Here is a 144,179-nt window from a genome sequence, read left to right as displayed (position 1 = left end):
CCATTCCAATCCTGAGACCCTTCCTATAGCATGAGATATGATATCTCAATACTTCTAATACCAAACGTGAGATCCTTCCGATAACATGAGATGTGATATCCAAATCCTTCCCCTTCCAAACCTGAGACCCTCCCTTTAGCATGAGATGTGATATCCAACTCCTTCCCATTCCAATCCTGAGACCCTTCTGATAGCATGAGATGTGATATCTCAATGCTTCTAATACCAAACCTGAGATCCTTCCGATAGCATGAGATGTGATATCTCAATGCTTCTAATACCAAACCTGAGATCCTTCCTATAACATGAGATGTGATATCCAAATCCTTCCCCTTCCAAACCTGAGACCCTCCCTTTAGCATGAGATGTGATATCCAACTCCTTCCCATTCCATTCCTGAGACCCTTCTGATAGCATGAGATGTGATATCTCAATGCCTCTAATACCAAACCTGAGATCCTACCTCTAACATGAAATGTGATATCCAACTCTTTCCCCTTCCAAACCTGAGAGCCTTCCTATAGCATGAGATGTGATATCCAAGTCCTTCCCATTCCAATCCTGAGACCCTTCCTATAGCTTGAGATGTGATATCCAACTCCTTCCCATTCCAATTCTGAGACCCTTCCTATACTCTGAGACTTGATATCTCAATGCTTCTAATACCAAACCTGAGACCCGTAATATAACATGAGATGTGATATCCAAATCCTTCCCCTTCCAAACCTTAGACCCTTCCTTTATCATGAGATGTGATATCCAACTCCTTCCCATTCCAATCCTGAGACCCTTCCGATATCATGAGATGTGATATCTCAAAGCTTCTAATATCAAACTTGAGACCCTCCCTATAGCATGAGATGTGATATCCAAGTCCTTCCCATTCCAATCCTGAGACCCTTCCTATAGCATGAGATGTGATATCTCAATGCTTCTAATACCAAACCTGAGACCCTTCCTATAACATGAGATGGGAATATCCAACTCCTTCCCATTCCAATCCTGAGACCTTTCCGATAGCAGAGATGTGATATCTCAATGCTTATACCAAACCTGAGACCCTTCCTATGGCATGAGATGTGATATCCAACTCCTTGCCATTCAAATCCTGAGACCCTTCCTATAGCATGAGAAGGGATATCCAACTCCTTCCCAATCCAATCCTGAGACCCTTCCGATAGCAGAGACGTGATATCTCAATGCTTCTACCAAACCTGAGACCCTTCCTTTAGCATGAGATGTGATATCCAAATCCTTCACATTCCAATCCTGAGACCCTTCCTATAGCATGAGATGTGATGTCTCAATGCTTCTAATACCAAACCTGAGATCCTTCCTATAACATGAGATGTGATATCCAAATCCTTCCATTCCAATCCTGAGACCCGTCCTATAGCATGAGATGTGATATCTCAATGCTTATACCAAACCTGAGACCCTTCCTATAGCATGAGATGTGTTATCCAACTACTTCCCATTACAATCCTGAGACCCTTCCTATAGCATGAGATGTGATATCTCAATGCTTCTAATACCAAACCTGAGATCCTTCCTCTAACATGAAATGTGATATCCAACTCCTTCCCTTTCCAAACCTAAGAGCCTATCTATAGCATGAGATGTGATATCCAAGTCCTTCCCATTCCAATCCTTAGACCCTTCCTACAGCATGCAATATGATATCTCAATGATTCTAATAACAAACCTGAGACCCATCCTATAGCATGAGATATGATATCCAAGTCCTTCCCATTCCAATCCTGAGACCCTTCCTATAACATGAAATGTGATATCCAACTCCTTCCCATTCCAACCTGAGACCCTTCCTATAGCATGAGATGGGATATCCAACTTCTTCCAAATCCAATACTGATACCCTTCCGATAGCATGAGATGTGATATCCCAATGCTTCTACCAAACCTGAGACCCACACTATGGCATGAGATGTGATATCAAACTCCTTCCCATTCCAATCCTGAGACCCTTCCTATAGCTTGAGGTGTGATATCCAACTCCTTCCCATTCCAATTCTGAGACCCTTCTTATACCATGAGACTTGATATCTCAATGCTTCTAATACCAAACCTGAGACCCGTCCTATAACATGAGATGTGATATCCAAATCCTTCCCCTTCCAAACCTTAGACCCTTCCTTTATCATGAGATGTGGTATCCAACTCCTTCCCATTCCAATCCTGAGACCCTTCCGATATCATGAGATTTGTTATCTCAATGCTTCTAATATCAAACTTGAGACCCTCCCTATAGCATGAGATGTGACATCCAAGTCCTTCCCATTCCAATCCTGAGACCCTTCCTATAGCATGAGATGTGATATCTCTATGCTTCTAATACCAAACCGGAGACCCTTCCTATAACATGAGATGGGATATCCAACTCCTTCCCATTCCAATCCTGAGACCCTTCCGATAGCAGAGATGTGATATCTCAATGCTTATACCAAACCTGAGACCCTTCCTATGGCCTGAGATGTCATATACAACTCCTTCCCATTCCAATCCTGAGACCCTTCCTTTAGCATGAGATGTGATATCTCAATGCTTATACCAAATCTGAGACCCTTCCTATAGCATGAGATGTGATATCCAAATCCTTCCCATTCCAATCCTGAGACCCTTCCTATAGCATGAGATGTGATATCTCAATGCTTATACCAAACCTGAGAGCCTACCTATAGCATGAGATGTGATATCCAAGTCCATCCCATTCCAATCCTTAGACCCTTCCTACAGCATGCGATGTGATATCTCAATGATTCTAATACCAATCCAGAGACTCTTACTATAACATGAGATGGGATATCCAACTCCTTCTCATTCCAATCCTGAGCCGCTTCCGATAGCAGAGATGTGATATCTCAATGCTTATACCAAACCTGAGACCCTTCCTATAACATGAGATGTGATATCCAACTCCTTCCCGTTCCAAACCTGAGACACTAACTATAGCATATGTGATATCCAACTCCTTCCCATTCCAAACATGAGACCCTTCCTATAGCAAGAAAGTAATATCCAACTCCTACCCATTCCAATCCTGAGACCCTTCCTATAGCAAGAGATGTGATATCCAAATCCTTCCCATTCCAATCCTGAGACCCTTCCTATAACATGAGATGTGATATCCAACTCCTTCCCATTCCAACCTGAGACACTTCCTATAGCATGAGAAGGGATATCCAACTACTTCCCAATCCAATCCTGAGACCCTTCCGATAGCAGAGATGTGATATCTCAATGCTTATACCAAACCTGAGACCCTTCCTATGGCATGAGATGTGATATCCAACTCCTTGCCATTCAAATCCTGAGACCCTTCCTATAGCATGAGAAGGGATATCCAACTCCTTCCCAATCCAATCCTGAGACCCTTCCGATAGCAGAGACGTGATATCTCAATGCTTCTACCAAACCTGAGACCCTTCCTTTAGCATGAGATGTGATATCCAAATCCTTCACATTCCAATCCTGAGACCCTTCCTATAGCATGAGATGTTATATCTCAATGCTTCTAATACCAAACCTGAGATCCTTCCTATAACATGAGATGTGATATCCAATTCCTTCCCATTCCAAACCTGAGACCCTTCCTATTGGATGAGATGTGATATCCAACTCCTTCCCATTCCAACCCTGAGACCCTTCCTATAGCATGAGATGTGATGTCTCAATGCTTCTAATACCAAACCTGAGATCCTTCCTATAACATGAGATGTGATATCCAACTCCTTCCATTCCAATCCTGAGACCCGTCCTATAGCATGAGATGTGATATCTCAATGCTTATACCAAACCTGAGACCCTTCCTATAGCATGAGATGTGATATCCAACTACTTCAAATTCCAATCCTGAGACCCTTCCTATAGCATGAGATGTGATATCTCAATGCTTCTAATACCAAACCTGAGATCCTTCCTCTAACATGAAATGTGATATCCAACTCCTTCCCTTTCCAAACCTAAGAGCCTATCTATAGCATGAGATGTGATATCCAAGTCCTTCCCATTCCAACCCTTAGACCCTTCCTACAGCATGCAATATGATATCTCAATGATTCTAATAACAAACCTGAGACCCGTCCTATAACATGAGATGGGATATCCAACTCCTTCCCATTCCAATCCTGAGACACTTCCGATAGCAGAGATGTGATATCTCAATGCTTATACCAAACCTGAGACCCTTCCTATAACATGAGATGTGATATCCAAATCCTTCCCGTTCCAAACCTGAGACCCTTCCTTTAGCATGAGATGTGATATCCAACTCCTTCCCGTTCCAAACCTGAGACCCTTCCTTTAGCATGAGATGTGATATCCAGCTCCTTCCCATTCCAATCCTGAGACACTTCCGATAGCATGAGCTGTGATATCTCAATGCTTCTAATATCAAAACTGAGACCCTCCCTATAGCATGATATGTGATATCTAAGTCCTTCCCATTCCAATCCTGAGACACTCCCTATAGCATGAGATGTGATATCCAACTCTTTCCCATTCCAATCCTGAGACCCTTCCTATAGCATGAGATATGATATCTCAATACTTCTAATACCAAACGTGAGATCCTTCCGATAACATGAGATGTGATGTCCAAATCCTTCCCCTTCCAAACCTGAGACCCTCCCTTTAGCATGAGATGTGATATCCAACTCCTTCCCATTCCAATCCTGAGACCCTTCCTATAGCATGAGATGTGATATCCAAATCCTTCCCATTCCAATCCTGAGACCCTTCCTATAGCATGAGATGTGATATCTCAATGCTTATACCAAACCTGAGAGCCTACCTATAGCATGAGATGTGATATCCAAGTCCATCCCATTCCAATCCTTAGACCCTTCCTACAGCATGCGATGTGATATCTCAATGATTCTAATACCAATCCAGAGACTCTTACTATAACATGAGATGGGATATCCAACTCCTTCTCATTCCAATCCTGAGCCGCTTCCGATAGCAGAGATGTGATATCTCAATGCTTATACCAAACCTGAGACCCTTCCTATAACATGAGATGTGATATCCAACTCCTTCCCGTTCCAAACCTGAGACACTAACTATAGCATATGTGATATCCAACTCCTTCCCATTCCAAACATGAGACCCTTCCTATAGCAAGAAAGTAATATCCAACTCCTACCCATTCCAATCCTGAGACCCTTCCTATAGCAAGAGATGTGATATCCAAATCCTTCCCATTCCAATCCTGAGACCCTTCCTATAACATGAGATGTGATATCCAACTCCTTCCCATTCCAACCTGAGACACTTCCTATAGCATGAGAAGGGATATCCAACTACTTCCCAATCCAATCCTGAGACCCTTCCGATAGCAGAGATGTGATATCTCAATGCTTATACCAAACCTGAGACCCTTCCTATGGCATGAGATGTGATATCCAACTCCTTGCCATTCAAATCCTGAGACCCTTCCTATAGCATGAGAAGGGATATCCAACTCCTTCCCAATCCAATCCTGAGACCCTTCCGATAGCAGAGACGTGATATCTCAATGCTTCTACCAAACCTGAGACCCTTCCTTTAGCATGAGATGTGATATCCAAATCCTTCACATTCCAATCCTGAGACCCTTCCTATAGCATGAGATGTTATATCTCAATGCTTCTAATACCAAACCTGAGATCCTTCCTATAACATGAGATGTGATATCCAATTCCTTCCCATTCCAAACCTGAGACCCTTCCTATTGGATGAGATGTGATATCCAACTCCTTCCCATTCCAACCCTGAGACCCTTCCTATAGCATGAGATGTGATGTCTCAATGCTTCTAATACCAAACCTGAGATCCTTCCTATAACATGAGATGTGATATCCAACTCCTTCCATTCCAATCCTGAGACCCGTCCTATAGCATGAGATGTGATATCTCAATGCTTATACCAAACCTGAGACCCTTCCTATAGCATGAGATGTGATATCCAACTACTTCAAATTCCAATCCTGAGACCCTTCCTATAGCATGAGATGTGATATCTCAATGCTTCTAATACCAAACCTGAGATCCTTCCTCTAACATGAAATGTGATATCCAACTCCTTCCCTTTCCAAACCTAAGAGCCTATCTATAGCATGAGATGTGATATCCAAGTCCTTCCCATTCCAACCCTTAGACCCTTCCTACAGCATGCAATATGATATCTCAATGATTCTAATAACAAACCTGAGACCCGTCCTATAACATGAGATGGGATATCCAACTCCTTCCCATTCCAATCCTGAGACACTTCCGATAGCAGAGATGTGATATCTCAATGCTTATACCAAACCTGAGACCCTTCCTATAACATGAGATGTGATATCCAAATCCTTCCCGTTCCAAACCTGAGACCCTTCCTTTAGCATGAGATGTGATATCCAACTCCTTCCCGTTCCAAACCTGAGACCCTTCCTTTAGCATGAGATGTGATATCCAGCTCCTTCCCATTCCAATCCTGAGACACTTCCGATAGCATGAGCTGTGATATCTCAATGCTTCTAATATCAAAACTGAGACCCTCCCTATAGCATGATATGTGATATCTAAGTCCTTCCCATTCCAATCCTGAGACACTCCCTATAGCATGAGATGTGATATCCAACTCTTTCCCATTCCAATCCTGAGACCCTTCCTATAGCATGAGATATGATATCTCAATACTTCTAATACCAAACGTGAGATCCTTCCGATAACATGAGATGTGATGTCCAAATCCTTCCCCTTCCAAACCTGAGACCCTCCCTTTAGCATGAGATGTGATATCCAACTCCTTCCCATTCCAATCCTGAGACCCTTCTGATAGCATGAGATGTGATATCTCAATGCTTCTAATACCAAACCTGAGATCCTTCCGATAGCATGAGATGTGATATCTCAATGCTTCTAATACCAAACCTGAGATCCTTCCTAAACCATTAGATGTGATATCCAACTCCTTCCCATTCCATTCCTGAGACCCTTCTGATAGCATGAGATGTGATATCTCAATGCCTCTAATACAAAACCTGAGATCCTACCTCTAACATGAGATGTGATATCCAAATCCTTCACATTCCAATCCTGAGACCCTTCCTATAGCATGTGATGTGATATCTCAATGCTTCTAATACCAAACCTGAGATCCTTCCTATAACATGAGATGTGATATCCAATTCCTTCCCATTCCAAACCTGAGACCCTTCCTATTGGATGAGATGTGATATCCAACTCCTTCCCATTCCAACCCTGAGACCCTTCCTATAGCATGAGATGTGATGTCTCAATGCTTCTAATACCAAACCTGAGATCCTTCCTATAACATGAGATGTGATATCCAACTCCTTCCCTTTTCAAACCTAAGAGCCTATCTATAGCATGAGATGTGATATCCAAGTCCTTCCCATTCCAATCCTTAGACCCTTCCTACAGCATGCAATATGATATCTCAATGATTCTAATAAAAAACCTGAGACCCGTCCTATAGCATGAGATATGATATCCAAGTCCTTCCCATTCCAATCCTGAGACCCTTCCTATAACATGAAATGTGATATCCAACTCCTTCCCATTCCAACCTGAGACCCTTCCTATAGCATGAGATGGGATATCCAACTTCTTCCAAATCCAATACTGATACCCTTCCGATACCATGAGATGTGATATCCCAATGCTTCTACCAAACCTGAGACCCATACTATGGCATGAGATGTGATATCAAACTCCTTCCCATTCCAATCCTGAGACCCTTCCTATAGCTTGAGGTGTGATATCCAACTCCTTCCCATTCCAATTCTGAGACCCTTCTTATACCATGAGACTTGATATCTCAATGCTTCTAATACCAAACCTGAGACCCGTCCTATAACATGAGATGTGATATCCAACTCCTTCCCATTCCAATCCTGAGACCCTTCCGATATCATGAGATTTGTTATCTCAATTCTTCTAATATCAAACTTGAGACCCTCCCTATAGCATGAGATGTGACATCCAAGTCCTTCCCATTCCAATCCTGAGACCCTTCCTATAGCATGAGATGTGATATCTCTATGCTTCTAATACCAAACCTGAGACCCTTCCTATAACATGAGATGGAATATCCAACTCCTTCCCATTCCAATCCTGAGACCCTTCCGATAGCAGAGATGTGATATCTCAATGCTTATACCAAACCTGAGAACCTTCCTATGGGCTGAGATGTCATATACAACTCCTTCCCATTCCAATCCTGAGACCCTTCCTTTAGCATGAGATGTGATATCTCAATGCTTATACCAAATCTGAGACCCTTCCTATAGCATGAGATGTGATATCCAATTCCTTCCCATTCCAATCCTGAGACCCTTCCTTTAGCATGAGATGTGATATCTCAATGCTTATACCAAATCTGAGACCCTTCCTATAGCATGAGATGTGATATCCAATTCCTTCCCATTCCAATCCTGAGACCCTTCCTATAGCATGAGATGTGATATCTCAATGCTTATACCAAACCTGAGACCCTTCCTATAACATGAGATGTGATATCCAACTCCTTCCCGTTCCAAACCTGAGACACTAACTATAGCATATGTGATATCCAACTCCTTCCCATTCCAAACATGAGACCCTTCCTATAGCAAGAAAGTAATATCCAACTCCTACCCATTCCAATCCTGAGACCCTTCCTATAGCAAGAGATGTGATATCCAAATCCTTCATATTCCAATCCTGAGACCCTTCCTATAACATGAGATGTGATATCCAACTCCTTCCCATTCCAACCTGAGACACTTCCTATAGCATGAGAAGGGATATCCAACTCCTTCCCAATCCAATCCTGAGACCCTTCCGATAGCAGAGATGTGATATCTCAATGCTCATACCAAACCTGAGACCCTTCCTATGGCATGAGATGTGATATCCAACTCCTTGCCATTCAAATCCTGAGACCCTTCCTATAGCATGAGATGTGATATCTCTATGCTTCTAATACCAAACCTGAGACCCTTCCTATAACATGAGATGGGATATCCAACTCCTTCCCATTCCAATCCTGAGACCCTTCTGATAGCAGAGATGTGATATCTCAATGCTTATACCAAACCTGAGAACCTTCCTATGGCCTGAGATGTCATATACAACTCCTTCCCATTCCAATCCTGAGACCCTTCCTTTAGCATGAGATGTGATATCTCAATGCTTATACCAAATCTGAGACCCTTCCTATAGCATGAGATGTGATATCCAATTCCTTCCCATTCCAATCCTGAGACCCTTCCTATAGCATGAGATGTGATATCTCAATGCTTATACCAAACCTGAGAGCCTACCTATAGCATGAGATGTGATATCCAAGTCCATCCCATTCCAATCCTTAGACCCTTCCTACAGCATGCGATGTGATATCTCAATGATTCTAATACCAAACCAGAGACTCTTCCTATAACATGAGATGGGATATCCAACTCCTTCCCATTCCAATCCTGAGCCGCTTCCGATAGCAGAGATGTGATATCTCAATGCTTATACCAAACCTGAGACCCTTCCTATAACATGAGATGTGATATCCAACTCCTTCCCGTTCCAAACCTGAGACACTAACTATAGCATATGTGATATCCAACTCCTTCCCATTACAAACATGAGACCCTTCCTATAGCAAGAAAGTAATATCCAACTCCTACCCATTCCAATCCTGAGACCCTTCCTATAGCAAGAGATGTGATATCCAAATCCTTCCCATTCCAATCCTGAGACCCTTCCTATAACATGAGATGTGATATCCAACTCCTTCCCATTCCAACCTGAGACACTTCCTATAGCATGAGAAGGGATATCCAACTCCTTCCCAATCCATTCCTGAGACCCTTCCGATAGCAGAGATGTGATATCTCAATGCTTATACCAAACCTGAGACCCTTCCTATGGCATGAGATGTGATATCCAACTCCTTCCCAATCCAATCCTGAGACCCTTCCGATAGCAGAGACGTGATATCTCAATGCTTCTACCAAACCTGAGACCCTTCCTTTAGCATGAGATGTGATATCCAAATCCTTCACATTCCAATCCTGAGACCCTTCCTATAGCATGAGATGTGATATCTCAATGCTTCTAATACCAAACCTGAGATCCTTCCTATAACATGAGATGTGATATCCAATTCCTTCCCATTCCAAACCTGAGACCCTTCCTATTGGATGAGATGTGATATCCAACTCCTTCCCATTCCAACCCTGAGACCCTTCCTATAGCATGAGATGTGATGTCTCAATGCTTCTAATACCAAACCTGAGATCCTTCCTATAACATGAGATGTGATATCCAACTCCTTCCATTCCAATCCTGAGACCCGTCCTATAGCATGAGATGTGATATCTCAATGCTTATACCAAACCTGAGACCCTTCCTATAGCATGAGATGTGATATCCAACTGCTTCCCATTCCAATCCTGAGACCCTTCCTATAGCATGAGATGTGATATCTCAATGCTTCTAATACCAAACCTGAGATCCTTCCTCTAACATGAAATGTGATATCAAACTCCTTCCCTTTCCAAACCTAAGAGCCTATCTATAGCATGAGATGTGATATCCAAGTCCTTCCCATTCCAACCCTTAGACCCTTCCTACAGCATGCAATATGATATCTCAATGATTCTAATAACAAACCTGAGACCCGTCCTATAACATGAGATGGGATATCCAACTCCTTCCCATTCCAATCCTGAGACACTTCCGATAGCAGAGATGTGATATCTCAATGCTTATACCAAACCCGAGACCCTTCCTATAACATGAGATGTGATATCCAAATCCTTCCCGTTCCAAACCTGAGACCCTTCCTTTAGCATGAGATGTGATATCCAGCACCTTCCCATTCCAATCCTGAGACACTTCCGATAGCATGAGATGTGATATCTCAATGCTTCTAATATCAAAACTGAGACCCTCCCTATAGCATGATATGTGATATCCAAGTCCTTCCCATTCCAATCCTGAGACCCTCCCTATAGCATGAGATGTGATATCCAACTCCTTCCCATTCCAATCCTGAGACCCTTCCTATAGCATGAGATATGATATCTCAATACTTCTAATACCAAACGTGAGATCCTTCCGATAACATGAGATGTGATATCCAAATCCTTCCCCTTCCAAACCTGAGACCCTCCCTTTAGCATGAGATGTGATATCCAACTCCTTCCTATTCCAATCCTGAGACTCTTCTGATAGCATGAGATGTGATATCTCAATGCTTCTAATACCAAACCTGAGATCCTTCCGATAGCATGAGATGTGATATCTCAATGCTTCTAATACCAAACCTGAGATCCTTCCTATAACATGAGATGTGATATCCAAATCCTTCCCCTTCCAAACCTGAGACCCTCCCTTTAGCATGAGATGTGATATCCAACTCCTTCCCATTCCATTCCTGAGACCCTTCTGATAGCATGAGATGTGATATCTCAATGCCTCTAATACCAAACCTGAGATCCTACCTCTAACATGAAATGTGATATCCAACTCTTTCCCCTTCCAAACCTGAGAGCCTTCCTATAGCATGAGATGTGATATCCAAGTCCTTCCCATTCCAATCCTGAGACCCTTCCTATAGCTTGAGATGTGATATCCAACTCCTTCCCATTCCAATTCTGAGACCCTTCCTATACTATGAGACTTGATATCTCAATGCTTCTAATACCAAACGTGAGACCCGTAATATAACATGAGATGTGATATCCAAATCCTTCCCCTTCCAAACCTTAGACCCTTCCTTTATCATGAGATGTGATATCCAACTCCTTCCCATTCCAATCCTGAGACCCTTCCGATATCATGAGATGTGATATCTCAAAGCTTCTAATATCAAACTTGAGACCCTCCCTATAGCATGAGATGTGATATCCAAGTCCTTCCCATTCCAATCCTGAGACCCTTCCTATAGCATGAGATGTGATATCTCAATGCTTCTAATACCAAACCTGAGACCCTTCCTATAACATGAGATGGGAATATCCAACTCCTTCCCATTCCAATCCTGAGACCCTTCCGATAGCAGAGATGTGATATCTCAATGCTTATACCAAACCTGAGATCCTTCATATAACATGAGATGTGATATCCAACTCCTTCCCATTCCAATCCTGAGACACTTCCTATAGCATGAGATGTGATATCTCACTGCTTATACCAAACCTGAGACCCTTCCCATAGCATGAGATGTGATATCCAACTCCTTCCCATTCCAATCCTGAGACACTTCCTATAGCATGAGATGTGATATCCAACTCCTTCCCATTCCAATCCTGAGACCCTTCCTATAGCATGAGATATGATATCTCAATACTTCTAATACCAAACGTGAGATCCTTCCGATAACATGAGATGTGATATCCAAATCCTTCCCCTTCCAAACCTGAGACCCTCCCTTTAGCATGAGATGTAATATCCAACTCCTTCCTATTCCAATCCTGAGACCCTTCTGATAGCATGAGATGTGATATCTCAATGCTTCTAATACCAAACCTGAGATCCTTCCGATAGCATGAGATGTGATATCTCAATGCTTCTAATACCAAACCTGAGATCCTTCCTATAACATGAGATGTGATATCCAAATCCTTCCCCTTCCAAACCTGAGACCCTCCCTTTAGCATGAGATGTGATATCCAACTCCTTCCCATTCCATTCCTGAGACCCTTCTGATAGCATGAGATGTGATATCTCAATGCCTCTAATACCAAACCTGAGATCCTACCTCTAACATGATCTGTGATATCCAACTCTTTCCCCTTCCAAACCTGAGAGCCTTCCTATAGCATGAGATGTGATATCCAAGTCCTTCCCATTCCAATCCTGAGACCCTTCCTATAGCTTGAGATGTGATATCCAACTCCTTCCCATTCCAATTCTGAGACCCTTCCTATACTCTGAGACTTGATATCTCAATGCTTCTAATACCAAACATGAGACCCGTAATATAACATGAGATGTGATATCCAAATCCTTCCCCTTCCAAACCTTAGACCCTTCCTTTATCATGAGATGTGATATCCAACTCCTTCCCATTCCAATCCTGAGACCCTTCCGATATCATGAGATGTGATATCTCAAAGCTTCTAATATCAAACTTGAGACCCTCCCTATAGCATGAGATGTGATATCCAAGTCCTTCCCATTCCAATCCTGAGACCCTTCCTATAGCATGAGATGTGATATCTCAATGCTTCTAATACCAAACCTGAGACCCTTCCTATAACATGAGATGGGAATATCCAACTGTTAGGAAAGATTTCGTAATTGTAGGTAATTTTCCTTCCATGTGGCAACCCCTAAACTTTTTGCTGTTGTTTTCACCTTGTTCTTGACTTTGCCAGAGAAGTGCAGCCTTCTGCCGCACTCCTCTGGGCTTTCGCTCCTTTCTTACGGGGAAACTGACATGCCCTTAAGACAGTCAGTACCGGGGAACGCTGTTTCCCATAGTTTCTTTTATCATGTTGCGGCTTTAGTGCAACATGACACAAGAGGCCACTGTAAGCTAAGTTACAGCTCTCTTGGGTCTCTAGCCTTCTACAGGCCCTAGATACTCTTTTAGGATGGTATTTGATCGGTGCAAGTCATTCAGGGACTGGAATGGTGGCAGCGATCGTTTTGTTTATTTTGAGCTCCTTTTGGCGTTCTGAGCACGTTTTTCGCACTGAACCCAAAATGGTGGCCTGGCTCCCAAAATGGCCAGACCACGAGGCTCCTTTGTCTTGTCCACTGACCGTCTTGCTCCCTTCACCTTCCCCAGGTCGAGCGACCCGGGGCCTTCCTTATTTGGGCATGTACTTTCCCGCGAAACGTGGTTGCTTTCGCGGGCTTCTACATGTCGTTTGTGTGCCTCCAGGGTGTGGGCTGGGATGTCTGGTCCCAATACACATCCTGGGTGCCAGAGAGTCTAGGGTGGTGTGAATGCCTGGGACCACCGTGGTCCGTGATTGGTCCACGTATGGTATGTGTGTTGATGAGCGGATCTCCCATTGGCTCCCCTCCGTTTTGGCGCAAAGGGAACCGTGGATAAGAGGGAGCTGGAAACACCACTACCATGTCGATCTCCTGAGTTCTCACGAACGAAGGAATACAGGAGCCAAGTATCCTGCAACCACGAGGCTGGACCGAGGAATCGCTGGTGACCCGCTGAAGGAATCATCCTTTGCACTGCTGTCGTCCTGTGAAACCCTTTCCTCCTTTGATCGAACCAGAAGGCCTGTACTGGTGCTTCGACCTTTGGAATAGCAGGAACAGCTATTCCCGGCGACTTCATCATCTCCTGCCAAGTAAGCCTTCGGAAGTGTCTCTGGGCCATCCAGTTGACTGACCAGCTTACAAGGGAGTCCTGCTCTGTAACCGCCGCCAGGTTGTGTTGTATTTCGAGTCCTTGTCACTCTCCCACGCTTCGTACACTTGGCGTTCCCAAGTCTGAAGGGAGGAGTGTACATTTGACTCGAATACACACGGCCGCTCCGTTGTCCTGCTGCGGCAACAAACTGTGCCGGTTTCGTCGATTGGGACGTCTTTTTGCTCTACACGACTACGAGGCGTTCCCTGCTCTTCTGAACCTGCCAGCTGCTGACACTAACGTGGAGAAGCCTGGGTCTGCTTGCTTCGGGGACCGGTGAGTAGTATAGCTAGGATCTGGTCGCCCTCCTGCAGTATCCCATTGCTTTTCCCTGCTGTGTAAAAACAGCACCCTTTTGCCGTACTCGCGCTCTGCTTCTGCTCGCTGTGGAGGCTGCGCTTGAGTTGCGGAACCTGTTCTCCTTCTGCTGTGCACTAACCCGAACTGCCTGACTTCCTCCGAAGAGCTTCTCCTTTTGCCCGTTGGCACCGGCGTGGCAGGTACTTTGAGCACAAGGCTCCACTCTTCGCAGGGCTCGGACTTCCATCTAGTTAGGTGCCTCTGAAGGCGAACTGAGTCTAAAGCGTTATCGCACTGCCTGTTTTCCTTCCCTGGCAGGTGGACTACACATTTCGTGCCTCTAATGCTTAAGACTGTCGTATTTGTATATATATTGTGTTGATATGGTATGTGTTGGTTTAATACTGTGATATTGTGATTTTTTTCGCTACGGTCATTATTTTAAAGGCCTTAAAATAAATGTGTATATATTTTTGATATAACAACTGTTTGGAGTAGTTTGTAAGCGCTCTTGCTTTGTGTGCTCATTGCGGGCTTTCAGTCACCCTCACCCCTCTTGAGACCTAGTCTTGACCGCCGCGATCGCTACCTTGATTGGTCTGGCTCGTCCAGAGGTTACCCTGTTCCAAGTAATTAGGTTGGCCTTCTGAACTTCTGCGCCACCAGGACAGAGTTCAGAAATCCGTCTTAACACCAACTCCTTCCCATTCCAATCCTGAGACCCTTCCGATAGCAGAGATGTGATATCTCAATGCTTATACCAAACCTGAGACCCTTCCTATGGCATGAGATGTGATATCCAACTCCTTGCCATTCAAATCCTGAGACCCTTCCTATAGCATGAGAAGGGATATCCAACTCCTTCCCAATCCAATCCTGAGAACCTTCCGATAGCAGAGACGTGATATCTCAATGCTTCTACCAAACCTGAGACCCTTCCTTTAGCATGAGATGTGATATCCAAATCCTTCACATTCCAATCCTGAGACCCTTCCTATAGCATGAGATGTGATATCTCAATGCTTCTAATACCAAACCTGAGATCCTTCCTATAACATGAGATTTGATATCCAATTCCTTCCCATTCCAAACCTGAGACCCTTCCTATTGGATGAGTTGTGATATCCAACTCCTTCCCATTCCAACCCTGAGACCCGTCCTATAGCATGAGATGTGATATCTCAATGCTTATACCAAACCTGAGACCCTTCCTATAGCATGAGATGTGATATCCAACTACTTCCCATTCCAATCCTGAGACCCTTCCTATAGCATGAGATGTGATATCTCAATGCTTCTAATACCAAACCTGAGATCCTTCCTATAACATGAGATGTGATATCCAACTCCTTCCATTCCAATCCTGAGACCCGTCCTATAGCATGAGATGTGATAGCTCAATGCTTATACCAAACCTGAGACCCTTCCTATAGCATGAGATGTGATATCCAACTACTTCCCATTCCAATCCTGAGACCCTTCCTATAGCATGAGATGTGATATCTCAATGCTTCTAATACCAAACCTGAGATCCTTCCTCTAACATGAAATGTGATATCCAACTCCTTCCCTTTCCAAACCTAAGAGCCTATCTATAGCATGAGATGTGATATCCAGGTCCTTCCCATTCCAATCCTTAGACCCTTCCTACAGCATGCAATATGATATCTCAATGATTCTAATAACAAACCTGAGACCCGTCCTATAGCATGAGATATGATATCCAAGTCCTTCCCATTCCAATCCTGAGACCCTTCCTATAACATGAAATGTGATATCCAACTCCTTCCCATTCCAACCTGAGACCCTTCCTATAGCATGAGATGGGATATCCAACTTCTTCCAAATCCAATACTGATACCCTTCCGATAGCATGAGATGTGATATCCCAATGCTTCTACCAAACCTGAGACCCATACTATGGCATGAGATGTGATATCAAACTCCTTCCCATTCCAATCCTGAGACCCTTCCTATAGCTTGAGGTGTGATATCCAATTCCTTCCCATTCCAATTCTGAGACCCTTCTTATACCATGAGACTTGATATCTCAATGCTTCTAATACCAAACCTGAGACCCGTCCTATAACATGAGATGTGATATCCAAATCCTTCCCCTTCCAAACCTTAGACCCTTCCTTTATCATGAGATGTGATATCCAACTCCTTCCCATTCCAATCCTGAGACCCTTCCGATATCATGAGATTTGTTATCTCAATGCTTCTAATATCAAACTTGAGACCCTCCCTATAGCATGAGATGTGACATCCAAGTCCTTCCCATTCCAATCCTGAGACCCTTCCGATAGCAGAGATGTGATATCTCAATGCTTATACCAAACCTGAGAACCTTCCTATGGCCTGAGATGTCATATACAACTCCTTCCCATTCCAATCCTGAGACCCTTCCTTTAGCATGAGATGTGATATCTCAATGCTTATACCAAATCTGAGACCCTTCCTATAGCATGAGATGTGATATCCAATTCCTTCCCATTCCAATCCTGAGACCCTTCCTATAGCATGAGATGTGATATCTCAATGCTTATACCAAACCTGAGAGCCTACCTATAGCATGAGATGTGATATCCAAGTCCATCCCATTCCAATCCTTAGACCCTTCCTACAGCATGCGATGTGATATCTCAATGATTCTAATACCAAACCAGAGACTCTTCCTATAACATGAGATGGGATATCCAACTCCTTCCCATTCCAATCCTGAGCCGCTTCCGATAGCAGAGATGTGATATCTCAATGCTTATACCAAACCTGAGACCCTTCCTATAACATGAGATGTGATATCCAACTCCTTCCCGTTCCAAACCTGAGACACTAACTATAGCATATGTGATATCCAACTCCTTCCCATTCCAAACATGAGACCCTTCCTATAGCAAGAAAGTAATATCCAACTCCTACCCATTCCAATCCTGAGACCCTTCCTATAGCAAGAGATGTGATATCCAAATCCTTCCCATTCCAATCCTGAGACCCTTCCTATAACATGAGATGTGATATCCAACTCCTTCCCATTCCAACCTGAGACACTTCCTATAGCATGAGAAGGGATATCCAACTCCTTCCCAATCCAATCCTGAGACCCTTCCGATAGCAGAGATGTGATATCTCAATGCTTATACCAAACCTGAGACCCTTCCTATGGCATGAGATGTGATATCCAACTCCTTGCCATTCAAATCCTGAGACCCTTCCTATAGCATGAGAAGGGATATCCAACTCCTTCCCAATCCAATCCTGAGACCCTTCCGATAGCAGAGACGTGATATCTCAATGCTTCTACCAAACCTGAGACCCTTCCTTTAGCATGAGATGTGATATCCAAATCCTTCACATTCCAATCCTGAGACCCTTCCTATAGCATGAGATGTGATATCTCAATGCTTCTAATACCAAACCTGAGATCCTTCCTATAACATGAGATGTGATATCCAATTCCTTCCCATTCCAAACCTGAGACCCTTCCTATTGGATGAGATGTGATATCCAACTCCTTCCCATTCCAACCCTGAGACCCTTCCTATAGCATGAGATGTGATGTCTCAATGCTTCTAATACCAAACCTGAGATCCTTCCTATAACATGAGATGTGATATCCAACTCCTTCCATTCCAATCCTGAGACCCGTCCTATAGCATGAGATGTCATATCTCAATGCTTATACCAAACCTGAGACCCTTCGTATAGCATGAGATGTGATATCCAACTGCTTCCCATTCCAATCCTGAGACCCTTCCTATAGCATGAGATGTGATATCTCAATGCTTCTAATACCAAACCTGAGATCCTTCCTCTAACATGAAATGTGATATCCAACTCCTTCCCTTTCCAAACCTCAGAGCCTATCTATAGCATGAGATGTGATATCCAAGTCCTTCACATTCCAACCCTTAGACCCTTCCTACAGCATGCAATATGATATCTCAATGATTCTAATAACAAACCTGAGACCCGTCCTATAACATGAGATGGGATATCCAACTCCTTCCCATTCCAATCCTGAGACACTTCCCATAGCAGAGATGTGATATCTCAATGCTTATACCAAACCTGAGACCCTTCCTATAACATGAGATGTGATATCCAAATCCTTCCCGTTCCAAACCTGAGACCCTTCCTTTAGCATGAGATGTGATATCCAGCTCCTTCCCATTCCAATCCTGAGACACTTCCGATAGCATGAGATGTGATATCTCAATGCTTCTAATACCAAACCTGAGATCCTTCCTCTAACATGAAATGTGATATCCAACTCCTTCCCTTTCCAAACCTAAGAGCCTATCTATAGCATGAGATGTGATATCAAAGTCCTTCACATTCCAAACCTTAGACCCTTCCTTTATCATGAGATGTGATATCCAAGTCCTTCCCATTCCAATCCTGAGACCCTTCCTATAGCTTGAGATGTGATATCCAACTCCTTCCCATTCCAATTCTGAGACCCTTCCTATACTATGAGACTTGATATCTCAATGCTTCTAATACCAAACCTGAGACCCGTAATATAACATGAGATGTGATATCCAAATCCTTCCCCTTCCAAACCTTAGACCCTTCCTTTATCCTGAGATGTGATATCCAACTCCTTCCCATTCCAATCCTGAGACCCTTCCTATAGCATGAGATGTGATATCTCAATGCTTCTAATATCAAACTTGAGACCCTCCCTATAGCATGAGATGTGATACCCAAGTCCTTCCCATTCCAATCCTGAGACACTTCCTATAGCATGAGATGTGATATCCAACTGCTTCCCATTCCAATCCTGAGACCCTTCCTATAGCATGAGATGTGATATCTCTATGCTTCTAATACCAAACCTGAGATCCTTCCTCTAACATGAAATGTGATATCCAACTCCTTCCCTTTCCAAACCTAAGAGCCTATCTATAGCATGAGATGTGATATCCAAGTCCTTCACATTCCAACCCTTAGACCCTTCCTACAGCATGCAATATGATATCTCAATGATTCTAATAACAAACCTGAGACCCGTCCTATAACATGAGATGGGATATTCAACTCCTTCCCATTCCAATCCTGAGACTCTTCCGATAGCAGAGATGTGATATCTCAATGCTTATACCAAACCTGAGACCCTTCCTATAACATGAGATGTGATATCCAAATCCTTCCCGTTCCAAACCTGAGACCCTTCCTTTAGCATGAGATGTGATATCCAGCTCCTTCCCATTCCAATCCTGAGACACTTCCGATAGCATGAGATGTGATATCTCAATGCTTCTAATATCAAAACTGAGACCCTCCCTATAGCATGATATGTGATATCTAAGTCCTTCCCATTCCAATCCTGAGACCCTCCCTATAGCATGAGATGTGATATCCAACTCCTTCCCATTCCAATCCTGAGACCCTTCCTATAGCATGAGATATGATATCTCAATACTTCTAATACCAAACGTGAGATCCTTCCGATAACATGAGATGTGATATCCAAATCCTTCCCCTTACAAACCTGAGACCCTCCCTTTAGCATGAGATGTGATATCCAACTCCTTCCTATTCCAATCCTGAGACTCTTCTGATAGCATGAGATGTGATATCTCAATGCTTCTAATACCAAACCTGAGATCCTTCCGATAGCATGAGATGTGATATCTCAATGCTTCTAATACCAAACCTGAGATCCTTCCTATAACATGAGATGTGATATCCAAATCCTTCCCCTTCCAAACCTGAGACCCTCCCTTTAGCATGAGATGTGATATCCAACTCCTTCCCATTCCATTCCTGAGACCGTTCTGATAGCATGAGATGTGATATCTCAATGCCTCTAATACCAAACCTGAGATCCTACCTCTAACATGAAATGTGATATCCAACTCTTTCCCCTTCCAAACCTGAGAGCCTTCCTATAGCATGAGATGTGATATCCAAGTCCTTCCCATTCCAATCCTGAGACCCTTCCTATAGCTTGAGATGTGATATCCAACTCCTTCCCATTCCAATTCTGAGACCCTTCCTATACTATGAGACTTGATATCTCAATGCTTCTAATACCAAACCTGAGACCCGTAATATAACATGAGATGTGATATCCAAATCCTTCCCCTTCCAAACCTTAGACCCTTCCTTTATCATGAGATGTGATATCCAACTCCTTCCCATTCCAATCCTGAGACCCTTCCGATATCATGAGATGTGATATCTCAAAGCTTCTAATATCAAACTTGAGACCCTCCCTATAGCATGAGATGTGATATCCAAGTCCTTCCCATTCCAATCCTGAGACCCTTCCTATAGCATGAGATGTGATATCTCAATGCTTCTAATACCAAACCTGAGACCCTTCCTATAACATGAGATGGGAATATCCAACTCCTTCCCATTCCAATCCTGAGACCCTTTCGATAGCAGAGATGTGATATCCAAGTCCTTCCCATTCCAAACCTTAGACCCTTCCTTTATCATGAGATGTGATATCCAAGTCCTTCCCATTCCAATCCTGAGACCCTTCCTATAGCTTGAGATGTGATATCCAACTCCTTCCCATTCCAATTCTGAGACCCTTCCTATACTATGAGACTTGATATCTCAATGCTTCTAATACCAAACCTGAGACCCGTAATATAACATGAGATGTGATATCCAAATCCTTCCCCTTCCAAACCTTAGACCCTTCCTTTATCCTGAGATGTGATATCCAACTCCTTCCCATTCCAATCCTGAGACCCTTCCGATATCATGAGATGTGATATCTCAAAGCTTCTAATATCAAACTTGAGACCCTCCCTATAGCATGAGATGTGATATCCAAGTCCTTCCCATTCCAATCCTGAGACACTTCCTATAGCATGAGATGTGATATCTCACTGCTTATACCAAATCTGAGACCCTTCCCATAGCATGAGATGTGATATCCAACTCCTTCCCATTCCAATCCTCAGACCCTTCCTATAGCATGAGATGTGATATCTCAATGCTTCTAATATCAAACTTGAGACCCTACCTATAGCATGAGATGTGATATCCAAGTCCTTCCCATTCCAATCCTGAGACACTTCCTATAGCATGAGATGTGATATCTCAATGCTTCTAATACCAAACCTGAGACTCTTCCTATAACATGAGATGGGATATCCAACTCCTTCCCATTCCAATCCTGAGACCCTTTTGATAGCAGAGATGTGATATCTCAATGTTTATACCAAACCTGAGACCCTTCCTACGGCATGAGATGTCATATTCAACTCCTTCCCATTCCAATCCTGAGACCCTTCCTATAGCATGAGATGTGATATCCAACTCCTTCCCATTCCAATCCTGAGACCCTTCCTATAGCATGAGATGTGATGTCTCAATGCTTCTAATACCAAACCTGAGATCCTTCCTATAACATGAGATGTGATATCCAACTCCTTCCATTCCAATCCTGAGACCCTTCCTATAGCATGAGATGTGATATCTCAATGCTTATACCAAACCTGAGACCCTTCCTATAGCATGAGATGTGATATCCAACTCCTTCCCATTCCAATCCTGAGACCCTTCCTATAGCAGAGATGTGATATCTCAATGTTTATACCAAACCTGAGACCCTTCCTATAACATATGTGATATCCAACTCCTTCCCGTTCCAAACCTGAGACCCTTCCTTTAGCATGAGATGTGATATCCAGCTCCTTCCTATTCCAATCCTGAGACACTTCCGATAGCATGAGATGTGATATCTCAATGCCTCTAATACCAAACCTGAGATCCTTCCTCTAACATGAAATGTGATATCCAACTCCTTCACTTTCCAAACCTGAGACCCTTCCTATAGCATGAGATGTGATGTCTCAATGCTTCTAATACCAAACCTGAGATCCTTCCTATAACATGAGATGGGATATCCAACTCCTTCCCATTCCAATCCTGAGACACTTCCGATAGCAGAGATGTGATATCTCAATGTTTATACCAAACCTGAGACCCTTCCTATAACATATGTGATATCCAACTCCTTCCCGTTCCAAACCTGAGACCCTTCCTTTAGCATGAGATGTGATATCCAGCTCCTTCCTATTCCAATCCTGAGACACTTCCGATAGCATGAGATGTGATATCTCAATGCTTCTAATATCAAAACTGAGACCCTCCCTATAGCATGATATGTGATATCTAAGTCCTTCCCATTCCAATCCTGAGACCCTTCCTTTAGCATGAGATGTGATATCCAACTCTTTCCCATTCCAATCCTGAGACCCTTCCTATAGCATGAGATATGATATCTCAATACTTCTAATACCAAACGTGAGATCCTTCCGATAACATGAGATGTGATATCCAAATCCTTCCCCTTCCAAACCTGAGACCCTCCCTTTAGCATGAGAAGTGATATCCAACTCCTTCCCATTCCAATCCTGAGACCCTTCTGATAGCATGAGATGTGATATCTCAATGCTTCTAATACCAAACCTGAGATCCTTCCGATAGCATGAGATGTGATATCTCAATGCTTCTAATACCAAACCTGATATCCTTCCTAAACCATTAGATGTGATATCCAACTCCTTCCCATTCCATTCCTGAAACCCTTCTGATAGCATGAGATGTGATATCTCAATGCCTCTAATACAAAACCTGAGATCCTACCTCTAACATGAGATGTGATATCCAAATCCTTCACATTCCAATCCTGAGACCCTTCCTATAGCATGTGATGTGATATCTCAATGCTTCTAATACCAAACCTGAGATCCTTCCTATAACATGAGATGTGATATCCAATTCCTTCCCATTCCAAACCTGAGACCCTTCCTATTGGATGAGATGTGATATCCAACTCCTTCCCATTCCAACCCTGAGACCCTTCCTATAGCATGAGATGTGATGTCTCAATGCTTCTAATACCAAACCTGAGATCCTTCCTATAACATGAGATGTGATATCCAACTCCTTCCCTTTCCAAACCTAAGAGCCTATCTATAGCATGAGATGTGATATCCAAGTCCTTCCCATTCCAATCCTTAGACCCTTCCTACAGCATGCAATATGATATCTCAATGATTCTAATAAAAAACCTGAGACCCGTCCTATAGCATGAGATATGATATCCAAGTCCTTCCCATTCCAATCCTGAGACCCTTCCTATAACATGAAATGTGATATCCAACTCCTTACCATTCCAACCTGAGACCCTTCCTATAGCATGAGATGGGATATCCAACTTCTTCCAAATCCAATACTGATACCCTTCCGATACCATGAGATGTGATATCCCAATGCTTCTACCAAACCTGAGACCCATACTATGGCATGAGATGTGATATCAAACTCCTTCCCATTCCAATCCTGAGACCCTTCCTATAGCTTGAGGTGTGATATCCAACTCCTTCCCATTCCAATTCTGAGACCCTTCTTATACCATGAGACTTGATATCTCAATGCTTCTAATACCAAACCTGAGACCCGTCCTATAACATGAGATGTGATATCCAACTCCTTTCCATTCCAATCCTGAGACCCTTCCGATATCATGAGATTTGTTATCTCAATGCTTCTAATATCAAACTTGAGACCCTCCCTATAGCATGAGATGTGACATCCAAGTCCTTCCCATTCCAATCCTGAGACCCTTCCTATAGCATGAGATGTGATATCTCTATGCTTCTAATACCAAACCTGAGACCCTTCCTATAACATGAGATGGAGTATCCAACTCCTTCCCATTCCAATCCTGAGACCCTTCCGATAGCAGAGATGTGATATCTCAATGCTTATACCAAACCTGAGAACCTTCCTATGGGCTGAGATGTCATATACAACTCCTTCCCATTCCAATCCTGAGACCCTTCCTTTAGCATGAGATGTGATATCTCAATGCTTATACCAAATCTGAGACCCTTCCTATAGCATGAGATGTGATATCCAATTCCTTCCCATTCCAATCCTGAGACCCTTCCTATAGCATGAGATGTGATATCTCAATGCTTATACCAAACCTGAGAGCCTACCTATAGCATGAGATGTGATATCCAAGTCCATCCCATTCCAATCCTTAGACCCTTCCTACAGCATGCGATGTTATATCTCAATGATTCTAATACCAAACCAGAGACTCTTCCTATAACATGAGATGGGATATCCAACTCCTTCCCATTCCAATCCTGAGCCGCTTCCGATAGCAGAGATGTGATATCTCAATGCTTATACCAAACCTGAGACCCTTCCTATAACATGAGATGTGATATCCAACTCCTTCCCGTTCCAAACCTGAGACACTAACTATAGCATATGTGATATCCAACTCCTTCCCATTCCAAACATGAGACCCTTCCTATAGCAAGAAAGTAATATCCAACTCCTACCCATTCCAATCCTGAGACCCTTCCTATAGCAAGAGATGTGATATCCAAATCCTTCATATTCCAATCCTGAGACCCTTCCTATAACATGAGATGTGATATCCAACTCCTTCCCATTCCAACCTGAGACACTTCCTATAGCATGAGAAGGGATATCCAACTCCTTCCCAATCCAATCCTGAGACCCTTCCGATAGCAGAGATGTGATATCTCAATGCTTATACCAAACCTGAGACCCTTCCTATGGCATGAGATGTGATATCCAACTCCTTGCCATTCAAATCCTGAGACCCTTCCTATAGCATGAGATGTGATATCTCTATGCTTCTAATACCAAACCTGAGACCCTTCCTATAACATGAGATGGGATATCCAACTCCTTCCCATTCCAATCCTGAGACCCTTCCGATAGCAGAGATGTGATATCTCAATGCTTATACCAAACCTGAGAACCTTCCTATGGCCTGAGATGTCATATACAACTCCTTCCCATTCCAATCCTGAGACCCTTCCTTTAGCATGAGATGTGATATCTCAATGCTTATACCAAATCTGAAACCCTTCCTATAGCATGAGATGTGATATCCAATTCCTTCCCTTTCCAATCCTGAGACCCTTCCTATAGCATGAGATGTGATATCTCAATGCTTATACCAAACATGAGAGCCTACCTATAGCATGAGATGTGATATCCAAGTCCATCCCATTCCAATCCTTAGACCCTTCCTACAGCATGCGATGTGATATCTCAATGATTCTAATACCAAACCAGAGACTCTTCCTATAACATGAGATGGGATATCCAACTCCTTCCCATTCCAATCCTGAGCCGCTTCCGATAGCAGAGATGTGATATCTCAATGCTTATACCAAACCTGAGACCCTTCCTATAACATGAGATGTGATATCCAACTCCTTCCCGTTCCAAACCTGAGACACTAACTATAGCATATGTGATATCCAACTCCTTCCCATTCCAAACATGAGACCCTTCCTATAGCAAGAAAGTAATATCCAACTCCTACCCATTCCAATCCTGAGACCCTTCCTATAGCAAGAGATGTGATATCCAAATCCTTCCCATTCCAATCCTGAGACCCTTCCTATAACATGAGATGTGATATCCAACTCCTTCCCATTCCAACTTGAGACACTTCCTATAGCATGAGAAGGGATATCCAACTCCTTCCCAATCCATTCCTGAGACCCTTCCGATAGCAGAGATGTGATATCTCAATGCTTATACCAAACCTGAGACCCTTCCTATGGCATGAGATGTGATATCCAACTCCTTCCCAATCCAATCCTGAGACCCTTCCGATAGCAGAGACGTGATATCTCAATGCTTCTACCAAACCTGAGACCCTTCCTTTAGCATGAGATGTGATATCCAAATCCTTCACATTCCAATCCTGAGACCCTTCCTATAGCATGAGATGTGATATCTCAATGCTTCTAATACCAAACCTGAGATCCTTCCTATAACATGAGATGTGATATCCAATTCCTTCCCATTCCAAACCTGAGACCCTTCCTATTGGATGAGATGTGATATCCAACTCCTTCCCATTCCAACCCTGAGACCCTTCCTATAGCATGAGATGTGATGTCTCAATGCTTCTAATACCAAACCTGAGATCCTTCCTATAACATGAGATGTGATATCCAACTCCTTCCATTCCAATCCTGAGACCCGTCCTATAGCATGAGATGTGATATCTCAATGCTTATACCAAACCTGAGACCCTTCCTATAGCATGAGATGTGATATCCAACTGCTTCCCATTCCAATCCTGAGACCCTTCCTATAGCATGAGATGTGATATCTCAATGCTTCTAATACCAAACCTGAGATCCTTCCTCTAACATGAAATGTGATATCAAACTCCTTCCCTTTCCAAACCTAAGAGCCTATCTATAGCATGAGATGTGATATCCAAGTCCTTCCCATTCCAACCCTTAGACCCTTCCTACAGCATGCAATATGATATCTCAATGATTCTAATAACAAACCTGAGACCCGTCCTATAACATGAGATGGGATATCCAACTCCTTCCCATTCCAATCCTGAGACACTTCCGATAGCAGAGATGTGATATCTCAATGCTTATACCAAACCTGAGACCCTTCCTATAACATGAGATGTGATATCCAAATCCTTCCCGTTCCAAACCTGAGACCCTTCCTTTAGCATGAGATGTGATATCCAGCACCTTCCCATTCCAATCCTGAGACACTTCCGATAGCATGAGATGTGATATCTCAATGCTTCTAATATCAAAACTGAGACCCTCCCTATAGCATGATATGTGATATCTAAGTCCTTCCCATTCCAATCCTGAGACCCTCCCTATAGCATGAGATGTGATATCCAACTCCTTCCCATTCCAATCCTGAGACCCTTTCTATAGCATGAGATATGATATCTCAATACTTCTAATACCAAACGTGAGATCCTTCCGATAACATGAGATGTGATATCCAAATCCTTCCCCTTCCAAACCTGAGACCCTCCCTTTAGCATGAGATGTGATATCCAACTCCTTCCTATTCCAATCCTGAGACTCTTCTGATAGCATGAGATGTGATATCTCAATGCTTCTAATACCAAACCTGAGATCCTTCCGATAGCATGAGATGTGATATCTCAATGCTTCTAATACCAAACCTGAGATCCTTCCTATAACATGAGATGTGATATCCAAATCCTTCCCCTTCCAAACCTGAGACCCTCCCTTTAACATGAGATGTGATATCCAACTCCTTCCCATTCCATTCCTGAGACCCTTCTGATAGCATGAGATGTGATATCTCAATGCCTCTAATACCAAACCTGAGATCCTACCTCTAACATGAAATGTGATATCCAACTCTTTCCCCTTCCAAACCTGAGAGCCTTCCTATAGCATGAGATGTGATATCCAAGTCCTTCCCATTCCAATCCTGAGACCCTTCCTATAGCTTGAGATGTGATATCCAACTCCTTCCCATTCCAATTCTGAGACCCTTCCTATACTATGAGACTTGATATCTCAATGCTTCTAATACCAAACGTGAGACCCGTAATATAACATGAGATGTGATATCCAAATCCTTCCCCTTCCAAACCTTAGACCCTTCCTTTATCATGAGATGTGATATCCAACTCCTTCCCATTCCAATCCTGAGACCCTTCCGATATCATGAGATGTGATATCTCAAAGCTTCTAATATCAAACTTGAGACCCTCCCTATAGCATGAGATGTGATATCCAAGTCCTTCCCATTCCAATCCTGAGACCCTTCCTATAGCATGAGATGTGATATCTCAATGCTTCTAAAACCAAACCTGAGACCCTTCCTATAACATGAGATGGGAATATCCAACTCCTTCCCATTCCAATCCTGAGACCCTTCCGATAGCAGAGATGTGATATCTCAATGCTTATACCAAACCTGAGATCCTTCATATAACATGAGATGTGATATCCAACTCCTTCCCATTCCAATCCTGAGACACTTCCTATAGCATGAGATGTGATATCTCACTGCTTATACCAAACCTGAGACCCTTCCCATAGCATGAGATTTGATATCCAACTCCTTCCCATTCCAATCCTCAGACCCTTCCTATAGCATGAGATGTGATATCTCAATGCTTCTAATATCAAACTTGAGACCCTACCTATAGCATGAGATGTGATATCCAAGTCCTTCCCATTCCAATCCTGAGACACTTCCTATAGCATGAGATGTGATATCCAACTCCTTCCCATTCCAATCCTGAGACCCTTCCTATAGCATGAGATATGATATCTCAATACTTCTAATACCAAACGTGAGATCCTTCCGATAACATGAGATGTGATATCCAAATCCTTCCCCTTCCAAACCTGAGACCCTCCCTTTAGCATGAGATGTAATATCCAACTCCTTCCTATTCCAATCCTGAGACCCTTCTGATAGCATGAGATGTGATATCTCAATGCTTCTAATACCAAACCTGAGATCCTTCCGATAGCATGAGATGTGATATCTCAATGCTTCTAATACCAAACCTGAGATCCTTCCTATAACATGAGATGTGATATCCAAATCCTTCCCCTTCCAAACCTGAGACCCTCCCTTTAGCATGAGATGTGATATCCAACTCCTTCCCATTCCATTCCTGAGACCCTTCTGATAGCATGAGATGTGATATCTCAATGCCTCTAATACCAAACCTGAGATCCTACCTCTAACATGAAATGTGATATCCAACTCTTTCCCCTTCCAAACCTGAGAGCCTTCCTATAGCATGAGATGTGATATCCAAGTCCTTCCCATTCCAATCCTGAGACCCTTCCTATAGCTTGAGATGTGATATCCAACTCCTTCCCATTCCAATTCTGAGACCCTTCCTATACTATGAGACTTGATATCTCAATGCTTCTAATACCAAACGTGAGACCCGTAATATAACATGAGATGTGATATCCAAATCCTTCCCCTTCCAAACCTTAGACCCTTCCTTTATCATGAGATGTGATATCCAACTCCTTCCCATTCCAATCCTGAGACCCTTCCGATATCATGAGATGTGATATCTCAAAGCTTCTAATATCAAACTTGAGACCCTCCCTATAGCATGAGATGTGATATCCAAGTCCTTCCCATTCCAATCCTGAGACCCTTCCTATAGCATGAGATGTGATATCTCAATGCTTCTAATACCAAACCTGAGACCCTTCCTATAACATGAGATGGGAATATCCAACTCCTTCCCATTCCAATCCCGAGACCCTTCCGATAGCAGAGATGTGATATCTCAATGCTTATACCAAACCTGAGATCCTTCATATAACATGAGATGTGATATCCAACTCCTTCCCATTCCAATCCTGAGACACTTCCTATAGCATGAGATGTGATATCTCACTGCTTATACCAAACCTGAGACCCTTCCCATAGCATGAGATGTGATATCCAACTCCTTCCCATTCCAATCCTCAGACCCTTCCTATAGCATGAGATGTGATATCTCAATGCTTCTAATATCAAACTTGAGACCCTACCTATAGCATGAGATGTGATATCCAAGTCCTTCCCATTCCAATCCTGAGACACTTCCTATAGCATGAGATGTGATATCCAACTCCTTCCCATTCCAATCCTGAGACCCTTCCTATAGCATGAGATATGATATCTCAATACTTCTAATACCAAACGTGAGATCCTTCCGATAACATGAGATGTGATATCCGAATCCTTCCCCTTCCAAACCTGAGACCCTCCCTTTAGCATGAGATGTGATATCCAACTCCTTCCTATTCCAATCCTGAGACTCTTCTGATAGCATGAGATGTGATATCTCAATGCTTCTAATACCAAACCTGAGATCCTTCCGATAGCATGAGATGTGATATCTCAATGCTTCTAATACCAAACCTGAGATCCTTCCTATAACATGAGATGTGATATCCAAATCCTTCCCCTTCCAAACCTGAGACCCTCCCTTTAACATGAGATGTGATATCCAACTCCTTCCCATTCCATTCCTGAGACCCTTCTGATAGCATGAGATGTGATATCTCAATGCCTCTAATACCAAACCTGAGATCCTACCTCTAACATGAAATGTGATATCCAACTCTTTCCCCTTCCAAACCTGAGAGCCTTCCTATAGCATGAGATGTGATATCCAAGTCCTTCCCATTCCAATCCTGAGACCCTTCCTATAGCTTGAGATGTGATATCCAACTCCTTCCCATTCCAATTCTGAGACCCTTCCTATACTATGAGACTTGATATCTCAATGCTTCTAATACCAAACGTGAGACCCGTAATATAACATGAGATGTGATATCCAAATCCTTCCCCTTCCAAACCTTAGACCCTTCCTTTATCATGAGATGTGATATCCAACTCCTTCCCATTCCAATCCTGAGACCCTTCCGATATCATGAGATGTGATATCTCAAAGCTTCTAATATCAAACTTGAGACCCTCCCTATAGCATGAGATGTGATATCCAAGTCCTTCCCATTCCAATCCTGAGACCCTTCCTATAGCATGAGATGTGATATCTCAATGCTTCTAATACCAAACCTGAGACCCTTCCTATAACATGAGATGGGAATATCCAACTCCTTCCCATTCCAATCCTGAGACCCTTCCGATAGCAGAGATGTGATATCTCAATGCTTATACCAAACCTGAGATCCTTCATATAACATGAGATGTGATATCCAACTCCTTCCCATTCCAATCCTGAGACACTTCCTATAGCATGAGATGTGATATCTCACTGCTTATACCAAACCTGAGACCCTTCCCATAGCATGAGATGTGATATCCAACTCCTTCCCATTCCAATCCTCAGACCCTTCCTATAGCATGAGATGTGATATCTCAATGCTTCTAATATCAAACTTGAGACCCTACCTATAGCATGAGATGTGATATCCAAGTCCTTCCCATTCCAATCCTGAGACACTTCCTAGAGCATGAGATGTGATATCCAACTCCTTCCCATTCCAATCCTGAGACCCTTCCTATAGCATGAGATATGATATCTCAATACTTCTAATACCAAACGTGAGATCCTTCCGATAACATGAGATGTGATATCCAAATCCTTCCCCTTCCAAACCTGAGACCCTCCCTTTAGCATGAGATGTAATATCCAACTCCTTCCTATTCCAATCCTGAGACCCTTCTGATAGCATGAGATGTGATATCTCAATGCTTCTAATACCAAACCTGAGATCCTTCCGATAGCATGAGATGTGATATCTCAATGCTTCTAATACCAAACCTGAGATCCTTCCTATAACATGAGATGTGATATCCAAATCCTTCCCCTTCCAAACCTGAGACCCTCCCTTTAGCATGAGATGTGATATCCAACTCCTTCCCATTCCATTCCTGAGACCCTTCTGATAACATGAGATGTGATATCTCAATGCCTCTAATACCAAACCTGAGATCCTACCTCTAACATGAAATGTGATATCCAACTCTTTCCCCTTCCAAACCTGAGAGCCTTCCTATAGCATGAGATGTGATATCCAAGTCCTTCCCATTCCAATCCTGAGACCCTTCCTATAGCTTGAGATGTGATATCCAACTCCTTCCCATTCCAATTCTGAGACCCTTCCTATACTATGAGACTTGATATCTCAATGCTTCTAATACCAAACGTGAGACCCGTAATATAACATGAGATGTGATATCCAAATCCTTCCCCTTCCAAACCTTAGACCCTTCCTTTATCATGAGATGTGATATCCAACTCCTTCCCATTCCAATCCTGAGACCCTTCCGATATCATGAGATGTGATATCTCAAAGCTTCTAATATCAAACTTGAGACCCTCCCTATAGCATGAGATGTGATATCCAAGTCCTTCCCATTCCAATCCTGAGACCCTTCCTATAGCATGAGATGTGATATCTCAATGCTTCTAATACCAAACCTGAGACCCTTCCTATAACATGAGATGGGAATATCCAACTCCTTCCCATTCCAATCCTGAGACCCTTCCGATAGCAGAGATGTGATATCTCAATGCTTATACCAAACCTGAGATCCTTCATATAACATGAGATGTGATATCCAACTCCTTCCCATTCCAATCCTGAGACACTTCCTATAGCATGAGATGTGATATCTCACTGCTTATACCAAACCTGAGACCCTTCCCATAGCATGAGATTTGATATCCAACTCCTTCCCATTCCAATCCTCAGACCCTTCCTATAGCATGAGATGTGATATCTCAATGCTTCTAATATCAAACTTGAGACCCTACCTATAGCATGAGATGTGATATCCAAGTCCTTCCCATTCCAATCCTGAGACACTTCCTATAGCATGAGATGTGATATCCAACTCCTTCCCATTCCAATCCTGAGACCCTTCCTATAGCATGAGATATGATATCTCAATACTTCTAATACCAAACGTGAGATCCTTCCGATAACATGAGATGTGATATCCAAATCCTTCCCCTTCCAAACCTGAGACCCTCCCTTTAGCATGAGATGTAATATCCAACTCCTTCCTATTCCAATCCTGAGACCCTTCTGATAGCATGAGATGTGATATCTCAATGCTTCTAATACCAAACCTGAGATCCTTCCGATAGCATGAGATGTGATATCTCAATGCTTCTAATACCAAACCTGAGATCCTTCCTATAACATGAGATGTGATATCCAAATCCTTCCCCTTCCAAACCTGAGACCCTCCCTTTAGCATGAGATGTGATATCCAACTCCTTCCCATTCCATTCCTGAGACCCTTCTGATAGCATGAGATGTGATATCTCAATGCCTCTAATACCAAACCTGAGATCCTACCTCTAACATGAAATGTGATATCCAACTCTTTCCCCTTCCAAACCTGAGAGCCTTCCTATAGCATGAGATGTGATATCCAAGTCCTTCCCATTCCAATCCTGAGACCCTTCCTATAGCTTGAGATGTGATATCCAACTCCTTCCCATTCCAATTCTGAGACCCTTCCTATACTATGAGACTTGATATCTCAATGCTTCTAATACCAAACGTGAGACCCGTAATATAACATGAGATGTGATATCCAAATCCTTCCCCTTCCAAACCTTAGACCCTTCCTTTATCATGAGATGTGATATCCAACTCCTTCCCATTCCAATCCTGAGACCCTTCCGATATCATGAGATGTGATATCTCAAAGCTTCTAATATCAAACTTGAGACCCTCCCTATAGCATGAGATGTGATATCCAAGTCCTTCCCATTCCAATCCTGAGACCCTTCCTATAGCATGAGATGTGATATCTCAATGCTTCTAATACCAAACCTGAGACCCTTCCTATAACATGAGATGGGAATATCCAACTCCTTCCCATTCCAATCCCGAGACCCTTCCGATAGCAGAGATGTGATATCTCAATGCTTATACCAAACCTGAGATCCTTCATATAACATGAGATGTGATATCCAACTCCTTCCCATTCCAATCCTGAGACACTTCCTATAGCATGAGATGTGATATCTCACTGCTTATACCAAACCTGAGACCCTTCCCATAGCATGAGATGTGATATCCAACTCCTTCCCATTCCAATCCTCAGACCCTTCCTATAGCATGAGATGTGATATCTCAATGCTTCTAATATCAAACTTGAGACCCTACCTATAGCATGAGATGTGATATCCAAGTCCTTCCCATTCCAATCCTGAGACACTTCCTATAGCATGAGATGTGATATCCAACTCCTTCCCATTCCAATCCTGAGACCCTTCCTATAGCATGAGATATGATATCTCAATACTTCTAATACCAAACGTGAGATCCTTCCGATAACATGAGATGTGATATCCGAATCCTTCCCCTTCCAAACCTGAGACCCTCCCTTTAGCATGAGATGTGATATCCAACTCCTTCCTATTCCAATCCTGAGACTCTTCTGATAGCATGAGATGTGATATCTCAATGCTTCTAATACCAAACCTGAGATCCTTCCGATAGCATGAGATGTGATATCTCAATGCTTCTAATACCAAACCTGAGATCCTTCCTATAACATGAGATGTGATATCCAAATCCTTCCCCTTCCAAACCTGAGACCCTCCCTTTAACATGAGATGTGATATCCAACTCCTTCCCATTCCATTCCTGAGACCCTTCTGATAGCATGAGATGTGATATCTCAAAGCCTCTAATACCAAACCTGAGATCCTACCTCTAACATGAAATGTGATATCCAACTCTTTCCCCTTCCAAACCTGAGAGCCTTCCTATAGCATGAGATGTGATATCCAAGTCCTTCCCATTCCAATCCTGAGACCCTTCCTATAGCTTGAGATGTGATATCCAACTCCTTCCCATTCCAATTCTGAGACCCTTCCTATACTATGAGACTTGATATCTCAATGCTTCTAATACCAAACGTGAGACCCGTAATATAACATGAGATGTGATATCCAAATCCTTCCCCTTCCAAACCTTAGACCCTTCCTTTATCATGAGATGTGATATCCAACTCCTTCCCATTCCAATCCTGAGACCCTTCCGATATCATGAGATGTGATATCTCAAAGCTTCTAATATCAAACTTGAGACCCTCCCTATAGCATGAGATGTGATATCCAAGTCCTTCCCATTCCAATCCTGAGACCCTTCCTATAGCATGAGATGTGATATCTCAATGCTTCTAATACCAAACCTGAGACCCTTCCTATAACATGAGATGGGAATATCCAACTCCTTCCCATTCCAATCCTGAGACCCTTCCGATAGCAGAGATGTGATATCTCAATGCTTATACCAAACCTGAGATCCTTCATATAACATGAGATGTGATATCCAACTCCTTCCCATTCCAATCCTGAGACACTTCCTATAGCATGAGATGTGATATCTCACTGCTTATACCAAACCTGAGACCCTTCCCATAGCATGAGATGTGATATCCAACTCCTTCCCATTCCAATCCTCAGACCCTTCCTATAGCATGAGATGTGATATCTCAATGCTTCTAATATCAAACTTGAGACCCTACCTATAGCATGAGATGTGATATCCAAGTCCTTCCCATTCCAATCCTGAGACACTTCCTAGAGCATGAGATGTGATATCCAACTCCTTCCCATTCCAATCCTGAGACCCTTCCTATAGCATGAGATATGATATCTCAATACTTCTAATACCAAACGTGAGATCCTTCCGATAACATGAGATGTGATATCCAAATCCTTCCCCTTCCAAACCTGAGACCCTCCCTTTAGCATGAGATGTAATATCCAACTCCTTCCTATTCCAATCCTGAGACCCTTCTGATAGCATGAGATGTGATATCTCAATGCTTCTAATACCAAACCTGAGATCCTTCCGATAGCATGAGATGTGATATCTCAATGCTTCTAATACCAAACCTGAGATCCTTCCTATAACATGAGATGTGATATCCAAATCCTTCCCCTTCCAAACCTGAGACCCTCCCTTTAGCATGAGATGTGATATCCAACTCCTTCCCATTCCATTCCTGAGACCCTTCTGATAGCATGAGATGTGATATCTCAATGCCTCTAATACCAAACCTGAGATCCTACCTCTAACATGAAATGTGATATCCAACTCTTTCCCCTTCCAAACCTGAGAGCCTTCCTATAGCATGAGATGTGATATCCAAGTCCTTCCCATTCCAATCCTGAGACCCTTCCTATAGCTTGAGATGTGATATCCAACTCCTTCCCATTCCAATTCTGAGACCCTTCCTATACTATGAGACTTGATATCTCAATGCTTCTAATACCAAACGTGAGACCCGTAATATAACATGAGATGTGATATCCAAATCCTTCCCCTTCCAAACCTTAGACCCTTCCTTTATCATGAGATGTGATATCCAACTCCTTCCCATTCCAATCCTGAGACCCTTCCGATATCATGAGATGTGATATCTCAAAGCTTCTAATATCAAACTTGAGACCCTCCCTATAGCATGAGATGTGATATCCAAGTCCTTCCCATTCCAATCCTGAGACCCTTCCTATAGCATGAGATGTGATATCTCAATGCTTCTAATACCAAACCTGAGACCCTTCCTATAACATGAGATGGGAATATCCAACTCCTTCCCATTCCAATCCTGAGACCCTTCCGATAGCAGAGATGTGATATCTCAATGCTTATACCAAACCTGAGATCCTTCATATAACATGAGATGTGATATCCAACTCCTTCCCATTCCAATCCTGAGACACTTCCTATAGCATGAGATGTGATATCTCACTGCTTATACCAAACCTGAGACCCTTCCCATAGCATGAGATGTGATATCCAACTCCTTCCCATTCCAATCCTCAGACCCTTCCTATAGCATGAGATGTGATATCTCAATGCTTCTAATATCAAACTTGAGACCCTACCTATAGCATGAGATGTGATATCCAAGTCCTTCCCATTCCAATCCTGAGACACTTCCTATAGCATGAGATGTGATATCCAACTCCTTCCCATTCCAATCCTGAGACCCTTCCTATAGCATGAGATATGATATCTCAATACTTCTAATACCAAACGTGAGATCCTTCCGATAACATGAGATGTGATATCCGAATCCTTCCCCTTCCAAACCTGAGACCCTCCCTTTAGCATGAGATGTAATATCCAACTCCTTCCTATTCCAATCTTGAGACCCTTCTGATAGCATGAGATGTGATATCTCAATGCTTCTAATACCAAACCTGAGATCCTTCCGATAGCATGAGATGTGATATCTCAATGCTTCTAATACCAAACCTGAGATCCTTCCTATAACATGAGATGTGATATCCAAATCCTTCCCCTTCCAAACCTGAGACCCTCCCTTTAGCATGAGATGTGATATCCAACTCCTTCCCATTCCATTCCTGAGACCCTTCTGATAGCATGAGATGTGATATCTCAATGCCTCTAATACCAAACCTGAGATCCTACCTCTAACATGAAATGTGATATCCAACTCTTTCCCCTTCCAAACCTGAGAGCCTTCCTATAGCATGAGATGTGATATCCAAGTCCTTCCCATTCCAATTCTGAGACCCTTCCTATACTCTGAGACTTGATATCTCAATGCTTCTAATACCAAACATGAGACCCGTAATATAACATGAGATGTGATATCCAAATCCTTCCCCTTCCCAACCTTAGACCCTTCCTTTATCATGAGATGTGATATCCAACTCCTTCCCATTCCAATCCTGAGACCCTTCCGATATCATGAGATGTGATATCTCAAAGCTTCTAATATCAAACTTGAGACCCTCCCTATAGCATGAGATGTGATATTCAAGTCCTTCCCATTCCAATCCTGAGACCCTTCCTATAGCATGAGATGTGATATCTCAATGCTTCTAATACCAAACCTGAGACCCTTCCTATAACATGAGATGGGAATATCCAACTGTTAGGAAAGATTTCGTAATTGTAGGTAATTTTCCTTCCATGTGGCAACCCCTAAACTTTTTGCTGTTGTTTTCACCTTGTTCTTGACTTTGCCAGAGAAGTGCAGCCTTCTGCCGCACTCCTCTGGGCTTTCGCTCCTTTCTTACGGGGAAACTGACATGCCCTTAAGACAGTCAGTACCGGGGAACGCTGTTTCCCATAGTTTCTTTTATCATGTTGCGGCTTTAGTGCAACATGACACAAGAGGCCACTGTAAGCTAAGTTACAGCTCTCTTGGGTCTCTAGCCTTCTACAGGCCCTAGATACTCTTTTAGGATGGTATTTGATCGGTGCAAGTCATTCAGGGACTGGAATGGTGGCAGCGATCGTTTTGTTTATTTTGAGCTCCTTTTGGCGTTCTGAGCACGTTTTTCGCACTGAACCCAAAATGGTGGCCTGGCTCCCAAAATGGCCAGACCACGAGGCTCCTTTGTCTTGTCCACTGACCGTCTTGCTCCCTTCACCTTCCCCAGGTCGAGTGACCCGGGGCCTTCCTTATTTGGGCATGTACTTTCCCGCGAAACGTGGTTGCTTTCGCGGGCTTCTACATGTCGTTTGTGTGCCTCCAGGGTGTGGGCTGGGATGTCTGGTCCCAATACACATCCTGGGTGCCAGAGAGTCTAGGGTGGTGTGAATGCCTGGGACCACCGTGGTCCGTGATTGGTCCACGTATGGTATGTGTGTTGATGAGCGGATCTCCCATTGGCTCCCCTCCGTTTTGGCGCGAAGGGAACCGTGGATAAGAGGGGGCTGGAAACACCACTACCATGTCGATCTCCTGAGTTCTCACGAACGAAGGAATACAGGAGCCAAGTATCCTGCAACCACGAGGCTGGACCGAGGAATCGCTGGTGACCCGCTGAAGGAATCCTCCTTTGCACTGCTGTCGTCCTGTGAAACCCTTTCCTCCTTTGATCGAACCAGAAGGCCTGTACTGGTGCTTCGACCTTTGGAATAGCAGGAACAGCTATTCCCGGCGACTTCATCATCTCCTGCCAAGTAAGCCTTCGGAAGTGTCTCTGGGCCATCCAGTTGACTGACCAGCTTACAAGGGAGTCCTGCTCTGTAACCGCCGCCAGGTTGTGTTGTATTTCGAGTCCTTGTCACTCTCCCACGCTTCGTACACTTGGCGTTCCCAAGTCTGAAGGGAGGAGTGTACATTTGGCTCGAATACACACGGCCGCTCCGTTGTCCTGCTGCGGCAACAAACTGTGCCGGTTTCGTCGATTGGGACGTCTTTTTGCTCTACACGACTACGAGGCGTTCCCTGCTCTTCTGAACCTGCCAGCTGCTGAAACTAACGTGGAGAAGCCTGGGTCTGCTTGCTTCGGGGACCGGTGAGTAGTATAGCTAGGATCTGGTCGCCCTCCTGCAGTATCCCATTGCTTTTCCCTGCTGTGTAAAAACAGCACCCTTTTGCCGTACTCGCGCTCTGCTTCTGCTCGCTGTGGAGGCTGCGCTTGAGTTGCGGAACCTGTTCTCCTTCTGCTGTGCACTAACCCGAACTGCCTGACTTCCTCCGAAGAGCTTCTCCTTTTGCCCGTTGGCACCGGCGTGGCAGGTACTTTGAGCACAAGGCTCCACTCTTCGCAGGGCTCGGACTTCCATCTAGTTAGGTGCCTCTGAAGGCGAACTGAGTCTAAAGCGTTATCGCACTGCCTGTTTCCCTTCCCTGGCAGGTGGACTACACATTTCGTGCCTCTAATGCTTAAGACTGTCGTATTTGTATATATATTGTGTTGATATGGTATGTGTTGGTTTAATACTGTGATATTGTGATTTTTTCGCTACGGTCATTATTTTAAAGGCCTGTAAGGATATTTGGCGTGTTACAGTACACAGTACAGCAATACTGCACAAGTAGCACAATTTTTTGCAGCACCACCACCACAAGGGTGCGGTGCATTGCTATATGGGTTAGCAGATTAACAAGGAAAGACAGACTATTCAGTAAAAAACGATTTTAACATATAAGATGCAAATCTATTTTTACAGTTAAAAGCACACGTGTTCATTTAAAAATGCACACTATTTTTCACCTGAAATGCCTATATTGCTAGAGACACATTTGAAAATTAACAGCTAACCTATTAACCATTAACCTGACTAATAAAACCTTATTTTAATATAACCCACTAATAAAATGTGTTCTCTACTGCAGAATTAGGCATACTCTGAAAACCATTTAAATGAGTGTGCAGATTTTTCTTCTCTTCTCTGCCTGATTCTCCGTGTTGTTGTGCACAGTAACTGCAGGAAGGAGGAAGTCAGATTTGCAACAATTGCAAATGTATAAGCGAAGCTATTGTTGAAGAGTAGGAGGATGAGAGATGATGGATTTCATTGGGACACGTCATAAAGAGGGCTGAGAGGAAAGTTTTAGTGGGCAGTATCAGGGAAAAAGACAGGCAGACATCTTTCTGCACTACTGGGGAGAAGACCTGGCTGTGGGGTCCTGACTGAATGCAGATTCCTGTGTCCTGCTGCAGTCGAGATTGGGGAAAGCTGAAAGAAAAACCTTTCCACTGGCTGAGGCATTCCTATCTGAAAAAGCTGAGAATTCCAGGCAATGACCCCGGCTTGAGAAGGCAAGCGTTCCTTTTTGCTGGAGTTAATCCAAGAGAGCCACATTCACAAAGAGAACAACTAAAGAGATAAGGTAATGAGAAGTGTGGGAGCTGAGTGTGTACGGTGATATGCAGTCAGTGTAGGATTCCTGTGCGTGTCTTAATCAAATACCAATGTTGCAATTTGAGTTTTGTTCTCCGCCACGCTCTTTGCAGTGTGACATAGAAAATGCTTTTACTGTACCATTTTATTTATTTCTGTAAAGAATGAGATCATGTCTAAGTGCAACTTTTATAATACAGAAAATATTTGAAAACAGACGGGTGGTTTATTTTCTATTTACCATTACAATGCCAATGATGTGGGGAGATTTTTAAACAGTGCAATGGTCATTTTAAGACAGATGTGTGTATGTCAGAATCAGTATGAATAATTGTGAGTGACTGTAGTATAACTTGTTGGAGGTACATGAGCCAACAGGAAGAGAGACTCTCTGAACATAGCTCCCTACCGTATATAAGGTAGTGGAAATTACCACAAGACTACCACATATAGCTCTCTGTCGTAAATAAGTCAGTGAGTTTGCCCATGGTGGCGCACCAACACTATCACTGGAAAATGTGGTATCTCTAGAATGCAGGTCTGAGGTCTCTCTAGTGATCACACGAAAAATCTAAGCGAAGATAAGGGATTCTGGACATTGGGGCCACAAATAAAACAAAGGAATTATGCTCACCAAAATACCACCAACCACGTATACCAAATAAGCAGGTCTGGGTGCTGAAATAATGCATGTCCATTGTATTATTGTTGCACATGGCCAAATCTGAATACAAAGAGTGATTATTGCTAAGTTATTTTTCGGCGGTAATAAAATACCGTCAGGCCCCAAATCTCCACAAAATACCCTACATATTTATGGTGCGTTGCAGGCCGGGAAAGTGATCATAGAGTACCTACTGGGCGTGGCAAGTGTGTCTCACACTGCCATTTGCACATTAAAGGGAACCCATTTTATAATAGCAGTGTGCCACTAAAAACGAATTTCAGAATGTCACAAAGGGAAACCACATTCTCAGATCTAGTGCAATATTTAGAGGCAAAGTTATTTGCACATGGGAATTGGTCTTCGAATAGCACGTTAGACTGGAGTAACCGCATTCAGGGTGAGGTGCAGAAAGAAAAACTAGACAATATTTTTGCAGAAGGCAGCATAATTCAGGTCTGCCTTACAAGATTATTGAATGCAGCCGATAAAAGTGCAGAGAAAGACTGTTTAATACGGCTATGCGGCAAAATATGGTTTATTTTAAACAAGTCCCTGCAAATGCAAGAGAATGATACTCAGCTAATTAACAGGTTAAAGACTGAATTAGACGGGGCAAGTAAAAATCAGGAAATGTTGAGAGCAGAATTGGATGTATGCCAAAAAGACATGCAATTAAAATGCAGAGACTTTGATACTCAGTTATCCAAAAGCAAGAAACAATTTGAAGATAGTGAGCAAGAATTGACACACTTAAAAGCCTTAGTGGATCACATTAGGCAGGATAAAGATGAGGTTGTTTCAGAAATGCAGATTTTACAAAAAGAACATTGCGAAAAAGAAGGTGATCTCCAGAGTGCAGAACAAGAAATGATTAAAATGATCCAAGAAAGAGACAAGAGAAATAAAGAGTTCAATGAATGCCAAATGCAAATGTGCGATATGCAGGAGGCAATTAATAAAATGAGTGATGAAAATAATTACTTGCATGATGAAGCCAACAGACTCCTTAAAAAGTGTAAGGACTTAGAACAGCAAATGTGCATCCCCAGGTCCCAGGAGAGGCGGCAGGGTACCACATTCAATGGAGTGGAGGTGAATTCTAGCTCTGCCCAAAGAGCTAGTGCCCCAGTGACTGGGCCGGTGACTGAACTTGGTTGCAGCGCCTTTGGGGGATTTGATACTCCCATTGGGGGCAGCCACCAATCTCATACACCTGAAAACAGGATTGAATCACAAAATAGTGCAATTCCATGCATTGCAACAAGTAGCCCCATAAAAATAATGAAATCCATTAAAGCCCTGATCAAACCATTTAAAAAGGGAGGTGAATGCTGCATTGAGGATCACTTAGAAGCGGTACATGACATTTTTAAAGCGCTCCAGATACCTAAGGAACAGTACAGACAATATTTTCATTTAACTTTAGATGCCCCGACGGCCAGCATCATAAGGGGATTAAATGAACAGCAGAATATGACATGGCTGGAGTTTGAAAAAGAAATTAGGCGTCATTTTTCTCCTTTTCAGTCATTGCAGGAGGCAAAGAAAGTCGCGTACACTATTACTGCTGGACCTAATACATCCCCTCGCCAATTTTTACAAGACTTAAAAAGAGCATTCTATCGCTTTGATGTATCTTTTGACTCAAATTCCAATGAGTTTAAAACCGCATACTTCTATGGGCTACAGAAAGACATCATATCCCAATTGGTCCGTGAATTTGACCGTGACAAGTCCCTTGAATGGATTGTACATCAAAGCACAAAGCTATATGAGGTACTCTATTGTCAGGGTAGAGAAAGTGATAAAATGAAAGATACTAGGCCTAAATCTAAAGAACCCTCAGCCACAGTAATGGAAATCAGGTCAGCCAAAATGTCCCTTGAGTCTGCTCAAAGCCAAGGTAAAAATAATGTGACACCTGAACAAAGGGGTAATCAACAAAGATCGCCATTTCCTGTACCAATGTTCCAATCACATGATCCTAGTAATAGAGAGAGCTACATCAGCCCTAGATATTTAGGAGATAGACCCCGGGTAAGATACCGGTCTGATATGGCAGGTATGAACAATAACCAGAGACAAAATCAAGATCAAAGAAACGATGGTCCCTACCAGTCATTGGGGACACAGAGTAGGTTTGATCCCAACACCATGATATATGGTAATCAGGATAGGCCCCGATATGTGGATCGATTTACTGATAATGGAAATCAACATAGGGGCCAGTACCCACAATCTGAGAGACAGGACATGAGGCAAAACGTGAACTACAGTCCACGCCAGTACAATGATTCCCCACCAGGGGACTATAATCAAAGGATGGGTGCAACCCGCTCCCCTCCACAAATGAATCAAGAGTTCAGAAACCATCCCAACCGGTATCAATCACCTGAGAGGTATCAGAATAGATCCAATCAGGGGGAAAACAACCAATATCGACCTAGGCCACAGAAAGAGGATCCTAGAGAGATGGAAAGGTTCCAGTGCCTTGAGGCCCAAGTGAAAATGTTAGCTGAGCAAATAGGAAAGCTCTATACAGCGCAAAAACAACCTTCCAAAGAGGGGGCTGATGGCCATAGCAATGACCGGGGGGCTTCCGAAAAGTGACTAAGTACTCATGATAACTGCAGTGCCAAAATGACAGATTGCTCTGATATAATTTTGCATGACAACTCTGAGGTGACTAATGGATTAAAAATGAAAGTACCAGTAAATGAAATTGTGATAGAAAGTGTAAATACTTCTAAAAAAGAGGTACGGTTTAACTTAGAGCTAAATAAAACAGTAAAGATTTGCACAAATGAAAAAGAAACATTAGGAATTCCAAAAGAACAAAGGGACAGATTTAAGAAAAATGACTCATGCATGGGGAATACCAGTGAACAGGGAGTAAGTGGGGATGCCATAGCTCCTTCCCTGGGCAAGCAAAACAATGACCAAACACAGACAGAAAAAGGAAATACTCACAAGGAGGGTACAAGTCAATCACCTGAAAAATTCTTTGAGCCACATATTTTTGAAGAGGCTGAAAGGGCTGGTATTACACTAAATGATCACAAATGCACAGAATTAAAAAATGACAAATTGCTGAATGATGTTGTTACACATGTTCAGTTGGAAGGTTGTAATGTGGTCTCTGATGTTACCCAGATGGATGGGCGAACGGTGGCCACACTCCAAAAAACCTCTGAACATGGAGAAATGAATAAAATATCTTGCACAGAAATGGGTAAAAAGGAGGGAAAAATGTCTTTTCATTTACCAATGTGCTTAGCCAAAAGTGAAAAAGACCTGAGAAAGGTGAGCCCTGAAATCAGTAAGAATTCACATTTCTTATGTGTATTAGAGGAAGTTGAGGACAGATATTATGCACCCATCACTGTAGAAGAAAAATGCCACACCTTCGCTATGATTGACACTGGCGCACAGGCCACAATTATGTCCAAGGAGCTGGTAAAGAGTATCAATGAAGGGAGGCCTCCACAGAGTCAGATCACAGTGAAGGCAAATCAAGGCCCAGTGCATAACTTTAATGGGGAGGAGGTGCCCATCATAGGTGTAACTGAGGTTGACATAAAAATAGGAAAGCACAGAATGAAACAAGAGGTATTGATCACATCTATTTGTGAAATTCCATTTCTGATGGGGACAGATTGCCTGAAAAGATTGTCTCCTCTCATAGATGGGGTGAATGGAGTGCTGTGGTCCTTAACCAAAAAACCATTGAGGCCTAAGAAACTAAAATCACAAAACAGCAATATAAAAGAATGTCACACCGTTGCCAAAACAAATGATGCTGTGGAGGTATATCTCCAGAATAGCTGCATACCTAGTGTCACTGTTATATTAATGTGTCAAGACAAAGATCAGAGCGACAATGAAAAACTACCTGTACAAATATACTTGGACCCAAGGAAAGATTGGCAGACTGCTATAGATGAGCACACATTACGTTTTTACTTAAAAGAGAATACATGCAAACAGAATATTGTTCCTAAAACAGATTCAGAAAAACACATTACCACTCTGGCAGAGATACACATGGAAGATGAGCAACCATGGGTTCACGTTGGTATAAATGATTATCTTAAAACAATAAAAGCCACTTTAGCGCTTGAACATGAAAGGAGTTTCATTAATGAGAAATTGTTGCAAAAAATTATGGAGAGGGAAGAAATCCCGAAATTTAGGATTAAAAATCAATATGTTTCTGGGTTGGACAGTCCAGACTTTGAAAACCGAATTACAGGCAGATGCATGCTTAAAATTAGCATTGGGCAGAAAACAATTTACCATAATGTATGGATAGTGAGTGGAGCACAAAATGAATTTTACATGGGCAATGACATCATGCACAGAATGTGTATGGTGTTAGATTTCCTTAATCAAAAAATATGGTCACGCCTAGGTGGGCCGGCGCCTGAATTTGAAGACAAAAGAAGGGCTTATCATTGTGCACAACTAGTTCCTTATGCAGTCGAATTACAGATGAGGAAAAATACTATTGTTCCTGCATTTACAAAACAGTTTGCAATAACACTGAAATGCAAAAATGGACAGCAGATGAAAGGCTCTGATGCATTTGTATGCCTGAATGAATCCATAAAACAGCAAGGCCTGGATTATGAATACATTCCATTGGTAGACATTGGTGAAGGATCTGTAAAAATCATGGTAAATAATAAAGGTTGTCAGGACATTCATTTAGAGGAAAACTCCCCATTAGGAATGGCCATACAAAAATCACATTATACGGCAGATTTAAATAACATGGTGATTGGGAATATTCCTGAAAAATATGTAGATGCCAAGGGCGAGTTGCCAGAACACCTGGACTCTCAGCCCAAAGGAATATTTAAAATTCATTCTGTGTATCCTTATGATTCAAATGAGACAGTGTGCTGCCATCAAGAGGATTGCATAATATTTAATTTAAATGAAAATGAAACAGGAAATCAGCCCATTGAAGTGGAAGCTGATATGCCAAAATATTTGAAAGTGGCAGCTCTACAAAAAGACACAGCCACACAGTTAGAGGAAAGCGCTGAGATTCCTTTACCAGAAGAGTTTCCAGAATTTTCCAGAATGGTAGAAGAGCAGATCTCCTTAGCGGATGCATGTGACAGCGATGAGGATCGACGCAATCTGAGGGAAATATTTATGGAGTTTAAGGATGTATTTGCAAAAGATGCTTATGATTGTGGTTTAACTGATTTACATGTGGCCACACTACCAGAAGGTTGTAGCAGAAATCCAGTGTTTGTACGCCAGTATAGACTACCGTTGGCATGTTTAGAATCATTGGCAGAGATTATTAAAAATTTGGAATCACGGGGAATAATTAGGCCCATTCATAGCACATCTAATACGCCTATTTTAGGTGTGTTAAAGCCAAATGGTCAATGGCGGCTGTGTGCAGACTTAAGAGAGTTAAATAAAAGAGTACCAGTATCTAGATGGCCACTACCATTCATTGATCAGGGCCTAGCTCAGATACATGGTTCAAATGTATTTACCACGTTAGATCTCACATCTGGATATTGGTGTGTGCCATTGGCAGAGGAGATACAACACCTATTTTCCTTTACATTTGACAGGACTCAATATGCCTGGCTTAGAGCTCCGTTCGGGTACATCAATAGTGGGAGTGAATTTGGCATATTTTTGAGAAAGGCCATGCCAGATGCAGCGGAAAGAGGAACAATAGTTTATGTGGATGATGTCTTGATAAAAAATGAAAACCTTAAAAGCCATTTTGATGAAATAAGACATGTGCTTGGCCAATTGCAGAAAGCAGGCGCCAAAGTATCTTTGCAAAAAGCACAATGGTGCAAGAAAAAAGTGAACTTTCTAGGGCATGAAGTGACTGAACATGGGCTAAATCCACAAAGGAAGAAAATAGAGGCCATACAAAGATTAAAAGATCCTAAAAATGAGAAAGGAGTAAAAAGTTTATTAGGGATGACAGGCTATAACAGAAAGTTCATTGAGAATTATGCAGAAATCACTCAACCATTGACTAAACTGCTTAAACTAAATACTCCCTGGAGATGGGAAAGAGAGCAGTCTGATGCAGTGGCTAGATTGAAGGAATGTCTTGTAAAGGCACCATGTTTAGCATACCCCATAAAGAACAGGGATTTCTTTATAGAAATAGGCTTTTCTGAACATTGTATGTCAGCAGTGTTATCACAAAAACACGATTTGAATCACAAAACCATTGCATATGCAAGTAAGGCATTTTCCCAAGTTGAAATGAAATTTAATGAATGCGAAAAGGCCCTATTAACCACTGTGTGGGCGCTACAACATTTCCGCCCCATTGTTCAGGGAGAAAAGGTGATTATTGAAACAAATCATCAACCTTTGCAATTTTTAGAGAGTAAAAGAATTAGATCAGGCAATCTAGCGCAATCCAGAATCACTTCATGGACGCTGGCATTACAAGGTTTTCCCGTAGAAGTAAGATATGGACAAAATTAAAAGAGCCCAATTGCTCAAGGGTTAGCTGACTTACATGACTGTGCAGCTGAACAAATAACAAATGAAATGGATGTGGAAGCTAGTTTACAGGAATTTGAACAATCACCACACAAAGCTTTTGATGAAAAAACATGCAAGGATTTGCCAACTGTATATGTGGATGGTTGTGCTTTTCACATTGAAAATGACAGTAATAAACAATTAGTGGCAGGAATAGGAAATGTCTGGTTGAAATGTGAAGGCGTTCCTAGTATAGGGATGAGGATTGGAGATAGGAGCAGTCAGGTGGCGGAATTGGCAGCCATCTATAAAGCAATTGCTACTGCAGTTGATAAAAAGTTCAGTGAAATTGTCCTGGTGACTGATTCTGACTATGCACGGAATAGCTTTGTGGAGTATTTGCCTGGTTGGAAAGCAAGAGGCATGGTTACATACAACAAAAAGCCACTTAAACATGGAAAAATGATACAAGCCATAGACAAATTGGTGTCAGAAAATAATTTAACAATATACTGGAGAAAAATTCGTGGGCATTTAAAAACACCAGGAGAGGATAAGGAGGGAAATGATAAGGCAGACCATCTGGCTAAGATTGGGGCTGTGATGGGAGAATTGCTACCTATTGATTATTTAATGGGTGAAATACAAATTGATGCAGTCACACGTTCTAAAGCACCAAAGGAGGTAGATCAACCGGTGGTGCAGTGGAGTCATGACACGCCAGACCAAGATTTGATTGAGGCACAAAAGAATGATCAAATTTTGGGAATCTATTATAATCATTTGATAGATCCTGAACAAAATCCTTTAACAGAAAATGATTGTATGGGAAAAGAAGAGTTGAGGGTGTTATTAAAGAACAAAACACGAATTAGATTACAGGATGGGCTCATGATTAGAGAGTCCATAACAGGGCAAATACAGTGGGTAGTACCCCTTTCATTCAGAGGACTAATGCTACACCATGCACATGATGCCATAACTGCAGGCCATAGGGGTTCACAAAAGACATTAGAAATACTAAAAGATTATGCTTACTGGCCACATATGTCCCAAGATGTGGAATTATATACTAGAGGATGTCTAGTATGCGCCCAATTTAAACCTGCTTCACCAATGCATAGAGCACCATTGATGAAAAGAGGCCTAACTCTCCCATGGTCAGATTTGCAAATAGACTATGTAGGTCCTTTAAAAAGGTCGAGCAGGGGACACCGCTATATTTTGAGTGTGGTATGTTTGATGTCAAAGTGGATTGAGTGCATTCCCGCACCAGATTGTAGTGCGCAAACAGCAGCCACATTGCTGGTGAACCATGTGTTCTCAAGGTTTGGGTTGCCACAAAGAATTGAGTCAGACAGAGGAAGTCATTTCACAAGTACTCTAATGAGTAAGGTATGGCAAATACTAGGTGTGAAAAGGAAACTACATATCGCATATCGGGCGGCGTCTTCAGGTACAGTTGAAAGAAGCAATAGGTCTGTTGTGGATATTTTAAAGAAATTTGTGGCAGAAGCAGGTTCCAGCTGGGATTTGCGTTTACCATTGGTTTTGATGGCAATCAGGTCGACTCCTGCCAAAGCAACAGGTGTTAGCCCCCATGAGGTCTTAACAGGTAGGAAAATGGTGTTACCACAACACCTACTATACAGAACACATGAGCAAACTCTAGTGAGTGCATCCACAGTTCATGAATATATTGATGAACTGAGGAGGCATTTGCAACATGCATTTGCTTTTGTGCAGAGAAATCTGGAAAGAGCTGCTGAAAGTGCTAAGTCATATTATGACAAAAAGACATCAGTAAAGGAATACAATGTAGGGGATCAGGTGTACAAGTTTCATTTTGGAAAAAGTAAACAGAAAAATTCTAAATTTCTGGCAGCCTGGCAGGGGCCATTTCGAATTATAGATAAAGTCTCTCCTGTAGTGTATAAAATTTTGAAAAATGAAGGTGAAACAGCAATAGAGCAGTTTGTCCATGTAAATCAAATCAAACCATGCCATCCCAGACATGAGATCAGGCAGCTTGAGCATGTGGAAACGGATAGAGTCCCTTGAGAAAATAAATGGGTGTAATCAGGAGGCAGTGACAAAGAAGTTAAAAAAAAAAAAAAGTTGATTGTTATGATGGCACATAAACACTGTAATATATATGTAGAATATAATATAAATAAATAAATAAATAAATAAATAAATAAATGCACATATAACGGAAGCTCGTGGTTGGTGTGCAGAGAGAAAGTGTATTAAATATTGAATGCTGTTTTATATGTGTTTGTTTTCTTTTAACTTGTGTTTAATTTCAGAAAAAAGAAAAAAAAAAACGAAGTATTTTTACCAAGCATGTTTTATTTTTGGCAAAAGGTGGAAATTAGTATTGTGCTATGTACTTAATCTGTTTATTTTCTATTTTGATTTAGACAATTAACATTATTTGGTCGGAGGTTCTGGGACCAGAGGCCACGGGAGACGATGGAGTCCTGGAGTCCCCTGGATGAAGACCAAAAGATGCCTGCCTCCAGGTGGAGGTGAAGACAAAATAACCGGAATGCCAAAAGAGATGACTACTGTGGATTCAAGATTGCCAAGATGAAAGAGTACTCGAATGAACCGAATAACATCGCTGGTCGGGACATACCAAAAGAGACAAAGCAAAAGTTCCGGCATATGAAGTTCCACGTATTTATTATTTTCATTATTTATTTTAACTTGTTATATTACTTATTTGTTTTAGTTAGTTGTTTTATTTCATTGTTTTTTAATTGACTTGGAAAATTTAAACTTAAAGTAATGCCACTTCCACTGAGAAGGCAAATGTGGAACATTTTATGAACTGATGGACTCAGATGAAATGTTGATTGCAAATTTTCATTGATGCACATGAATATTCATTTTGTTGGATTGCTATATTGTAAAAAAAAAATAGAACAAGTTGTTTTTAGGAATTGGCTTGGATTATAGCCAAGTTCTAAAAACAAAAGGAGGGTATATGTAAGGATATTTGGCGTGTTACAGTACACAGTACAGCAATACTGCACAAGTAGCACAATTTTTTGCAGCACCACCACCACAAGGGTGCGGTGCATTGCTATATGGGTTAGCAGATTAACAAGGAAAGACAGACTATTCAGTAAAAAACGATTTTAACATATAAGATGCAAATCTATTTTTACAGTTAAAAGCACACGTGTTCATTTAAAAATGCACACTATTTTTCACCTGAAATGCCTATATTGCTAGAGACACATTTGAAAATTAACAGCTAACCTATTAACCATTAACCTGACTAATAAAACCTTATTTTAATATAACCCACTAATAAAATGTGTTCTCTACTGCAGAATTAGGCATACTCTGAAAACCATTTAAATGAGTGTGCAGATTTTTCTTCTCTTCTCTGCCTGATTCTCCGTGTTGTTGTGCACAGTAACTGCAGGAAGGAGGAAGTCAGATTTGCAACAATTGCAAATGTATAAGCGAAGCTATTGTTGAAGAGTAGGAGGATGAGAGATGATGGATTTCATTGGGACACGTCATAAAGAGGGCTGAGAGGAAAGTTTTAGTGGGCAGTATCAGGGAAAAAGACAGGCAGACATCTTTCTGCACTACTGGGGAGAAGACCTGGCTGTGGGGTCCTGACTGAATGCAGATTCCTGTGTCCTGCTGCAGTCGAGATTGGGGAAAGCTGAAAGAAAAACCTTTCCACTGGCTGAGGCATTCCTATCTGAAAAAGCTGAGAATTCCAGGCAATGACCCCGGCTTGAGAAGGCAAGCGTTCCTTTTTGCTGGAGTTAATCCAAGAGAGCCACATTCACAAAGAGAACAACTAAAGAGATAAGGTAATGAGAAGTGTGGGAGCTGAGTGTGTACGGTGATATGCAGTCAGTGTAGGATTCCTGTGCGTGTCTTAATCAAATACCAATGTTGCAATTTGAGTTTTGTTCTCCGCCACGCTCTTTGCAGTGTGACATAGAAAATGCTTTTACTGTACCATTTTATTTATTTCTGTAAAGAATGAGATCATGTCTAAGTGCAACTTTTATAATACAGAAAATATTTGAAAACAGACGGGTGGTTTATTTTATATTTACCATTACAATGCCAATGATGTGGGGAGATTTTTAAACAGTGCAATGGTCATTTTAAGACAGATGTGTGTATGTCAGAATCAGTATGAATAATTGTGAGTGACTGTAGTATAACTTGTTGGAGGTACATGAGCCAACAGGAAGAGAGACTCTCTGAACATAGCTCCCTACCGTATATAAGGTAGTGGAAATTACCACAAGACTACCACATATAGCTCTCTGTCGTAAATAAGTCAGTGAGTTTGCCCATGGTGGCGCACCAACACTATCACTGGAAAATGTGGTATCTCTAGAATGCAGGTCTGAGGTCTCTCTAGTGATCACACGAAAAATCTAAGCGAAGATAAGGGATTCTGGACATTGGGGCCACAAATAAAACAAAGGAATTATGATCACCAAAATACCACCAACCACGTATACCAAATAAGCAGGTCTGGGTGCTGAAATAATGCATGTCCATTGTATTATTGTTGCACATGGCCAAATCTGAATACAAAGAGTGATTATTGCTAAGTTATTTTTCGGCGGTAATAAAATACCGTCAGGCCCCAAATCTCCACAAAATACCCTACAGCCTTAAAATAAATGTGTATATATTTTTGATATAACAACTGTTTGGAGTAGTTTGTAAGCGCTCTTGCTTTGTGTGCTCATTGCGGGCTTTCAGTCACCCTCACCCCTCTTGAGACCTAGTCTTGACCGCCGCGATCGCTACCTTGATTGGTCTGGCTCGTCCAGAGGTTACCCTGTTCCAAGTAATTAGGTTGGCCTTCTGAACTTCTGCGCCACCAGGACAGAGTTCAGAAATCCGTCTTAACACCAACTCCTTCCCATTCCAATCCTGAGACCCTTCCGATAGCAGAGATGTGATATCTCAATGCTTATACCAAACCTGAGACCCTTCCTATGGCATGAGATGTGATATCCAACTCCTTGCCATTCAAATCCTGAGACCCTTCCTATAGCATGAGAAGGGATATCCAACTCCTTCCCAATCCAATCCTGAGAACCTTCCGATAGCAGAGACGTGATATCTCAATGCTTCTACCAAACCTGAGACCCTTCCTTTAGCATGAGATGTGATATCCAAATCCTTCACATTCCAATCCTGAGACCCTTCCTATAGCATGAGATGTGATATCTCAATGCTTCTAATACCAAACCTGAGATCCTTCCTATAACATGAGATGTGATATCCAATTCCTTCCCATTCCAAACCTGAGACCCTTCCTATTGGATGAGTTTTGATATCCAACTCCTTCCCATTCCAACCCTGAGACCCGTCCTATAGCATGAGATGTGATATCTCAATGCTTATACCAAACCTGAGACCCTTCCTATAGCATGAGATGTGATATCCAACTACTTCCCATTCCAATCCTGAGACCCTTCCTATAGCATGAGATGTGATATCTCAATGCTTCTAATACCAAACCTGAGATCCTTCCTATAACATGAGATGTGATATCCAACTCCTTCCATTCCAATCCTGAGACCCGTCCTATAGCATGAGATGTGATAGCTCAATGCTTATACCAAACCTGAGACCCTTCCTATAGCATGAGATGTGATATCCAACTACTTCCCATTCCAATCCTGAGACCCTTCCTATAGCATAAGATGTGATATCTCAATGCTTCTAATACCAAACCTGAGATCCTTCCTCTAACATGAAATGTGATATCCAACTCCTTCCCTTTCCAAACCTAAGAGCCTATCTATAGCATGAGATGTGATATCCAGGTCCTTCCCATTCCAATCCTTAGACCCTTACTACAGCATGCAATATGATATCTCAATGATTCTAATAACAAACCTGAGACCCGTCCTATAGCATGAGATATGATATCCAAGTCCTTCCCATTCCAATCCTGAGACCCTTCCTATAACATGAAATGTGATATCCAACTCCTTCCCATTCCAACCTGAGACCCTTCCTATAGCATGAGATGGGATATCCAACTTCTTCCAAATCCAATACTGATACCCTTCCGATAGCATGAGATGTGATATCCCAATGCTTCTACCAAACCTGAGACCCATACTATGGCATGAGATGTGATATCAAACTCCTTCCCATTCCAATCCTGAGACCCTTCCTATAGCTTGAGGTGTGATATCCAACTCCTTCCCATTCCAATTCTGAGACCCTTCTTATACCATGAGACTTGATATCTCAATGCTTCTAATACCAAACCTGAGACCCGTCCTATAACATGAGATGTGATATCCAAATCCTTCCCCTTCCAAACCTTAGACCCTTCCTTTATCATGAGATGTGATATCCAACTCCTTCCCATTCCAATCCTGAGACCCTTCCGATATCATGAGATTTGTTATCTCAATGCTTATAATATCAAACTTGAGACCCTCCCTATAGCATGAGATGTGACATCCAAGTCCTTCCCATTCCAATCCTGAGACCCTTCCGATAGCAGAGATGTGATATCTCAATGCTTATACCAAACCTGAGAACCTTCCTATGGCCTGAGATGTCATATACAACTCCTTCCCATTCCAATCCTGAGACCCTTCCTTTAGCATGAGATGTGATATCTCAATGCTTATACCAAATCTGAGACCCTTCCTATAGCATGAGATGTGATATCCAATTCCTTCCCATTCCAATCCTGAGACCCTTCCTATAGCATGAGATGTGATATCTCAATGCTTATACCAAACCTGAGAGCCTACCTATAGCATGAGATGTGATATCCAAGTCCATCCCATTCCAATCCTTAGACCCTTCCTACAGCATGCGATGTGATATCTCAATGATTCTAATACCAAACCAGAGACTCTTCCTATAACATGAGATGGGATATCCAACTCCTTCCCATTCCAATCCTGAGCCGCTTCCGATAGCAGAGATGTGATATCTCAATGCTTATACCAAACCTGAGACCCTTCCTATAACATGAGATGTGATATCCAACTCCTTCCCGTTCCAAACCTGAGACACTAACTATAGCATATGTGATATCCAACTCCTTCCCATTCCAAACATGAGACCCTTCCTATAGCAAGAAAGTAATATCCAACTCCTACCCATTCCAATCCTGAGACCCTTCCTATAGCAAAAGATGTGATATCCAAATCCTTCCCATTCCAATCCTGAGACCCTTCCTATAACATGAGATGTGATATCCAACTCCTTCCCATTCCAACCTGAGACACTTCCTATAGCATGAGAAGGGATATCCAACTCCTTCCCAATCCAATCCTGAGACCCTTCCGATAGCAGAGATGTGATATCTCAATGCTTATACCAAACCTGAGACCCTTCCTATGGCATGAGATGTGATATCCAACTCCTTGCCATTCAAATCCTGAGACCCTTCCTATAGCATGAGAAGGGATATCCAACTCCTTCCCAATCCAATCCTGAGACCCTTCCGATAGCAGAGACGTGATATCTCAATGCTTCTACCAAACCTGAGACCCTTCCTTTAGCATGAGATGTGATATCCAAATCCTTCACATTCCAATCCTGAGACCCTTCCTATAGCATGAGATGTGATATCTCAATGCTTCTAATACCAAACCTGAGATCCTTCCTATAACATGAGATGTGATATCCAATTCCTTCCCATTCCAAACCTGAGACCCTTCCTATTGGATGAGATGTGATATCCAACTCCTTCCCATTCCAACCCTGAGACCCTTCCTATAGCATGAGATGTGATGTCTCAATGCTTCTAATACCAAACCTGAGATCCTTCCTATAACATGAGATGTGATATCCAACTCCTTCCATTCCAATCCTGAGACCCGTCCTATAGCATGAGAAGTGATATCTCAATGCTTATACCAAACCTGAGACCCTTCCTATAGCATGAGATGTGATATCCAACTGCTTCCCATTCCAATCCTGAGACCCTTCCTATAGCATGAGATGTGATATCTCAATGCTTCTAATACCAAACCTGAGATCCTTCCTCTAACATGAAATGTGATATCCAACTCCTTCCCTTTCCAAACCTAAGAGCCTATCTATAGCATGAGATGTGATATCCAAGTCCTTCACATTCCAACCCTTAGACCCTTCCTACAGCATGCAATATGATATCTCAATGATTCTAATAACAAACCTGAGACCCGTCCTATAACATGAGATGGGATATCCAACTCCTTCCCATTCCAATCCTGAGACACTTCCCATAGCAGAGATGTGATATCTCAATGCTTATACCAAACCTGAGACCCTTCCTATAACATGAGATGTGATATCCAAATCCTTCCCGTTCCAAACCTGAGACCCTTCCTTTAGCATGAGATGTGATATCCAGCTCCTTCCCATTCCAATCCTGAGACACTTCCGATAGCATGAGATGTGATATCTCAATGCTTCTAATATCAAAACTGAGACCCTCCCTATAGCATGATATGTGATATCTAAGTCCTTCCCATTCCAATCCTGAGACCCTCCCTATAGCATGAGATGTGATATCCAACTCCTTCCCATTCCAATCCTGAGACCCTTCCTATAGCATGAGATATGATATCTCAATACTTCTAATACCAAACGTGAGATCCTTCCGATAACATGAGATGTGATATCCAAATCCTTCCCCTTCCAAACCTGAGACCCTCCCTTTAGCATGAGATGTGATATCCAACTCCTTCCTATTCCAATCCTGAGACTCTTCTGATAGCATGAGATGTGATATCTCAATGCTTCTAATACCAAACCTGAGATCCTTCCGATAGCATGAGATGTGATATCTCAATGCTTCTAATACCAAACCTGAGATCCTTCCTATAACATGAGATGTGATATCCAAATCCTTCCCCTTCCAAACCTGAGACCCTCCCTTTAGCATGAGATGTGATATCCAACTCCTTCCCATTCCATTCCTGAGACCCTTCTGATAGCATGAGATGTGATATCTCAATGCCTCTAATACCAAACCTGAGATCCTACCTCTAACATGAAATGTGATATCCAACTCTTTCCCCTTCCAAACCTGAGAGCCTTCCTATAGCATGAGATGTGATATCCAAGTCCTTCCCATTCCAATCCTGAGACCCTTCCTATAGCTTGAGATGTGATATCCAACTCCTTCCCATTCCAATTCTGAGACCCTTCCTATACTATGAGACTTGATATCTCAATGCTTCTAATACCAAACCTGAGACCCGTAATATAACATGAGATGTGATATCCAAATCCTTCCCCTTCCAAACCTTAGACCCTTCCTTTATCATGAGATGTGATATCCAACTCCTTCCCATTCCAATCCTGAGACCCTTCCGATATCATGAGATGTGATATCTCAAAGCTTCTAATATCAAACTTGAGACCCTCCCTATAGCATGAGATGTGATATCCAAGTCCTTCCCATTCCAATCCTGAGACCCTTCCTATAGCATGAGATGTGATATCTCAATGCTTCTAATACCAAACCTGAGACCCTTCCTATAACATGAGATGGGAATATCCAACTCCTTCCCATTCCAATCCTGAGACCCTTTCGATAGCAGAGATGTGATATCCAAGTCCTTCCCCTTCCAAACCTTAGACCCTTCCTTTATCATGAGATGTGATATCCAAGTCCTTCCCATTCCAATCCTGAGACCCTTCCTATAGCTTGAGATGTGATATCCCTTTTTGTAAATGCGAATTCTGGTGGGTTCCCATGTTGTATGTACTGTGTCCGTGCGTTTGTGTCGAATCCTGAAGTTTTTAACCACTGTTCTCCCATACTAGGGAGGGGGGGTCAACATCTATTGCTGTTCACAGGCTGAATGTATACGGCTGAAATCTTCAAGGCATTATCAGCTTTCCTGACTGTTTTGGAACGTGTATTTGCCATCTGTTAATGCAGTCGCCCTTTGTTCATCGTTCCTTCTAGTTTACAGGCTGCACTCCCCTAGTGATCACATTCTTCTCTCCTATGCAGGCTAACTACCAGCTGCTCCTCCTCATAGGTGTTCATCCTTTCTGTCCCTGCTCCCTGCACCGTTTCGCGTTGCATGTACTCGCTTCCCAGCTCTCTGGTTGAGATGCGTGTTCCCTGCCTTCTCTCCTCTTGCTACAGCCTTCCAATTTGTACCACAAGATACAGTGTTCAGAATGCTTTATAACACCCATTATTCAACATATAGCTGTAACCCGCTAGACGTATTGAAACGTGCTAAAAACTAGCAAAAACAGCTAGAAAATGTACTTCCCTCGCGTTTTGGTAAATGCAGGGTACACGCGTCTAAACCAGAGAGCAGGGAAGCGAGCATTTCAGCAGTATAAATTCAGCCTGTGAACAACACATTTTGACCCTCCCTTGTATGGGAGAAGAGTGGTTCAAAAGACCAGGATTCGACTGAACAAACGCACGAACAGAGTACAAAATGGGAATCCACCAGAATTCGCATTTACCAAAACGCGAGGAAAGTACATTTTCTAGCTGTTTCTGCTCGTTTTTAGCACGTTTCAATACGTCTAGCGGGTTACAGCTATATGTTGAATAATGGGTGTTATAGAGCATTCTGAGCACTGTGTATCTTTTGGAGCTCATTTTTTGATTTGAAGGCAGCGGGAAGAGGAGAGAAGGCAGGGAACACGCGTCTAAACCAGAGAGCTGGGAAGCGAGTACTTGCAACGCGAAAAGGGCAGAAAGGAAGAAGGCCTCTGAGAAGGAAAAGCGTCTAAACCAGAGAGCAGGGAAGCGAGTGTTTGCAACGCGAAACGGTGCAGGGAGCAGGGACAGAAAGGGAGAACTCCTCTGAGGAGGAACAGCTGGCAGTTAGCCTTCTTTGGAGATGAGAACTTGATCACCACGGGAGAGGATTGTTGAGAGGGTTACAGAGGGGGAGGTCTGAGATCAGAAAATCCTGAGTATTCCCTGCAGTGTGTAGGGCCAGCGACATGAAGAGTTGCAGATCTCGTAAAAGTCCAGGTCAGGAAGCATAGAGGTTCATGTTGAATTCTCCAAGTAGGCGGAGTTGAGTGGTAGGAGGCTAGGATGGAGAAGTCCATCCACTGAGAGAGGAAGGGGGTAGGCCAATAGCCACGGTGAGAGAATGGCCAGGAGAGAATGCATGCAGACAAGGCATTCGTGACAGGAGTCGGCCTGCAAAGGAAATCAATTTACTACAGGAATCAAGGATAAGCATTGAGATATCACATCTCATGCTATAGGAAGGGTCTCAGGATTGGAATGGGAAGGACTTAGATATCACATATCATGCTATAGGGAGGGTCTCAGTTTTGATATTAGAAGCATTGAGATATCACATCTCATGCTATCGGAAGTGTCTCAGGATTGGAATGGGAAGGAGCTGGATATCACATCTCATGCTAAAGGAAGGGTCTCAGGTTTGGAACGGGAAGGAGTTGGATATCACATCTCATGTTATAGGAAGGGTCTCAGGTTTGGTAGAAGCATTGAGATATCACATCTCATGCTATAGGAAGGGTCTCAGGATTGGAATGGGAAGGACTTAGATATCACATATCATGCTATAGGGAGGGTCTCAGTTTTGATATTAGAAGCATTGAGATATCACATCTCATGCTATCAGAAGTGTCTCAGGATTGGAATGGGAAGGAGCTGGATATCACATCTCATGCTAAAGGAAGGGTCTCAGGTTTGGAACGGGAAGGAGTTGGATATCACATATGTTATAGGAAGGGTCTCAGGTTTGGTATAAACATTGAGATATCACATCTCTGCTATCGGAAGTGTCTCAGGATTGGAATGGGAAGGAGTTGGATATCCCATCTCATGTTATAGGAAGGATCTCAGGTTTGGTATTAGAAGCATTGAGACATCACATCTCATGCTATAGGAAGGGTCTCAGGTTTGGAAAGTGAAGGAGTTGGATATCACATTTCATGTTAGAGGAAGGATCTCAGGTTTGGTATTAGAGGCATTGAGATATCACATCTCAGGCTATAGGAAGGGTCTCAGGATTGGAATGGGAAGGAGTTGGATATCACATCTCATGCTATAGGAAGGGTCTCAGGTTTGGTATAAGCATTGAGATATCACATCTCATGCTATAGGAAGGGTCTCAGGATTGGAATGGAAGGAGTTGGATATCACATCTCATGTTATAGGAAGGATCTCAGGTTTGGTATTAGAAGCATTGAGACATCACATCTCATGCTATAGGAAGGGTCTCAGGATTGGAATGGGAAGGAGTTAGATATCACATCTCATGCTATAGGAAGGGTCTCAGGATTGGAATGGGAAGGAGTTGAATATGACATCTCATGCCGTAGGAAGGGTCTCAGGTTTGGTATAAACATTGAGATATCACATCTCTGCTATCAAAAGGGTCTCAGGATTGGAATGGGAAGGAGTTGGATATCCCATCTCATGTTATAGGAAGAGTCTCAGGTTTGGTATTAGAAGCATTGAGATATCACATCTCATGCTATAGGAAGTGTCTCAGGATTGGAATGGGAAGGACTTGGATATCACATCTCATGCTATAGGTAGGGTCTCAAGTTTGATATTAGAAGCATTGAGATATCACATCTCATGCTATAGGAAGGGTCTGAGGATTGGAATGGGAAGGAGTTGGATATCACATCTCATGATAAAGGAAGGGTCTAAGGTTTGGAAGGGGAAGGACTTGGATATCACATCTCTGCTATCGAAAGGGTCTCAGGATTGGAATGGGAAGGAGTTGGATATCCCATCTCATGTTATAGGAAGAGTCTCAGGTTTGGTATTAGAAGCATTGAGATATCATATCTCATGCTATAGGAAGTGTCTCAGGATTGGAATGGGAAGGACTTGGGTATCACATCTCATGCTATAGGGAGGGTCTCAAGTTTGATATTAGAAGCATTGAGATATCACATCTCATGCTATAGGAAGGGTCTCAGGATTGGAATGGGAAGGAGTTGGATATCACATCTCATGCTATAGGAAGGGTCTCAGGTTTGGTATAAGCAGTGAGATATCACATCTCATGCTTTAGGAAGTGTCTCAGGATTGGAATGGGAAGGAGTTGGATATCACATCTCATGTTATAGGAAGGATCTCAGGTTTGGTATAAGCATTGAGATACCACATCTCTGCTATCGGAAGGGTCTCAGGATTGGAATGGGAAGGAGTTGGATATTCCCATCTCATGTTATAGGAAGGGTCTCAGGTTTGGTATTAGAAGCATTGAGATATCACATCTCATGCTATAGGAAGGGTCTCAGGATTGGAATGGGAAGGACTTGGATATCACATCTCATGCTATAGGGAGGGTCTCAAGTTTGATATTAGAAGCATTGAGATATCACATTTCATGATATCGGAAGGGTCTCAAGATTGGAATGGGAAGGAGTTGGATATCACATCTCATGATAAAGGAAGGGTCTAAGGTTTGGAAGGGGAAGGATTTGGATATCACATCTCATGTTATAGGACGGGTCTCAGGTTTGGTATTAGAAGCATTGAGATATCAAGTCTCATGGTATAGGAAGGGTCTCAGAATTGGAATGGGAAGGAGTTGGATATCACATCTCAAGCTATAGGAAGGGTCTCAGGATTAGAATGGGAATGAGTTTGATATCACATCTCATGCCATAGTATGGGTCTCAGGTTTGGTAGAAGCATTGGGATATCACATCTCATGCTATCGGAAGGGTATCGGGATTGGATTTGGAAGGAGTTGGATATCCCATCTCATGCTATAGGAAGGGTCTCAGGTTGGAATGGGAAAGAGTTGGATATCACATCTCATGTTATAGGAAGGGTCTCAGGATTGGAATGGGAAGGACTTGGATATCACATCTCATGCTATAGGAAGGCTCTCAGGTTTGCAAGGGGAAAGAGTTGGATATCACATTTCATGTTAGAGGTAGGATCTCAGGTTTGGTATTAGAAGTATTGAGATATCACATCTCATGCTATCAGAAGGATCTCAGGTTTGGTATAGAAGCATTGAGATATCATATCTTATGCTATCAGAAGAGTCTCAGGATTGGAATGGGAAGGAGTTGGATATCACATCTCATGCTAAAGGGAGGGTCTCAGGTTTGGAAGATAAGGATTTGGATATCACATCTCATGTTATAGGAAGGATCTCAGGTTTCAGGATAAAGGAAGGGTCTAAGGTTTGGAAGGGGAAGGATTTGGATATCACATCTCATGTTATATTACGGGTGTGATACCCTCCCTTTAGCATGAGATGTGATATCCAAATCCTTCCCATTCCAATCCTGAGACCCTTCTGATAGCATAAGATATGATATCTCAATGCTTCTATACCAAACTATAGCCTATAGCATGAGATGTGATATCTCAATGCGTATACCAAACCTGAGACCCTTCCTACAGCATGAGATGTGATATCCAACTCCTTCCCATTCCAATCCTGAGACCCTTCCTATAGCATGAGATGTGATGTCTCAATGCTTCTAATACCAAACCTGAGATCCTTCCTATAACATGAGATGTGATATCCAACTCCTTCCCATTCCAATCCTGAGACCCTTATGATAGCATGAGATGTGATATCTCAATGCCTCTTATACCAAACCTGAGATCCTTCCGATAGCATGAGATGTGATATCTCAATGCTTCTAATACCAAAACTGAGATCCTTCCTATAATATGAGATGTGATTTCCAAATCCTTCCCCTTCCAAACCTGAGACCCTCCCTTTAGCATGAAATGTGATATCCAACTCCTTCCCATTCCAATCCTGAGACCCTTCTGATAGCATGAGATGTGATATCTCATTGCCTCTAATACCAAACCTGAGATCCTACCTCTAACATGAAATGTGATATCCATCTCCTTCCCTTTCCAAACCTGAGACCCTGCCTATAGCATGAGATGTGATATCCAAGTCCTTCCCATTCCAATCCTGAGACCCTTCCTATAGCATGTGATGTGATATCCAAGTCCTTCCCATTCCAATCCTGAGACCCTTCCTATAGCATGTGATGTGATATCTCAATGCTTATACCAAACCTGAGACCCTTCCTATGGCATGAGATGTCATATACAACTCCTTCCCATTCCAACCCTGAGACCCTTCCTATAGCATGAGATGTGATATCTCAATGCTTATACCAAACCTGAGACCCTTCCTATAGCTTGAGATGTGATATCCAACTTCTTCCCATTCCAATCCTGAGACCCTTCCTATAGCATGAGATGTGATATCCCAATGCTTCTACCAAACCTGAGACCCATACTATGGCATGAGATGTGATATCAAACTCCTTCCCATTCCAATCCTGAGACGCTTCCTATAGCTTGAGATGTGATATCCAACTCCTTCCCATTCCAATTCTGAGACCCTTCTTATACCATGAGACTTGATATCTCAATGCTTCTAATACCAAACCTGAGACCCGTCCTATAACATGAGATGTGATATCCAAATCCTTCCCCTTCCAAACCTTAGACCCTTCCTTTATAATGAGATGTGATATCCAACTCCTTCCCATTCCAATCCTGAGACCCTTCCGATATCATGAGATTTGTTATCTCAATGCTTCTAATATCAAACTTGAGACCCTCCCTATATCATGAGATGTGACATCCAAGTCCTTCCCATTCCAATCCTGAGACCCTTCCTATAGCATGAGATGTGATATCTCAATGCTTCTAATACCAAACCTGAGACCCTTCCTATAACATGAGATGGGATATCCAACTCCTTCCCATTCCAATCCTGAGACCCTTCCGATAGCAGAGATGTGATATCTCAATGCTTATACCAAACCTGAGACCCTTCCTAAGGCTTGAGATGTCATATACAACTCCTTCCCATTCCAATCCTGAGACCCCTCCTATAGCATGAGATGTGATATCTCAATGCTTATACCAAATCTGAGACCCTTCCTATAGCATGAGATGTGATATCCAAATCCTTCCCATTCCAATCCTGAGACCCTTCCTATAGCATGAGATGTGATATCTCAATGCTTATACCAAACCTGAGAGCCTACCTATAGCATGAGATGTGATATCCAAGTCCATCCCATTCCAATCCTTAGACCCTTCCTACAGCATGCGATGTGATATCTCAATGATTCTAATACCAAACCAGAGACCCGTCCTTTAACATGAGATGGGATATCCAACTCCTTCCCATTCCAATCCTGAGCCACTCCTGATAGCAGAGATGTGATATCTCAATGCTTATACCAAACCTGAGACCCTTCCTATAACATGAGATGTGATATCCAACTCCTTCCCGTTCCAAACCTGAGACACTTCCTATAGCATATGTGATATCCAACTCCTTCCCATTCCAAACATGAGACCCTTACTATAGCAAGAATGTAATATCCAACTCCTACCCATTCCAATCCTGAGACCATTCCTATAGCATGAGATGTGATATGTCAATGCTTCTAATACCAAACCTGAGACCCTTCCTATAGCAAGAGATGTGATATCCAAATCCTTCCCATTCCAATCCTGAGACCCTTCCTATAACATGAGATGTGATATTCAACTCCTTCCCATTCCAACCTGAGACACTTCCTATAGCATGCGAAGGGATATCCAACTCCTTCCCAATCCAATCCTGAGAACCTTCCGATAGCAGAGATGTGATATCTCAATGCTTATACCAAACCTGAGACCCTTCCTATGGCATGAGATGTGATATCCAACTCCTTGCCATTCAAATCCTGAGACCCTTCCTATAGCATGAGATGTGATATCTCAATGCTTCTACCAAACCTGAGACCCTTCCTTTAGCATGAGATGTGATATCCAAATCCTTCACATTCCAATCCTGAGACCCTTCCTATAGCATGAGATGTGATATCTCAATGCTTCTAATACCAAACCTGAAATCCTTCCTATAACATGAGATGTGATATCCAATTCCTTCCCATTCCAAACCTGAGACCCTTCCTATTGGATGAGATGTGATATCCAACTCCTTCCCATTCCAACCCTGAGACCCTTCCTATACCATGAGATGTGATATCTCAATGCTTCTAATACCAAACCTGGGAACCGTCCTATAACATGAGATGTGATATCTCAATGTTTCTAATAAAAAACCTGAGACCCTTCCTATAACATGAGATGTGATATCCAATTCCTTCCCATTCCAAACCTGAGACCCTTCCTATTGGATGAGATGTGATATCCAAATCCTTCCCCTTCCAAACCTGAGACCCTTCCTTTAGCATGAGATGTGATATCCAAATACTTCCCATTCCAATCCTAAAACCCTTCCTATAGCATGAGATGTGATATCTCAATGTTTCTAATAAAAAACCTGATACCCTTCCTATAGCAAGAGATGTGATATCCAAATCCTTCCCATTCCAATCCTGAGACCCTTCCTGTATATAACATGAGATGTGATATCCAACTCCTTCCCATTCCAACCTGAGACCCTTCCTATAGCATGAGATGTGATATCCAACTCCTTACCATTCAAATCCTGAGACCATCCCTATAACAAGAGATGTCATATCCAACTCCTTCCCATTCCAAACCTGAGACCCTTCCTATAACATGAGATGTGATATCCAACTCCTTCCCATTCCAAACCTGAGACCCTTCCGATAGCATGAGATGTGATATCTCAATGCTTCAAAAACCAAACATGAGAACCATCCTATAACATGAGATGTGAAATCCAAATCCTTCCCTTCCCAAACCTGAGACTCTTCCTATAGCATGAGATGTGATATCTCAATGCTTCTACCAAACCTGAAACCCTTCCTATAGCATGAGATGTGATATCCAACTCCTTCCCATTCCAATCCTGAGACACATCCTATAGCATGAGATGTGATATCACAATGCTTCTAATACCAAACCTGAGACCCGTCCTATAACATGAGATGTGATATCCAAATCCTTCCCCTTCCAAACCTGAGACCCTTCCTTTAGCATGAGATGTGATATATAGCTCCTCCCATTCCAATCCTGAGACCCTTCCGATAGCAGAGATGTGATATTTCAATGCTTATACCAAACCTGAGACCCTTCCCATAGCATGAGATGTGATATCCAACTCCTTCCCATTCCAATCCTGAGACCCTTCCTATAGCATGAGATGTGATATCTCAATGCTTCTAATACCAAACCTGAGATCCTTCCTATAACATGAGATGTGATATCCAACTCCTTCCCATTCCAATCCCGAGACCCTTCCTATAGCATGAGATGTGATATCTCAATGCTTCTAATACCAAACCTAAGGTCCTTCCTATAACATGAGATGTGATATCCAAATCCTTCCCATTCCAAACCTGAGACCCTCCCTTTAGCATGAGATGTGATATCCAACTCCTTCCCATTCCAATCCTGATACCCATCTGATAGCATGAGAACTGATATCTCAATGCCTCTAATACCAAACCTGAGATCCTACCTCTAACATGAAATGTGATATCCAACTCCTTCCTTTTCCAAACCTGAGACCCTTCCTACAGCATGAGATGTGATATCCAAGTCCTTCCCATTCCAATCCTGAGACCCTTCCTATAACATGAGATGTGATATCCAACTCCTTCTATTCCAACCTGAGACCCTTCCTATAGCATGAGATGGGATATCCAACTCCTTCCAAATCCAATCCTGATACCCTTCCGATAGCATGAGATGTGATATACCAATGCTTCTACAAAACCTGAGACCCATACCATGGCATGAGATGTGATATCAAACTCCCGTCCTATACCATGAGACTTGATATCTCAATGCTTCTAATACCAAACCTGAGACCGGTCCAATAACATGAGATGTGATATCCAAATCCTTCCCCTTCCAAACCTTAGACCCTTCCTTTATCATGAGATGTGATATCCAAGTCCTTCCCATTCCATTCCTGAGACCCTTCCTATAGCATGAGATGTGATATCTCAATGCTTCTAATACCAAACCTGAGACCCTTCCTATAACATGAGATGTGATATCCAAGTCCTTCCCATTCCAATCCTGAGACCCTTCCTATAGCATGAGATGTGATATCTCAATGCTTCTAATACCAAACCTGAGACCCTTACTATAACATGAATTATGATATCCAAATCCTTCCCATTCCAATCCTGAGACCCTTCCGATAGCAGAGATGTGATATCTCAATGCTTATACCAAACCTAAGACCCTTCCGATAGCATGAGATGTGATATCTCAATGCTTCTAATACCAAACCTGAGATCCTTCCTATAACATGAGATGTGATATCCAAATCCTTCCCATTCCAAACCTGAGACCCTCCCTTTAGCATGAGATGTGATATCCAACTCCTTCCCCTTCCAAACCTGAGACCCTTCCTTTAGCATGAGATGTGATATCCAGCTCCTCCCATTCCAATCCTGAGACCCTTCCGATAGCAGAGATGTGATATTTCAATGCTTATACCAAACCTGAGACCCTTCCCATAGCATGAGATGTGATATCCAGCTCCTCCCATTCCAATCCTGAGACCCTTCCGATAGCAGAGATGTGATATTTCAATGCTTATACCAAACCTGAGACCCTTCCCATAGCATGAGATGTGATATCCAACTCCTTCCCATTCCAATCCTGAGACCCTTCCTATAACATGAGATGTGATATCTCAATGCTTCTAATACCAAACCTGAGATCCTTCCTATAACATGAGATGTGATATCCAACTCCTTCCCATTCCAATCCCGAGACCCTTCCTATAGCATGAGATGTGATATCTCAATGCTTCTAATACCAAACCTAAGGTCCTTCCTATAACATGAGATGTGATATCCAAATCCTTCCCATTCTAAACCTGAGACCCTCCCTTTAGCATGAGATGTGATATCCAACTCCTTCCCATTCCAATCCTGATACCCTTCTGATAGCATGAGATGTGATATCTCAATGCCTCTAATACCAAACCTGAGATCCTACCTCTAACATGAAATGTGATATCCAACTCCTTCCTTTTCCAAACCTGAGACCCTTCCTACAGCATGAGATGTGATATCCAAGTCCTTCCCATTCCAACCCTGAGACCCTTCCTATAACATGAGATGTGATATCCAACTCCTTCTATTCCAACCTGAGACCCTTCCTATAGCATGAGATGGGATATCCAACTCCTTCCAAATCCAATCCTGATACCCTTCCGATAGCATGAGATGTGATATCCAACTCCTTACCATTCAAATCCTGAGACCATCCCTATAACAAGAGATGTCATATCCAACTCCTTCCCATTCCAAACCTGAGACCCTTCCTATAACATGAGATGTGATATCCAACTCCTTCCCATTCCAAACCTGAGACCCTTCCGATAGCATGAGATGTGATATCTCAATGCTTCAAAAACCAAACATGAGAACCATCCTATAACATGAGATGTGAAATCCAAATCCTTCCCTTCCCAAACCTGAGACTCTTCCTATAGCATGAGATGTGATATCTCAATGCTTCTACCAAACCTGAAACCCTTCCTATAGCATGAGATGTGATATCCAACTCCTTCCCATTCCAATCCTGAGACACATCCTATAGCATGAGATGTGATATCACAATGCTTCTAATACCAAACCTGAGACCCGTCCTATAACATGAGATGTGATATCCAAATCCTTCCCCTTCCAAACCTGAGACCCTTCCTTTAGCATGAGATGTGATATATAGCTCCTCCCATTCCAATCCTGAGACCCTTCCGATAGCAGAGATGTGATATTTCAATGCTTATACCAAACCTGAGACCCTTCCCATAGCATGAGATGTGATATCCAACTCCTTCCCATTCCAATCCTGAGACCCTTCCTATAGCATGAGATGTGATATCTCAATGCTTCTAATACCAAACCTGAGATCCTTCCTATAACATGAGATGTGATATCCAACTCCTTCCCATTCCAATCCCGAGACCCTTCCTATAGCATGAGATGTGATATCTCAATGCTTCTAATACCAAACCTAAGGTCCTTCCTATAACATGAGATGTGATATCCAAATCCTTCCCATTCCAAACCTGAGACCCTCCCTTTAGCATGAGATGTGATATCCAACTCCTTCCCATTCCAATCCTGATACCCATCTGATAGCATGAGAACTGATATCTCAATGCCTCTAATACCAAACCTGAGATCCTACCTCTAACATGAAATGTGATATCCAACTCCTTCCTTTTCCAAACCTGAGACCCTTCCTACAGCATGAGATGTGATATCCAAGTCCTTCCCATTCCAATCCTGAGACCCTTCCTATAACATGAGATGTGATATCCAACTCCTTCTATTCCAACCTGAGACCCTTCCTATAGCATGAGATGGGATATCCAACTCCTTCCAAATCCAATCCTGATACCCTTCCGATAGCATGAGATGTGATATACCAATGCTTCTACAAAACCTGAGACCCATACCATGGCATGAGATGTGATATCAAACTCCCGTCCTATACCATGAGACTTGATATCTCAATGCTTCTAATACCAAACCTGAGACCGGTCCAATAACATGAGATGTGATATCCAAATCCTTCCCCTTCCAAACCTTAGACCCTTCCTTTATCATGAGATGTGATATCCAAGTCCTTCCCATTCCATTCCTGAGACCCTTCCTATAGCATGAGATGTGATATCTCAATGCTTCTAATACCAAACCTGAGACCCTTCCTATAACATGAGATGTGATATCCAAGTCCTTCCCATTCCAATCCTGAGACCCTTCCTATAGCATGAGATGTGATATCTCAATGCTTCTAATACCAAACCTGAGACCCTTACTATAACATGAATTATGATATCCAAATCCTTCCCATTCCAATCCTGAGACCCTTCCGATAGCAGAGATGTGATATCTCAATGCTTATACCAAACCTAAGACCCTTCCGATAGCATGAGATGTGATATCTCAATGCTTCTAATACCAAACCTGAGATCCTTCCTATAACATGAGATGTGATATCCAAATCCTTCCCATTCCAAACCTGAGACCCTCCCTTTAGCATGAGATGTGATATCCAACTCCTTCCCCTTCCAAACCTGAGACCCTTCCTTTAGCATGAGATGTGATATCCAGCTCCTCCCATTCCAATCCTGAGACCCTTCCGATAGCAGAGATGTGATATTTCAATGCTTATACCAAACCTGAGACCCTTCCCATAGCATGAGATGTGATATCCAGCTCCTCCCATTCCAATCCTGAGACCCTTCCGATAGCAGAGATGTGATATTTCAATGCTTATACCAAACCTGAGACCCTTCCCATAGCATGAGATGTGATATCCAACTCCTTCCCATTCCAATCCTGAGACCCTTCCTATAACATGAGATGTGATATCTCAATGCTTCTAATACCAAACCTGAGATCCTTCCTATAACATGAGATGTGATATCCAACTCCTTCCCATTCCAATCCCGAGACCCTTCCTATAGCATGAGATGTGATATCTCAATGCTTCTAATACCAAACCTAAGGTCCTTCCTATAACATGAGATGTGATATCCAAATCCTTCCCATTCTAAACCTGAGACCCTCCCTTTAGCATGAGATGTGATATCCAACTCCTTCCCATTCCAATCCTGATACCCTTCTGATAGCATGAGATGTGATATCTCAATGCCTCTAATACCAAACCTGAGATCCTACCTCTAACATGAAATGTGATATCCAACTCCTTCCTTTTCCAAACCTGAGACCCTTCCTACAGCATGAGATGTGATATCCAAGTCCTTCCCATTCCAACCCTGAGACCCTTCCTATAACATGAGATGTGATATCCAACTCCTTCTATTCCAACCTGAGACCCTTCCTATAGCATGAGATGGGATATCCAACTCCTTCCAAATCCAATCCTGATACCCTTCCGATAGCATGAGATGTGATATCCCAATGCTTCTACAAAACCTGAGACCCATACCATGGCATGAGATGTGATATCAAACTCCCGTCCTATACCATGAGACTTGATATCTCAATGCTTCTAATACCAAACCTGAGACCGGTCCAATAACATGAGATGTGATATCCAAATCCTTCCCCTTCCAAACCTTAGACCCTTCCTTTATCATGAGATGTGATATCCAAGTCCTTCCCATTCCATTCCTGAGACCCTTCCTATAGCATGAGATGTGATATCTCAATGCTTCTAATACCAAACCTGAGACCCTTCCTATAACATGAGATGTGATATCCAAGTCCTTCCCATTCCAATCCTGAGACCCTTCCTATAGCATGAGATGTGATATCTCAATGCTTCTAATACCAAACCTGAGACCCTTCCTATAACATGAATTGTGATATCCAAATCCTTCCCATTCCAATCCTGAGACCCTTCCGATAGCAGAGATGTGATATCTCAATGCTTATACCAAACCTAAGACCCTTCCGATAGCATGAGATGTGATATCTCAATGCTTCTAATACCAAACCTGAGATCCTTCCAATAACATGAGATATGATGTCCAAATCCCTCCCCTTCCAAACCTTAGACCATCCCTTTAGCATGAGATTTGATATCCAACTCCTTCCCATTCCAATCCTGAGACCCTTCTGATGGCATGAGATGTGATATCTCAATGCCTCTAAAACCAAACCTGAGATCCTACCTCTAACATGAAATGTGATATCCAACTCCTTCCCCTTCCAACCCTGAGAGCCTTCCTATAGAATGAGATGTGATATCCAAGTCCTTCCCATTCCAATCCTGAGACCCTTCCTATAACATGAGATGTGATATCCAACTCCTTCCCATTCCAATCATGAGACCCTTCCTATAGCTTGAGATGTGATATCCAACTCCTTCTCATTCCAATTCTGAGACCCGTCCTATACCATGAGACTTGATATCTCAATGCTTCAAATACCAAACCTGAGACCGGTCCTATAACATGAGATGTGATACCCAAATCCGTCCCCTTCCAAACCTTAGACCCTTCCTATAGCATGAGATGTGATATCTCATTGCTTCTAATACCAAACCTGAGACCCTTCCTATAACGAGATGGGATATCCAACTCCTTCCCATTCCAATCCTGAGACCCTTCAGATAGCAGAGATGTGATATCCAACTCCTTCCCATTCCAAACCTGAGACCCTTCCTATAGCATGAGATGTTATAATTTAATGCTTCTAAAACCAAACCTGAGAACCATCCTATAACATGTGAAATCCAAATCCTTCCCTTTCCAAACCTGAGACCCTTCCGATAGCATGAGATGTGATATCTCAATGCTTCTAAAACCAAACATGAGAACCATCCTATAACATGAGATGTGAAATCCAAATCCTTCCCTTTCCAAACCTGAGACCCTTCCTATAGCTTGAGATGAAATATCAAACTCCTTCCCATTCCAATCCTGAGATAGCTTGAGATGTGATATCCAACTCCATCCCATTCCAATCCTGAGACCCTTCCGATAGCATGAGATGTGATAGCTCAATGCTTCTAATATCAAAACTGAGACCCTCCCTATAGTATGAGATGTGAATTCTAAGTCCTTCCCATTCCTATCCTGAGACCCTTCCGATAGCAGAGATGTGATGTCTCAATGCTTATTCCAAACCTGATGACCCTTCCTATGGCATTAGATGTGATATCCAACTCCTTCCCATTCCAATCCTGAGTTCCTTCCTATAGCATGAGATGTGATATCTCAATGCTTCTATCAAACCTGATACCCTTCCTTTAGCATGAGAGGTGATATTCAACTCCTGCCCATTCCAATCCTGAGACCCTTCCTATATCATGAGACGTGATATCCAACTCCTTCCCATTCCAATCCTGAGACTCCTCCTATAGCATGAGATGTGATATCTCAATGCTTCTAATACCAGACCTGGGACCGGTCCTATAACATGAGATATGATATCCAAATCCTTCCCCTTCCAAACCTGAGACCCTTCCTATAGCAAGAGATGTGATATCCAATTCCTTCCCATTCCAATCCTGAGACCCTTCCTATAACGAGATGTGATATCCAACTCCTTCCCATTCCAACCTGAGACCCTTCCTGTAGCATGAGAAGGGAGATCCAACTCCTTCCCATTCCAATCCTGAGACCCTTCCTATACCATGAGATGTGATATCTCAATGCTTCTAATACCAAACCTGGGACCCGTCCTATAACATGAGATATGTCCTATAACATGAGATATGATATCCAAATCCTTCCCCTTCCAAACCTGAGACCCTTCCTTTAGCATGAGATGTGATATCCAAATCCTTCCCATTCCAATACTGAAACCCTTCCTATAGCATGAGATGTCATATCTCAATGTTTCTAATAGAAAACCTGAGACCCTTCCTATAGCAAGAGATGTGATATCCAAATCCTTCCCATTTCAATCTTGAGACCCTTCCTATAACATGAGATGTGATATCCAACTCCTACCCATTCCAACCTGAGACCCTTCCTATAGCATGAGAAGGGATATCCAATTCCTTCCCAATCCAATCCTTAGACCCTTCCGATAGCAGAGATGTGATATCTCAATGCTTATACCAAACCTGAGACCCTTCCTTTAGCATGAGATGTGATATCCAAATGCTTCACATTCCAATCCTGAGACCCTTACTATAGCATGAGATGTGATATCTCAATGCTTCTAATACAAAACCTGAGATCCTTCCTATAACATGAGATGTGATATCCAAGTCCTTCCCATTCCAATCCTGAGACCCTTCCTATAACATGAGATGTGATATCCAACTCCTTCTACTCCAACCTGAGACCCTTCCTATAGCATGAGATGGGATATCCAACTCCTTCCAAATCCAATCCTGATACCCTTCCAATAGCATGAGATGTGATATCCCAATGCTTCTACAAAACCTGAGACCCATACCATGGCATGAGATGTGATATCAAACTCCCGTCCTGTACCATGAGACTTGATATCTCAATGCTTCTAATACCAAACCTGAGACCGGTCCAATAACATGAGATGTGATATCCAAATCCTTCCCCTTCCAAACCTTAGACCCTTCCTTTATCATGAGATGTGATATCCAAGTCCTTCCCATTCCATTCCTGAGACCCTTAATATAGCATGAGATGTGATATCTCAATGCTTCTAATACCAAACCTGAGACCCTTCCTATAACATGAGATGTGATATCCAAATCCTTCCCATTCCAATCCTGAGACCCTTCCGATAGCAGAGATGTGATATCTCAATGCTTATACCAAACCTGAGACCCTTCCGATAGCATGAGATGTGATATCTCAATGCTTCTAATACCAAACCTCAGATCCTTCCAATAACATGAGATGTGATGTCCAAATCCTTCCCCTTCCAAACCTTAGACCCTCCCTTTAGCATGAGATGTGATATCCAACTCCTTCCCATTCCAATCCTGAGACCCTTCTGATGGCATGAGATGTCATATCTCAATGCCTCTAATACCAAACCTGAGATCCTACCTCTAACATGAGATGTGATATCAAACTCCTTCTCATTCCAAACCTGATACCCTTCAGATAGCATGAGATGTGATATTTCAATGCTTCTAAAACCAAACATGAGAACCATCCTATAACATGAGATGTGAAATCCAAATCATTCCCATTCCAAACATGAGGCCCTTCCTATAGCTTGAGATGTGATATCAAAGTCCTTCCCATTCAATGTGATATCCAACTCCTTCCCATTCCAATCCTGGGACCCTTCCTATACCATGAGATGTGATAGTTCAATGCTTCTAATACCAAACCTGAGACCCGTCCTAAAACATGAGATGTGAGATCCAAATCCTTCCCCTTCCAGACCTGAGACCTTTCCTTTAGCATGAGATGTGATAACCAACTCCTTCCCATTCCAAACCTGAGACCCTTCCCATAGCATGAGATGTGATATCTCAATGCTTCTAAAAAGAAACATGAGAACCATCCTATAACATGAGATGTGAAATCCAAATCCTTCCCTTTCCAAACCTGAGACCCTTCCTATAGCTTGAGATGAAATATCAAACTCCTTCCCATTCCAATCCTGAGATAGCTTGAGATGTGAGATCCAAATCCTTCCCCTTCCAAACCTGAGACCCTTCCTATAGCTTGATATGTGATATCAAACTCCTTCCCATTACAATCCTGAGATAGCTTGAGATGTGATATCCAACTCCATCCCATTCCAATCCTGAGACCCTTCCGATAGCATGAGATGTGATAGCTCAATGCTTCTAATATCAAAACTGAGACCCTCCCTATAGTATGAGATGTGAAATCTACGTCCTTCCCATTCCTATCCTGAGACCCTTCCGATAGCAGAGATGTGATATCTCAATGCTTATACCGAACCTGATGACCCTTCCTTTAGCATGAGATGTGATATTCAACTCCTTCCCATTCCAAACCTGAGACCCTTCCCATAACATGAGACGTGATATCCAACTCCTTCCCATTCCAAACCTGAGACCTTTCCTTTAGCATATGTGATATCCAGCTCCTTCCAATTCCAATACTGAGACCCTTCCAATAGCATATGTGATATCTCAATGCTTCTAATATCAAAACTGAGACCCTCCCTATAACATGAGATGTGATATCCAACTCCTTCCCATTCCAATACTGAGACCCTTCCAATAGCATATGTGATATCTCAATGCTTCTAATATGAAAACTGAGACCCTCCCTATAACATGAATTGTGATATCCAAATCCTTCCCATTCCAATCCTGAGACCCTTCCGATAGCAGAGATGTGATATCTCAATGCTTATACCAAACCTAAGACCCTTCCGATAGCATGAGATGTGATATCTCAATGCTTCTAATACCAAACCTGAGATCCTTCCAATAACATGAGATATGATGTCCAAATCCCTCCCCTTCCAAACCTTAGACCATCCCTTTAGCATGAGATTTGATATCCAACTCCTTCCCATTCCAATCCTGAGACCCTTCTGATAGCATGAGATGTGATATCTCAATGCCTCTAATACCAAACCTGAGATCCTACCTCTAACATGAAATGTGATATCCATCTCCTTCCCTTTCCAAACCTGAGACCCTGCCTATAGCATGAGATGTGATATCCAAGTCCTTCCCATTCCAATCCTGAGACCCTTCCTATAGCATGTGATGTGGTATCTCAATGCTTATACCAAACCTGAGACCCTTCCTATAGCATGAGATGTCATATACAACTCCTTCCCATTCCAAACCTCAGACCCTTCCTATAGCATGAGATGTGATATCTCAATGCTTATACCAAACCTGAGACCCTTCCTATAGCATGAGATGTGATATCCAACTTCTTCCCATTCCAATCCTGAGACCCTTCCTATAGCATGAGATGTGATATCTCAATGCTTATACCAAACCTGAGACCCTTCCTATAGCTTGAGATGTGATATCCAACTCCTTCCCATTCCAATCCTGAGACCCTTCCTATAGCATGAGATGTGATATCTCAAGGCCTCTAATACCAAACCTGAGATCCTTCCTCTAACATGAAATGTGATATCCAACTCCTTCCCCTTCCAAACCTGAGAGCCTTCCTATAGCATGAGATATGATATCCAAGTCCTTCCCATTCCAATCCTGAGACCCTTCCTATAACATGAAATGTGATATCCAACTCCTTCCCATTCTAACCTGAGACCCTTCCTATAGCATGAGATGGGATATCCAACTCCTTCCAAATCCTATACTGATACCCTTCCGATAGCATGAGATGTGATATCCCAATGCTTCTACCAAACCTGAGACCCATACTATGGCATGAGATGTGATATCAAACTCCTTCCCATTCTAATCCTGAGACGCTTCCTATAGCTTGAGATGTGATATCCAACTCCTTCCCATTCCAATTCTGAGACCCTTCTTATACCATGACACTTGATATCTCAATGCTTCTAATACCAAACCTGAGACCCGTCCTATAACATGAGATGTGATATCCAAATCCTTCCCCTTCCAAACCTTAGACCCTTCCTTTATAATGAGATGTGATATCCAACTCCTTCCCATTCCAATCCTGAGACCCTTCCGATATCATGAGATTTGTTATCTCAATGCTTCTAATATCAAACTTGAGACCCTCCCTATAGCATGAGATGTGACATCCAAGTCCTTCCCATTCCAATCCTGAGACCCTTCCTATAGCATGAGATGTGATATCTCAATGCTTCTAATACCAAACCTGAGACCCTTCCTATAACATGAGATGGGATATCCAACTCCTTCCCATTCCAATCCTGAGACCCTTCCGATAGCAGAGATGTGATATCTCAATGCTTATACCAAACCTGAGACCCTTCCTAAGGCCTGAGATGTCATATACAACTCCTTCCCATTGCAATCCTGAGACCCTTCCTAGAGCATGAGATGTGATATCTCAATGCTTATACCAAATCTGAGACCCTTCCTATAGCATGAGATGTGATATCCAACACCTTCCCATTCCAATCCTGAGACCCTTCCTATAGCATGAGAAGTGATATCTCCATGCTTATACCAAACCTGAGACCCTTCCTATAGCATGAGATGTGATATCCAAATCCTTCCCATTCCAATCCTGAGACCCTTCCTATAGCATGAGATGTGATATCTCAATGCTTATACCAAATCTGAGAGCCTACCTATAGCATGAGATGTGATATCCAAGTCCATCCCATTCCAATCCTTAGACCCTTCCTACAGCATGCGATGTGATATCTCAATGATTCTAATACCAAACCAGAGACCCGTCCTTTAACATGAGATGGGATATCCAACTCCTTCCCATTCCAATCCTGAGCCACTCCTGATAGCAGAGATGTGATATCTCAATGCTTATACCAAACCTGAGACCCTTCCTATAACATGAGATGTGATATCCAACTCCTTCCCGTTCCAAACCTGAGACACTTCCTATAGCATATGTGATATCCAACTCCTTCCCATTCCAAACATGAGACCCTTCCTATAGCAAGAATGTAATATCCAACTCCTACCCATTCCAATCTTGAGACCATTCCTATAGCATGAGATGTGATGTCTCAATGCTTCCAATACCAAACCTGAGATCCTTCCTATAACATGAGATGTGATATCCAACTCCTTCCCATTCCAATCCTGAGACCCTTATGATAGCATGAGATGTGATATCTCAATGCCTCTTATACCAAACCTGAGATCCTTCCGATAGCATGAGATGTGATATCTCAATGCTTCTAATACCAAACCTGAGATCCTTCCTATAATATGAGATGTGATTTCCAAATCCTTCCCCTTCCAAACCTGAGACCCTCCCTTTAGCATGAGATGTGATATCCAACTCCTTCCCATTCCAATCCTGAGACCCTTCTGATAGCATGAGATGTGATTTCTCAATGCCTCTAATACCAAACCTGAGATCCTACCTCTAACATGAAATGTGATATCCATCTCCTTCCCTTTCCAAACCTGAGACCCTGCCTATAGCATGATATGTGATATCCAAGTCCTTCCCATTCCAATCCTGAGACCCTTCCTATAGCATGTGATGTGATATCTCAATGCTTATACCAAACCTGAGACCCTTCCTATGGCATGAGATGGCATATACAACTCCTTCCCATTCCAATCCTGAGACCCTTCCTATAGCATGAGATGTGATATCTCAATGCTTATACCAAACCTGAGACCCTTCCTATAGCATGAGATGTGATATCCAACTTCTTCCCATTCCAATCAGGAGACCCTTCCTATAGCATGAGATGTGATATCTCAATGCTTATACCAAACCTGAGACCCTTCCTATAGCTTGAGATCTGATATCCAACTCCTTCCCATTCCAATCCTGAGACCCTTCCTATAGCATGAGATGTGATATCTCAAGGCCTCTAATACCAAACCTGAGATCCTTCCTCTAACATGAAATGTGATATCCAACTCCTTCCCCTTCCAAACCTGAGAGCCTTCCTATAGCATGAGATATGATATCCAAGTCCTTCCCATTCCAATCCTGAGACCCTTCCTATAACATGAAATGTGATATCCAACTCCTTCCCATTCCAACCTGAGACCCTTCCTATAGCATGAGATGGGATATCCAACTCCTTCCAAATCCAATACTGATACCCTTCCGATAGCATGAGATGTGATATCCCAATGCTTCTACCAAACCTGAGACCCATACTATGGCATGAGATGTGATATCAAACTCCTTCCCATTCCAATCCTGAGACCCTTCTTATACCATGAGACTTGATATCTCAATGCTTCTAATACCAAACCTGAGACCCGTCCTATAACATGAGATGTGATATCCAAATCCTTCCCCTTCCAAACCTTAGACCCTTCCTTTATCATGAAATGTGATATCCAACTCCTTCCCATTCCAATCCTGAGACCCTTCCGATATCATGAGATGTGATATCTCAATGCTTATACCAAATCTGAGACCCTCCCTATGGCCTGAGATGTCATATACAACTCCTTCCCATTCCAATCCTGAGACCCTTCCTATAGCATGAGATGTGATATCTCAATGCTTATACCAAATCTGAGACCCTTCCTATAGCATGAGATGTGATATCCAACTCCTTCCCATTCCAATCCTGAGACCCTTCCTATAGCATGAGAAGTGATATCTCCATGCTTATACCAAACCTGAGACCCTTCCTATAGCATAAGATGTGATATCCAAATCCTTCCCTTTCCAATCCTGAGACCCTTCCTATAGCATGAGATGTGATATCTCAATGCTTATACCAAACCTGAGACCCTTCCTATAGCATGAGATGTGATATCCAACTCCTTCCCATTCCAATCCTGAGACCCTTCCTATAACATGAGATGTGATGTCTCAATGCTTCTAATACCAAACCTGAGATCCTTCCTATAACATGAGATGTGATATCCAACTCCTTCCCATTCCAATCCTGAGACCCTTATGATAGCATGAGATGTGATATCTCAATGCCTCTTATACCAAACCTGAGATCCTTCCGATAGCATGAGATGTGATATCTCAATGCTTCTAATACCAAACCTGAGATCCTTCCTATAATATGAGATGTGATTTCCAAATCCTTCCCCTTCCAAACCTGAGACCCTCCCTTTAGCATGAAATGTGATATCCATCTCCTTCCCTTTCCAAACCTGAGACCCTGCCTATAGCATGAGATGTGATATCCAAGTCCTTCCCATTCCAATCGTGAGACCCTTCCTATAGCATGTGATGTGATATATCAATGCTTATACCAAACCTGAGACCCTTCCTATGGCATGAGATGTCATATACAACTCCTTCCCATTCCAACCCTGAGACCCTTCCTATAGTATGAGATGTGATATCTCAATGCTTATACCAAACCTGAGACCCTTCCTATAGCATGAGATGTGATATCCAACTTCTTCCCATTCCAATCCTGAGACCCTTCCTATAGCATGAGATGTGATATCTCAGTGCTTATACCAAACCTGAGACCCTTCCTATAGCATAAGATGTGATATCCAAATCCTTCCCATTCCAATCCTGAGACCCTTCCTACAGCATGAGATGTGATGTCCAACTCCTTCCCATTCCAATCCTGAGACCCTTCCTATAGCATGAGATGTGATGTCTCGATGCTTCTAATACCAAACCTGGGATCCTTCCTATAACATGAGATGTGATATCCAACTCCTTCCCATTCCAATCCTGAGACCCTTATGATAGCATGAGATGTGATATCTCAATGCCTCTTATACCAAACCTGAGATCCTTCCGATAGCATGAGATGTGATATCTCAATGCTTATACCAAACCTGAGACCCTTCCTATAGCATGAGATGTGATGTCCAACTCCTTCCCATTCCAATCCTGAGACCCTTCCTATAGCATGAGATGTGATGTCTCGATGCTTCTAATACCAAACCTGGGATCCTTCCTATAACATGAGATGTGATATCCAACTCCTTCCCATTCCAATCCTGAGACCCTTATGATAGCATGAGATGTGATATCTCAATGCCTCTTATACCAAACCTGAGATCCTTCCGATAGCATGAGATGTGATATCTCAATGCTTCTAATACCAAACCTGAGATCCTTCCTATAATATGAGATGTGATTTCCAAATCCTTCCCCTTCCAAACCTGAGACCCTCCCTTTAGCATGAAATGTGATATCCAACTCCTTCCCATTCCAATCCTGAGACCCTTCTGATAGCATGAGATGTGATATCTCATTGCCTCTAATACCAAACCTGAGATCCTACCTCTAACATGAAATGTGATATCCATCTCCTTCCCTTTCCAAACCTGAGACCCTGCCTATAGCATGAGATGTGATATCCAAGTCCTTCCCATTCCAATCCTGAGACCCTTCCTATAGCATGTGATGTGATATCCAAGTCCTTCCCATTCCAATCCTGAGACCCTTCCTATAGCATGTGATGTAATATCTCAATGCTTATACCAAACCTGAGACCCTTCCTATGGCATGAGATGTCATATACAACTCCTTCCCATTCCAACCCTGAGACCCTTCCTATAGCATGAGATGTGATATCTCAATGCTTATACCAAACCTGAGACCCTTCCTATAGCTTGAGATGTGATATCCAACTTCTTCCCATTCCAATCCTGAGACCCTTCCTATAGCATGAGATGTGATATCCCAATGCTTCTACCAAACCTGAGACCCATACTATGGCATGAGATGTGATATCAAACTCCTTCCCATTCCAATCCTGAGACGCTTCCTATAGCTTGAGATGTGATATCCAACTCCTTCCCATTCCAATTCTGAGACCCTTCTTATACCATGAGACTTGATATCTCAATGCTTCTAATACCAAACCTGAGACCCGTCCTATAACATGAGATGTGATATCCAAATCCTTCCCCTTCCAAACCTTAGACCCTTCCTTTATAATGAGATGTGATATCCAACTCCTTCCCATTCCAATCCTGAGACCCTTCCGATATCATGAGATTTGTTATCTCAATGCTTCTAATATCAAACTTGAGACCCTCCCTATAGCATGAGATGTGACATCCAAGTCCTTCCCATTCCAATCCTGAGACCCTTCCTATAGCATGAGATGTGATATCTCAATGCTTCTAATACCAAACCTGAGACCCTTCCTATAACATGAGATGGGATATCCAACTCCTTCCCATTCCAATCCTGAGACCCTTCCGATAGCAGAGATGTGATATCTCAATGCTTATACCAAACCTGAGACCCTTCCTAAGGCTTGAGATGTCATATACAACTCCTTCCCATTCCAATCCTGAGACCCTTCCTATAGCATGAGATGTGATATCTCAATGCTTATACCAAATCTGAGACCCTTCCTATAGCATGAGATGTGATATCCAAATCCTTCCCATTCCAATCCTGAGACCCTTCCTATAGCATGAGATGTGATATCTCAATGCTTATACCAAACCTGAGAGCCTACCTATAGCATGAGATGTGATATCCAAGTCCATCCCATTCCAATCCTTAGACCCTTCCTACAGCATGCGATGTGATATCTCAATGATTCTAATACCAAAAACAGAGACCCGTCCTTTAACATGAGATGGGATATCCAACTCCTTCCCATTCCAATCCTGAGCCACTCCTGATAGCAGAGATGTGATATCTCAATGCTTATACCAAACCTGAGACCCTTCCTATAACATGAGATGTGATATCCAACTCCTTCCCGTTCCAAACCTGAGACACTTCCTATAGCATATGTGATATCCAACTCCTTCCCATTCCAAACATGAGACCCTTACTATAGCAAGAATGTAATATCCAACTCCTACCCATTCCAATCCTGAGACCATTCCTATAGCATGAGATGTGATATATCAATGCTTCTAATACCAAACCTGAGATCCTTCCTATGACATGAGATGTGATATCCAAATCCTTCCCATTCCAATCCTGAGACCCTTCCTATAGCAAGAGATGTGATATCCAAATCCTTCCCATTCCAATCCTGAGACCCTTCCTATAACATGAGATGTGATATTCAACTCCTTCCCATTCCAACCTGAGACACTTCCTATAGCATGGGAAGGGATATCCAACTCCTTCCCAATCCAATCCTGAGAACCTTCCGATAGCAGAGATGTGATATCTCAATGCTTATACCAAACCTGAGACCCTTCCTATGGCATGAGATGTGATATCCAACTCCTTGCCATTCAAATCCTGAGACCCTTCCTATAGCATGAGATGTGATATCTCAATGCTTCTACCAAACCTGAGACCCTTCCTTTAGCATGAGATGTGATATCCAAATCCTTCACATTCCAATCCTGAGACCCTTCCTATAGCATGAGATGTGATATCTCAATGCTTCTAATACCAAACCTGAGATCCTTCCTATAACATGAGATGTGATATCCAATTCCTTCCCATTCCAAACCTGAGACCCTTCCTATTGGATGAGATGTGATATCCAACTCCTTCCCATTCCAACCCTGAGACCCTTCCTATACCATGAGATGTGATATCTCAATGCTTCTAATACCAAACCTGGGAACCGTCCTATAACATGAGATGTGATATCTCAATGTTTCTAATAAAAAACCTGAGACCCTTCCTATAACATGAGATGTGATATCCAATTCCTTCCCATTCCAAACCTGAGACCCTTCCTATTGGATGAGATGTGATATCCAAATCCTTCCCCTTCCAAACCTGAGACCCTTCCTTTAGCATGAGATGTGATATCCAAATACTTCCCATTCCAATCCTAAAACCCTTCCTATAGCATGAGATGTGATATCTCAATGTTTCTAATAAAAAACCTGAGACCCTTCCTATAGCAAGAGATGTGATATCCAAATCCTTCCCATTCCAATCCTGAGACCCTTCCTGTATATAACATGAGATGTGATATCCAACTCCTTCCCATTCCAACCTGAGACCCTTCCTATAGCATGAGATGTGATATCCAACTCCTTACCATTCAAATCCTGAGACCCTCCCTATAACAAGAGATGTCATATCCAACTCCTTCCCATTCCAAACCTGAGACCCTTCCTATAACATGAGATCTGATATCCAACTTCTTCCCATTCCAAACCTGAGACCCTTCCGATAGCATGAGATGTGATATCTCAATGCTTCAAAAACCAAACATGAGAACCATCCTATAACATGAGATGTGAAATCCAAATCCTTCCCTTCCCAAACCTGAGACTCTTCCTATAGCATGAGATGTGATATCTCAATGCTTCTACCAAACCTGAAACCCTTCCTATAGCATGAGATGTGATATCCAACTCCTTCCCATTCCAATCCTGAGACACATCGTATAGCATGAGATGTGATATCACAATGCTTCTAATACCAATCCTGAGACCCGTCCTATAACATGAGATGTGATATCCAAATCCTTCCCCTTCCAAACCTGAGAACCTTCCTTTAGCATGAGATGTGATATATAGCTCCTCCCATTCCAATCCTGAGACACTTCCGATAGCAGAGATGTGATATTTCAATGCTTATACCAAACCTGAGACCCTTCCCATAGCATGAGATGTGATATCCAACGCCTTCCCATTCCAATCCTGAGACCCTTCCTATAGCATGAGATGTGATATCTCAATGCTTCTAATACCAAACCTGAGATCCTTCCTATAACATGAGATGTGATATCCAACTCCTTCCCATTCCAATCCCGAGACCCTTCCTATAGCATGAGATGTGATATCTCAATGCTTCTAATACCAAACCTAAGGTCCTTCCTATAACATGAGATGTGATATCCAAATCCTTCCCATTCCAAACCTGAGACCCTCCCTTTAGCATGAGATGTGATATCCAACTCCTTCCCATTCCAATCCTGATACCCTTCTGATAGCATGAAATCTGATATCTCAATGCCTCTAATACCAAACCTGAGATCCTACCTCTAACATGAAATGTGATATCCAACTCCTTCCTTTTCCAAACCTGAGACCCTTCCTACAGCATGAGATGTGATATCCAAGTCCTTCCCATTCCAATCCTGAGACCCTCCCTATAACATGAGATGTGATATCCAACTCCTTCTATTCCAACCTGAGACCCTTCCTATAGCATGAGATGGGATATCCAACTCCTTCCAAATCCAATCCTGATACCCTTCCGATAGCATGAGATGTGATATACCAATGCTTCTACAAAACCTGAGACCCATACCATGGCATGAGATGTGATATCAAACTCCCGTCCTATACCATGAGACTTGATATCTCAATGCTTCTAATACCAAACCTGAGACCGGTCCAATAACATGAGATGTGATATCCAAATCCTTCCCCTTCCAAACCTTAGACCCTTCCTTTATCATGAGATGTGATATCCAAGTCCTTCCCATTCCATTCCTGAGACCCTTCCTATAGCATGAGATGTGATATCTCAATGCTTCTAATACCAAACCTGAGACCCTTCCTATAACATGAGATGTGATATCCAAGTCCTTCCCATTCCAATCCTGAGACCCTTCCTATAGCATGAGATGTGATATCTCAATGCTTCTAATACCAAACCTGAGACCCTTCCTATAACATGAGATGGGATATCCAACTCCTTCCCATTCCAATCCTGAGACCCTTCCGATAGCAGAGATGTGATATCTCAATGCTTATACCAAACCTGAGACCCTTCCTAAGGCCTGAGATGTCATATACAACTCCTTCCCATTACAATCCTGAGACCCTTCCTAGAGCATGAGATGTGATATCTCAATGCTTATACCAAATCTGAGACCCTTCCTATAGCATGAGATGTGATATCCAACACCTTCCCATTCCAATCCTGAGACCCTTCCTATAGCATGAGAAGTGATATCTCCATGCTTATACCAAACCTGAGACCCTTCCTATAGCATGAGATGTGATATCCAAATCCTTCCCATTCCAATCCTGAGACCCTTCCTATAGCATGAGATGTGATATCTCAATGCTTATACCAAATCTGAGAGCCTACCTATAGCATGAGATGTGATATCCAAGTCCATCCCATTCCAATCCTTAGACCCTTCCTACAGCATGCGATGTGATATCTCAATGATTCTAATACCAAACCAGAGACCCGTCCTTTAACATGAGATGGGATATCCAACTCCTTCCCATTCCAATCCTGAGCCACTCCTGATAGCAGAGATGTGATATCTCAATGCTTATACCAAACCTGAGACCCTTCCTATAACATGAGATGTGATATCCAACTCCTTCCCGTTCCAAACCTGAGACACTTCCTATAGCATATGTGATATCCAACTCCTTCCCATTCCAAACATGAGACCCTTCCTATAGCAAGAATGTAATATCCAACTCCTACCCATTCCAATCCTGAGACCATTCCTATAGCATGAGATGTGATGTCTCAATGCTTCCAATACCAAACCTGAGATCCTTCCTATAACATGAGATGTGATATCCAACTCCTTCCCATTCCAATCCTGAGACCCTTATGATAGCATGAGATGTGATATCTCAATGCCTCTTATACCAAACCTGAGATCCTTCCGATAGCATGAGATGTGATATCTCAATGCTTCTAATACCAAACCTGAGATCCTTCCTATAATATGAGATGTGATTTCCAAATCCTTCCCCTTCCAAACCTGAGACCCTCCCTTTAGCATGAGATGTGATATCCAACTCCTTCCCATTCCAATCCTGAGACCCTTCTGATAGCATGAGATGTGATTTCTCAATGCCTCTAATACCAAACCTGAGATCCTACCTCTAACATGAAATGTGATATCCATCTCCTTCCCTTTCCAAACCTGAGACCCTGTATATAGCATGATATGTGATATCCAAGTCCTTCCCATTCCAATCCTGAGACCCTTCCTATAGCATGTGATGTGATATCTCAATGCTTATACCAAACCTGAGACCCTTCCTATGGCATGAGATGGCATATACAACTCCTTCCCATTCCAATCCTGAGACCCTTCCTATAGCATGAGATGTGATATCTCAATGCTTATACCAAACCTGAGACCCTTCCTATAGCTTGAGATCTGATATCCAACTCCTTCCAATTCCAATCCTGAGACCCTTCCTATAGCATGAGATGTGATATCTCAAGGCCTCTAATACCAAACCTGAGATCCTTCCTCTAACATGAAATGTGATATCCAACTCCTTCCCCTTCCAAACCTGAGAGCCTTCCTATAGCATGAGATATGATATCCAAGTCCTTCCCATTCCAATCCTGAGACCCTTCCTATAACATGAAATGTGATATCCAACTCCTTCCCATTCCAACCTGAGACCCTTCCTATAGCATGAGATGGGATATCCAACTCCTTCCAAATCCAATACTGATACCCTTCCGATAGCATGAGATGTGATATCCCAATGCTTCTACCAAACCTGAGACCCATACTATGGCATGAGATGTGATATCAAACTCCTTCCCATTCCAATCCTGAGACCCTTCTTATACCATGAGACTTGATATCTCAATGCTTCTAATACCAAACCTGAGACCCGTCCTATAACATGAGATGTGATATCCAAATCCTTCCCCTTCCAAACCTTAGACCCTTCCTTTATCATGAAATGTGATATCCAACTCCTTCCCATTCCAATCCTGAGACCCTTCCGATATCATGAGATGTGATATCTCAATGCTTATACCAAATCTGAGACCCTCCCTATGGCCTGAGATGTCATATACAACTCCTTCCCATTCCAATCCTGAGACCCTTCCTATAGCATGAGATGTGATATCTCAATGCTTATACCAAATCTGAGACCCTTCCTATAGCATGAGATGTGATATCCAACTCCTTCCCATTCCAATCCTGAGACCCTTCCTATAGCATGAGAAGTGATATCTCCATGCTTATACCAAACCTGAGACCCTTCCTATAGCATAAGATGTGATATCCAAATCCTTCCCTTTCCAATCCTGAGACCCTTCCTATAGCATGAGATGTGATATCTCAATGCTTATACCAAACCTGAGACCCTTCCTATAGCATGAGATGTGATATCCAACTCCTTCCCATTCCAATCCTGAGACCCTTCCTATAACATGAGATGTGATATCTCAATGCTTCTAATACCAAACCTAAGGTCCTTCCTATAACATGAGATGTGATATCCAAATCCTTCCCATTCCAAACCTGAGACCCTCCCTTTAGCATGAGATGTGATATCCAACTCCTTCCCATTCCAATCCTGATACCCTTCTGATAGCATGAGATCTGATATCTCAATGCCTCTAATACCAAACCTGAGATCCTACCTCTAACATGAAATGTGATATCCAACTCCTTCCTTTTCCAAACCTGAGACCCTTCCTACAGCATGAGATGTGATATCCAAGTCCTTCCCATTCCAATCCTGAGACCCTTCCTATAACATGAGATGTGATATCCAACTCCTTCTATTCCAACCTGAGACCCTTCCTATAGCATGAGATGGGATATCCAACTCCTTCCAAATCCAATCCTGATACCCTTCCGATAGCATGAGATGTGATATACCAATGCTTCTACAAAACCTGAGACCCATACCATGGCATGAGATGTGATATCAAACTCCCGTCCTATACCATGAGACTTGATATCTCAATGCTTCTAATACCAAACCTGAGCCCGGTCCAATAACATGAGATGTGATATCCAAATCCTTCCCCTTCCAAACCTTAGACCCTTCCTTTATCATGAGATGTGATATCCAAGTCCTTCCCATTCCATTCCTGAGACCCTTCCTATAGCATGAGATGTGATATCTCAATGCTTCTAATACCAAACCTGAGACCCTTCCTATAACATGAGATGTGATATCCAAGTCCTTCCCATTCCAATCCTGAGACCCTTCCTATAGCATGAGATGTGATATCTCAATGCTTCTAATACCAAACCTGAGACCCTTCCTATAACATGAATTATGATATCCAAATCCTTCCCATTCCAATCCTGAGACCCTTCCGATAGCAGAGATGTGATATCTCAATGCTTATACCAAACCTAAGACCCTTCCGATAGCATGAGATGTGATATCTCAATGCTTCTAATACCAAACCTGAGATCCTTCCAATAACATGAGATGTGATATCCAACTCCTTCCCATTCCAATCCCGAGACCCTTCCTATAGCATGAGATGTGATATCTCAATGCTTCTAATACCAAACCTAAGGTCCTTCCTATAACATGAGATGTGATATCCAAATCCTTCCCATTCCAAACCTGAGACCCTCCCTTTAGCATGAGATGTGATATCCAACTCCTTCCCCTTCCAAACCTGAGACCCTTCCTTTAGCATGAGATGTGATATCCAGCTCCTCCCATTCCAATCCTGAGACCCATCCGATAGCAGAGATGTGATATTTCAATGCTTATACCAAACCTGAGACCCTTCCCATAGCATGAGATGTGATATCCAGCTCCTCCCATTCCAAACCTGAGACCCTTCCGATAGCAGAGATGTGATATTTCAATGCTTATACCAAACCTGAGACCCTTCCCATAGCATGAGATGTGATATTCAACTCCTTCCCATTCCAATCCTGAGACCCTTCCTATAGCATGAGATGTGATATCTCAATGCTTCTAATACCAAACCTGAGATCCTTCCTATAACATGAGATGTGATATCCAACTCCTTCCCATTCCAATCCCGAGACCCTTCCTATAGCATGAGATGTGATATCTCAATGCTTCTAATACCAAACCTAAGGTCCTTCCTATAACATGAGATGTGATATCCAAATCCTTCCCATTCCAAACCTGAGACCCTCCCTTTAGCATGAGATGTGATATCCAACTCCTTTCCATTCCAATCCTGATACCCTTCTGATAGCATGAGATGTGATATCTCAATGCCTCTAATACCAAACCTGAGATCCTACCTCTAACATGAAATGTGATATCCAACTCCTTCCTTTTCCAAACCTGAGACCCTTCCTACAGCATGAGATGTGATATCCAAGTCCTTCCCATTCCAATCCTGAGACCCTTCCTATAACATGAGATGTGATATCCAACTCCTTCTATTCCAACCTGAGACCCTTCCTATAGCATGAGATGGGATATCCAACTCCTTCCAAATCCAATCCTGATACCCTTCCGATAGCATGAGATGTGATATCCCAATGCTTCTACAAAACCTGAGACCCATACCATGGCATGAGATGTGATATCAAACTCCCGTCCTATACCATGAGACTTGATATCTCAATGCTTCTAATACCAAACCTGAGACCGGTCCAATAACATGAGATGTGATATCCAAATCCTTCCCCTTCCAAACCTTAGACCCTTCCTTTATCATGAGATGTGATATCCAAGTCCTTCCCATTCCATTCCTGAGACCCTTCCTATAGCATGAGATGTGATATCTCAATGCTTCTAATACCAAACCTGAGACCCTTCCTACAACATGAGATGTGATATCCAAGTCCTTCCCATTCCAATCCTGAGACCCTTCCTATAGCATGAATTGTGATATCCAAATCCTTCCCATTCCAATCCTGAGACCCTTCTGATAGCAGAGATGTGATATCTCAATGCTTATACCAAACCTAAGACCCTTCCGATAGCATGAGATGTGATATCTCAATGCTTCTAATACCAAACCTGAGATCCTTCCAATAACATGAGATATGATGTCCAAATCCCTCCCCTTCCAAACCTTAGACCATCCCTTTAGCATGAGATTTGATATCCAGCTCCTTCCCATTCCAATCCTGAGACCCTTCTGATGGCATGAGATGTGATATCTCAATGCCTCTAAAACCAAACCTGAGATCCTACCTCTAACATGAAATGTGATATCCAACTCCTTCCCCTTCAAACCCTGAGAGCCTTCCTATAGAATGAGATGTGATATCCAAGTCCTTCCCATTCCAATCCTGAGACCCTTCCTATAACATGAGATGTGATATCCAACTCCTTCCCATTCCAATCATGAGACCCTTCCTATAGCTTGAGATGTGATATCCAACTCCTTCTCATTCCAATTCTGAGACCCGTCCTATACCATGAGACTTGATATCTCAATGCTTCAAATACCAAACCTGAGACCGGTCCTATAACATGAGATGTGATACCCAAATCCGTCCCCTTCCAAACCTTAGACCCTTCCTATAGCATGAGATGTGATATCTCATTGCTTCTAATACCAAACCTGAGACCCTTCCTATAACGAGATGGGATATCCAACTCCTTCCCATTCCAATCCTGAGACCCTTCAGATAGCAGAGATGTGATATCCAACTCCTTCCCATTCCAAACCTGAGACCCTTCCTATAGCATGAGATGTTATAATTTAATGCTTCTAAAACCAAACCTGAGAACCATCCTATAACATGTGAAATCCAAATCCTTCCCTTTCCAAACCTGAGACCCTTCCGATAGCATGAGATGTTGTTAAGACGGATTTCTGAACTCTGTCCTGGTGGCGCAGAGGTTCAGAAGGCCAACCTAATTACTTGGAACAGGGTAACCTCTGGACAAGCCAGACCAATCAAGGTAGCGATCGCGGCGGTCAAGACTAGGTCTCAAGAGGGGTGAGGGTGACTGAAAGCCCACAGTGAGCACACAAAGCAAGAGCGCTTACAAACTACTCCAAACAGTTGTTTATATCAAAAATAGATACACATTTATTATAAGGCCTTGAAACTAATAACTACAGTAAAAGCAGCAATATACAACGATATTAAACCAACACATACACTATCCACCCAATATATATACAGAATACACAGTTTCACAGCATTAGCAGCACGAAATATGTTATCCACCTGCAGGGGAAGGAAAACAGGCAGTGCGAACCAATGCGTGTGATATGTCCGCCTTCTGAGGCCCCTAACTAGATGGTAGTCCAATCCCTACGAAGAGTGGAGCCTAGCGCTCAAAAGTACCTGCACACGCCGGTGCCAATGGGCAGAAGGTGAAGCTCTTCGGAGGACGTTGAACAGCTCTGTAGGGAGCTCTAATGAAGGAGAACACGGTCCGCGACTCTAGCGCAGCCTCCACTGTGAGGCAGAAGCAGGGCGCGAGTACGGACAAGGGGTGCTGTATTCACAGCGGGGAAAAGCAAAGGGCACTGCAGGAGGGCGACCAGATCCTAGCTAATCTACTCACCGGTCCCCGAAGCAAGCAGGCCCGAGCTTCTCCTCGATAGATGCAGCTTCTGGCAGGTTCTGAAGAGCAGGGAACGTCTCGTCGTCGTGCAGAGTAAAAAGACGTCCCGATCGAAGAAACAAGCACAGTTTTGTCGCCACAGCAGGGCAACGGAACGGCCGGGTGTATTCAAGCCAAACGAGCACTGCTCACCTCTAGCTTAGGACTGCTAAGCAAACGAAGCGTGTGAGCATGCCCCGGACTCAGAATACCACCCAACCTGTCGGCGATTACAGAGCAGGCCTCCTTAGTAAGCTGGTCAGTCAACTGGATGGCCCAGAGACACTTCCGAAGGCTTACAGCAGGAGTTGATGAAGGTGCCGGGAATAGCTGGTCCTGCTATTCCAATAGGTCGAAGCGCCAGTACAGGCCTTCTTGTTCGATCTTAGGTGGAAAGGGCTTCACCGGACGACAGCAATGAGGAGCAGAAGTTCTTCAGGGGGTCACCAGTGATTCCTCGGTCCAGCCTCGTGTTCGCAGGATACTTGGCTCCTGTATCCCTGGGTTCGCAAGAACTCAGGAGATCGACATGGTAGTGGTGTTTCCAGCTCCCTCTTATCCACGGTTCCCTTCGCGCCAAAACGGAGGGGAGCCAATGGGCGATCCGCTCATCAACACACATACCATACGTGGACCAATCACGGACCACAGTGGTCCCAGGCATTCACACCACCCTAGACTCCCTGGCACCCAGGATGTGTATTGGGACCAGACAGCCCAGCCCACATCCTGGGGGCACTCAAACGACATGTAGAAGCCCGCGAAAGCAACCGTGTTTCGCGGGAAACTACATGCCCAAATAAGGAAGGCCCCGGGTCGCCTGACCCGGGGGAAGGTAAAGGGAGCAAGACGGACAGTGGACGAGACAAAGGAGCCTCGTGGTCCGGCCATTTTGGGTAGCCGGGCCACCCTTTTGTGTTCGCGGCAAAAAGGTGCTCAGAACGGCAAAAGGAGCTCAAAATAAACCAAATGATCGCTGCCACCAGCCCAGTCCCTGAATGACTTGCACCGATCCAAAAACCATCCTATAAGAGTGTCTAGGGTCTGTAGAAGGCTAGAGACCCAAGAGAGCTGTAACTTAGCTTACAGTGCCCTCTTGTGTCGTGTTGCACTAAAATGGCGACACGATAAAAGAAACTACGGGAAACAGCGTTCCCCGGTACTGACTGTCTTAAGGGCATGTCAGTTTCCCCGTAAGAAAGGAGCGAAAGCCCAGAGGAGTACAGCAGAAGGCTGCACTTCTCTGGCAAAGTCAAGAAAACAGGTGGAAAACAATAGCAAAAAGTTTAGGGGTTGCCACATGGAAGGAAAGTTCCCTACAATAACGAAATCTTTCCTAACACTCGCCCCTCCCAGACTATGGACAGGGGGAACTAATCCACCCCTGGATGAGTCTCTTGTTCAGGTCGGTAAAACATTCTGGACAACCCATCAGCATTGCTATGTTGGACACCTGGCCTATGCTCAATAGTGAAGTCGAAGCCTTGTAGACTTATGGACCACCTAAGCAACTTTGGATTCTCCCCCTTCATGTTCATTAGCCACTTTAACGGCTTATGGTCAGTCTGCACAGTGAAGTGGGTCCCATAGAGGTAGGGCCGCAGCTTCCTTAGGGCCCACACAACAGAGAAACATTCTTTCTCTACCGTGGACCATCTGAGCTCTCTGTCCTTAAGCTGGCGACTAATAAAACCGATAGGGTGTTCCTTACCCTTCTCATCTACTTGTGATAGTACAGCTCCTATCCCAGTGTCAGAGGCATCCGTCTGCACGATAAAAGGTCTTTGATAATCAGGGGCCCTGAGCACAGGGGCCTGGCACAAGGAGTCTTTCAAGCCATTGAAGGCCTTCTCACACTCGTCAGTCCAAGTTACCTTCTTGGGTTTCTTCGGAGTTGTGAGGGCAGTCAGAGGAGCAGCTATGGTGCCATAGTCTGCCATAAAATTGCGGTAATAACCCGTGAGTCCTAAGAAGGCTCTCACTTGGGTTTGTGTAGTGGGGGTAGGCCAGTCTTGTACTGCTTGTACTTTACTGGGGAGAGGCTGTATCCTTCCTCCACCTACTTCATGCCCAAGGTAAACCACTGAGCCTTGTCCAATCTGGCATTTACTCGCCTTTATGGTCAAGTGGGCTTTCTGAAGAGCCTGGAGCACAATCCCGAGGTGTTTCACATGGTCTTCCCAGGTGGCACTGAAAACTGCTATATCGTCCAGATATGCAAGACAGAATTCGTCCAACCCATTCAACACATGATTCACAAGCCTCTGGAAAGTGGCAGGTGCATTCTTCAATCCGAACGGCATTACCCGGAATTGGTAAAGCCCGTCGGGAGTTGAAAATGCTGTCTTCTCCTTGGCATGTTCTGCTAAAGCTATTTGCCAATAGCCCGCAGTCAGGTCAAACGTGCTGAGGTACTTGGAGGCACCCAAGGTATCCACCAGCTCGTCAGTTCGAGGCAAGGGGTGAGCGTCTGTCTTGGTGACAGCATTCAGAGCCCTGTAATCCACGCAGAACCTCAATTCAGAAGTGCCTGCTTTTGGAACCAGAACCACAGGACTGGACCAAGGACTACTAGAGGGTTCAATCACCCCAAGGTCTAACATCTTGTTGACCTCGGTCTTAATATAAGACCGTACTTTATCCGACATCCTGTATCCCCTACTTTTGGTAGGTACACTGTCTCCTGTGTCAATGTTATGTTTGCACCAAGGTGTCAAACCAGGCGACTGTGAAAACAGGGGGGAAAACTGCCTAAGCAAACTTTTCACCTCAGCCTGCTGATCAGAAGTCAGGTGAGGGGCCACTCGGACACCCTCAACGGAGCTATCTGAAGGACCGCTTTGGAACAGGTCGGGAAGAGGTTCTGACTCCTCTTCCTCAACGTCTGACGCCAGTAGCAGTGCTGCGATTTCGACTCTTGGGACGAAAGCCTTCAGCCTATTTACGTGGAACACTTTTGGAGCCTGTCCAGGCCTTCCAAGGTCCACTAAATAGTTCACCTCACCCAGGGGCTCCACCACTGTGTAAGGGCCTGACCATTTGTCCTGTAAAGCGCGAGGCCTTATAGGGTTCATGATCAGGACTTGCTGACCAGGGGTAAAGTGAATTAAGGAAGCTTTCTGGTCGTACCAATGTTTCACCAGCGCTTGTCCGGCCTTCAACTTTTCACTAGCCAAGCCCATCAGGAGTACCATCCGTTTTCTGAGCCCTAGCACATAGTCAACTACATTGGTAGTAACAGGGGGAGTGGGCATCTCCCATCCCTCTTTGACGATGGCTAAGGGTCCCCGTACGGGATGACCGAACAGAAGTTCGAAGGGGCTGAAGCCAACACCCTCCTGTGGTACCTCTCTGTAGGCAAACAACAAGCATGGTAAAAGAAGGTCCCATTTCCTCCTCTGGGGCTCCTCCAGAGCCCCAATCATGCTCTTTAGCGTTCTGTTGAAACGCTCCACCAGACCATTGGTCTGGGGGTGGTATGCAGAAGAGAACTTGTAGGTGACCCCACATTCTTTCCACATAGCCTGCATATACTTCGACATAAAGTTGCTGCCACGATCTGACACAACTTCTTTAGGGAAGCCAACCCTAGTAAATATGCCGAGTAACGCTTTTGCAACTGACTTGGCAGTTACAGTCTTTAATGGGATGGCCTCAGGATACCTGGTTGCATGGTCGACCAGCACCAGGATAAACCTATTGCCTGAGGATGTTTGCGGGTCAAGGGGACCAACGATGTCGATCCCTACCCTTTCAAATGGTACCCCCACAACTGGGAGCGGTACCAACGGAGCTTGGATTGTCGCGCCAACCTTACCAGACAACTGGCAGGAGGCACAACTCCTGCAGTGACTTTCTACTTGCACCCCCATCTTGGGCCAGTAGAAGTGCATAGATAACCTTTGCTTGGTCCTCTTCATTCCAAGGTGACCAGCAAGGGGAACTTCATGCGCCAACTGCAGGAGGAAGGGTCTAACAGAAAGGGGAACCACCAACCTCCTATGGTCTCCTTCTGTAGACTCTGTGGGCTCACTGTACAGGAGTCCACCTTCCCAATAAATCCGATGCTTCCCAGGAGGTTCACCCTCAAGCTGGGAGCAGGCCTGTCTCCTTAGGCCTTCCAGAGATGGGCACTCACGTTGGCCCTTACTGAAGTCGTCCCTATCAGGACCTCCTTCAACTAACAAGTCTTTTAGTTCAGGATGGTCGTTGGGGTCGAACACTTCAGGCATCGCCACCTCCTCGTCAGGCTCGGGCGATTGACCAACTCCCTCCACCGCAGTGGTAGGCGAGTTCGGGGGAATATTCTCTTTCCCCCGTCGGGACTTGTTGACTCCTTTCGCCTTGGGTTTCCCCTTCGGCTGGGGCGGCGTATTGGACTTGGCCAATGCTGCCCGTGCTTGAGACCGTGTGTAGGGTCTTTCGGCAGTGTCTCCTACGAGCCCTAGAGCTCTGAGATCATTGCCCAACAAGACCTTTCCCGGGACGTTTCTCTGAATGCTCACTGGAATCCTAACTGCTGTACCATTTAAAGTTAGATTAACAGGGATCACGGGAAACATACGGAGGGGGCCGTCAGCCAACTTAGTGGGCATCAGAGTAGCTCTGGCAACTTCCTCTGAGTCTACCAAGGTAGAATCCACTACAGTTCGACTGCACCCACTATCCCTAAGAGCTGGAGTATCCACTCCATTGATCAGCACACTGTCTTTAAAGTAGTGCTTGGTATTATCCGGAATCCTAGCATACGCCTCTGCGACTTTAGGCTCCCAGGAACCCAGGGACACTAAAACTACCTCAGCCTCTATTCCGCTGGGAAATGAGTCTGAGGAGAAGGATGCTCCTGTAATCTCTTCTTCCTCGTAGGAGGAGAAGGCCAGATTAGCGGAGTGGACCCCCAAAGGTCTAACCTTACAACGGGGATCCCCCTTCACATGGTCAGTTGCTCCACAAGAAAAACAAGCCCCATTGGGTCTGTTTACGTAGGGAGGCTTATTATAACCAGAGTTCTGTTTCGGAGGCGAACCTCCACTACCCTGTGAGTTCTCGGATGGCTTACCCTTATTTTTCTTTTTGTGGCCCTTATGGGAAGAAGATTTAGCAGATTCCCCACCCTCCACATCTTTGGACTTTTTCCCTTCCTCCTGCTTACCAGGATGAGTTTTGTCCTTATGGGACACTCGATGTGACACCCATAAATCTGCTGCAATGGCCAGCTTCTTAGGATCTATCTCCTTCGAATCGGCCAAATGCTGCTTAAGCTCCGGGGAAGAAGAAGCAAAAATGTGTTCCAGCATGACCAGATTGATCATGCCTTCGAAGGTAGAAACCTTATAACCTTCAACCCAGCCAGTCAAGTTTTTCAGGGACTCAGCTACATACGACACCCAAGTACCACCTTCCTTTTTCTTATACTCTCTAAACCTTTTCAAATATTGGGTCGGAGTCTTCCCAAACTTTAAAATGAGAGTCTGCTTCAACATTGCAAAATCAGCGCGCTCAGCCTTCGACATTTCCATAATGGCACTGCAACCAGAATGGGGCAGTCTGCTGAGTAACCATGCAATCTTATCCGCATTATCAACCTCTTGAACCTCGCATGCATACTCAAACGCATTTAACCAGTCCATAATGTCATTTCGTTCCTCATACACACTGAGCAGATCTTTTGGAAACCGTGGATGAGAGGAAGCCCCAGAACCATGTCCAGGACCCTTGGACCCATTTGCGAACTGAAGCTTGGCCAGTTCCAACTGGTGATCCCTGTCTTTTTGTTTTTCTGCCTGGTCGATTTTCAGTTTGGCTATGCTGAATTCAAGCTCCTGCTGCCTAAACCGCAGCTCTTGCTTCTTGAATTCAAGCATAGCCTCCCCATCAACACTGGCAGAGGAAACGTTAGACATTACATCCTCCCTGTCCTCGTGGTCGTGATGGATCAGTGCAGCGGCAGAACCGTCGGTTCTGCCAGTGAGAGCAGCCCCACCACCTTCTGCACTGTCCTCGGAAGTTATAGCGTCAAGCTGCGCTTCTTGCCACGCCACGATTCTCTGGATCATTTCCAATTTAGTGCCTTGAGAGGAAACCCCTCTCTCCGCACACATCTTCTTCAATGTTTCAGATTTCGAAGCATTTAAGGTTAATAAAGTATTCGTTTCCATACTGTCGATAGGACTATGGCCTTTTTAACGTTATATTCAATACTTTACTGCGTGTCCTGGTTGGAATAACCTGAAAACGCCTTAGCTCGTGCGCAACACTGGATACCTTCAGTCGTATCCCACCGCTGTACACCAATTTGTTAAGACGGATTTCTGAACTCTGTCCTGGTGGCGCAGAGGTTCAGAAGGCCAACCTAATTACTTGGAACAGGGTAACCTCTGGACAAGCCAGACCAATCAAGGTAGCGATCGCGGCGGTCAAGACTAGGTCTCAAGAGGGGTGAGGGTGACTGAAAGCCCACAGTGAGCACACAAAGCAAGAGCTCTTACAAACTACTCCAAACAGTTGTTTATATCAAAAATAGATACACATTTATTATAAGGCCTTGAAACTAATAACTACAGTAAAAGCAGCAATATACAACGATATTAAACCAACACATACACTATCCACCCAATATATATACAGAATACACAGTTTCACAGCATTAGCAGCACGAAATATGTTATCCACCTGCAGGGGAAGGAAAACAGGCAGTGCGAACCAATGCGTGTGATATGTCCGCCTTCTGAGGCCCCTAACTAGATGGTAGTCCAATCCCTACGAAGAGTGGAGCCTAGCGCTCAAAAGTACCTGCACACGCCGGTGCCAATGGCCAGAAGGTGAAGCTCTTCGGAGGACGTTGAACAGCTCTGTAGGGAGCTCTAATGAAGGAGAACACGGTCCGCGACTCTAGCGCAGCCTCCAGTGTGAGGCAGAAGCAGGGCGCGAGTACGGACAAGGGGTGCTGTATTCACAGCGGGGAAAAGCAAAGGGCACTGCAGGAGGGCGACCAGATCCTAGCTAATCTACTCACCGGTCCCCGAAGCAAGCAGGCCCGAGCTTCTCCTCGATAGATGCAGCTTCTGGCAGGTTCTGAAGAGCAGGGAACGTCTCGTCGTCGTGCAGAGTAAAAAGACGTCCCGATCGAAGAAACAAGCACAGTTTTGTCGCCACAGCAGGGCAACGGAACGGCCGGGTGTATTCAAGCCAAACGAGCACTGCTCACCTCTAGCTTAGGACTGCTAAGCAAACGAAGCGTGTGAGCATGCCCCGGACTCAGAATACCACCCAACCTGTCGGCGATTACAGAGCAGGCCTCCTTAGTAAGCTGGTCAGTCAACTGGATGGCCCAGAGACACTTCCGAAGGCTTACAGCAGGAGTTGATGAAGGTGCCGGGAATAGCTGGTCCTGCTATTCCAATAGGTCGAAGCGCCAGTACAGGCCTTCTTGTTCGATCTTAGGTGGAAAGGGCTTCACCGGACGACAGCAATGAGGAGCAGAAGTTCTTCAGGGGGTCACCAGTGATTCCTCGGTCCAGCCTCGTGTTCGCAGGATACTTGGCTCCTGTATCCCTGGGTTCGCAAGAACTCAGGAGATCGACATGGTAGTGGTGTTTCCAGCTCCCTCTTATCCACGGTTCCCTTCGCGCCAAAACGGAGGGGAGCCAATGGGCGATCCGCTCATCAACACACATACCATACGTGGACCAATCACGGACCACAGTGGTCCCAGGCATTCACACCACCCTAGACTCCCTGGCACCCAGGATGTGTATTGGGACCAGACAGCCCAGCCCACATCCTGGGGGCACTCAAACGACATGTAGAAGCCCGCGAAAGCAACCGTGTTTCGCGGGAAACTACATGCCCAAATAAGGAAGGCCCCGGGTCGCCTGACCCGGGGGAAGGTAAAGGGAGCAAGACGGACAGTGGACGAGACAAAGGAGCCTCGTGGTCCGGCCATTTTGGGTAGCCGGGCCACCCTTTTGTGTTCGCGGCAAAAAGGTGCTCAGAACGGCAAAAGGAGCTCAAAATAAACCAAATGATCGCTGCCACCAGCCCAGTCCCTGAATGACTTGCACCGATCCAAAAACCATCCTATAAGAGTGTCTAGGGTCTGTAGAAGGCTAGAGACCCAAGAGAGCTGTAACTTAGCTTACAGTGCCCTCTTGTGTCGTGTTGCACTAAAATGGCGACACGATAAAAGAAACTACGGGAAACAGCGTTCCCCGGTACTGACTGTCTTAAGGGCATGTCAGTTTCCCCGTAAGAAAGGAGCGAAAGCCCAGAGGAGTACAGCAGAAGGCTGCACTTCTCTGGCAAAGTCAAGAAAACAGGTGGAAAACAATAGCAAAAAGTTTAGGGGTTGCCACATGGAAGGAAAGTTCCCTACAATAACGAAATCTTTCCTAACAGATGTGATATCTCAATGCTTCTAAAACCAAACATGAGAACCATCCTATAACATGAGATGTGAAATCCAAATCCTTCCCTTTCCAAACCTGAGACCCTTCCTATAGCTTGAGATGAAATATCAAACTCCTTCCCATTCCAATCCTGAGATAGCTTGAGATGTGATATCCAACTCCATCCCATTCCAATCCTGAGACCCTTCCGATAGCATGAGATGTGATAGCTCAATGCTTCTAATATCAAAACTGAGACCCTCCCTATAGTATGAGATGTGAATTCTAAGTCCTTCCCATTCCTATCCTGAGACCCTTCCGATAGCAGAGATGTGATATCTCAATGCTTATACCAAACCTGATGACCCTTCCTATGGCATTAGATGTGATATCCAACTCCTTCCCATTCCAATCCTGAGTTCCTTCCTATAGCATGAGATGTGATATCTCAATGCTTCTATCAAACCTGATACCCTTCCTTTAGCATGAGAGGTGATATTCAACTCCTGCCCATTCCAATCCTGAGACCCTTCCTATATCATGAGACGTGATATCCAACTCCTTCCCATTCCAATCCTGAGACTCCTCCTATAGCATGAGATGTGATATCTCAATGCTTCTAATACCAGACCTGGGACCGGTCCTATAACATGAGATATGATATCCAAATCCTTCCCCTTCCAAACCTGAGACCCTTCCTATAGCAAGAGATGTGATATCCAATTCCTTCCCATTCCAATCCTGAGACCCTTCCTATAACGAGATGTGATATCCAACTCCTTCCCATTCCAACCTGAGACCCTTCCTGTAGCATGAGAAGGGAGATCCAACTCCTTCCCATTCCAATCCTGAGACCCTTCCTATACCATGAGATGTGATATCTCAATGCTTCTAATACCAAACCTGGGACCCGTCCTATAACATGAGATATGTCCTATAACATGAGATATGATATCCAAATCCTTCCCCTTCCAAACCTGAGACCCTTCCTTTAGCATGAGATGTGATATCCAAATCCTTCCCATTCCAATACTGAAACCCTTCCTATAGCATGAGATGTCATATCTCAATGTTTCTAATAGAAAACCTGAGACCCTTCCTATAGCAAGAGATGTGATATCCAAATCCTTCCCATTTCAATCTTGAGACCCTTCCTATAACATGAGATGTGATATCCAACTCCTACCCATTCCAACCTGAGACCCTTCCTATAGCATGAGAAGGGATATCCAATTCCTTCCCAATCCAATCCTTAGACCCTTCCGATAGCAGAGATGTGATATCTCAATGCTTATACCAAACCGGAGACCCTTCCTTTAGCATGAGATGTGATATCCAAATGCTTCACATTCCAATCCTGAGACCCTTACTATAGCATGAGATGTGATATCTCAATGCTTCTAATACAAAACCTGAGATCCTTCCTATAACATGAGATGTGATATCCAAGTCCTTCCCATTCCAATCCTGAGACCCTTCCTATAACATGAGATGTGATATCCAACTCCTTCTACTCCAACCTGAGACCCTTCCTATAGCATGAGATGGGATATCCAACTCCTTCCAAATCCAATCCTGATACCCTTCCAATAGCATGAGATGTGATATCCCAATGCTTCTACAAAACCTGAGACCCATACCATGGCATGAGATGTGATATCAAACTCCCGTCCTATACCATGAGACTTGATATCTCAATGCTTCTAATACCAAACCTGAGACCGGTCCAATAACATGAGATGTGATATCCAAATCCTTCCCCTTCCAAACCTTAGACCCTTCCTTTATCATGAGATGTGATATCCAAGTCCTTCCCATTCCATTCCTGAGACCCTTAATATAGCATGAGATGTGATATCTCAATGCTTATACCAAACCTGAGACCCTTCCGATAGCATGAGATGTGATATCTCAATGCTTCTAATACCAAACCTCAGATCCTTCCAATAACATGAGATGTGATGTCCAAATCCTTCCCCTTCCAAACCTTAGACCCTCCCTTTAGCATGAGATGTGATATCCAACTCCTTCCCATTCCAATCCTGAGACCCTTCTGATGGCATGAGATGTCATATCTCAATGCCTCTAATACCAAACCTGAGATCCTACCTCTAACATGAGATGTGATATCAAACTCCTTCCCATTCCAAACCTGAGACCCTTCAGATAGCATGAGATGTGATATTTCAATGCTTCTAAAACCAAACATGAGAACCATCCTATAACATGAGATGTGAAATCCAAATCATTCCCATTCCAAACATGAGGCCCTTCCTATAGCTTGAGATGTGATATCAAACTCCTTCCCATTCAATGTGATATCCAACTCCTTCCCATTCCAATCCTGGGACCCTTCCTATACCATGAGATGTGATAGTTCAATGCTTCTAATACCAAACCTGAGACCCGTCCTAAAACATGAGATGTGAGATCCAAATCCTTCCCCTTCCAGACCTGAGACCTTTCCTTTAGCATGAGATGTGATAACCAACTCCTTCCCATTCCAAACCTGAGACCCTTCCCATAGCATGAGATGGGATATCCAACTCCTTCCCATTCCAAACCTGAGACCCTTCAGATAGCATGAGATGTGATATTTCAATGCTTCTAAAACCAAACATGAGAACCATCCTATAACATGAGATGTGAAATCCAAATCATTCCCATTCCAAACATGAGGCCCTTCCTATAGCTTGAGATGTGATATCAAACTCCTTCCCATTCAATGTGATATCCAACTCCTTCCCATTCCAATCCTGGGACCCTTCCTATACCATGAGATGTGATAGTTCAATGCTTCTAATACCAAACCTGAGACCCGTCCTAAAACATGAGATGTGAGATCCAAATCCTTCCCCTTCCAGACCTGAGACCTTTCCTTTAGCATGAGATGTGATAACCAACTCCTTCCCATTCCAAACCTGAGACCCTTCCCATAGCATGAGATGTGATATCTCAATGCTTCTAAAACCAAACATGAGAACCATCCTATAACATGAGATGTGAAATCCAAATCCTTCCCTTTCCAAACCTGAGACCCTTCCTATAGCTTGAGATGAAATATCAAACTCCTTCCCATTACAATCCTGAGATAGCTTGAGATGTGATATCCAACTCCATCCCATTCCAATCCTGAGACCCTTCCGATAGCATGAGATGTGATAGCTCAATGCTTCTAATATCAAAACTGAGACCCTCCCTATAGTATGAGATGTGAAATCTACGTCCTTCCCATTCCTATCCTGAGACCCTTCCGATAGTAGAGATGTGATATCTCAATGCTTATACCGAACCTGATGACCCTTCCTTTAGCATGAGATGTGATATTCAACTCCTTCCCATTCCAAACCTGAGACCCTTCCTATAACATGAGACGTGATATCCAACTCCTTCCCATTCCAAACCTGAGACCTTTCCTTTAGCATATGTGATATCCAACTCCTTCCAATTCCAATACTGAGACCCTTCCAATAGCATATGTGATATCTCAATGCTTCTAATATCAAAACTGAGACCCTCCCTATAACATGAGATGTGATATCTCAATGCTTATACCAAACCTAAGACCCTTCCGATAGCATGAGATGTGATATCTCAATGCTTCTAATACCAAACCTGAGATCCTTCCAATAACATGAGATATGATGTCCAAATCCCTCCCCTTCCAAACCTTAGACCATCCCTTTAGCATGAGATTTGATATCCAACTCCTTCCCATTCCAATCCTGAGACCCTTCTGATAGCATGAGATGTGATATCTCAATGCCTCTAATACCAAACCTGAGATCCTACCTCTAACATGAAATGTGATATCCATCTCCTTCCCTTTCCAAACCTGAGACCCTGCCTATAGCATGAGATGTGATATCCAAGTCCTTCCCATTCCAATCCTGAGACCCTTCCTATAGCATGTGATGTGATATCTCAATGCTTATACCAAACCTGAGACCCTTCCTATGGCATGAGATGTCATATACAACTCCTTCCCATTCCAACCCTGAGACCCTTCCTATAGCATGAGATGTGATATCTCAATGCTTATACCAAACCTGAGACCCTTCCTATAGCATGAGATGTGATATCCAACTTCTTCCCATTCCAATCCTGAGACCCTTCCTATAGCATGAGATGTGATATCTCAATGCTTATACCAAACCTGAGACCCTTCCTATAGCTTGAGATGTGATATCCAACTCCTTCCCATTCCAATCCTGAGACCCTTCCTATAGCATGAGATGTGATATCTTAAGGCCTCTAATACCAAACCTGAGATCCTTCCTCTAACATGAAATGTGATATCCAACTCCTTCCCCTTCCAAACCTGAGAGCCTTCCTATAGCATGAGATATGATATCCAAGTCCTTCCCATTCCAATCCTGAGACCCTTCCTATAACATGAAATGTGATATCCAACTCCTTCCCATTCTAACCTGAGACCCTTCCTATAGCATGAGATGGGATATCCAACTCCTTCCAAATCCAATACTGATACCCTTCCGATAGCATGAGATGTGATATCCCAATGCTTCTACCAAACCTGAGACCCATACTATGGCATGAGATGTGATATCAAACTCCTTCCCATTCTAATCCTGAGACGCTTCCTATAGCTTGAGATGTGATATCCAACTCCTTCCCATTCCAATTCTGAGACCCTTCTTATACCATGACACTTGATATCTCAATGCTTCTAATACCAAACCTGAGACCCGTCCTATAACATGAGATGTGATATCCAAATCCTTCCCCTTCCAAACCTTAGACCCTTCCTTTATAATGAGATGTGATATCCAACTCCTTCCCATTCCAATCCTGAGACCATTCCGATATCATGAGATTTGTTATCTCAATGCTTCTAATATCAAACTTGAGACCCTCCATATAGCATGAGATGTGACATCCAAGTCCTTCCCATTGCAATCCTGAGACCCTTCCTAGAGCATGAGATGTGATATCTCAATGCTTATACCAAATCTGAGACCCTTCCTATAGCATGAGATGTGATATCCAACACCTTCCCATTCCAATCCTGAGACCCTTCCTATAGCATGAGAAGTGATATCTCCATGCTTATACCAAACCTGAGACCCTTCCTATAGCATGAGATGTGATATCCAAATCCTTCCCATTCCAATCCTGAGACCCTTCCTATAGCATGAGATGTGATATCTCAATGCTTATACCAAACCTGAGAGCCTACCTATAGCATGAGATGGGATATCCAACTCCTTCCCATTCCAATCCTGAGACCCTTCCGATAGCAGGGATGTGATATCTCAATGCTTATACCAAACCTGAGACCCTTCCTAAGGCCTGAGATGTCATATACAACTCCTTCCCATTGCAATCCTGAGACCCTTCCTAGAGCATGAGATGTGATATCTCAATGCTTATACCAAATCTGAGACCCTTCCTATAGCATGAGATGTGATATCCAACACCTTCCCATTCCAATCCTGAGACCCTTCCTATAGCATGAGAAGTGATATCTCCATGCTTATACCAAACCTGAGACCCTTCCTATAGCATGAGATGTGATATCCAAGTCCATCCCATTCCAATCCTTAGACCCTTCCTACAGCATGCGATGTGATATCTCAATGATTCTAATACCAAACCAGAGACCCGTCCTTTAACATGAGATGGGATATCCAACTCCTTCCCATTCCAATCCTGAGCCACTCCTGATAGCAGAGATGTGATATCTCAATGCTTATACCAAACCTGAGACCCTTCCTATAACATGAGATGTGATATCTAACTCCTTCCCGTTCCAAACCTGAGACACTTCCTATAGCATATGTGATATCCAACTCCTTCCCATTCCAAACATGAGACCCTTCTGTTAAGACGGATTTCTGAACTCTGTCCTGGTGGCGCAGAAGTTCAGAAGGCCAACCTAATTACTTGGAACAGGGTAACCTCTGGACAAGCCAGACCAATCAAGGTAGCGATCGCGACGGTCAAGACTAGGTCTCAAGAGGGGTGAGGGTGACTGAAGGCCCGCAGTGAGCACACAAAGCAAGAGCGCTGACAAACTACTCCAAACAGTTGTTATATCAAAAATAGATACACATTTATTTTAAGGCCTTTAAAACAATGACCGTAGCGAGAAAATCACAATATCACAATATTAAACCAACACACACCATATCAACATAATATATATACAAATACACAGTCGCAAGCGTTTAAAGCACGAAATATGTAGTCCACCTGCCAGGGAAGGAAAACAGGCAGTGCAATAATGCTTTCGACTCAGTTCGCCTTCATAGGCACCTAACTAGATGGAAGTCCGAGCCCTGCGAAGAGTGGAGCCTTGTGCTCAAAGTACCTGCCACGCCGGTGCCGACGGGCACAAGGGGAAGCTCTTCGGAGGAAGTCAGGCGGTTCACGTTAGTGCACAGCAGAAGAAGAACAGGTTCCGCAACTCAAGCGCAGCCTCCACAGCGGGCAGAAGCAGAGCGCGAGCGCGGCAAAAGGGTGCTGTTTTTACACAGCAGGGAAAAGCAATGGGATACTGCAGGAGGGCGACCAGATCCTAGATATACTACTCACCGGTCCCCGAAGCAAGCAGACCCAGGCTTCTCCACGATAGTTTCAGCAGCTGGCAGGTTCAGAAGAGCAGGGAACGCTTTGTAGTCGTGTAGAGCAAAAAGACGTCCCAATCGACGAAACCGGCACAGTTTTGTTGCCGCACAGGACAACGGAGCGGCCGTGTGTATTCGAGCCAAATGAACCCTCCTCCCTTCAGACCTGGGGACGCCAAGCGTACGAAGCGTGGGAGAGGGACAAGGACTCGCAATACAACACAACCTGGCGGCGGTTGCAGAGCCAAACTCCTTGGTAAGCTGGTCAGTCAACTGGATGGCCCAGAGACGCTTCCGAAGGCTTACTTGGCAGGAGATGGTTGAAGATGCCGGGAATAGCTGTTCCTGCTATTCCAAAGGTCGAAGCACCAGTACAGGCCTTCTGGTTCGATCAAAGGAGGACAGGGACTCTCCGGACGACAGCAGTGCAAAGGAGGATTCCTTCAGCGGGTCACCAGCGATTCCTCGGTCCAGCCTCGTAGTTGCAGGATACTTGGCTCCTGTATTCCTTCGTTCGTGAGAACTCAGGAGATCGACATGGTAGTGGTGTTTCCAGCCCCCTCTTATCCACGGTCCCCTTCGCGCCAAAACGGAGGGGAGCCAATGGGAGATCCGCTCATCAAAACACATACCATACGTGGACCAATCACGGACCACGGTGGTCCCAGGCATTCACACCACCCTAGACTCTCTGGCACCCAGGATGTGTATTGGGACCAGACATCCCAGCCCACACCCTGGAGGCACACAAACGACATGTAGAAGCCCGCGAAAGCAACCACGTTTCGCGGGAAAGTACATGCCCAAATAAGGAAGGCCCCGGGTCGCCGGACCTGGGGAAGGTGAAGGGAGCAAGACGGACAGTGGACAGGACAAAGGAGCCTCGCGGCCTGGCCATTTTGGGAGCCAGGCCACCATTTTGGGTTCAGTGCAAAAACGTGCTCAGAACGCCAAAAGGAGCTCAAAATAAACAAAACTATCGCTGCCACCATTCCAGTCCCTGAATGACTTGCACCGATCAAATACCATCCTAAAAGAGTATCTAGGGCCTGTAGAAGGCTAGAGACCCAAGAGAGCTGTAACTTAGCTTACAGTGCCCTCTTGTGTCGTGTTGCACTAAAGCTGCGACACGATAAAAGAAACTACGGGAAACCACGTTCCCCGGTACTGACTGTCTTAAGGGCATGTCAGTTTCCCCGTAAGAAAGGAGCGAAAGCCCAGAGAAGTGCGGCAGAAGGCTGTACTTCTCTGGCAAAGTCAAGAACAAGGTTAAAAACAATAGCAAAAAGTTTAGGGGTTGCCACATGGAAGGAAAATTCCCTACAATTACGAAATCTTTCCTAACACTCGCCCCTCCCAGACTATGGACAGGGGGAACTAATCCACCCCTGGATGAGTTTCTTGTTCAGGTCGGTTAAACATTTTGGACAACCCATCAGCATTGCTATGTTGGACACCTGGTCTATGCTCAATAGTGAAGTCGAAGCCTTGAAGACTTATGGACCACCTAAGCAACTTTGGATTCTCCCCCTTCATGTTCATTAGCCACTTTAACGGCTTATGGTCAGTCTGCACAGTGAAGTGGGTCCCATAGAGGTAGGGCCTCAGCTTCCTTAGGGCCCACACAACAGAGAAACATTCTTTCTCTACCGTGGACCATCTGAGCTCTCTGTCCTTAAGCTGGCGACTAATAAAACCGATAGGGTGTTCCTTACCCTTCTCATCTACTTGTGATAGTACAGCTCCTATCCCAGTGTCAGAGGCATCCGTCTGCACGATAAAAGGTCTTTGATAATCATGGGCCCTAAGCACAGAGGCCTGGCACAAGGAGTCTTTTAAGCCATTGAAGGCCTTCTCACACTCGTCGGTCCAAGTTACCTTCTTGGGTTTCTTCGGAGTTGTGAGGGCAGTCAGAGGAGCAGCTATGGTGCCATAGTCTGCCACAAAATTGCGATAATACCCCGTGAGTCCTAAGAAGGCTCTCACTTGGGTTTGCGTAGTGGGGGTAGGCCAGTCTTGTACTGCTTGTACTTTACTGGGTAGAGGCTGTATCCTCCCTCCACCTACTTCATGTCCAAGGTAAACCACTGAGCCTTGTCCAATCTGGCATTTACTAGCCTTTATGGTCAAGTGGGCTTTCTGAAGAGCCTGGAGCACAATCCTGAGGTGTTTCACATGGTCTTCCCAGGTGGCACTGAAAACTTCTATATCGTCCAGATATGCAAGGCAGAATTCGTCCAACCCATTCAACACATGATTCACAAGCCTCTGGAAAGTGGCAGGTGCATTCTTCAACCCTAACGGCATTACCCGGAATTGGTAAAGGCCGTCTGGCGTCGAAAATGCTGTCTTCTCCCTGGCATGTTCTGCTAAAGCTATTTGCCAATAGCCAGCAGTAAGGTCAAACCTGCTGAGGTACTTGGAGGCACCCAAAGTATCCACCAGCTCATCTGTTCGAGGCAAGGGGTGGGCATCTGTCTTGGTGACAGCATTCAGAGCCCTGTAATCCACGCAGAACCTCAATTCAGAAGTGCCTGCCTTTGGAACCAGAACCACAGGACTGGACCAAGGACTACTAGAGGGTTCAATCACCCCAAGGTCTAACATTTTGTTGACCTCGGTCTTAATATAAGACCGTACTTTATCCGACATCCTGTATCCCCTACTTTTGGTAGGTACACTGTCTCCTGTGTCAATGTTATGTTTGCACCAAGGTGTCAAACCAGGCGACTGTGAGAACAGGGGGGAAAACTGCCTAAGCAAACTTTTCACCTCCGCCTGCTGATCAGAAGTCAGGTGAGGGGCCACTCGGACACCCTCAATGGAGCTATCTGAAGGACCGCTGTGGAACAGGTCGGGGAGAGGTTCTGACTCCTCTTCCTCAACGTCTGACGCCAGTAGCAGTGCTGCGATTTCGACTCTTGGGACGAAAGCCTTCAGCCTATTCACGTGGAACACTTTTGGAGCCTGTCCAGGCCTTCCAAGGTCCACTAAATAGTTCACCTCACCCAGGGGCTCCACCACTGTGTAAGGGCCTGACCATTTGTCCTGTAAAGCGCGAGGCCTTATTGGATTCATGATCAGGACTTGCTGACCAGGTGTAAAGTTGATGAGGGAAGCTTTCTGGTCGTACCAATGTTTCACCAGCGCTTGCCCTTCCTTCAATTTATCACTAGCCAAGCCCATCAGACGTACCATCCGTTTTCTGAGCCCTAGCACATAGTCAACTACATTGGTAGTAACAGGGGGAGTGGGCATCTCCCATCCCTCCTTGACAATGGCTAAGGGTCCCCGTACGGGATGACCGAACAGAAGTTCGAAGGGGCTGAAGCCAACACCCTCCTGTGGTACCTCTCGGTAGGCAAACAGCAAGCATGGTAAAAGAAGATCCCATTTTCTTCTCTGGGGCTCCTCCAGAGCCCCAATCATGCTCTTTAACGTTCTGTTGAAACGTTCCACCAGACCATTGGTCTGGGGGTGGTATGCAGAAGAGAACTTGTAGGTGACCCCACATTCCTTCCACATAGCCTGCATATACTTCGACATAAAGTTGCTGCCACGATCTGACACAACTTCTTTAGGGAAGCCAACCCTAGTAAATATGCCGAGTAAAGCTTTTGCAACTGACTTGGCAGTTACAGTTTTCAATGGGATGGCCTCAGGATACCTGGTTGCATGGTCGACCAGCACCAGGATAAACCTATTGCCCGAGGATGTTTGCGGGTCAAAGGGACCGACGATGTCGATCCCTACCCTTTCAAATGGTACCCCCACAACTGGGAGCGGTACCAACGGAGCTTGGATTGTCGCGCCAACCTTACCAGACAACTGGCAGGAGGCGCAACTCCTGCAGTGACTTTCTACTTGCACCCCCATCTTGGGCCAGTAGAAGTGCATGGATAACCTTTGCTTGGTCCTCTTCATACCAAGGTGACCAGCAAGGGGAACTTCATGCGCCAACTGCAGGAGGAAGGGTCTAACAGCAAGGGGAACCACCAACCTCCTATGGTCTCCTTCTGTAGACTCTGTGGGCTCACTATACAGGAGTCCACCTTCCCAATAAATCCTATGCTTCCCAGGAGGTTCACCCTCAAGCTGGGAGCAGGTCTGTCTCCTTAGGCCTTCCAGAGATGGGCACTCATGTTGGCCTTTACTGAATTCGTCCCTATCAGGACCTCCTTCAACTAACAAGTCTTTTAGTTCAGGATGATCGTTGGGGTCGAATACTTCAGGCATCGCCACCTCCTCGTCAGGCTCGGGCGATTGACCAACTTCCACCACCGCAGTGGTAGGCGAGCTCGGGGGAATATTCTCTTTCCCCCGTCTTGACTTGTAGACTCCTTTCGCCTTGGGTTGCCCCTTCGGCTGGGGCGGCGTATTGGACTTGGCCAATGCTGCCCGTGCTTGAGACCGTGTGTAGGGTCGTTCGGCAGTGTCTCCTACGAGCCCTAAAGCTCTGAGATCATTACCTAATAAGACCTTTCCCGGGACGTTTCTCTGAATGCTCACTGGAATCCTGACTGCTGTACCATTTAAAGTTAGATTAACAGGGATCACGGGAAACATACGGAGGGGGCCGTCAGCCAACTTAGTGGGCATCAGAGTAGCTCTGGCAACTTCCTCTGAGTCTACCAAGGTAGAATCCACTACAGTTCGACTGCACCCACTATCCCTAAGAGCTGGAGTATCCACTCCATTGATCAGCACACTGTCTTTAAGGTAGTGCTTGGTATTATCCGGAATCCTAGCATACGCCTCTGCGACTTTAGGCTCCCAGGAACCCAGGGACACTAAAACTACCTCGGCCTCTATTCCGCTGGGAAATGAGTCCGAGGAGAAGGATGCTCCTGTAATCTCTTCTTCCTCATAGGAGGAGAAGGCCAGATTAGCGGAGTGGACCCCCAAAGGTCTAACCTTACAACGGGGATCCCCCTTCACATGGTCAGTTGCTCCACAAGAAAAACAAGCCCCAGTGGGTCTGTTTACGTAGGGAGGCTTATTGTAACCAGAGTTCTGTTTCGGAGGCGGACCTCCACTGCCCTGTGAGTTCTCTTGTGTCTTACCCTTGTTTTTCTTTTTGTGGCCCTTTTGGGAAGAAGATTTAGCAGATTCCCCACCCTCCATATCTTTGGACTTTTTCCCCTCCTGCTTACCAGGATGAGTTTTGTCCTTATGGGACACTCGATGTGACACCCATAAGTCTGCTGCAATGGCCAGCTTCTTAGGATCTATCTCCTTCGAATCGGCCAAATGCTGCTTAAGCTCCGGGGAAGAAGAAGCAAAAATGTGTTCCAGCATGACAAGATTTATCATGCCTTCGAAGGTAGAAACCTTATAACCTTCGACCCAGCCAGTTAAGTTTTTCAAAGATTCAGCGACATAAGATACCCAAGTACCACCTTCCTTTTTCTTATACTCTCGAAAACGCTTTAAATATTGGGCCGGAGTCTTCCCAAACTTTAAAATGAGAGTCTGCTTTAACATTGCGAAATCAGCCCGCTCAGCCTTCGACATTTCCATAATGGCACTACAGCCAGAATGGGGCAGTCTACTGAGCAACCACGCAATCTTATCAGCATTGTCAACTTCCTGGACCTCGCATGCATACTCAAACGCATTCAGCCAGTCCATAATGTCATTCCTCTCTTCATAAACACTGAGCAGATCTTTTGGAAACCGTGGATGAGAGGAGGCCCCAGACCCATGTCCAGGACCCTTGGATCCATTTGCAACCTGAAGCTTGGCCAGTTCCAACTGGTGATCCCTGTCTTTTTGTTTTTCTGCCTGTTCGATTTTTAGTTTGGCTATGCTGAATTCAAGCTCCTGCTGCCTAAACCGCAGCTCTTGCTTCTTGAATTCAAGCATAGCCTCCCCATCAGCACTGGCAGAGGAAACATTAGACATTACATCCTCCCTGTCCTCGTGGTCGCGATGGATCAGTGCAGCGGCAGAACCGTCGGTTCTGCCAGTGAGAGCAGCCCCACCACCTTCTGCACTGTCCTCGGAAGTTATAGCGTCAAGCTGCGCTTCCTGCCACGCCACGATTCTCTGGATCATTTCCAATTTAGTGCCTTGAGAGGAAACACCTCTCTCCGCACACATCTTTTTCAGCGTTTCTGATTTGGAAGCATTTAAAGTTAACAACGTACTTGTTTCCATACTGTTTGATAGGACTATGGCCTTTTTACAGTTATATTACAACAATTCACTACGTGTACTGTTTGGAATAACCTGAAATGCCTTAGTTCGAGCGCAACACTGGATACCTTCAGTCGTATCCCACCGCTGTACACGAATTTGTTAAGACGGATTTCTGAACTCTGTCCTGGTGGCGCAGAAGTTCAGAAGGCCAACCTAATTACTTGGAACAGGGTAACCTCTGGACAAGCCAGACCAATCAAGGTAGCGATCGCGGCGGTCAAGACTAGGTCTCAAGAGGGGTGAGGGTGACTGAAGGCCCGCAGTGAGCACACAAAGCAAGAGCGCTGACAAACTACTCCAAACAGTTGTTATATCAAAAATAGATACACATTTATTTTAAGGCCTTTAAAACAATGACCGTAGCGAGAAAATCACAATATCACAATATTAAACCAACACATACCATATCAACACAATATATATACAAATACACAGTCGCAAGCGTTTAAAGCACGAAATATGTAGTCCACCTGCCAGGGAAGGAAAACAGGCAGTGCAATAATGCTTTCGACTCAGTTCGCCTTCATAGGCACCTAACTAGATGGAAGTCCGAGCCCTGCGAAGAGTGGAGCCTTGTGCTCAAAGTACCTGCCACGCCGGTGCCGACGGGCACAAGGGGAAGCTCTTCGGAGGAAGTCAGGCGGTTCACGTTAGTGCACAGCAGAAGAAGAACAGGTTCCGCAACTCAAGCGCAGCCTCCACAGCGGGCAGAAGCAGAGCGCGAGCGCGGCAAAAGGGTGCTGTTTTTACACAGCAGGGAAAAGCAATGGGATACTGCAGGAGGGCGACCAGATCCTAGATATACTACTCACCGGTCCCCGAAGCAAGCAGACCCAGGCTTCTCCACGATAGTTTCAGCAGCTGGCAGGTTCAGAAGAGCAGGGAACGCTTTGTAGTCGTGTAGAGCAAAAAGACGTCCCAATCGACGAAACCGGCACAGTTTTGTTGCCGCACAGGACAACGGAGCGGCCGTGTGTATTCGAGCCAAATGAACCCTCCTCCCTTCAGACCTGGGGACGCCAAGCGTACGAAGCGTGGGAGAGGGACAAGGACTCGCAATACAACACAACCTGGCGGCGGTTGCAGAGCCAAACTCCTTGGTAAGCTGGTCAGTCAACTGGATGGCCCAGAGACGCTTCCGAAGGCTTACTTGGCAGGAGATGGTTGAAGATGCCGGGAATAGCTGTTCCTGCTATTCCAAAGGTCGAAGCACCAGTACAGGCCTTCTGGTTCGATCAAAGGAGGACAGGGGCTCTCCGGACGACAGCAGTGCAAAGGAGGATTCCTTCAGCGGGTCACCAGCGATTCCTCGGTCCAGCCTCGTAGTTGCAGGATACTTGGCTCCTGTATTCCTTCGTTCGTGAGAACTCAGGAGATCGACATGGTAGTGGTGTTTCCAGCCCCCTCTTATCCACGGTTCCCTTCGCACCAAAACGGAGGGGAGCCAATGGGAGATCCGCTCATCAAAACACATACCATACGTGGAACAATCACGGACCACGGTGGTCCCAGGCATTCACACCACCCTAGACTCTCTGGCACCCAGGATGTGTATTGGGACCAGACATCCCAGCCCACACCCTGGAGGCACACAAACGACATGTAGAAGCCCGCGAAAGCAACCACGTTTCGCGGGAAAGTACATGCCCAAATAAGGAAGGCCCCGGGTCGCCGGACCTGGGGAAGGTGAAGGGAGCAAGACGGACAGTGGACAGGACAAAGGAGCCTCGCGGCCTGGCCATTTTGGGAGCCAGGCCACCATTTTGGGTTCAGTGCAAAAACGTGCTCAGAACGCCAAAAGGAGCTCAAAATAAACAAAACGATCGCTGCCACCATTCCAGTCCCTGAATGACTTGCACCGATCAAATACCATCCTAAAAGAGTATCTAGGGCCTGTAGAAGGCTAGAGACCCAAGAGAGCTGTAACTTAGCTTACAGTGCCCTCTTGTGTCGTGTTGCACTAAAGCTGCGACACGATAAAAGAAACTACGGGAAACCACGTTCCCCGGTACTGACTGTCTTAAGGGCATGTCAGTTTCCCCGTAAGAAAGGAGCGAAAGCCCAGAGAAGTGCGGCAGAAGGCTGTACTTCTCTGGCAAAGTCAAGAACAAGGTTAAAAACAATAGCAAAAAGTTTAGGGGTTGCCACATGGAAGGAAAATTCCCTACAATTACGAAATCTTTCCTAACACCTTCCTATAGCAAGAATGTAATATCCAACTCCTACCCATTCCAATCCTGAGACCATTCCTAGAGCATGAGATGTGATGTCTCAATGCTTCCAATACCAAACCTGAGATCCTTCCTATAACATGAGATGTGATATCCAACTCCTTCCCATTCCAATCCTGAGACCCTTATGATAGCATGAGATGTGATATCTCAATGCCTCTTATACCAAACCTGAGATCCTTCCGATAGCATGAGATGTGATATCTCAATGCTTCTAATACCAAACCTGAGATCCTTCCTATAATATGAGATGTGATTTCCAAATCCTTCCCCTTCCAAACCTGAGACCCTCCCTTTAGCATGAGATGTGATATCCAACTCCTTCCCATTCCAATCCTGAGACCCTTCTGATAGCATGAGATGTGATTTCTCAATGCCTCTAATACCAAACCTGAGATCCTACCTCTAACATGAAATGTGATATCCATCTCCTTCCCTTTTCAAACCTGAGACCCTGCCTATAGCATGATATGTGATATCCAAGTCCTTCCCATTCCAATCCTGAGACCCTTCCTATAGCATGTGATGTGATATCTCAATGCTTATACCAAACCTGAGACCCTTCCTATGGCATGAGATGGCATATACAACTCCTTCCCATTCCAATCCTGAGACCCTTCCTATAGCATGAGATGTGATATCTCAATGCTTATACCAAACCTGAGACCCTTCCTATAGCATGAGATGTGATATCCAACTTCTTCCCATTCCAATCAGGAGACCCTTCCTATAGCATGAGATGTGATATCTCAATGCTTATACCAAACCTGAGACCCTTCCTATAGCTTGAGATCTGATATCCAACTCCTTCCCATTCCAATCCTGAGACCCTTCCTATAGCATGAGATGTGATATCTCAAGGCCTCTAATACCAAACCTGAGATCCTTCCTCTAACACGAAATGTGATATCCAACTCCTTCCCCTTCCAAACCTGAGAGCCTTCCTATAGCATGAGATATGATATCCAAGTCCTTCCCATTCCAATCCTGAGACCCTTCCTATAACATGAAATGTGATATCCAACTCCTTCCCATTCCAACCTGAGACCCTTCCTATAGCATGAGATGGGATATCCAACTCCTTCCAAATACAATACTGATACCCTTCCGATAGCATGAGATGTGATATCCCAATGCTTCTACCAAACCTGAGACCCATACTATGGCATGAGATGTGATATCAAACTCCTTCCCATTCCAATCCTGAGACCCTTCTTATACCATGAGACTTGATATCTCAATGCTTCTAATACCAAACCTGAGACCCGTCCTATAACATGAGATGTGATACCCAAATCCTTCCCCTTCCAAACCTTAGACCCTTCCTTTATCATGAAATGTGATATCCAACTCCTTCCCATTCCAATCCTGAGACCCTTCCGATATCATGAGATGTGATATCTCAATGCTTATACCAAATCTGAGACCCTTCCTATGGCCTGAGATGTCATATACAACTCCTTCCCATTCCAATCCTGAGACCCTTCCTATAGCATGAGATGTGATATCTCAATGCTTATACCAAATCTGAGACCCTTCCTATAGCATGAGATGTGATATCCAACTCCTTCCCATTCCAATCCTGAGACCCTTCCTATAGCATGAGAAGTGATATCTCCATGCTTATACCAAACCTGAGACCCTTCCTATAGCATAAGATGTGATATCCAAATCCTTCCCTTACCAATCCTGAGACCCTTCCTATAGCATGAGATGTGATATCTCAATGCTTATACCAAACCTGAGACCCTTCCTATAGCATGAGATGTGATATCCAACTCCTTCCCATTCCAATCCTGAGACCCTTCCTATAGCATGAGATGTGATGTCTCAATGCTTCTAATACCAAACCTGAGATCCTTCCTATAACATGAGATGTGATATCCAACTCCTTCCCATTCCAATCCTGAGACCCTTATGATAGCATGAGATGTGATATCTCAATGCCTCTTATACCAAACCTGAGATCCTTCCGATAGCATGAGATGTGATATCTCAATGCTTCTAATACCAAACCTGAGATCCTTCCTATAATATGAGATGTGATTTCCAAATCCTTCCCCTTCCAAACCTGAGACCCTCCCTTTAGCATGAAATGTGATATCCAACTCCTTCCCATTCCAATCCTGAGACCCTTCTGATAGCATGAGATGTGATATCTCAATGCCTCTAATACCAAACCTGAGATCCTACCTCTAACATGAAATGTGATATCCATCTCCTTCCCTTTCCAAACCTGAGACCCTGCCTATAGCATGAGATGTGATATCCAAGCCCTTCCCATTCCAATCGTTAGACCCTTCCTATAGCATGTGATGTGATATCTCAATGCTTATACCAAACCTGAGACCCTTCCTATGGCATGAGATGTCATATACAACTCCTTCCCATTCCAACCCTGAGACCCTTCCTATAGCATGAGATGTGATATCTCAATGCTTATACCAAACCTGAGACCCTTCCTATAGCATGAGATGTGATATCCAACTTCTTCCCATTCCAATCCTGAGACCCTTCCTATAGCATGTGATGTGATATCTCAGTGCTTATACCAAACCTGAGACCCTTCCTATAGCATAAGATGTGATATCCAAATCCTTCCCATTCCAATCCTGAGACCCTTCCTATAGCATGAGATGTGATATCTCAATGCTTATACCAAACCTGAGACCCTTCCTATAATATGAGATGTGATTTCCAAATCCTTCCCATTCCAAACCTGAGACCCTCACTTTAGCATGAAATGTGATATCCAACTCCTTCCCATTCCAATCCTGAGACCCTTCTGATAGCATGAGATGTGATATCTCATTGCCTCTAATACCAAACCTGAGATCCTACCTCTAACATGAATTGTGATATCCATCTCCTTCCCTTTCCAAACCTGAGACCCTGCCTATAGCATGAGATGTGATATCCAAGTCCTTCCCATTCCAATCCTGAGACCCTTCCTATAGCATGTGATGTGATATCCAAGTCCTTCCCATTCCAATCCTGAGACCCTTCCTATAGCATGTGATGTGATATCTCAATGCTTATACCAAACCTGAGACCCTTCCTATGGCATGAGATGTCATATACAACTCCTTCCCATTCCAACCCTGAGACCCTTCCTATATCATGAGATGTGATATCTCAATGCTTATACCAAACCTGAGACCCTTCCTATAGCTTGAGATGTGATATCCAACTTCTTCCCATTCCAATCCTGAGACCCTTCCTATAGCATGAGATGTGAAATCCCAATGCTTCTACCAAACCTGAGACCCATACTATGGCATGAGATGTGATATCAAACTCCTTCCCATTCCAATCCTGAGACGCTTCCTATAGCTTGAGATGTGATATCCAACTCCTTCCCATTCCAATTCTGAGACCCTTCTTATACCATGAGACTTGATATCTCAATGCTTCTAATACCAAACCTGAGACCCGTCATATAACATGAGATGTGATATCCAAATCCTTCCCCTTCCAAACCTTAGACCCTTCCTTTATAATGAGATGTGATATCCAACTCCTTCCCATTCCAATCCTGAGACCCTTCCGATATCATGAGATTTGTTATCTCAATGCTTCTAATATCAAACTTGAGACCCTCCCTATAGCATGAGATGTGACATCCAAGTCCTTCCCATTCCAATCCTGAGACCCTTCCTATAGCATAAGATGTGATATCTCAATGCTTCTAATACCAAACCTGAGACCCTTCCTATAACATGAGATGGGATATCCAACTCCTTCCCATTCCAATCCTGAGACCCTTCCGATAGCAGAGATGTGATATCTCAATGCTTATACCAAACCTGAGACCCTTCCTAAGGCTTGAGATGTCATATACAACTCCTTCCCATTCCAATCCTGAGACCCTTCCTATAGCATGAGATGTGATATCTCAATGCTTATACCAAATCTGAGACCCTTCCTATAGCATGAGATGTGATATCCAAATCCTTCCCATTCCAATCCTGAGACCCTTCCTATAGCATGAGATGTGATATCTCAATGCTTATACCAAACCTGAGAGCCTACCTATAGCATGAGATGTGATATCCAAGTCCATCCCATTCCAATCCTTAAACCCTTCCTACAGCATGCGATGTGATATCTCAATGATTCTAATACCAAACCAGAGACCCGTCCTTTAACATGAGATGGGATATCCAACTCCTTCCCATTCCAATCCTGAGCCACTCCTGATAGCAGAGATGTGATATCTCAATGCTTATACCAAACCTGAGACCCTTCCTATAACATGAGATGTGATATCCAACTCCTTCCCGTTCCAAACCTGAGACACTTCCTATAGCATATGTGATATCCAACTCCTTCCCATTCCAAACATGAGACCCTTACTATAGCAAGAATGTAATATCCAACTCCTACCCATTCCAATCCTGAGACCATTCCTATAGCATGAGATGTGATATATCAATGCTTCTAATACCAAACCTGAGATCCTTCCTATGACATGAGATGTGATATCCAAATCCTTCCCATTCCAATCCTGAGACCCTTCCTATAACATGAGATGTGATATTCAACTCCTTCCCATTCCAACCTGAGACACTTCCTATAGCATGGGAAGGGATATCCAACTCCTTCCCAATCCAATCCTGAGAACCTTCCGATAGCAGAGATGTGATATCTCAATGCTTATACCAAACCTGAGACCCTTCCTATGGCATGAGATGTGATATCCAACTCCTTGCCATTCAAATCCTGAGACCCTTCCTATAGCATGAGATGTGATATCTCAATGCTTCTACCAAACCTGAGACCCTTCCTTTAGCATGAGATGTGATATCCAAATCCTTCACATTCCAATCCTGAGACCCTTCCTATAGCATGAGATGTGATATCTCAATGCTTCTAATACCAAACCTGAGATCCTTCCTATAACATGAGATGTGATATCCAATTCCTTCCCATTCCAAACCTGAGACCCTTCCTATTGGATGAGATGTGATATCCAACTCCTTCCCATTCCAACCCTGAGACCCTTCCTATACCATGAGATGTGATATCTCAATGCTTCTAATACCAAACCTGGGAACCGTCCTATAACATGAGATGTGATATCTCAATGTTTCTAATAAAAAACCTGAGACCCTTCCTATAACATGAGATGTGATATCCAATTCCTTCCCATTCCAAACCTGAGACCCTTCCTATTGGATGAGATGTGATATCCAAATCCTTCCCCTTCCAAACCTGAGACCCTTCCTTTAGCATGAGATGTGATATCCAAATACTTCCCATTCCAATCCTAAAACCCTTCCTATAGCATGAGATGTGATATCTCAATGTTTCTAATAAAAAACCTGAGACCCTTCCTATAGCAAGAGATGTGATATCCAAATCCTTCCCATTCCAATCCTGAGACCCTTCCTGTATATAACATGAGATGTGATATCCAACTCCTTCCCATTCCAACCTGAGACCCTTCCTATAGCATGAGATGTGATATCCAACTCCTTACCATTCAAATCCTGAGACCCTCCCTATAACAAGAGATGTCATATCCAACTCCTTCCCATTCCAAACCTGAGACCCTTCCTATAACATGAGATCTGATATCCAACTCCTTCCCATTCCAAACCTGAGACCCTTCCGATAGCATGAGATGTGATATCTCAATGCTTCAAAAACCAAACATGAGAACCATCCCATAACATGAGATGTGAAATCCAAATCCTTCCCTTCCCAAACCTGAGACTCTTCCTATAGCATGAGATGTGATATCTCAATGCTTCTACCAAACCTGAAACCCTTCCTATAGCATGAGATGTGATATCCAACTCCTTCCCATTCCAATCCTGAGACACATCGTATAGCATGAGATGTGATATCACAATGCTTCTAATACCAAACCTGAGACCCGTCCTATAACATGAGATGTGATATCCAAATCCTTCCCCTTCCAAACCTGAGAACCTTCCTTTAGCATGAGATGTGATATATAGCTCCTCCCATTCCAATCCTGAGACCCTTCCGATAGCAGAGATGTGATATTTCAATGCTTATACCAAACCTGAGACCCTTCCCATAGCATGAGATGTGATATCCAACTCCTTCCCATTCCAATCCTGAGACCCTTCCTATAGCATGAGATGTGATATCTCAATGCTTCTAATACCAAACCGGAGATCCTTCCTATAACATGAGATGTGATATCCAACTCCTTCCCATTCCAATCCCGAGACCCTTCCTATAGCATGAGATGTGATATCTCAATGCTTCTAATACCAAACCTAAGGTCCTTCCTATAACATGAGATGTGATATCCAAATCCTTCCCATTCCAAACCTGAGACCCTCCCTTTAGCATGAGATGTGATATCCAACTCCTTCCCATTCCAATCCTGAGACCCTTCCGATATCATGAGATGTGATATCTCAATGCTTATACCAAATCTGAGACCCTTCCTATGGCCTGAGATGTCACATACAACTCCTTCCCATTCCAATCCTGAGACCCTTCCTATAGCATGAGATGTGATATCTCAATGCTTATACCAAATCTGAGACCCTTCCTATAGCATGAGATGTGATATCCAACTCCTTCCCATTCCAATCCTGAGACCCTTCCTATAGCATGAGAAGTGATATCTCCATGCTTATACCAAACCCGAGACCCTTCCTATAGCATAAGATGTGATATCCAAATCCTTCCCTTTCCAATCCTGAGACCCTTCCTATAGCATGAGATGTGATATCTCAATGCTTATACCAAACCTGAGACCCTTCCTATAGCATGAGATGTGATATCCAACTCCTTCCCATTCCAATCCTGAGACCCTTCCTATAGCATGAGATGTGATGTCTCAATGCTTCTAATACCAAACCTGAGATCCTTCCTATAACATGAGATGTGATATCCAACTCCTTCCCATTCCAATCCTGAGACCCTTATGATAGCATGAGATGTGATATCTCAATGCCTCTTATACCAAACCTGAGATCCTTCCGATAGCATGAGATGTGATATCTCAATGCTTCTAATACCAAACCTGAGATCCTTCCTATAATATGATATGTGATTTCCAAATCCTTCCCCTTCCAAACCTGAGACCCTCCCTTTAGCATGAAATGTGATATCCAACTCCTTCCCATTCCAATCCTGAGACCCTTCTGATAGCATGAGATGTGATATCTCAATGCCTCTAATACCAAACCTGAGATCCTACCTCTAACATGAAATGTGATATCCATCTCCTTCCCTTTCCAAACCTGAGACCCTGCCTATAGCATGAGATGTGATATCCAAGTCCTTCCCATTCCAATCGTGAGACCCTTCCTATAGCATGTGATGTGATATCTCAATGCTTATACCAAACCTGAGACCCTTCCTATGGCATGAGATGTCATATACAACTCCTTCCCATTCCAACCCTGAGACCCTTCCTATAGCATGAGATGTGATATCTCAATGCTTATACCAAACCTGAGACCCTTCCTATAGCATGAGATGTGATATCCAACTTCTTCCCATTCCAATCCTGAGACCCTTCCTATAGCATGAGATGTGATATCTCAGTGCTTATACCAAACCTGAGACCCTTCCTATAGCATAAGATGTGATATCCAAATCCTTCCCATTCCAATCCTGAGACCCTTCCTATAGCATGAGATGTGATATCTCAATGCTTATACCAAACCTGAGACCCTTCCTATAGCATGAGATGTGATATCCAACTCCTTCCCATTCCAATCCTGAGACCCTTATGATAGCATGAGATGTGATATCTCAATGCCTCTTATACCAAACCTGAGATCCTTCCGATGGCATGAGATGTGATATCTCAATGCTTCTAATACCAAACCTGAGATCCTTCCTATAATATGAGATGTGATTTCCAAATCCTTCCCCTTCCAAACCTGAGACCCTCCCTTTAGCATGAAATGTGATATCCAACTCCTTCCCATTCCAATCCTGAGACCCTTCTGATAGCATGAGATGTGATATCTCATTGCCTCTAATACCAAACCTGAGATCCTACCTCTAACATGAAATGTGATATCCATCTCCTTCCCTTTCCAAACCTGAGACCCTGCCTATAGCATGAGATGTGATATCCAAATCCTCCCCATTCCAATCCTGAGACCCTTCCTATAGCATGTGATGTGATTTCCAAGTCCTTCCCATTCCAATCCTGAGACCCTTCCTATAGCATGTGATGTGATATCTCAATGCTTATACCAAACCTGAGACCCTTCCTATGGCATGAGATGTCATATACAACTCCTTCCCATTCCAACCCTGAGACCCTTCCTATAGCATGAGATGTGATATCTCAATGCTTATACCAAACCTGAGACCCTTCCTATAGCTTGAGATGTGATATCCAACTTCTTCCCATTCCAATCCTGAGACCCTTCCTATAGCATGAGATGTGATATCCCAATGCTTCTACCAAACCTGAGACCCATACTATGGCATGAGATGTGATATCAAACTCCTTCCCATTCCAATCCTGAGACGCTTCCTATAGCTTGAGATGTGATATCCAACTCCTTCCCATTCCAATTCTGAGACCCTTCTTATACCATGAGACTTGCTATCTCAATGCTTCTAATACCAAACCTGAGACCCATCATATAACATGAGATGTGATATCCAAATCCTTCCCCTTCCAAACCTTAGACCCTTCCTTTATAATGAGATGTGATATCCAACTCCTTCCCATTCCAATCCTGAGACCCTTCCGATATCATGAGATTTGTTATCTCAATGCTTCTAATATCAAACTTGAGACCCTCCCTATAGCATGAGATGTGACATCCAAGTCCTTCCCATTCCAATCCTGAGACCCTTCCTATAGCATGAGATGTGATATCTCAATGCTTCTAATACCAAACCTGAGACCCTTCCTATAACATGAGATGGGATATCCAACTCCTTCCCATTCCAATCCTGAGACCCTTCCGATAGCAGAGATGTGATATCTCAATGCTTATACCAAACCTGAGACCCTTCCTAAGGCTTGAGATGTCATATACAACTCCTTCCCATTCCAATCCTGAGACCCTTCCTATAGCATGAGATGTGATATCTCAATGCTTATACCAAATCTGAGACCCTTCCTATAGCATGAGATGTGATATCCAAATCCTTCCCATTCCAATCCTGAGACCCTTCCTATAGCATGAGATGTGATATCTCAATGCTTATACCAAACCTGAGAGCCTACCTATAGCATGAGATGTGATATCCAAGTCCATCCCATTCCAATCCTTAAACCCTTCCTACAGCATGCGATGTGATATCTCAATGATTCTAATACCAAACCAGAGACCCGTCCTTTAACATGAGATGGGATATCCAACTCCTTCCCATTCCAATCCTGAGCCACTCCTGATAGCAGAGATGTGATATCTCAATGCTTATACCAAACCTGAGACCCTTCCTATAACATGAGATGTGATATCCAACTCCTTCCCGTTCCAAACCTGAGACACTTCCTATAGCATATGTGATATCCAACTCCTTCCCATTCCAAACATGAGACCCTTACTATAGCAAGAATGTAATATCCAACTCCTACCCATTCCAATCCTGAGACCATTCCTATAGCATGAGATGTGATATATCAATGCTTCTAATACCAAACCTGAGATCCTTCCTATGACATGAGATGTGATATCCAAATCCTTCCCATTCCAATCCTGAGACCCTTCCTATAACATGAGATGTGATATTCAACTCCTTCCCATTCCAACCTGAGACACTTCCTATAGCATGGGAAGGGATATCCAACTCCTTCCCAATCCAATCCTGAGAACCTTCCGATAGCAGAGATGTGATATCTCAATGCTTATACCAAACCTGAGACCCTTCCTATGGCATGAGATGTGATATCCAACTCCTTGCCATTCAAATCCTGAGACCCTTCCTATAGCATGAGATGTGATATCTCAATGCTTCTACCAAACCTGAGACCCTTCCTTTAGCATGAGATGTGATATCCAAATCCTTCACATTCCAATCCTGAGACCCTTCCTATAGCATGAGATGTGATATCTCAATGCTTCTAATACCAAACCTGAGATCCTTCCTATAACATGAGATGTGATATCCAATTCCTTCCCATTCCAAACCTGAGACCCTTCCTATTGGATGAGATGTGATATCCAACTCCTTCCCATTCCAACCCTGAGACCCTTCCTATACCATGAGATGTGATATCTCAATGCTTCTAATACCAAACCTGGGAACCATCCTATAACATGAGATGTGATATCTCAATGTTTCTAATAAAAAACCTGAGACCCTTCCTATAACATGAGATGTGATATCCAATTCCTTCCCATTCCAAACCTGAGAACCTTCCTATTGGATGAGATGTGATATCCAAATCCTTCCCCTTCCAAACCTGAGACCCTTCCTTTAGCATGAGATGTGATATCCAAATACTTCCCATTCCAATCCTAAAACCCTTCCTATAGCATGAGATGTGATATCTCAATGTTTCTAATAAAAAACCTGAGACCCTTCCTATAGCAAGAGATGTGATATCCAAATCATTCCCATTCCAATCCTGAGACCCTTCCTGTATATAACATGAGATGTGATATCCAACTCCTTCCCATTCCAACCTGAGACCCTTCCTATAGCATGAGATGTGATATCCAACTCCTTACCATTCAAATCCTGAGACCCTCCCTATAACAAGAGATGTCATATCCAACTCCTTCCCATTCCAAACCTGAGACCCTTCCTATAACATGAGATCTGATATCCAACTCCTTCCCATTCCAAACCTGAGACCCTTCCGATAGCATGAGATGTGATATCTCAATGCTTCAAAAACCAAACATGAGAACCATCCTATAACATGAGATGTGAAATCCAAATCCTTCCCTTCCCAAACCTGAGACTCTTCCTATAGCATGAGATGTGATATCTCAATGCTTCTACCAAACCTGAAACCCTTCCTATAGCATGAGATGTGATATCCAACTCCTTCCCATTCCAATCCTGAGACACATCCTATAGCATGAGATGTGATATCACAATGCTTCTAATACCAAACCTGAGACCCGTCCGATAACATGAGATGTGATATCCAAATCCTTCCCCTTCCAAACCTGAGACCCTTCCTTTAGCATGAGATGTGATATATAGCTCCTCCCATTCCAATCCTGAGACCCTTCCGATAGCAGAGATGTGATATTTCAATGCTTATACCAAACCTGAGACCCTTCCCATAGCATGAGATGTGATATCCAACTCCTTCCCATTCCAATCCTGAGACCCTTCCTATAGCATGAGATGTGATATCTCAATGCTTCTAATACCAAACCTAAGGTCCTTCCTATAACATGAGATGTGGTATCCAAATCCTTCCCATTCCAAACCTGAGACCCTCCCTTTAGCATGAGATGTGATATTCAACTCCTTCCCATTCCAAACCTGAGACCCTTCCTATAACATGAGACGTGATATCCAACTCCTTCCCATTCCAAACCTGAGACCTTTCCTTTAGCATATGTGATATCCAACTCCTTCCAATTCCAATACTGAGACCCTTCCAATAGCATATGTGATATCTCAATGCTTCTAATATGAAAACTGAGACCCTCCCTATAACATGAGATGTGATATCCAACTCCTTCCCATTCCAATCGAGACCCTTCCTATAACATGAGATGTGATATCTCTATGCTTCTAATACCAAACCTGAGGCCCTTCCCGTAGTATATGTGAAATCCAACTCCTTCCCATTCCAAACTTGTGACCCTTCCTGTAGCATGAAATGTGATTTTTCACCCCTTCCAATACCATACCCTAGCCTAGACCATTCCCACAGCCTGAGATTTGAAATCTCATTTCTTCCAATACCAAACCCGAGACCCTTCCGATAGGATGTGATTTGATATCTCAGTGCTTCTAATACCAAACCTGAGACCCTCCCTATAACAAGAGATATCATATCCAACTCCTTCCCATTCCAATCCTGAGACTCTTCCTATAGCATGACATGTGATATCGAACTTCCCATTCAAATCCTGAGACTCAGACCTCCCCGTCTAACCTCACCACTCCTAGCTCCCGGATTGATAATGCACTCCTGCTGTGTCTTCTCTCCCTTCTTCTGCTTCCTTTCCTCTCTCCTTCCTCATTGTTAGGAAAGATTTCGTAATTGTAGGGAATTGTCCTTCCATGTGGCAACCCCTAAACTTTTTGCTATTGTTTTTAACCTTGTTCTTGACTTTGCCAGAGAAGTACAGCCTTCTGCCGCACTTCTCTGGGCTTTCGCTCCTTTCTTACGGGGAAACTGACATGCCCTTAAGACAGTCAGTACCGGGGAACGTGGTTTCCCGTAGTTTCTTTTATCGTGTCGCAGCTTTAGTGCAACACGACACAAGAGGGCACTGTAAGCTAAGTTACAGCTCTCTTGGGTCTCTAGCCTTCTACAGGCCCTAGATACTCTTTTAGGATGGTATTTGATCGGTGCAAGTCATTCAAGGACTGGAATGGTGGCAGCGATCGTTTTGTTTATTTTGAGCTCCTTTTGGCGTTCTGAGCACGTTTTTGCACTGAACCCAAAATGGTGGCCTGGCTCCCAAAATGGCCAGGCCGCGAGGCTCCTTTGTCCTGTCCACTGTCCGTCTTGCTCCCTTCACCTTCCCCAGGTCCGGCGACCCGGGGCCTTCCTTATTTGGGCATGTACTTTCCCGCGAAACGTGGTTGCTTTCGCGGGCTTCTACGTGTCGTTTGTGTGCCTCCAGGGTGTGGGCTGGGATGTCTGGTCCCAATACACATCCTGGGTGCCAGAGAGTCTAGGGTGGTGTGAATGCCTGGGACCACCGTGGTCCGTGATTGGTCCACGTATGGTATGTGTGTTGATGAGCGGATCTCCCATTGGCTCCCCTCCGTTTTGGCGCGAAGGGAACCGTGGATAAGAGGGGGCTGGAAACACCACTACCATGTCGATCTCCTGAGTTCTCACGAACGAAGGAATACAGGAGCCAAGTATCCTGCAACTACGAGGCTGGACCGAGGAATCGCTGGTGACCCGCTGAAGGAATCCTCCTTTGCACTGCTGTCGTCCGGAGAGCCCCTGTCCTCCTTTGATCGAACCAGAAGGCCTGTACTGGTGCTTCGACCTTTGGAATAGCAGGAACAGCTATTCCCGGCATCTTCAACCATCTCCTGCCAAGTAAGCCTTCGGAAGCGTCTCTGGGCCATCCAGTTGACTGACCAGCTTACAAAGGAGTTTGGCTCTGCAACCGCCGCCAGGTTGTGTTGTATTGCGAGTCCTTGTCCCTCTCCCACGCTTCGTACGCTTGGCGTCCCCAGGTCTGAAGGGAGGAGGGTTCATTTGGCTCGAATACACACGGCCGCTCCGTTGTCCTGTGCGGCAACAAAACTGTGCCGGTTTCGTCGATTGGGACGTCTTTTTGCTCTACACGACTACAAAGCGTTCCCTGCTCTTCTGAACCTGCCAGCTGCTGAAACTATCGTGGAGAAGCCTGGGTCTGCTTGCTTCGGGGACCGGTGAGTAGTATATCTAGGATCTGGTCGCCCTCCTGCAGTATCCCATTGCTTTTCCCTGCTGTGTAAAAACAGCACCCTTTTGCCGCGCTCGTGCTCTGCTTCTGCCCGCTGTGGAGGCTGCGCTTGAGTTGCGGAACCTGTTCTTCTTCTGCTGTGCACTAACGTGAACCGCCTGACTTCCTCCAAAGAGCTTCCCCTTGTGCCCGTCGGCACCGGCGTGGCAGGTACTTTGAGCACAAGGCTCCACTCTTCGCAGGGCTCGGACTTCCATCTAGTTAGGTGCCTCTGAAGGCGAACTGAGTCGAAAGCATTATCGCACTGCCTGTTTTCCTTCCCTGGCAGGTGGACTACATATTTCGTGCTTTAAACGCTTGCGACTGTGTATTTGTATATATATTGTGTTGATATGGTATGTGTTGGTTTAATATTGTGATATTGTGATTTTCTCGCTACGGTCATTATTTTAAAGGCCTTAAAATAAATGTGTATCTATTTTTGTTATAACAACTGTTTGGAGTAGTTTGTTAGCGCTCTTGCTTTGTGTGCTCATTGCGGGCCTTCAGTCACCCTCACCCCTCTTGAGACCTAGTCTTGACCGCCGCGATCGCTACCTTGATTGGTCTGGCTTGTCCAGAGGTTACCCTGTTCCAAGTAATTAGGTTGGCCTTCTGAACTTCTGCGCCACCAGGACAGAGTTCAGAAATCCGTCTTAACAAATTGGTGGCAGCGGTGGGATACGACTGAAGGTATCCAGTGTTGCGCTCGAACTAAGGCATTTCAGGTTATTCCAACCAGTACACGTAGTGAATTGTTGTAGTATAACTTTAAAAAGGCCATAGTCCTATCAAACAGTATGGAAACAAATACGTTGTTAACTTTAAATGCTTCCAAATCAGAAACGCTGAAAAAGATGTGTGCGGAGAGAGGTGTTTCCTCTCAAGGCACTAAATTGGAAATGATCCAGAGAATCGTGGCGTGGCAGGAAGCGCAGCTTGACGCTATAACTTCCGAGGACAGTGCAGAAGGTGGTGGGGCTGCTCTCACTGGCAGAACCGACGGTTCTGCCGCTGCACTGATCCATCGCGACCACGAGGACAGGGAGGATGTAATGTCTAATGTTTCCTCTGCCAGTGCTGATGGGGAGGCTATGCTTGAATTCAAGAAGCAAGAGCTGCGGTTTAGGCAGCAGGAGCTTGAATTCAGCATAGCCAAAGTAAAAATCGAACAGGCAGAAAAACAAAAAGACAGGGATCACCAGTTGGAACTGGCCAAGCTTCAGGTTGCAAATGGATCCAAGGGTCCTGGACATGGGTCTGGGGCCTCCTCTCATCCACGGTTTCCAAAAGATCTGCTCAGTGTGTATGAAGAGAGGAATGACATTATGGACTGGCTGAATGCGTTTGAGTATGCATGCGAGGTCCAGGAAGTTGACAATGCTGATAAGATTGCGTGGTTGCTCAGTAGACTGCCCCATTCTGGCTGTAGTGCCATTATGGAAATGTCGAAGGCTGAGCGGGCTGATTTTGCAATGTTAAAGCAGACTCTCATTTTAAAGTTTGGGAAGACTCCGGCCCAATATTTAAAGCGTTTTCGAGAGTATAAGAAAAAGGAAGGTGGTACTTGGGTATCTTATGTCGCTGAATCTTTGAAAAACTTAACTGGCTGGGTCGAAGGTTATAAGGTTTCTACCTTCGACGGCATGATAAATCTTGTCATGCTGGAACACATTTTTGCTTCTTCTTCCCCGGAGCTTAAGCAGCATTTGGCCGATTCGAAGGAGATAGATCCTAAGAAGCTGGCCATTGCAGCAGACTTATGGGTGTCACATCGAGTGTCCCATAAGGACAAAACTCATCCTGGTAAGCAGGAGGAAGGGAAAAAGTCCAAAGATATGGAGGGTGGGGAATCTGCTAAATCTTCTTCCCAAAAGGGCCACAAAAAGAAAAACAAGGGTAAGACACAAGAGAACTCACAGGGTAGTGGAGGTGCGCCTCCGAAACAGAACTCTGGTTACAATAAGCCTCCCTACGTAAACAGACCCACTGGGGCTTGTTTTTCTTGTGGAGCAACTGACCATGTGAAGGGGGATCCCCGTTGTAAGGTTAGACCTTTGGGGGTCCACTCCGCTAATCTGGCCTTCTCCTCCTACGAGGAAGAAGAGATTACAGGAGCATCCTTCTCCTCGGACTCCTTTCCCAGCGGAATAGAGGCCGAGGTAGTTTTAGTGTCCCTGGGTTCCTGGGAGCCTAAAGTCGCAGAGGCGTATGCTAGGATTCCGGATAATACCAAGCACTACTTTAAAGACAGTGTGCTGCTCAATGGAGTGGATACTCCAGCTCTTAGGGATAGTGGGTGCAGTCGAACTGTAGTGGATTCTACCTTGGTAGACTCAGAGGAAGTTGCCAGAGCTACTCTGATGCCCACTAAGTTGGCTGACGGCCCCCTCCGTATGTTTCCCGTGATCCCTGTTAATCTAACTTTAAATGGTAGAGCAGTCAAGATTCCAGTGAGCATTCAGAGAAACGTCCCGGGAAAGGTCTTATTAGGTAATGATCTCAGAGCTTTAGGGCTCGTAGGAGACACTGCCGAACGACCCTACACACGGTCTCAAGCACGGGCAGCATTGGCCAAGTCCAATACGCCGCCCCAGCCGAAGGGGCAACCCAAGGCGAAAGGAGTCTACAAGTCAAGACGGGGGAAAGAGAATATTCCCCCGAGCTCGCCTACCACTGCGGTGGAGGAAGTTGGTCAATCGCCCGAGCCTGACGAGGAGGTGGCGATGCCTGAAGTATTCGACCCCAACGATCATCCTGAACTAAAAGACTTGTTAGTTGAAGGAGGTCCTGATAGGGACGAATTCAGTAAAGGCCAACGTGAGTGCCCATCTCTGGAAGGCCTAAGGAGACAGGCCTGCTCCCAGCTTGAGGGTGAACCTCCTGGGAAGCATAGGATTTATTGGGAAGGTGGACTCCTGTATAGTGAGCCCACAGAGTCTACAGAAGGAGACCATAGGAGGTTGGTGGTTCCCCTTGCTGTTAGGCCCTTCCTCCTGCAGTTGGCGCATGAAGTTCCCCTTGCTGGTCACCTTGGTATGAAGAGGACCAAGCAAAGGTTATCCATGCACTTCTACTGGCCCAAGATGGGGGTGCAAGTAGAAAGTCACTGCAGGAGTTGCGCCTCCTGCCAGTTGTCTGGTAAGGTTGGCGCGACAATCCAAGCTCCGTTGGTACCGCTCCCAGTTGTGGGGGTACCATTTGAAAGGGTAGGGATCGACATCGTCGGTCCCCTTGACCCGCAAACATCCTCGGGCAATAGGTTTATCCTGGTGCTGGTCGACCATGCAACCAGGTATCCTGAGGCCATCCCATTGAAATCTGTAACTGCCAAGTCAGTTGCAAAAGCTTTACTCGGCATATTTACTAGGGTTGGCTTCCCTAAAGAAGTTGTGTCAGATCGTGGCAGCAACTTTATGTTGAAGTATATGCAGGCTATGTGGAAAGAATGTGGGGTCACCTACAAGTTCTCTTCTGCATACCACCCCCAGACCAATGGTCTGGTGGAACGCTTCAACAGAACGTTAAAGAGCATGATTGGGGCTCTGGAGGAGCCCCAGAGAAGAAAATGGGATCTTCTTTTACCATGCTTGCTGTTTGCCTACCGAGAGGTACCACAGGAGGGTGTTGGCTTCAGCCCCTTCGAACTTCTGTTCGGTCATCCCGTACGGGGACCCTTAGCCATTGTCAAGGAGGGATGGGAGATGCCCACTCCCCCTGTTACTACCAATGTAGTTGACTATGTGCTAGGGCTCAGAAAACGGATGGTACTTCTGATGGGCTTGGCTAGTGATAAATTGAAGGCAGGGCAAGCGCTGGTGAAACATTGGTACGACCAGAAAGCTTCCCTCATCAACTTTACACCTGGTCAGCAAGTCCTGATCATGAATCCAATAAGGCCTCGCGCTTTACAGGACAAATGGTCAGGCCCTTACACAGTGGTGGAGCCCCTGGGTGAGGTGAACTATTTAGTGGACCTTGGAAGGCCTGGACAGGCTCCAAAAGTGTTTCACGTGAATAGGCTGAAGGCTTTCATCCAAAGAGTCGAAATCGCAGCACTGCTACTGGCGTCAGCCGTTGAGGAAGAGGAGTCAGAACCTCTCCCCGACCTGTTCCACAGCGGTCCTTCAGATAGCTCCATTGAGGGTGTCCGAGTGGCCCCTCACCTGACTTCTGATCAGCAGGCTGAGGTGAAAAGTTTGCTTAGGCAGTTTTCCCCCCTGTTTTCACAGTCCCCTGGTTTGACACCTTGGTGCAAACATAACATTGACACAGGAGACAGTGTACCTACCAAAAGTAGGGGATACAGGATGTCAGATAAAGTACGGTCTTATATTAAGACCGAGGTCAACAAAATGTTAGACCTTGGGGTGATTGAACCCTCTAGTAGTCCTTGTTCCAGTCCTGTGGTGTTGGTTCCAAAGGCAGGTACTTCTGAATTGAGGTTCTGCGTGGATTACAGGGCTCTGAATGCTGTCACCAAGACAGATGCACACCCCTTGCCTCGAACAGATGAGCTGGTGGATACTTTGGGTGCCTCCAAGTACCTCAGCACGTTTGACCTCACTGCTGGCTATTGGCAAATAGCTTTAGCAGAACATGCCAAGGAGAAGACAGCATTTTCTACTCCAGACGGCCTTTACCAATTCCGGGTAATGCCGTTCGGGTTGAAGAATGCACCTGCCACTTTCCAGAGTCTTGGGAATCATGTGTTGAATGGGTTGGACGAATTCTGTCTTGCATATCTGGACGATATAGCAGTTTTCAGTGCCACCTGGGAAGACCATGTGAAACACCTCGGGATTGTGCTCCAGGCTCTTCAGAAAGCCCACTTGACCATAAAGGCTAGTAAGTGCCAGATTGGACAAGGCTCAGTGGTTTACCTTGGACATGAAGTAGGTGGAGGGAGGATACAGCCTCTACCCAGTAAAGTACAAGCAGTACAAGACTGGCCTACCCCCACTACGCAAACCCAAGTGAGAGCCTTTTTAGGACTCACGGGGTATTACCGCAATTTTGTGGCAGACTATGGCACCATAGCTGCTCCTCTGACTGCCCTCACAACTCCGAAGAAACCCAAGAAGGTAACTTGGACCGACGAGTGTGAGAAGGCCTTCAATGGCTTAAAAGACTCCTTGTGCCAGGCCCCTGTCCTAAGGGCCCCTGATTATCAAAGACCTTTTATCGTGCAGACGGATGCCTCTGACACTGGGATAGGAGCTGTACTATCACAAGTAGATGAGAAGGGTAAGGAACACCCTATCGGTTTTATTAGTCGCCAGCTTAAGGACAGAGAGCTCAGGTGGTCCACGGTAGAGAAAGAATGTTTCTCTGTTGTGTGGGCCCTAAGGAAGCTGAGGCCCTACCTCTATGGGACCCACTTCACTGTGCAGACTGACCATAGGCCGTTAAAGTGGCTAATGAACATGAAGGGGGAGAATCCAAAGTTGCTTAGGTGGTCCATAAGTCTACAAGGCTTCGACTTCACTATTGAGCATAGGCCAGGTGTCCAACATAGCAATGCTGATGGGTTGTCCAGAATGTTTAACCGACCTGAACAAGAGACTCATCCAGGGGTGGATTAGTTCCCCCTGTCCATAGTCTGGGAGGGGCGAGTGTTAGGAAAGATTTCGTAATTGTAGGGAATTTTCCTTCCATGTGGCAACCCCTAAACTTTTTGCTATTGTTTTTAACCTTGTTCTTGACTTTGCCAGAGAAGTACAGCCTTCTGCCGCACTTCTCTGGGCTTTCGCTCCTTTCTTACGGGGAAACTGACATGCCCTTAAGACAGTCAGTACCGGGGAACGTGGTTTCCCGTAGTTTCTTTTATCGTGTCGCAGCTTTAGTGCAACATGACACAAGAGGGCACTGTAAGCTAAGTTACAGCTCTCTTGGGTCTCTAGCCTTCTACAGGCCCTAGATACTCTTTTGTATGGTATTTGATCGGTGCAAGTCATTCAGGGACTGGAATGGTGGCAGCGATCGTTTTGTTTATTTTGAGCTCCTTTTGGCGTTCTGAGCACGTTTTTGCACTGAACCCAAAATGGTGGCCTGGCTCCCAAAATGGCCAGGCCGCGAGGCTCCTTTGTCCTGTCCACTGTCCGTCTTGCTCCCTTCACCTTCCCCAGGTCCGGCGACCCGGGGCCTTCCTTATTTGGGCATGTACTTTCCCGCGAAACGTGGTTGCTTTCGCGGGCTTCTACGTGTCGTTTGTGTGCCTCCAGGGTGTGGGCTGGGATGTCTGGTCCCAATACACATCCTGGGTGCCAGAGAGTCTAGGGTGGTGTGAATGCCTGGGACCACCGTGGTCCGTGATTGGTCCACGTATGGTATGTGTGTTGATGAACGGATCTCCCATTGGCTCCCCTCCGTTTTGGCGCGAAGGGAACCGTGGATAAGAGGGGGCTGGAAACACCACTACCATGTCGATCTCCTGAGTTCTCATGAACGAAGGAATACAGGAGCCAAGTATCCTGCAACTACGAGGCTGGACCGAGGAATCGCTGGTGACCCGCTGAAGGAATCCTCCTTTGCACTGCTGTCGTCCGGAGAGCCCCTGTCCTCCTTTGATCGAACCAGAAGGCCTGTACTGGTGCTTCGACCTTTGGAATAGCAGGAACAGCTATTCCCGGCATCTTCAACCATCTCCTGCCAAGTAAGCCTTCGGAAGCGTCTCTGGGCCCTCCAGTTGACTGACCAGCTTACAAAGGAGTTTGGCTCTGCAACCGCCGCCAGGTTGTGTTGTATTGCGAGTCCTTGTCCCTCTCCCACGCTTCGTACGCTTGGCGTCCCCAGGTCTGAAGGGAGGAGGGTTCATTTGGCTCGAATACACACGGCCGCTCCGTTGTCCTGTGCGGCAACAAAACTGTGCCGGTTTCGTCGATTGGGACGTCTTTTTGCTCTACACGACTACAAAGCGTTCCCTGCTCTTCTGAACCTGCCAGCTGCTGAAACTATCGTGGAGAAGCCTGGGTCTGCTTGCTTCGGGGACCGGTGAGTAGTATATCTAGGATCTGGTCGCCCTCCTGCAGTATCCCATTGCTTTTCCCTGCTGTGTAAAAACAGCACCCTTTTGCCGCGCTCGCGCTCTGCTTCTGCCCGCTGTGGAGGCTGCGCTTGAGTTGCGGAACCTGTTCTTCTTCTGCTGTGCACTAACGTGAACCGCCTGACTTCCTCCAAAGAGCTTCCCCTTGTGCCCGTCGGCACCGGCGTGGCAGGTACTTTGAGCACAAGGCTCCACTCTTCGCAGGGCTCGGACTTCCATCTAGTTAGGTGCCTATGATGGCGAACTGAGTCGAAAGCATTATCGCACTGCCTGTTTTCCTTCCCTGGCAGGTGGACTACATATTTCGTGCTTTAAACGCTTGCGACTGTGTATTTGTATATATATTGTGTTGATATGGTATGTGTTGGTTTAATATTGTGATATTGTGATTTTCTCGCTACGGTCATTATTTTAAAGGCCTTAAAATAAATGTGTATCTATTTTTGATATAACAACTGTTTGGAGTAGTTTGTTAGCGCTCTTGCTTTGTGTGCTCATTGCGGGCCTTCAGTCACCCTCACCCCTCTTGAGACCTAGTCTTGACCGCCGCGATCGCTACCTTGATTGGTCTGGCTTGTCCAGAGGTTACCCTGTTCCAAGTAATTAGGTTGGCCTTCTGAACTTCTGCGCCACCAGGACAGAGTTCAGAAATCCGTCTTAACACTCATGTGCCCTAGGTCAGGCTCCTTCTACACCTCCGCAAGGATAACTGATTTGTACCCCTCCCCACTCTCAACTCTCACTCAGTTAACACTCATCTGACATCTGCCATTTCCTGGAAGAACCCGACCTTGATGTCCTTGGTCTAACCGAGACATGGATGACGGCCAGCGCTGTCTCGAGCTCTGACACTTTCCTCCCTGATGACAAGTTCCTCTCCATGCCCAGATCCAACCGTTCATGAGGGGGAGTATCCTTGATTCCTGTAGTAAATTGCTTTCCTTTGCAGGCCGACTCCTCTCACGAATGCCTTGTCTGCATGCATTCTCTCTTTCCTGGCCATTCTCTCACCGTGGCTATTTGCCTACCCCCTTCCTCTCTCAGTGGATGGACTTCTCCATCCTAGCCTCCTACCACTCAACTCCGCCTACTTAGAGAATTCAAAATGAACCTGTATGCTTCCTGACCTGGACTTTTACGAGATCTGCAACTCTTCATGTCTCTGGCCCTACACACTGCAGGGAATACTCAGGATTTTCTGATCTCAGACATCCCCCTATGTAACCCTCTCAACAATCCTCTCACGTGGTGATCAAGTTCTCATCTCCAAAGAAGGCTAACTACCAGCTGTTCCTCCTCAGTGGAGTTCTCCCTTTCTGTCCCTGCTCTCTGCACCGTTTCGCGTTGCAAACACTCGCTTCCCTGCTCTCTGGTTTAGACGCTTTTCCTTCTTCCTTTCTGTGCCTGTTCTCTGCATCGTTTCGCGTTGCAGAAAACAACTCGCTTCCCAGCTCTCTGGTTTAGACGTGTGTTCCCTGCCTTCTCTCCTCTTCCCGCTGCCTTCAAATCAACAAATGAGCTTCAAAAGATACACGGTGCTCAGAATGCTTTATAACACCCATTATTCAAGATATAGCTGTAACCCGCTAGACGTATTGAAAAGTGCTAAAAACTAGCAAAATAGCTAGAAAATGTTCTTTCCTCGCGTTTTGGTAAATACGAATTCTGGTGGATTCCCATTTTGTACTCCGTGCATTTGTTCAGTCGAATCCTAATGTTTTTAACCACTCGTCACCCATACAAGGGGGGGGATCAAAATCTACTGTTCACAGGCTGAATGTATACTGCTGAAATCGTCAATGCATTATCGGGTAAACCGACTGTTCTGGAAAGTGTATTTGCCATCTGTTATTCCAGTCAGCATGTTTTCATCGTCCCTTCTTGTTTCAAGGCTGCACTCCCGTGGTGATCACATTCTCCTCTCCAGAGCAGGCTAACTACCAGCTGCTCCTCCTCAGAGGCGTTCCACCTTTCTGTCCCTGCTCCCTGCACCGTTTCGCGTTGCATGTACTCGCTTCCCAGCTCTCTGGTTTAGATGCGTGTTCCCTGCCTTCTCTCCTCTTCCTACAGCCTTCCAATGAGCTCCACAAGATAGTGTTCAGAATGCTTTATAACCCCATTATTCAACATATAGCTGTAACCCGCTAGACGTATTGAAACGTGCTAAAAACTAGCAAAAATAGCTAGAAAATGTACTTCCCTCGCGTTTTTGTAAATGCGAATTCTGGTGGGTTCCCATGTTGTATGTACTGTGTCCGTGCGTTTGTGTCGAATCCTGAAGTTTTTAACCACTGTTCTCCCATACTAGGGAGGGGGGGTCAACATCTACTGCTGTTCACAGGCTGAATGTATACGGCTGAAATCTTCAAGGCATTATCAGCTTTCCTGACTGTTTTGGAACGTGTATTTGCCATCTTTTAATGCAGTCGCCCTTTGTTCATCGTTCCTTCTAGTTTACAGGCTGCACTCCCCTAGTGATCACATTCTTCTCTCCTATGCAGGCTAACTACCAGATGCTCCTCCTCATAGGTGTTCATCCTTTCTGTCCCTGCTCCCTGCACCGTTTCGCGTTGCATGTACTCGCTTCCCAGCTCTCTGGTTGAGATGCGTGTTCCCTGCCTTCTCTCCTCTTGCTACAGCCTTCCAATTTGCTCCACAAGATACAGTGTTCAGAATGCTTTATAACACCCATTATTCAACATATAGCTGTAACCAGCTAGACGTATTGAAACGTGCTAAAAACTAGCAAAAACAGCTAGAAAATGTACTTCCCTCGCGTTTTGGTAAATGCAGGGTACACGCGTCTAAACCAGAGAGCAGGCAAGCGAGCATTTCAGCAGTATAAATTCAGCCTGTGAACAACACATTTTGACCCTCCCTTGTATGGGAGAAGAGTGGTTCAAAAGACCAGGATTCGACTGAACAAACGCACGAACAGAGTACAAAATGGGAATCCACCAGAATTCGCATTTACCAAAACGCGAGGAAAGTACATTTTCTAGCTGTTTCTGCTCTTTTTTAGCACGTTTCAATACGTCTAGCGGGTTACAGCTATATGTTGAATAATGGGTGTTATAAAGCATTCTGAACACTGTATCTTGTGGAGCTCATTGGAAGGCTGTAGGAAGAGGAGAGAAGGCAGGGAACACGCATCTAAACCAGAGAGCTGGGAAGCGAGTACATGCAACGCGAAACGGTGCAGGGAGCAGGGACAGAAAGGATGAACGCCTATGAGGAGGAGCAGCTGGTAGTCAGCCTGCTCTGGAGAGGAGAATGTGATCACCAGGGGAGTGCAGCCTGTAAAGTAGAAGGGACGATGAACACAGGGCGACTGCATTAACAGATGGCAAATACACGTTCCAAAACAGGAAAGCTGATAATGCCTTGAAGATTTCAGCCGTATACATTCAGCCTGTGAACAGCAGTAGACGTTGACCCCCCCCCTTGTATGGGAGAACAGTGGTTAAAAACTTCAGGATTCGACAACAAACGCACGGACAGTACATACATGGGAACCCATCAGAATTAGCATTTACAAAAACGCGAGGAAAGTACATTTTCTAGCTGTTTTTGCTAGTTTACAGCACGTTTCAATACGTCTAGCGGGTTACGGCTATATGTTGAATAATGGGTGTTATAGAGCATTCTGAGCACTGTGTATCTTTTGGAGCTCATTTTTTGATTTGAAGGCAGCGGGAAGAGGAGAGAAGGCAGGGAACACGCGTCTAAACCAGAGAGTTGGGAAGCGAGTACTTGCAATGCGAAAAGGGCAGAAAGGAAGAAGGCCTCTGAGAAGGAAAAGCGTCTAAACCAGAGAGCAGGGAAGCGAGTGTTTGCAACGCGCAGGGAGCAGGGACAGAAAGGGAGAACTCCTCTGAGGAGGAACAGCTGGCAGTTAGCCTTCTTTGGAGATGAGAACTTGATCACCACGGGAGAGGATTGTTGAGAGGGTTACAGAGGGGGAGGTCTGAGATCAGAAAATCCTGAGTATTCCCTGCAGTGTGTAGGGCCAGCGACATGAAGAGTTGCAGATCTCGTAAAAGTCCAGGTCAGGAAGCATACAGGTTCATGTTGAATTCTCCAAGTAGGCGGAGTTGAGTGGTAGGAGGCTAGGATGGAGAAGTCCATCCACTGAGAGAGGAAGGGGTTAGGCAAATAGCCACGGTGAGAGAATGGCCAGGAGAGAATGCATGCAGACAAGGCATTCGTGACAGGAGTCGGCCTGCAAAGGAAATCAATTTACTACAGGAATCAAGGATAAGCATTGAGATAACACATCTCATGCTATAGGAAGGGTCTCAGGATTGAATGGGAAGGACTTAGATATCACATATCATGCTATAGGGAGGGTCTCAGTTTTGATATTAGAAGCATTGAGATATCACATCCCATGCTATCGGAAGTGTCTCAGGATTGGAATGGGAAGGAGCTGGATATCACATCTCATGCTAAAGGAAGGGTCTCAGGTTTGGAACGGGAAGGAGTTGGATATCACATCTCTTGCTATAGGAAGGGTCTCAGGATTGGAATGGGAAGGACTTAGATATCACATATGCTATAGGGAGGGTCTCAGTTTTGATATTAGAAGCATTGAGATATCACATCTCATGCTATCGGAAGTGTCTCAGGATTGGAATGGGAAGGAGCTGGATATCACATCTCATGCTAAAGGAAGGGTCTCAGGTTTGGAACGGGAAAGAGTTGGATATCACACCTCATGTTATAGGAAGGGTCTCAGGTTTCGTATAAACATTGAGATATCACATCTCTGCTATCGGAAGTGTCTCAGGATTGGAATGGGAAGGAGTTGGATATCCCATCTCATGTTATAGGACGGGTCTCAGGTTTTTTATTAAAATCATTGAGATATTATATTGCATGCTGTAGGAAGGGTCTAAGGATTGGAATGGGAAGGACTTGGATATCACATCTCATGCTATAGATAGGCTCTCAGGTTTGGAAAGTGAAGGAGTTGGATATCACATTTCATGTTAGAGGAAGGATCTCAGGTTTGGTATTAGAGGCATTCAGATATCACATCTCAGGCTATAGGAAGGGTCTCAGGATTGGAATGGGAAGGAGTTGGATATCACATCTCATGCTATAGGAAGGGTCTTGAGATATCACATCTCATGCTATAGGAAGGGTCTCAGGATTGGAATGGAAGGAGTTGGATATCACATCTCATGTTATAGGAAGGATCTCAGGTTTGGTATTAGAAGCATTGAGACATCACATCTCATGCTATAGGAAGGGTCTCAGGATTGGAATGGGAAGGAGTTGGATATCACATCTCATGCTATAGGAAGGGTCTCAGGATTGGAATGGGAAGGAGTTGTATATGACATCTCATGCCGTAGGGAGGGTCTCAGGTTTGGTATAATCATTGAGATATCACATCTCTGCTATCGAAAGGGTCTCAGGATTGGAATGGAAAGGAGTTGGATATCCCATCTCATGTTATAGGAAGAGTCTCAGGTTTGGTATTAGAAGCATTGAGATATCACATCTCATGCTATAGGAAGTGTCTCAGGATTGGAATGGGAAGGACTTGGGTATCACATCTCATGCTATAGGGAGGGTCTCAAGTTTGATATTAGAAGCATTGAGATATCACATCTCATGCTATAGGAAGGGTCTCAGGATTGGAATGGGAAGGAGTTGGATATCACATCTCATGCTATAGGAAGGGTCTCAGGATTGGAATGGGAAGGAGCTGGATATCACATCTCATGTTATAGGAAGGATCTCAGGTTTGGTATAAGCATTGAGATATCACATCTCTGCTATCAGAAGGGTCTCAGGATTGGAATGGGAAGGAGTTGGATATCCCATCTCATGTTATAGGAAGAGTCTCAGGTTTGGTATTAGAAGCATTGAGATATCACATCTCATGCTATAGGAAGTGTCTCAGGATTGGAATGGGAAGGACTTGGATATCACATCTCATGCTATAGGTAGGGTCTCAAGTTTGATATTAGAAGCATTGAGATATCACATCTCATGCTATAGGAAGGGTCTGAGGATTGGAATGGGAAGGAGTTGGATATCACATCTCATGCTATGGGAAGGGTCTCAGGTTTGGTATAAGCAGTGAGATATCACATCTCATGCTATAGGAAGTGTCTCAGGATTGGAATGGGAAGGAGTTGGATATCACATCTCAAGTTATAGGAAGGATCTCAGGTTTGGTAATACAGGCATTCAGATATCACATTTCAGGCTATAGGAAGGGTCTCAGGATTGGAATGGGAAGGAGTTGGATATCACATCTCACGCTATAGGAAGGGTCTCAGGTTTGGTATAAGCATTGAGATATCACATCTCATGCTATAGGAAGGGTCCAGGATTGGAATGGAAGGAGTTGGATATCACATCTCATGTTATAGGAAGGATCTCAGGTTTGGTATTAGAAGCATTGAGACATCACATCTCATGCTATAGGAAGGGTCTCAGGATTGGAATGGGAAGGAGTTGGATATCACATCTCATGCTATAGGAAGGGTCTCAGGATTGGAATGGGAAGGAGTTGAATATGACATCTCATGCCGTAGGAAGGGTCTCAGGTTTGGTATAAACATTGAGATATCACATCTCTGCTATCAAAAGGGTCTCAGGATTGGAATGGGAAGGAGTTGGATATCCCATCTCATGTTATAGGAAGAGTCTCAGGTTTGGTATTAGAAGCATTGAGATATCACATCTCATGCTATAGGAAGTGTCTCAGGATTGGAATGGGAAGGACTTGGATATCACATCTCATGCTATAGGTAGGGTCTCAAGTTTGATATTAGAAGCATTGAGATATCACATCTCATGCTATAGGAAGGGTCTGAGGATTGGAATGGGAAGGAGTTGGATATCACATCTCATGCTATGGGAAGGGTCTCAGGTTTGGTATAAGCAGTGAGATATCACATCTCATGCTATAGGAAGTGTCTCAGGATTGGAATGGGAAGGAGTTGGATATCACATCTCAAGTTATAGGAAGGATCTCAGGTTTGGTATAAGCATTGAGATATCACATCTCTGCTATCGGAAGGGTCTCAGGATTGGAATGGGAAGGAGTTGGATATTCCCATCTCATGTTATAAGAAGGGTCTCAGGTTTGGTATTAGAAGCATTGAGATATCACATCTCATGCTATAGGAAGGGTCTCAGGATTGGAATGGGAAGGACTTGGATATCACATCTCATGCTATAGGGAGGGTCTCAAGTTTGATATTAGAAGCTTTGAGATATCACATCTCATGATATCGGAAGGGTCTCAGGATTGGAATAGGAAGGAGTTGGATATCACATCTCATGATAAAGGAAGGGTCTAAGGTTTGGAAGGGGAAGGATTTGGATATCACATCTCATGTTATATTACGGGTCTCAGGTTTGGTATTAGAAGCATTGAGATATCAAGTCTCATAGTATAGGAAGGGTCTCAGAATTGGAATGGGAAGGAGTTGGATATCACATCTCAAGCTATAGGAAGGGTCTCAGGATTGGAATGGGAAGGACTTGGATATCACATCTCATGCTATAGGAAGGCTCTCAGGTTTGGAAGGGGAAAGAGTTGGATATCACATCTCATGTTATAGGAAGGATCTCAGGTTTGGTATTAGAAGCATTGAGATATCACATCTCATGCTATCGGAAGCATCTCAGGTTTGGTATTTGAAGCATTGAGATATCACATCTCATGCTATCAGAAGAGTCTCAGGTTTGGAACGGGAAGGATTTGGATATCACATCTCATGTTATAGGAAGGGTCTCAGGTTTGGTATAAGCATTGAGATATCACATCTCTGCTATCGGAAGAGTCTCAGGATTGGAATGGGAAGGAGTTGAATATCCCATCTCATGTTATAGGACGGGTCTCAGGTTTGTTATTAGAATCATTGAGATATCATATTGCATGCTGTAGGAAGGGTCTAAGGGTTGGAATGTGAAGGACTTGGATATCACATCTCATGCTATAGATAGGCTCTTAGGTTTGGAAAGGGAAGGAGTTGGATATCACATTTCATGTTAGAGGAAGGATCTCAGGTTTGGTATTAGACGCATAGAGATATCACATCTTATGCTATAGGAAGGGTCTCAGGATTGGAATGGGAAGCAGTTGGATATCACATCTCATGCTATAGGAAGTGTCTCAGGATTGGAATGGGAATGACTTGGGTATCACATCTCATGCTATAGGGAGGGTCTCAAGTTTGATATTAGAAGCATTGAGATATCACATCTCATGCTATAGGAAGGGTCTCAGGATTGGAATGGGAAGGAGTTGGATATCACATCTCATGCTATAGGAAGGGTCTCAGGTTTGGTATAAGCAGTGAGATATCACATCTCATGCTATAGGAAGTGTCTCAGGATTGGAATGGGAAGGACTTGGATATCACATCTCATGCTATAGGTAGGGTCTCAAGTTTG

Source organism: Ambystoma mexicanum, chromosome 13 (genome assembly GCF_040938575.1).
Source record: "Ambystoma mexicanum isolate Mex_15411 chromosome 13, UKY_AmexF1_1, whole genome shotgun sequence".
Classification (NCBI taxonomy): Eukaryota; Metazoa; Chordata; class Amphibia; order Caudata; family Ambystomatidae; genus Ambystoma; species Ambystoma mexicanum.
Note: the sequence above shows the minus strand (reverse complement) of the source record.